This window comes from Astatotilapia calliptera, chromosome 20 (genome assembly GCF_964374335.1).
Source record: "Astatotilapia calliptera chromosome 20, fAstCal68.1, whole genome shotgun sequence".
NCBI classification, from domain to species: domain Eukaryota; kingdom Metazoa; phylum Chordata; class Actinopteri; order Cichliformes; family Cichlidae; genus Astatotilapia; species Astatotilapia calliptera.
Window position 1 is genome coordinate 37483471 of NC_137441.1, and position 121896 is coordinate 37605366.

At 41.4% G+C, this 121896-nt stretch overlaps 1 protein-coding gene across 3 annotated transcripts; it reads left to right on the forward strand.

Moving 5' to 3' along the window:
• Positions 1–4509: 4509 nt before the first annotated feature.
• LOC113013376 (A-type voltage-gated potassium channel KCND3-like) lies at positions 4510–119456 on the forward strand. 3 transcript variants are annotated; one of them, XM_026154227.2, is made up of 9 exons: positions 4510–4650; positions 4788–4878; positions 5731–6910; positions 95677–95845; positions 113912–114013; positions 117085–117117; positions 117224–117316; positions 118225–118484; positions 119136–119456. In XM_026154227.2, the coding sequence occupies exons 3-9, from the start codon at positions 5808–5810 to the stop codon at positions 119308–119310; spliced, it is 1935 nt and encodes a 644-aa protein (XP_026010012.1). In that variant the 5' UTR covers positions 4510–4650; positions 4788–4878; positions 5731–5807; the 3' UTR covers positions 119311–119456. The 3 variants fall into 3 exon arrangements, with proteins under 3 accessions (XP_026010012.1, XP_080151761.1, XP_080151762.1); XM_080295635.1 differs by lacking the exon at positions 4510–4650 and having other exon boundaries at positions 4659–4878; XM_080295636.1 differs by lacking the exons at positions 4510–4650; positions 117085–117117 and having other exon boundaries at positions 4659–4878.
• Positions 119457–121896: the final 2440 nt, after the last annotated feature.

Genomic DNA, 121896 nt, shown 5'->3' on the forward strand with positions numbered 1-121896 from the left:
TTATTGTTGATTGTTTGTGTAGCCTAGATTCATAATCAATTACTTTCATATATTCTTAAAATGAGAAAGCTAAAAGCAAGCAAGCAAAAATGGGGGGAAAATGGAAAAAAACTCCCTAACAGCAAATTTTAAAGGTCAGTATCTATTAATAATTTAAACCATCTAAATCCATATATCTATCTCCAAGAAAGAAAACAATGTTATTTCCAAAATGTCAAATCAATGTTTTACCAGTGATCTACTTAAGGGAAACAAAACTTTATATAGTTACTCTTCATAACTTTTCCAAGGTCATCTAGGTGACTGATCTGTTGTCTGGTTGGATAATAATTTCTCATAGACTGGGATGACTTTGGACTGATAGCATCCTTTCTTCTGCTACTAAACAAACCCATTTACTCTTATAACCCACAAAGGTTTGCCACTAAAACACAGCTAGTTTGTTTGTTGAATAGAATAGAATAGAATAGAATAGAATTCAACTTTATTGTCATTGCACATGCACAGGTAGAGGGCAACGAAATGCAGTTTGCATCCATCCAGAAGTGCTTTAGTGATATAGATATATTACAATATATATTAGCAATAATATAGATATGTGAGTATATTACAGAAATGGGTCTATTATGGGATGTTATAATGTACACGGTATGAAGTATGTTGTGAATATTCTATAACTATAAGTATGTACAGGATATGAACAGGATATAAATATGAAAAACTATACAGAATATGAAATAAATAACTTTACAGAATCTGAGATATACAGCTATACAGAAATGGGAACTATGCAAGTTGTAAACAGTTGTAGGATTAAAGATTATCGAATGTACAGAATGATTATTTACACAGCCTTGCAAGGAAGAGAGGATTTAGAATTTTAATGCCCGTGTAGTGTCTTCAGATAATTACAGAGGGCAGCTGACCATGAAATTCAACCCACCTTGTTATTCAGTGACATTTGAATTATTGGAATCGCTCACAGACTCATTGGTTGAAAAGGCCAGCCTCCTGCAGCATGTGTGTTTAGCTGTTCGAGCACTGATGTGTGTGTGTCTGTGTGTGAGCCTGTGTGCATTTTCTTGAACTTGTCTTCTTCTCAGAGCTAGCTTGAGTTTAAGGAGTGGGGATACTTTTCACAAGGTGAGGTCATTTTGGCTATTCTGTTGTTTTACCAAGGGGGCAGTTTACGGCCAGGGACTTAATTGAGCCAACAAAAGGTGCTTCTAAAGATAGCTACACAAGGGCAGAAAGGCATAAAGAAGTGTGTGTGGGTGTGCAGCTGTACGTCTAAATATTAATCATCAGCGATTTATCATTTTCGAACAAGGGTCTATGGAACTCACAGGGTGACTTTATGGTAAATAATATGATGTAATGTATTTTTTTTTCATATTTTGCTTACATACTGTACATCCCTGACTGCAACAAGATACCAAGTGTTTTCCAATCTGTGTATGAGCTCTTGCCTCCACTAATATCCGAAGCCCTCTGTATCCAAACAATATTTCTGTTGACACAGTTGGGAATGCATATGCTCAGCAAAGCATTACCTAATGTAGGTACACATGCAATGACACACTGACTCTGAACATAAATAAACATAACATCGTTTTAGCATCAGTTTATGTGCTACAGCCTATTTACGTGGCTGACATGGTTTCTGAAATTATTAAAACGTCAAAATAGATTCTGACTCATATACGTCAGTCAGAATAACAACAAACCCAGAAGAGAAATCACTGCTATCTGCTTGAAGAAATAAGGTGCACAGAATATCCACTAACCAATGCAGTTTTGGTTCTCACTATTGTTTGCTGTCAACAGCAGGGGATACAGTGAGTTGTCCTGAGAAATAATCTTTGGTATATCCTGCACCTACTTGTTTTCAGGGCAGAGCTTTTCCACTGGAGCCCCTTTGTTTGTCTTTTCTTTCATGAGTAAAGTTACATGTAGAGATGATTGCCAGAGTCTGTAGACACCCAGACCCACAGAAAAGAATGCAAACAGAAAAGGGCCGAGGTATACGTCACAGTAGCTCAAAGCTTGTAGGTTTAAAATTGTAGCCAAATATTTACCTATGTCCTTTTAATTTTTAGGTTTATGATTAATTTTATAAACATTGCCATCTTTGCTGACTTCAAAATATCTGCATTAGTGCTGTGAAGTATTTTATTCAGGTATGTTACTAGATGTGTGTGGGATCCATTTGGGGTCTAGAGTAAAGGTCCCCTTGGGTCCACTTGGGTCTTGAGACCACAGAACAATAACTTTACAGCTTTATCGTATTCAAAAAGAAGAATAGGACAGGAGAAGGAATGTGCTGATGTTAAGGAATGTTATCTAACACTTCTGGATTAGTTCATATACGATAGAAATACAATACTGTGCAACAGTCTCAAGCTGCCCCTTAGTTATGCTGCAATAGACGTAGGCTGCCGGGGATTCCCATGATGCATTGAGTTTTTCCTTTCCAGTCACCTTCCTCACTCACTATGTATTAACAGACCTCTCTGCATTGAATCATATCTGTTATTAACCTCTGTCTCTCTTCCACAGCATGTCTTTATCCTGTCTTCCTTCTCTCACCCCAACCAATCACAGCAGATGGCCGCCCCTCCCTGAGCCTGGTTCTGCTGGAGGTTTCGTCCTGTTAAAAGGGAGTTTTCCCTTCCCACTGTCGCCAAAGTGCTTGCTCATAGGGGGTCATATGATTGCTGGCTTTTTCTCTGTATCCATTATTGTAGGATCTACTGTGCAATATAAAGCGCCTTGAGGCGACTGTTGTTGTTATTTGACGCTATATAAATAAAATTGAATTGAATTTCTTTTTATTTTTCTTATTGGTTTGGAGGTCTTGCAAAGTTTTAACACTGGCTGTTTTGTCACTCATTTTCAGTCCAGTCCTTGTACCTGAACACTTACAGAACAATAGTTTTCTTGTTTGTTAAGCCTCTTAACACTTGACTATGAATCATCCTGGGACAAAAAGGCACCATGCTTTTAACCAGTGTTGTGTCTACACATAACAAACAAATTTTTAATTGTGTCTTTAAGGTCTTTGGAAACAGAAGTTTACTAGAAACTCAGATTTTTCTCCATTTCTTAAGCTCAATCTATGAAAAATTCAAAAGACAGCAAAGTTTAATAGACATAAAATAGTATTCCTGCACCAACAAACGGTTTTGCTGATTTTTAAAAATATATATATATATATAAATAAATGAACTGGACAATTAGAGATCAAAATAAATACTTTTTTTGCTTTTAATGATCTACAGCAGATTGTAGACAGTATCTGAAAGTCAAGTCTTGAAGAAATAGGAAAGAAAATCCAGCAAAGAGCTGACACAGGACACGAGACATGCATCTAGACCTTCAGTTGATCCATCGACTGTTCGCTGAAACCTCATCAGAAATGATCTCAGTGCAAGGGTAGCTGTCACAAAGCCATTCTTTAGGAAGGGGAAAATGTGCAGAAGCTGAGGTATACAAAATTACACAATAACTTGACTGAAAATCAGTGGCAACAGGTCTTACAGAGTGATGGATTCAAATTTTAAAATTCAATATGTACGGAAGAGGTCAGGAGAGAGGTACAACAGTGAGTGGCTAAAGTAATCTGTCAAACACAGCGGAGGGTCTGTCATATTGTAGGGCTCCTTTTCAGCCAGCGATGTCGGGAATCTTGTCAGAACTGATGGATTATGAACACTGAAAGCCCCATCAGACTTTGATCCGCCATACAATGCCAACTGCAAAGTATCTGATTGGCAGTTGCTCCATTTTCAGCATGACAATGCAGCAAAAGCATGCCTGGATGGAAAACTCTAAAATGAAAAACTATCATTCATGGATTGGCCTCGCCAGAACCTGTGAGTTCAATATTACTGAAGCAGGACGGGATCACCTTGACAGAGAACAAAACCAAAGGCAGCCAACATCCAAAAAGGAGCTCTGAATGTCCCTCAAAAAAGAGAAAAACACGAAGAACAGTGTTGAAGAATAAACACGATCAAACTTGTTTTTCTCACTTGCAAAATGTGAAGAAATGAAGGGTGACTCAAGACTTTTGCACAGTACTATATGTGACGTAATAAGGCAACTATTTACCAGCTGGTTTTCCACTTAAACGGTGACATCGTATCGATGTTTCCAGCTTGTTTGTGCGAAGAATAGTAATAGTCCTCTGGTGCTTTAATTAAAGACAAAGTTGATCCATTGCGCTCTTTTCTGGCCTCCTGTGGATTCTTATATGCCTCTGCTGGGATGAATCCTGTGGATAACTCAGCTGATAGCACTTGCCTTTAGTGCTGTGTGTGGGGAATAACATTGGTTCAGCAGAGCACACGCACACTGTACAATAAGAACAGCATTCGTGTAAGGAGAAGAAAGCGGTCTGACGTTTATATATTTATTTTCTGCGCATGGTTCTAAATCCTGATCCAGCTTCCCTTAAATGCAGTTTTGGTTCACAATCCGCCCTGCGCAGAGAGAGAGAGGGGGAGAGCGAGAGAAAGAGCGCTCCTCCTCCTCCTTCGTTCCTCTTCCCAATACTCATCCCGAAAGCCAAGGTAATACGGTCCTCACGGCGGAGTCCTCTCATCATTTCTCCCCTCGCATAATGGAAACTGAATGAAAGCAGCTGTGGTACGTCCGTCACCGGTACTTTTCCGCTTCCCCCATCAGCTGTAGTGTGTGTCTCCTGTGGTTCTCCTCTTCGCAGAATAACTTCTTTCCTGGTATTTTTCTTTTCTTCTTCTTATTTATTTATTTATTTTTTCCAGACACGCTCTGAGAAATAACCAAAACCTACGACTTGCCATTAAACTGCCCTGGAAGAAGGTCGTGTTTGTGTGGATGGAGAATTTTGAGTCGGTGAGTTCTACATTAATCAACCACTACATTCAGCACGAAGCTGCGAATACAAGCCTGCGATGTTTGCTTTCTTTCTTTCTCTCTCTTTCTTTTTTTTTAGTTCTCGGGCAGTTCGGGAAATCATTCCGCTTTAACATATTGCGTCTTCGGTTAGCCATGAAGACTGATTGGTTCATCAGCGCTATTGATACGGTGGTGAATTTGATCTGAGCGATCATGAAGTAGTTTGACTCATCTTGAGTAAAATAAAGATTTTTTTCTACTTGAAACTCAACAGGTCTCGACTATCCTGGATCACTTTTAAGGCGACCAAACCCACGCTTAAAAAAATGGAGCAGTTTAGGCTGTTTTGCGATGTTATTTTTTGCCTGTTTTTAGTTTGTAACCTGTAAGATGCAGTAAACTGTCAACAGAAGGCTGCTGCTTAACCAGTACCTCTACAGAGGGTGAGGAATTTAGCCTTGAGAAAGACCATGCTTATTGCAGTCAGTGATCACATTAAAGCTCAGTATATGAAATAGAAATACATTTTGTACAAATGTATAAATGAGTGCGATGTTTAATTTAATTTTCATTTTATCAAGATATCTTTTGTTTCCTCTGCTTGCCTGCCTTGTTACAATTAGTTGTGCTGTTTATTTTGTATACATTGTTTTGTTATGTTCACATCTTTTTATTTCACTAGCTCACCATTTGTCCTTTTCTCCTACATTCTTAAGATTCAAGTGTCTCATATTTTCTTCCTTTTTTCTGTTTTCTGATCTACTGATCTCACTCTCCTTGCCTGTGAGGATTAAAACAGCACCCATGTGCTACCTATCCTCATACACTCCCTCCCTTTCTTCTCTTTAGCTGGTAAATGAGCTGAAGTCAAGCTGGTTGTGAAGGTGCTCGACTTCTTCCCCCCTACGCCCCAAGCCGGACACAGCATGGCGGCGGGAGTAGCGGCATGGCTTCCCTTTGCCCGGGCAGCAGCCATAGGCTGGATGCCTGTGGCCAATTTGCCCATGCCAGTAGCACCTGCTGAAAAGAACAAGAGGCAGGATGAGCTCATCATTCTTAATGTGAGTGGACGCCGTTTCCAGACCTGGAGGAACACTCTGGACCGCTATCCAGACACACTGCTGGGCAGCTCAGAGAAGGAATTCTTCTACAACGAGGAGACCAAAGAATACTTCTTTGACCGGGACCCCGACGTGTTCCGTAGTGTGCTCAACTTCTACCGTACAGGCAAGCTCCATTATCCACGGTACGAGTGCATATCTTCCTATGATGAGGAGCTGGCTTTCTTTGGCATTGTCCCAGAGATCATCGGTGACTGCTGCTACGAAGAGTACAAGGACAGGAAGAGGGAGAATGCAGAGCGTTTGATGGATGACCAGGAGGACAACAAGGATGCCAAGCTGCCCAATATGACCTTCAGGGAGACTATGTGGCGGGCTTTTGAAAACCCTCACACTTCAACCATGGCCCTTGTCTTCTATTATGTCACTGGTTTCTTCATTGCTGTCTCTGTCATTACCAATGTGGTAGAGACGGTGCCCTGTGGCTCAGCGCCCAACCAGAAGGAAGTGCCATGTGGCGAGCGCTACACCGTGGCCTTTTTCTGCATGGACACGGCCTGTGTTATGATCTTCACCGTGGAGTACCTGATGCGCTTGTTTGCTGCACCCAGCCGCTACCGCTTCATGAGATCCGTCATGAGCATCATCGATGTGGTGGCCATCTTACCATACTACATTGGCCTGGTGATGACTGACAACGAGGACGTGAGCGGTGCTTTCGTGACACTCCGTGTTTTCCGCGTGTTCCGTATCTTCAAGTTCTCCCGTCACTCGCAGGGCCTTCGCATCCTGGGCTACACACTGAAGAGCTGTGCCTCGGAGCTGGGCTTCCTCCTCTTCTCCCTCACTATGGCCATAATTATCTTTGCTACCGTCATGTTCTACGCAGAGAAGGGTTCAAGCTCCAGCAAATTCACCAGCATCCCAGCCTCCTTCTGGTACACCATCGTTACTATGACAACACTCGGGTAAGAGCAGAACAGACACCTCTTTTATCTGGTTGTGAGAGCTGTGTGTGTGTGCGTGTGTGTGTGTGTGTGTGTGTAAGGGCACACTCGTAAATGCAAGTACCCGTGAATTTGCAAGTTTGTCTTCGTGTCTATTTGCACCCGTGTCAGTAAATGTTTGATTATCATTTGACTTGAAATGTCTGCTTGACTTTGTGGCCCAGAAATCTATAACTGCTTTCAAAGTCTGAGTCACCCTTTCCAAGATATCCTTTGCAAACTTTATGCACGATGATAAGAAACTACAGAGAAAGGACACTTTTCAGTAGACTTGTCCACTGTACTTTTACTGATGGTATTCTTCTGGGGAAAGAGCAGCCATCAAGATGTTCTCTCTCCATTATGGCTGTGCCATTGCTTGCCTTTTATACGTCACTGATAAGAGGGAGAGAGAGAAAGAGCAAGAAATGCAGAGAGATGGGGAAAGTTGAAAGCAGCAAGACAAAGTATTAGATGGGAAATATGGCAAACCATTACCGACCTCTCCAACTTGCCCTGTGGTTAGCATCAATGCACTTTCAGAATTAAATGAAACAATGAGAGCCTTCCTTCTCCGCTCTTTGTAAGTTACTAGATGTAGGTCTCGAAGTGCTTTGTGGTTCAAAGACTCTGATGTAAAACATCCGAATGCTTTCTCGTTCTAAGAGTCAAACTAGTGTTTAGGTAACAGGCAGAGATAATTGTTGGTATTAACAAATAATTTTAAAAGCCATGCACGTTTCCAGTGTTGGCTGAATGGCTAATTAACCTGCAGTACAGAGTTGTTGTTACTGTATACACTCAATCATGAATTAGTTTTGATTGATCGAGGTGAACATGCAGTGCACTAGGATGTATTTGTTGGTTTTTGTCACCGTGTATTTCCACCAGTCATTTTAATGGCAGTTAGAGGAACTACACATATATCGTTAATTTTACAGAGCACAAACGCACAGAGGCACACACACAGAGTAATGTGATGCAGCACTATTAGGCCTAATGGTAATGTGTTTTATGAGTGTCCCCTGTTGTGGATGTGTGAGTCAGACTGAGAGGCTGACAAATTGCAGCATCCTGCTAAATGTCAGAGTCATGGAGGCCATAAATGGCTCTGAGCTCATTGCTATAACACACTTGGCACCCTGTCATTGTACCTTGCCATTCACAATCGGCCCAGAAGATCTGCTGTTGAGCAGATATTTGATTCTGAATCGGATATTTGGTCTACAGACAGACTGCATTCTAGAAAATAGAATTACATTTTATCATTATAATTTTATTTCCTGACAAACTGTAGGACGTTGTTTGCTGTCACAACCTCTACCCTCGTGCAGTGAGTGCCTGTAGCTTTCTACTTAATGCCAAAGTGTTCTCCTGTACAGCCACTCCCACACATACTCCCATACACTGCAGCCCCAAAAGCTAGTGTCCAAGCCCCCTAATACGCAGTACGTGCAATGTCCAGTTGAGCCTGTGTGCAGGTAACCGTATGAAAAATTCACAGCGAGCAAGTGGGCATCAAGTCTCTTGCTTCCTACCCAACACTCTGTTGTGTGCTACATGTGCGAAGAGGCAACTTTGGACAACAACAAGCCCTGAATGTCCTGACGCAGTTTTGGAGTTCAAATGTGAAAACAACTTGGAAGTTATGTGTGTGTCTGTGTCTGTGTGTTTAGACTGGGGGTAGATATTGAGCTTGGCCTCATCAATAAAACAGGGGCCAGAAGTGGGTGTCAGAGTGACTAATGATGTGGCCCACTGCATCTGCTGACTAATGTAAACCTGCCTGACATTCTAGTCTCTGCTCACAGTTCACGTCATAAAAACACACAGTCACAGACACAGATGTGCACTAACCTTACACACAAAGGGAAAGATTTGTCTTTATCTATTTGACCATTTCTAAATGTATGCAAGCATGTTTTATGACAGAGTTTACTTTTTTCAGAGCTTAATACAGATAGATAGATCTACTCCACTTACTTGCATTGGAATCTATCGAAAAGTATCAACTGTCCACTGTACAGCAATTTATACTCATCTAACTTAATAAGATGAGCACCAGTTACCACAGACACTACTTTCCTTGACTTCTTGGCTTCCTGTCTCGGAGCCTCGGGGCTGAGAGTTGTGCTGTTGAGTGTTTCCTTGTACATTTGTCAGATTGTGCTATGACACACTGCAACAAGGGTGCCCTCCCTGTGTCACTAAGTATATGCTCCCTTTGACCGCTGTGGCTTTTTGATTGTTTTGTTTATCTGACAATAATCCGGCCTCAATCAGAATCCATAATCCCGCTTCAGCGATGTGCAATGAAATACCAGGTGAATAGTGTTCTGCTATTTTTGCTTGTGCATCTTTCTTCTTAGACAATGCAATTTCTTCAATAACAACCACATGCCAGAGGTGAAGAGAAATAGAGACCAAGCTGTGAAGAGTGGGCCAAAATTAGAAATGGAGAAAATACACAAGCATGCATCTATTTTTTGTAGTTAACTGTTTTAACTGTATCAAAAGCAGACTGCAGAGAAGAAACTTGCAGGGGGCATACTTTTGTATGAACTACTTTTAGTACAAGCAAAGAACATATGATTTTCAACTGTAGACCTAAAAGGCCTCCTGTTCCTTTTGACCGACTGGACAAAAAGCGGTTTAACAACTCAAGTGAGTTAGCAAGCCACCAACTGCCATAGAGCTCTCATATCACTTTATAGCAGGGCTAAAAGGCTTAGCTCAAATCCTGCAAATGAGGCAGACAAGGATGCAAGCAAGCAGGCACACAGTGCTGAGGCTTTAGTTAAATCAGGGACATTTAGGCAATAGGACCTGTGAGGGATTTTGTTCTCTGGGTTGTTAATCAAATTGATTTTGACCTTAGGGTGGTTATAAAATTGAGCATTTGTCATATTTGGTTGAACCTGTATTATAAACTGGAGGAGGCTGAGAGTGCGTTGGTGTGTGTTTGTGAGGGAAACGCTGCAAACCTCAGCTCATCATCACTCATCCATCCACACCAACAGAAACCGTAGTGTCCTGGATAAGAATAAAGAAAGAAAACTGAACTTCATAATCTCAGTGTAATTTCTGACAGGACAGACAGGACCTGAGACTGATGTTTATTCTTGTGACTAAGTGCTTTAAAGGCTGGTACGGCTTGAATTTTAATCACAGTAAATTATGTATCGCAGTCGAACCTCTAATAAACGAATAATACAGACGAAGCTCACATGATTTCAAGCTAATGAAATCATTTGAATAAAGTGAAAAACTCATCAACTACTTAATAAAAGATTTTTTTGTCTATGATTATGTTCTTTTATTTTAAATTAATATTTTAACCAATGAAAAAGAATGTATGAAAATCTGATAGTGAAGATGCTCGCTGATGTGTTGAGTCTTCTGAGCTTAACACAAACGTCTCACTCAGCCTTTAAACGTCTAGAGTAAAAACTGGCTTCCATGTTTCTTTCAAATTACAGCACATGAACATAAGTGAAGTGAAAAATATTACTTCTTTGCAATGGCACCTGTCAAAAGGTGTGAAGTGCAGTATTACACAGCATTTGAACAGCTAGTTGTTGACGTTGATATGATGGAAGCAGTCACAATGCATAGTGATAGGATTGGGTGTGATCACCACCAAAACAAAACTTTACCAAAGTGGTCCAGTGAAGGACTCATACACTGGTGATGAGGTGATGAACACCTATTCCTCACAGGTGTATGTAGAGACCCGTATGACCTGAGCGTAGCTGCAGAGGCTAATGTAGCTGCCGTTGAGGGGAAATTCCCTGTTGACCTTCCATGAAGAATAGCACATATTATTATTGTTAATGGCACATGTGCATAAGAACTACAATGTGGATCAAAATAAGAAGTTGGCATGGTCTAGTTACATAACATGTACACGTGGTTAGAAGTTGTGCATGTTGTATCTGTGCCGTCTGTGTTACCAGGCTCTGATTTATGCATAATTTACTTTAGAGATAACAGCTACAGTACATGGACATAATAATCAGTGCAGATAAGTGAGTATTGATTTGGGTTTAATAGAGGAACGTGCCATCCATTCTTAGTGTTACTAATTACAATTTGAGTGTATGACTGATGGGATTATGACTAAAAGCCAGCACCTAAATGTGAAGTCATTGACTTGTTGCCCTGAATTCATGAGAGCAGTCAAAGAATTAATTTGGTCATGAGATTAAGATCCAGATCTGATGGTAACCTCTTCTTTTCAGGGTCAAGATTATAACTGCGCTGACCTTCACAAGTCTGATATGAAGTTTGCATAGTTTGCATGAAGCTTGATGGGGACAGTTGTCATAACTGTGACAACATGCAAACATTTAAACCTTAGCGAAACAGTGCATCCAGATTGAGTTTGTGAATGCAGTCAAAAGAAAATTTACCTCTAAAATCACGTATTCACCAAAAATATCAACAGTTTTCATCTGAGGAAAAGAGGATACCCTTGATATTAGAAATTATTATTTGGGACAGACAGCTTCAGCTTGACCTGCAGTATTAGAAATGATGGTTCATAGTTGAGTCAGTGATATTGAGATGCTCAGTGGAGCAATCCCAAAGCATCCGTCACAATTGGTTTGGGGGTTTTCACCCAAACAGCTGTCTTTTGATCTGTTTCAAAGATGCCTGCTATGCTACGGCCAAACAGCCCTGTCTTTATGTCCCATGTCTATACGTTATTCCAAGAGGCTTATATGCTCAATAATAATGTTAATTGAAATCCATAATATTTGGTTTGAGCATGTTTCATTCTGAACGTACACTCCTACACTTTGAGCTCAACAGTTGCAAAAGCAACAGTGGAACATGTGTTTCTTTGGGACTTCTTTTTGTATTAAACAATCTATCCTTGAGTTAAATCTGCTGCGTCCTGAAGAAATCTCAGTCGTTTAAAACCTATGGCACTTATATTTTATTTATCCTATAATAGAATCACTTAACAACAATTGAAATGAAAATGAAACTTTAAATTCCTTGGAAGACATGTAATTTTTTTCTGGAAAAGAGGTCTTTAGAGCCTGGCATAATGACACTAAAGATTTCAGCAGCAAACCTGCTGATGTCAGGGGTTTAAATAGGGCGGGCTCCACCTGTTAGTAACCTAAAGACTTTGTAATCATCTACGCATGTTAAAGTGTGATGAATGTCAGTCTGTACTTACATTTTTTAAACACATGACTGACGTGCTTTTGTATTCATTTATATTATAAAATGATCACACGATGGCATTGTACCACAAAATGTAAAAGAAATGTGAAGAGACCACTCAGCTTTTGTGTTGGATAGAATTATTCTTGTAAACACTTAGACGGTATTAAATCATACGCTGAACCAAAGCAGCTTGTTCTTCCTTCAGTATCTTTAGATACTACTTTATAAGATGAATTATTCATTTGATTCAGTAAGAGTGATTAATTGATTGCTTTTAAAAGGAAAAATATATTGATAGAGATAATACATAGAGTTACTCTAGATGTTTACACAGTGTTTGGAGCGTTTTTCGGTACTTTGAAGTCACAGTCCAGACATCGGTTTTGGTCAAGGCAGACATACACTTAACTAAGAACATGACAGCAGCCATGTATCTTTTTGGTTTCATTATTGCCCTTATGTAGAAAAGGTATGATAAGTGCACTGTAAAATTCATGATAAGTGCAAAAGTGCTTGTTGCTGCATATTAATGACCAGCACTGCAGCAGCAATGACTGCTTTTTGGTACAGTAGGTAAAACAAAGGAGTGAGAAGGTAAGCAGGGCACGCACCCATGCAGTCTCTGTGTAGATTTCCTGTAATGAAATATCAAACAAATATCAGGTATACATTTAAATATTCATACACCAAATGTAACAATAAACCAAACAAGACATCAGCACATACATGTGGCGTACGCAGCCAACAGTTTCAGCTAATTTTCTTCACCCAAAACATTTTATTACAGACTGTAGATTGTGATGTGATAAGTAGAGCACAATGCCATCAGTGAACATAGTCTTTGATTAAAGATGTTACTTTCTGTCTATATTCTTGAGGTTTTATGTGATCTCTAGGTTTTGCAGAACTGTAAAAAGACTGGAACAAGATTTTGATATAGTACCGTTTATCAACTGCTTATCAAAAATGATGGTATAATCACGCCTCCTTACTTACATGGTGGATGTCGCCCCTACTAAGATCATGTACATGTCTACATTCAAATGTTTACACTGTAACTGATGTGTTTTTTCCCCTTGAATGAAGACTTATGTTCAGCATAGGTTGTTCTGTAACTGAGTACACCTTTATAAAGTAATTATGTGCTGCCACGTTTAGTTTTACATCTACGCTGCTGAATTGTGGACTTATTGTAAAGGTAGAAAAATCAGAAGCAATTTTCCAGGGCTGTGGTTTCCAAGTAGGTTACACAGCAATATCGTGCAGAAGTTTCATGTTTCTGCTCATTGTAGTGATATAACTTACAACCGTCTCAATTATCAGCAGAGAGATGGTGTCCACAGTGGAGTACCAAAGCACAGAAAAAGAGACCACAAATGAAAATGATGAGTTTCACCCTGCGGGATCTTCATAATCACTAACTATAATGTCAAGCAACATTCCTCCTGTATAAATATTCAAATAGCTCAGGTTGAGTCATGAAAAAAAAATCAATTACTTGCTTTTACCGTACAAACAGCAACAGTAATAGGGGGGGGGGGGGGGAAGGACCCCCCGGGATTAAATGCAGCATCTGCTGCTTAATACATAACAGTACCATGTGTAATGGGTAACATTTATGGGGGTGTTTCACCCCAGAGACGGAGCTCTTTTGGTGTGACAACATCAGTTTTTGAATGATGCCCAAAGTCTAAACCAAGTCAAGTTCCAACAAATAGGATATATATTTAATCAATAGTATGAGTCAAGAAACCATTAGTTTATAAAAGGAGTCACAGAATTTTAATATAGGATTATTCTTTAATTATAAAAACTGTTAATAATTATTTTATTCAACAGCATTATCTTATTTACAAAAAGGGGCTTGAACTGTTAGAGGATGTATATATTGCTCTTTAAAACATATTTTACATGTTTTGCCTCTGTTAAGAGGACTGTTGTGCAAAACAACAGTCTATAGCCATTCTGTGAACTTGAGCCAAATGCTATAGTGTGGTGACATGCAATAACCCAAAGAATGTTTAAATAATACTCTGTTGATGAGGCTATACATTTTATAAAGTGTAGGTCACTATTGTTATTTCGATTCATCCTCTAGAGGCCTTGAATGTGCAAATGTATTCTTAATACATTAAAATATAGAATAATAGAGCCCAGCTGTCAAACATACATTGATATTGCCATGCACACTAGCAAAATTGCAAGCTTGCCATCTATCTGAAGTTGCAACAGGAGCAAAAAATGTACTTTTTTGTTGGGAACAGTTGATCCAAAAACCTCAATAGAGCTCTAAAGGTCATCATAAACTTCATATAGGAATAAATAAGAACAGAGTAAACTGTTCAAAAAGAGCAATACACTGGTTAGTGGTGTGTGGGTACCTGCTGCTTGTATTGTGTGTCTGAGGTCACATAGGTCAATGCTATCCTGGAGTCTTAAAAAAGTGGAAGTGATTCCTCTCAGCCTGCCTGGATTCCTGCTCAGATTCTCCTTTCTTTTTGGCATCAATTTCACCCTCTTTTCATACAGAGGTCTGGATGGTTGCCCATTTTTTGAAAAGTGATATTGAGCACCAAGCCTTTCTAGCTTTTTCAGAAATCCATTTACCTGGCCACCTGTCAGCTAGGGGGCGGGGAATGTTGTGGCCAATGTGACTGTGAAGGGTAATTTACAGGGAGGGTCTTTCAGCAAGGTATTTTATGCATGTACTCTAGTTTGCTGCCGTCTTTTCATCCTTGGCATGCTGTGCATGAAAATGCTTCGCTGTCATAGGACGCTGTGTCCTGACTAACTTAATCTCGACTAACTGGGCAAAAGTGATTGGAGTGATGCTCGTGGTGTCGAAGCAGGAAAACCGTACGTCACACGTGTGAACATTTAATTATAGGAACGGTCTCTCTCCCTCCTTTCCTGTCTCTCTCTCACTGTCTGTCACAGCTGATTGCCTTCAGCAATGGTCCTTCCAAACCTACAACACTTGTGCCCACTCCAATTCAATTACCAGCAGGCTCTCCATGAGGAGCCTGAAAATGAGTTGGTGATTATCAGTTTCCAGGGTGTTTAGCAGCATCCTGGACAGCTGATGGTTGCTTCCCACACCAAGCTCTGAGACTCTTCTTATCATTTCCTGAAACATTAAGACTTCTCTTTGTGATGAGCGAGGGACTGCCTGATACATACAAACTGTCGGGTAGATTGTTTGCCTGTTTCTAACCCCGGCAGTAACACAGCTTTTGGTGACTCCTATGACTTTGGTCCAGACTAAAATAACTGTTGGATGGATTGCCATTCATAGTTTATGGTCCCTAGGCAATGAACTGAAGTCACTTTATTATCCTTCAACTTTTCATCTCATTAAATATCTTCCTGAGATCTCACATTTCATCAGGCTCAGTTGTAATAGCGGTTAGCATACTAACATCTTAATTCTAGCTGTAGAAATTATGGGAAAAATAACACTTAAAGACCTTTTAATTCATCCAAATTATACTTTGACACATGTGACCCACTGAAAAATCATTCCTAATGCGTGTTTTGATAGCAATCGCCTCCCCCAGCAGGATACTCCATCCTGCTACAGCAAAGTAGATAAATTTTTTTTTTTTTTAAATAAGCTCCAAAGTGACTTCAACAATGCAACAAAGAGCCCAAGGTGTTTATCCTGCTTCCTGACCTCCCATATCCCAATTCAATTAAGCATCCACGGGATGTGCCAGACTAAATCCCTGCCACACGACAACCCAAAGGACCTGAAGGATCTGCCATCCGTCTGCCCCAAAGGTCATGTGTGCTGAGTAATCAATAAAATCAGATCTTCCTCACATAGGTCCCAGCTGGCTTAGTGGCACGAGTGGGACCTGACAAATAAAAGGAAAATGGTATTGATGTGGTGGATAGATGTAAACACGCTCTTCTCCTTGGTTTCACTGCACTGCATTAAACAGATTTAAGAAGACAATCACTTGGCTAAGCATTGCTTCTGTTGTTTTATTGGCCCTGTTGGCTGTGAGCAAACACTGAATGTAAACAATTATGGATTAGACTGTATTGTGTCTGTTGGTCAGGCGTACTTATTACTGAGTGGATAATAAGTGCTTAAATGATTGTGAGTGATAGTTCTCCATATATGTAGCCAAGTTATAGAAATAAATCACTTCTCATTTCCCTGTAGAGATAATGATAAACCAGGTGTGAATACCTCTGAATAATCCTCCCAGGCTTTTGAACAGGTAGACATCATTGTTCCAGTTTTTTCCTGGGTTTTTGTGCTCTCACTCTTGCACTGGCGTATATGAATTTGCTCTCATTCACGCACTCCCATTTCTATGTCTTTCTGGGTTTACTGTAATTCATAAACTGTGTTCTGTGCTGATTATCCAGGGTGACAAAAGCAATTGTTCTGCTACACTAAATCTGTGGGGATTAATGCTCGTCTCTGGAGCCATTCCCTCTGGTTTCCTGTATGTGTGTCTCTGTGTGGGTTGTCTTCTTCTCTCTACTTACTTCATTCGTTGCCATTTAATTTGGTGAGTTCATTTATTTAAAAAAAATAAATAAAAAGGTAGCACTCAGTTAACAATTGTATTTGACCTCTGCTGCGTGCTGCTGTTCTTATGTCAGTACATGGATGCAGGATGTGTCCTTCACAAAGCTATGAAACAACTTTTTTCCCCCATCCAGATGTCTTTGGGGGATTACACATGCTAAGGGATTAATCCTGCCGTGTGCCATATGACAGCACCAAGCACTGAGAGGAGCACAAAAGTCAAGTCATGGACTAACGCCACTAATAGATTTCAGTAAGCCTTTTTTTTGCCTTCAGAGGTTGACTAGTGGCTATATTAATTCAATTCCCAAACCCCTCTTGTAAGTAACCCATCCTCTACCTCTCGCTCTGTGAGGAGCAAGGCCATGGTCTACTGGCGCTCAATAAGAAGTCTCCTCAAAGGATTTTGACTAGCCTCGTTTCACAGGAGACAATGTGCATTATGTTTTAATCTTATTAGCATTGAATTAACACCGCATCAATGACCTGCTCAAAACAGAGTGCAGTTAAGTCCATCCAGCTTTCAGCTGTTATGCAAAACAGATTTAGAAGCACTTCTGAAGGAAAGAGAATCATCAAAGGTATTCGTTACCTCTGGACAACCTACCATGTTGAATGCATCATAAGGAAGCCGCTTTAGCTTTTAAGGGGAGATGGTCCGTAACCTTGGTATCGCACACAAGAACAATATACTTCAATCTTTCACATGAGGGACAATTGAACATGTGCGGTGTGTGCAAATTGATTTTGTTTCTGTGCAGAGGCTCGGTGGATAGGACATAACCTCTTTGTCCAGATGAAGTGTGCTGTGCAGAAGTGGTTCATTCTGGAAATGGGACATAGGAGAGGCCATCTGAGTATGAGGAAAAGTAATCTGCATGTACACCATGCGTATTTGTTAAAAGCTACATGATGTCATAGCATAAAATCAATCCACTGATGAATCATTGAGAATCTAATCTGCAGAAGTGTCCATTTAGAAACTCGAAACGTAATTTATTTTGTTTTGTATAAATCTGGGTATCTTTTTGAAATAATTTTGTAACATAAATCATTTTAGCAAAGATGTTATTTATCTTTATCTGTAAATTTAATTTTACAGGCGAATACTAAAAAGCTCAGTTTCATACTTAATCTTAAATCTTATCAGGCTTTATTGTTCGGCTGTATTACTGCTTCCCCTTCTCTTTGCCTCTTCATAACACATCTCAAGTCTTTTACTCATCCTATTGCCGTGTCTGTCTCTCTCCGCCTCTCATATTTCATTTCTTTCCACCTACTAGGTAATATTGATATTGTGAAAACTAATTATAAGAAGTCTTCAGACCTCAATTTGTTTTTAAAAGTGGAATATTTCCTTATCGAGTTGTGCATTGCAGTGCCCCACAGTCCATGTGGAGCTTGCATATACTCTCCCTTATTTTCTGTCTCCCTCCCCCCCTCTTCAGCACACACACACACTTTGAACCTGCATTGCTGCAGTGTACAAGCATCCACTCAAACCAGGCTATATTACAATTAATTTGTCAGAGTTTTTGCTCAATGCTCTATAGCCTCAGGCATGTGCAGACACAGCAGGGGAATCATATCTCCCCAGCATGTTTATGAGGTGAAAGAGAAAACTATCCGCTGTTCATTATTAATATTACAAAAACCAAAGGGATGCTGGGAAGAGGGCTGAAGTATAAGGACAAATACAGCCCACTGGTTTGATCTTTGCTCCTGTACATGTGAACAGCTAGTGCACAAGATAATCACATTTCAGAGAGTATTCTTGATAATGAGTGGAAAAACACTTGCTGGAGTCTGTACTTCAATAAAGTTAATGCAGAAAATTTCCTTTGCTGCTCTGGTTGTTGGGAAAAACAAAACTGTATATCTTTATGGAGGCTCTTAAAAAATAACACAGCAGGGAAAGGACACATCCAGTGTATTTAAAATTTTTCTGACACTCTGTATTACTCTGGGCAGACTTAGGATTCAGTGGGATGAAAGGATAGAAGTGAACTAGTGAACTATGAAAAGATGGCAGCAGAACTTGACTCGGTGTGGCTGCTGAAGAACTGCTGTGACCAACATGGGCCACAGAAAAATAATACATTAATATTACTATTACTTTTGCTAGCAAGTCCATAAGAATGAATATACAGGCTCAAAAAATGTGCTTGATGTAAGGGCTGCGTTATCGACCCACGAAAAACAAAAGAATGAATCAATTTTATGACCAACAAAATCTGTCACGATGTTTGATAAACTAAGCTCAGCAGTCAGTCTCAGCCTCCATGCTGTGAAGCTGCGTTCACTTGTCTTTAACAAAATATCACAGTCAAAATTACTAACAAACCAATGTTTCATAGAAAGTGTTGCACTGCCTGCAGTCTCTGTGTATGTTCATGCACACAGACAGTTGACAGGCGCTATGATAGTTTACAGCTCTGCTAGGAATTTAAACATGAATTGATTACCAAAGCTGCGTATGGTGGAGCTGACACTCGCTGCGTTGTAACGACGCTGATCATCATTTTAATTTATTTTATTTTGTTTTTTAATGGCTGCCTCCTGCAGGATATCATGCCATATCGTATGTCAAAGCTCAAATCATCTCAAACTGGTTTCTTGAACATCATGATGAATTCACTGCACTCACACGGCCTTCACAGTCACCCGATCTTAATCCCACAGAGCACCTTCGACATGTGGTGGAATGGGAGATTCACATTGTGGACAGGCAGTCAACAATGATGCTATCATGTAAATAAGGACCAAAATCTATGATGAATACTTCCAACACTTTGTTGAATCTATGAAGAATTCTGGCAATTGGGAGGGTTGACCTGTAGAAAACTGGACCCTTATAAACTATCGGGCGAGTGCAAACTACCAGTTTGAAAATGAAATCTGCATAAATATGAAGAGTTCAAACTCTGAGTTCTGGACATAGACGGCGAACACTTTACAGTGGAGAGATTCCCTGAAGATGATGTATGAATTATACCGTCAGAGATAGTTTGTTTAATAAAAGTATGAATACATACTAAACTTGATTTAGATCAAAAAGCAATTTTCTTATTATTGAATACTGAATAAATGTCACTTTTTATTTTTTATTTATCAAGCACTCTAAATGATAGCATTTGTTAGGGATTATATTATCCCTGTGATATACAGGGATAATATAATAATCCCCAAAATTAATATTTTCACATTATGCACTGATTTCTAGTGATATTGCAAAGCCACAAGGGAATTAACTGCAAAACATGTCAGCAACTGTGCTGTCTATAAAACACAACCCATAAAAATGGACCAATCTTACTTTCAAAAACATTTTTTTGCACAAACTTTATCTATATGTGCTTAACCCTGGAGAACCCATGGGGTCGGCTCTGACCCCATGGGTTCTCCAGGGTTAAAATTGCTCCCTAAAAGTTTTCCCACTGGCATCCAGAATGAAATAGGGTTGTATATAACTTTATGAAACTGTAACACTAATAACACTACATTTATGAATAGTAAAACTGGAAACATCCAGATAAACATGGAGTATTTAGGCCTGCTGTTTCTGGAAGATATGCCTGCCGCTCTGCTGTGTTACAAATTAAAAATGTTCTCAAAGTGCTTTACAGAAATTTATTTGGCCACTAAATCAGCATCAAGTGGTTACAAAAAATGCAAACTCTAGTGTCCATTAACTGCTCAAGATAATAAATCCTTTTATTTCCTGTTTATGCAACACTCTATATCTCTCTTTTATAACCTTCTATCCATTTAAAGTGATTGGTCTGCATGAGTAAAACCCCACTGCTGCCCTAAAGTATTTATCTATGCATTCCAAGTTCCTATCCACCCACCTAATCAGTTCCTAATGACTAGTGGATGGTGGTGTTAGCTCCAGCCTAATGTGTGGATATAGATCAGACTTTGGTGATGGATGTCGTAGTCTGGGCCGTAATGAATGCTTCCAGACCAGGCAGACTAGGCTTGCAGCAGGTGGCTGTAAGTGGAGCAACAGCTTTCCAATAACTCCTCTTAACTGGGCACACTGTGTCCAGACAGTGCTCTGGACACACTCACCTCTCCGCCTCCACCAGCGGCATTCTTTTCACACAAGATTAGACAAATTGGGTGCAAATAAGAGCCAAACACTTAAAAACAAAGTACTGAGTAAAAAGAGTAATATAGGGCTTGTGTGATTAATGTAATAAGAAACAATAGATATCACACCAGAAGCTTGGGGACTGTGTGTCTAGCTGTACTGTAGGGGAGCTGTGACTTTTAAACAGATGCAGATGAGTCTGGGCTGCTATAATTAGCAGCGAGTTGGGTTGTGAATTTCAACTTTCACTTTCTTAAAAGCTGTATCCTTTCCACAGTCTTTGCAGATGATTTATCCACGATTACTCAGTGTTAGGCTTGTTTGTTTTTACCGTTGCTGTTCATTACCAGTGCTTCTGACCACTGTGCCCACAAACTGCTTTCACCTGCTCCCTTATTCATGAGAGGTCACCACTGATTCGGCGTAACCTCAGAGGAATTTGTCTCCTACCAGGATTGAACCGGAGAGCTTTTGCTTATCAGGTGAATGTGTAATTCACTATGGAGCCACCTTCTGACTGATGTCCCCACGAAGGTCTGAGAAACAGACGACATGAAGGTCTGAGAAACCAGTCATTGTTAACCACTTTGTTTTAAGGGAGCTTGGAATCTCTTTGAAAAGACATGCGTGTTATAAAAATGTGACGTGAGATACAAAATAATACATTTAAACTTTTACAGTTTCCGAGTGAAATATGAGAATGTAGCTTCATACTTTTGGAGCTTGATCCATTCGCACTTAAACCTCATTCACAGAGCACCTGTGAAAAAAGGGTAAAACTACCCATATGGAAAAGAAATAGTAAAAACTTATATGTGATTACTCGTGAAAGTGGCCACTTTCTCATTACTTTCATACATTGTTTTAGTAAGTATCCAAAACATACAAGTTTCATTATATAATTTTTCAAGGGATCTTATATGCTTTTCATACAAGTTTCACACAAGACAGATACAAACTTTATAAGATTTATATATATCTTTTCCATATGGGTAATGTCACAGTGTCCTGTGACCTGACACTGTAAGTACTGTATTTAAATGCAGAGAGCAGAGGTGACTATACTATGGGCTCTCAGATTTCTAGGAGAGTAGACAATTTGTTCAATAGGCCCTTATAAATAAACACTGTGATAAAAGGAGACATGATTTGTTTTGGTACACAAATTCAATTTCTACCTTCAGTTTTCATTTCATCATGTTTCATTGGTCTTAAAAGTGAGTCTGGTTTGCTAAGTACACAGAACAGAGAACAGCCCCTATTTTAAGACATTAAACTGTCAGCAATACAGATTAGGAGCTGATAATAACCAGGACCATTATAAACCAAATGAGTGTTTTGTGGCTTTCACCTGTTTTTGTTTGTGACACAGATCTTATTTTCAGCTCGCTGTGAGTCTGCTGTTGTCATTAACAGTTGCTCTGGCTTAGCCTTCTGTGCAGTCACCGTAAGTGCACCTCGTCATGTATGCACATCACATGGAGCGGAGCTGACAAGAGACCATAAGTGCAATCAAAGTCTTAACAAGTGTTGAAGAAGGAAAGAGAGAGGACAGTTGGGGAAAGCGGTTTTCAGATGTGTCAACTCACTTGACCCCAGTTTGCAGTTAAGTCAAAAACTAATCCAAACATACAAAGCTGTTGGCATCATACTTGTTAAATACCTCCAAAGTACTGGCCCTTTGCTGTTAGCTTCTTCCTAAGCTAGCTTTCCACCAGCAGGTGCGCTGCTGCGGACAAAAGGTGTTGTAAACACGTCTACACGCTGTCGCCCAGTTTAGCCTTTAAGTCCAGATTTGACAGCTATCAAACCAAAATATTGCATCCTTAAATCTGAAAGGTATCAAAAAAATGTAATCTTTATTATCCATATATGTACGTATACATAGCTACAAATGCAAACATTATATATAAATTGTACATTTGAGTTTTTGTGGCAGATATCACTCTGTTCACGTATGCAAGGAGTAAAGACTACAAATGGATCCCCGTGGCACACCTGTAGTAACATAAAAGACGAGTCTACTATCTAAGATCTAAGTTTACACAAGCATATTTGCACATTCGCTGTCTAATGCTCATACAACTGATCTAGCATTACATAGCTTATTAAAGCTCAGATTTAGATTGTATCTGTTTTATTAACCACTCCAGTTTACTTTCATAGGGAAAAAGGTTGCTAACTGATCACCAGAGCGCGAGAAAGCTTCACCTCATTTTGCTGTTTTATTTTTAAAAAATTGAGCTTGTGCTCACATGTTAACTCTGTAAGCTGCACAGATTCTACAAACATCCATGCATCCTCGCACTTGAACAGTGGGGGGCTGGAGGCGGGGTAGACCCTGGACAAGATGCCGGTCCTTCACAGAACTCGCAGACAAACGACATGCTTCGAACCACATCAAAAAGTGCCATAAACAATTACAACCCAATGCACTCAAAGAAAAAAAAAACTAGCCACAATTACGAAAGTGTAAATATTGGAGAGCATTGTGTACAGTGCAACAGAGACATTTTTCTCAAGGTGCAAAAGTAGATCAATGAGCTCACCACACACTGGGACAGTTGGAGGTGCCGACTGTGACTGCAGAATCTCATCAACACATTTCAATTTGTTTGGCAGCTTTTGCGTAAGATCATGCTTTACAACTAGCTGCACAAGAGGATTTAAGGGGGGGGGACACTTCCTAAATCATAATGAAAGATGTCAGTCAGTGTCCTCCTCATTTGTACTAGTTAGACACATTACTGCAGACGCATTATACTACTAGTAAGCGAGCTTGGTCCTTACTGCAGTCAGACATTAAGATTTGAATTTTATCGTAACGCTGACACTGCACACACAGAGAGATGATCAGGGAACAAAATATATTGTTTTAAGAAGGGGAGAGCAGTGATTGCCAAGTGTGTCTGTGTGTATACGTGTGTCTCTTCTTTTCCCGTGGAGAACCTCTTAGTTGTAAACTTGGCCTGTGCTCCAGACTCCAGCTGTGAGGTCATTGATGTGTGTTCTATACAGAAGCCATGCTGGGAAATGCTAACAGATTTGAGCCAGGTCCCATGGAAAAGCAGACACACCAAGACCCTGGCCAAATGTTATTAGAAATTCACAGATGGCCTCTTTTGAGGATTTATCATCTCAAATATATGTTTTTTCTGTATGTGTACCTATGTCTGTGCACGTGTGTATGCAGGGATTCATATGTAGGTTTATGGATTAAAACAATGATATTGTTCAAAAGAGCTTTGTATCCTTTGCAGCTCTGCCTGTTTTAGGATTTTGGAATAAAGCGTGTTTGAGTTTCAGACATCACGGTGTGCAGAGGCGTGTTGGCCTAACTAGTCAAATTGTTTGCATGCCATCACAGGCTATCAAATAGTCTGTGTTTCTCCTAAAATATCAGATGATGTTTGTGTTGTTTGATGGAAAAGCTCATTTTTCTCAATTTTATTTTATTTGCTAACATCCAACACTTTGTTCACAATCAAATAAAGTAAATCAGCTTGTTAATCTTCTATTCCCCTTAACAGTGTTTGTCATTTCTTTTTGGACAGCAGCTATTATGATTGGTGGTTGCTGCTATTTTTAGCTTCCTTTGCCATGAATGCTCCGCAATCTTCTTGTGTTCCCTGCAGGTGTGGAGACTAAATAGAAGAAAACAAGGCTGTGGTGATTATATTAGAAGTCTGCAACTCAGCCAAAAAAGCCAACAAGACCTCAGGGTGCGATGAAGAACGAGGCTAATATTAATATGCATCCTCAGGTTCACACTTGAAATACAATTATTGCTATTTTTCCACACCAGCTGCGTGGGATGACGCTGTTGATACCAGTCATTTTGTGACCACCTCGACCCAGAATTATGTCTCCTACTAGTAATTGATTACTATGGAATTAGCTGACTTCCTCTAAAGGCACAGAAGATTAGCAAACAGTAAAGCCAAGCATGTTGGTACTTACCTCACACTGATGTGAGTGAGTGCAGAGTCTTTAGAGCGGCTCTTAAATAGCATAGTGCTGCTGCTGCTGCTGCTACTTTAAATGTTAAATTTGCATGAGTGCATTAGTTACAGTGCAGACCGATACAGTACTATTTTCTGATCAAATCTTATGTCTCTGCCAGTTGGACCTGTTTTGTTGTTTTTGCTTGACCTGTCCAGAGAATGATTCAGAAAGACGGAGACAGAAAGGGACGAGAAGCGGTATCCATTGGAGACTGATGCAATTACGATTAGACCAAAGTCAGAGGACGGTGCTATTCATCAGGCCATTTATGAGGGGATCATCAGATAAATGCTTTAGTAAGTGGAGGCCAGACACAGCACGGGGTGATTGATGTGATAGCCATATAATCCAATAAGTGGCTGTGGTCCCTGCACTGCAACATTACAAAGATGTATAGCAAAACTAGAAATCACATTTGAAATTGTTTGGTAATTTGGCCACGGTAGATCTGACTCGCTCTGAGTGTCCATTCTGTAAGCGCATTTATTGTGTTTAGTACGATGCTTGAGAAATTGTCCGGATCTGTTACTGTTGGAATGGTTTGATGTTGCTAAACAATGGGGACTTATTGATCGATGTCCCTTAATCCATCTCTTTGATGTGCGTGTCTGTGTGTGTATATCCATGCATCTTTTCGCCCAAAGCCCAATCATTTTGGGATTAACAAGTTATCGAATGGCCTTATGAATATAATCCTGATTTGATTTCTTCATGGTATCATTTTTTCTCCTGCTGCTGTTTCCTTAGTGCATTCAATTTAATATCAGCACATTCAATTTGCTGGGTTTTATGGAGGCTTTCGGCACCTTTGCTTCCTGGCAGGGAAAGAAAATATTGGGGCCAACAGTTATCTTCAGTCACTCATCTGAAAAATAGACTGTAATTATTGTAGTTGCGCTATCCGCACCGAAATTCAATGTTACCACTGAAAGTTAGGACTTCGTACTTACCGTTCAAATGTGAAAATACACTCGGTGCATCACAGTCTGCAGAAGTCTCTCTTGCTCTGGGGTTTGAACACCTATTGGCATATATCACACATGCAGGATAAAAATAGAAACCATCTACACTCCCATCATCAGCCGCCTCCTCCTCTCTAACACCACCTTCCCTCCCTCCTATTATCTCCTCTATCTCAACACATATCTCTCTCTCTCTCCTTCGGTCTCCTCCCCACCCCATTCACATTCATGCTACACAGCTCTCACACACCACTGTGCAGAATGCACTGTATATATGTTCCAACAGTCATGGTTGCGTGCATGCTAGTTCAGACGAGGTATAATCTTTCTTTTCTTTTCCTTTTTTTAGGTGTCATATTTTTAAACTTGTCATCTGCTGCTTGGCTGTTTGTGTTTCCGTGGTAACCCTAGGCTGTAAATGAGAATTATCTGTTGAGTGCATAATTATAACGCACGCGCACATTCAGAGCAGCCGCAGCAGAGATTCCCACCTAAGAGCATCAGTGGTAGAGAGTTAAGAACCTCACTGTATTCTTGCTCCAAATGTGTGCACCTCCATCTGTTTCGTTATCGCCATTTCTTCGTCTCGATTTCTCGTTCATAACCACAGCTATATGTTTAATTACAGAGATGATAAAATACCGTCGTGAGAGCGTCTTTCTCTCCATTACGCCCTCTTTTTCCCCCTCTGTCAAACTATTCTTCTTTCTGCACCGCGTGTGCGGTTAATACACTGACTCATTGTGCGTGCCCCCATCTACAGCTACACCTGTTGTGGCTCTAATTGTATAGTGTGACTGTTAATCACGATCAGATTGTCGTCCACATGGCTGTATGCGACTGCGCCTTTGTGAAACTCGGGCAGGAACCAGCTGTTACCGTGAATAGCTCTTGGCTTTCACGAGGACCGTTTGCCAGCTTTTGGTTGAGGTTCGGGTTGGTGCATGTGTGAAATAAATTGAACATCTACTCCTTGGCCCATTAGTTCTGAGATTCCATTTCGTTTTCCTGGTATCTTTGTCTTGTGCCTCCTCTCTGTCTTTATAAAGAAGTGTACGCGCGTGTTTATGTGTGAATGCCTCCCTACAGGCTCCTTGCTGCTGATGATTGCACTGGCCATTTCCCTCTGAGGCTCTCCCTGGATGACAAATTCACACATCTGTTATCAGCCTCCTCTTTTCCACAAAATCAATAGTCCCTCCTCAGTTTTCTCTGTATGTAGGGGAGGGTGTTGCTGCACTGTCTTCTTTTCACTACTGTAAATGCCCACGACTAACCACACACACGAAGAAAACCATGTCAAATTTAAGTGAGACCACGTAACGGTTGTTGAACACCAGGTACAAAAGCCACAAGTAGAGATGATACTAGTGGTTAATGTGAGACTGTAGCATGAGAAGAGCACCAGTAGAGAAGTGCCATTAAGTCTGCTTAGTTACACAACAGATTCTTTTTAAAGTTCAGCCAGCATGAGTTACTGAATGTGTCACGCCAAGTAAAATATACTGAGGAAAAACCTGTTTTGCCTTTTTATGACTTGTATTTGTCAAGGACGTGTTACTGTGTTATTTCATCTTTCAAACTTGCATGATTTAGCACAGATAAATAAAAGAACAGGCAGAAGTACACAGGTTTATGTCTCTGTGTTATTATATTTGTGTGGAGCAAAGAAGGGAGAAGAGAAGGGGAGGAATGTGTAGTCGGCTACTTAATTAGGTACACCTGTTCAACTGTTTGTTCGCTCAAGGATCTGATTAGCCTATCCCATGCCAGAAACTTTGACTGTGGCGTGGTTGTTGGCACCAGAGAGTCTGGTATGAGTATTTCAGAAACTGCTGGGACTTCCCCACACCACCATCTCAACGGTTTACAGAGAATGGTCTGAAAAAAACAAAAAATCTCCAGTGAGCAGCAGTTGTGTGGGAGAAAATGTGTCATTAATGCCGCAGGTCAGGGAAAAATAACCAGAATTCTGATACGAAGGCAACCAAGGCATGGAGATGAACTTCTCTGAATGTCCAACACTTCACATTTTAAAGCAGAGCTATAGCTTCAAAAGAACAACACCAGGTGTCCCTCCTGTCAGCAAAGAAGAAGAAACTGAAGCTACAGTTTATATGGTCTCGTGAAAACTGGGCAACAGAAGACTGGAAAACGTTGATCTGGTGTGATGAGTCTTCATTTCTACCTAGACATTCAGATAGTTGGTTCAAAATTAGCCATAGACATCATGAAAGCATGAATGAATCCTACCTTGTATCAGTTATTCGGGCTGCTGGTGGTGTGAAGGTGCAGGAGATGTTTCCTTATTCCACTTTGAGCCCCTTAATACCATTTACAACAAGGCTGATGTCCATCCCTCTGTGATCACCATGTACCCATCTTCTGATCTATGCTTCCAGCAGGAAAACACATCATGTCCCAAAGGTCATAGCATCTCAAAACGGTTTCTTGAATCTAACAAGGAAATCACTGTACTCATATTGCATCCAAAGTCACAGGATCACAGTCTATTAGAAGACCTTTGGGATGTGATGGAACATGAGATTTACATCAGGGATGTGCAGCCAACAAATCTGCAACAACTGTGTGATGCTATCATCTATGCTACATGTATGTGCATGTAAAGGATCGACAGCATGTTGACTGAGTAGCATTACTGCTGTGAGCAGCAGATAAGGAGGGCGAAACCTCTAACATGAAAAGAAAACTCATCTATCAGCACAACGTCTTTACTGTACTGTTAACCTCTATTATTCATCAGCACAGACAACAGGAGCAGCTGATATATGTTCTGTTGTTGTGTCCAATAAGGTGTGCACGCCAAAGATGACCTTAAAAGATGAAAATATAGAGTACATGACATACATGTTATGGATCAACTTAATAATCAACTAACTAAAATCAGATCCTTCAGTAAAATAAGTCCTGTTGATGACCTTCCGCAGAAGGAAAAAGTGTCTATTTGTGATGCATCTGTGTTGTTTTGCATTCTGGGTTGTTACCAATGAAACCAGCTCCTTTCTTGTTTTACTTAGTTACCCAAGTCTCACAGCAGAACTAATTAATTTCACACCAATCATATTGAGGAAGACGGGGATAATGTCCCGAAGCTGGATTGCTTAGTGTGAACATTAACATGATCACAACATGGAACCAAAGACTGATTACTTCTGTTTACTAATTTTCCGGCGGGTATGGTAACCTAAAGCCCCATGGATCCCAGCAGTCCGTCACTGTAGTGTACAAAGCAATTACCCTCCGAGTCGATGATGAAAAGAATCTTGAAATGTTCACAAATAATAACTATAACTCGGAGAAATCAGGGTGCATTATTCAAACATGCATGCCGTTCCAGATCAGGGGTGACAATTTTGGAACAGCAGTAGGTAGCAAAGAAAAAGACTGATGATAAGAGCTCTTAAACTACACCCACCCAGCCACCCACATTTCATATTTAGCAAAGCATTTAGCTTTGTCTTCTTGTCCTTCCTCTCTTTCCTTTGGTCCCGCCACATGTCCTCTCCTTTCACCTGTGCTCAGTCCACCTGTTCTCTGTTTTCTGCCAGTTCATTCATTCTTCTTTCACAGCGCATCGAGACCGGCTTGGGTAGCTTATCCTCCTCATTTCACACTGGCTTTTTTTTCTCCTCACCTCACTTGCCACCCATTCTGCCATTTCTCCACTTCTCAAAGGGCGCTTGTGTTATTTACCAAAAATGCAATGAAGGTCGAAGGCCTCTCCATCAGGAAGAGAGTGCAAGAAAAGGCAAGGAGAAAGATGAGGGGGCATACGTGATCAGACAAGGCTGTATAATGACCTAGAGGCAGGCTATGTAATCAGTCTGTCTGTCTCTTTCCTTTCACCGTAGCACCAGGTAGCTTGTGGGGTCACGAGAACAGTGTTTGATTGGTACAAGGCTGACAAGGCACAGTCATTTTGAGGGCCAGCATTGGAAGAGGAGTCGCTGCAGGCAACCTGCTGACAGAATCTTCCAGATTGATGAGGGCTGACTTTCACCCCCTTGACCCCTTTTCTTTTGAGCCCTTGTCCCGATTAAGCAGGTGGGAGACGGAAGGAGCTATTTTTGGTATATGGGTTGTCTTCGTGTTGAAAAGACCCTGTAAATGAGTTGATCTGTGGAGGAGGGAAGAGCAACATCTGTGGGATTGGATTGGAGGACAAAAGAGCAGTGAAGGCACAAGCAGTATGAAAAGTTTGTCACATATATCTCACGGTTTCAGAGAGAATCAGCTGAACAGAAATTCACCAGTTGTGGCCGAACAAACTTATTGCAGGTCCTGCACAGGCATGTGCATTTGACTCAGTGAGTTACTCACAGGCTCTGGTGCTGCTTATTACTCATAAGTAGCAGACAGCTATATATATTGGGTGTTAGAGTATAGCTCTGTTTCGCTCTCTTCCCTCACTTGGCTTCATGATTCTTGGACATGAAAGATGCGGAGTGCTGTAGGTGGGAGAGTTGTGTAAGTGAGGAGGCACAGAAAGAGATGGTAGGTCAAGTAGCCCTGATTATGTAAAAAGAATCAGAGTGCTGGGAACACATGCTACTGTACCTTTTGGAAAGATTAGATTGTGGGAAGATCACACTGAATGGGATGCTCCCAGTCTGCTGATTAAACGAGACATGTCATATGCATTGGCCTTTTAAAATAATAATAATAACAATAATTATGATTCTGGCCTGACTACCTCGTTCTCAACCTAATTCTTTCCTTTTCAAATGTCTCCCACTCTGTACGTGAGCATACATGTGACCCATCTCTTGTCCTTTTAAAAGCTGCATCATTTAATTTTTCTTTTAAGATGAGTTCATGTGGGCAGCTGAGCCCTGAGGTGGAGGCTGTCTGAACATCAGCTCTGACAGAAGTTCCTCCCTCGGGGACCACACTATGGACACACAGACAAGCTGTCTGACACAGATATAGAAATACACTGCCGTTCATCACCCTCTCTCACTTCATTTTACATCAGGATTCATAACTCACTGCTTTTTCTTGACTTTTAAACACTTTTCATCGTGGACATGTTCTGCATTTGCATTTTTATTTCCCCACCCATACCGAGGCTCCGTGTGTATGTCTACATTTATAGACAAGTGTCGGGCCATTATCAGTGTTTTGTTTGATTATCGGGTTATGCCTAGCCTGTTATGTGTCCTTGGTAAAACAGTGAAAGAGCAGACATGCAACTGCCACTTTTCATGACTATTTCCACATCTTTTTATTCATTGCTTCCCTGCGGCGTTCTGCCCTGCTGAGAGCACAGATATGGAGTATAAAGAAAATGGAATTACCACACTCTTAAATCTATACTTTTATTCCCCCTCCCTCCCCCACGTCAATGAATGCAAGACATCAGATCTGAGTGGGGAATTAGCCTATATAACGGAAATGGGATCCATATTTACAATAGCTGACTGTATGTGCGTGTCAGTGTTTGTGTTGCTTGTGTGTATATGTGGGCATGAGTCTTAGTCAGACTCTTGAGTGGGCAGTTGCAGGTGTTTGTGTGTGTATGTGTTAATAGGGGGCGGTAGGGGAAGCATATAAGCCATCAGCTTGCACGCCTGTGGCTAACCCACCTTATTCATGTCTTTGATCCAGTGCTTAAAAGAGCACCCCAACGAAACCAAGCTGAGGAAAAATGGGAAAGTAAATAAATATAAAGAAGGATGATAAAGTCGCATGGAGGAAAACAGGATGTTTCAACTGGCTCGTTGACCCGTAAAGACGGGATTCTGATGGATAATTTTTTGATTGATTGTGAATTTCACAATCTGTCTCAAAAGGATAAGAGGAATGGACAAATGATGGGGAAGGGTTAAAGGTGTGAGGACGTGCTGAAAGAAAGGATGTGCTGTGATTTCCCAGGAGAGACCTGCAGAGACCGAGCAAGATGAATGAAGAAGAGATTGTGGATGGAGGAGACAGTAAAGGGGAAATGAGAAGACTTAATTAAATGCTTTTAGGTTGAAAAATATTATAACTGTATTTACCTAAGGGGCAACTTTCAGCATCTAATGGTAACCCATGAGCTCAACCCTGAACCGCATTCCCATATTCACACCTGTACCATAATAATTATCCTACTATCCATCATTCTTTAATCTATAAAGTGTCATGAAATACAACCCCATTTTAAAAAATGGTGATGCTGTGGAAAACATTAATAAAAACTGAATGCAATCATGCAATGAATCCATAAAAAATCCATATTTTATTCACAACAGAACATAGAACATAGATTTGACGCTAGCAGCACTTCTCAAAATAGTTGGGACAGCGATGTCAATGTCTGTGTAGCATCCCCTCGTCATGTCTGTAAACATCTGGGAACTGAGGACCCAACTGCTAGACTTGTGGGAGAGGAATGTCCCATTCTTCCCTTGCTGCTCTTTGGTCTGTTTTTCTTTTCAATATGTGCCAAATGTTTTCAGTTGGTCAAAGGTCTGGACTGCAAGCAGCCCAGTACAGCACCCAGTCTCTTCTATTACAGAGTCATGCTATTGTAACAGATACAGTGTGCGGTTTGTCTTGCTGAAGGCCTTCACTAAAAACAGCATCATCTGGATGGGAGTTTATGTTGCACTAAATCTTGTATAACTTTCAGCACTGATGATGCCTTTCCAGATGTGCAAGTTACTTATATAGCCACAAATGCAGCCCCATACCATCAGACATGCAGGTTTTTGAACTGCCTACTGATAACAAGCTGGACGGCCCCTCTCCTCTTTAGTCTGGAAGCTGCAGAGTCCATGTTTTCCAAAAAAAATTTCAAATTTGGATTCAAATCTGACCACGACACAGTTTTCGCCTCAGTCCAATTTAAATGAGGCTTGACCCAGAGAGGATGGCAGTCTGTCTTTAACCTGCATTTATTGATGGCATGGTGAACTGTGTCCACAGACAGTGGTTTCTGGAAGTGGTCCTGAGCCAGTGCAATGATTTTCATGACAGAATTGTGCCTCTTTTTTAATATAGTGCCATCTAAGAAAGATTACAAGCATCCAATAGTGATTTTCAGCCCTTGCACACAGTTCTTTGAGACTTATTGAACTTTTTATGGACTACACTAAGAGTCCTCACTAAGACCAAAAAAGTGGACCACATCAGTCCAGCTCTGAGGTCTTTACACTGGCTGCCTGTCCGTCAGAGTTAAAGTTCTGATGCTGGCCTATAAAGCTCTGAATGGTTTAGGACCAAAATACATCAGTGACCTCCTGACCCAGTATGAACCTTCCAGATCCCTCAGGTCATCTGGATCCGGTCTTTTATCAGTTCCCAGAGTCAGAACCAGACACGGAGAAGCTGCATTCAGCTTTTATGCTCCTTATATCTGGAACAAACTCCCAGAAAGCCTCAGATCAGCTGAAACACTCAGTTTATTTAAATCCAGGTTGAAGACTCACCTGTTCTCAGCTGCATTTGAATAAAGCACCAAATCCACACTTTTAAGCTTAAATTTCAAAACTTACACTAACTACTGATCTTATCTATTTCTGATTTTATCTGTTTTGATTTTATATACTGTTTTGTTTGTTTGTTTGTTAAGTGGGTTTAGAGCTCTGGGTAGCTCCCCAACTGGGTCTAGACTGGGTCTAGAGAGTATTTTAAATTCAGGGAATTTAAAATAGAAAGTAGCTCGTCCACAGAAGGACTGGTAGCTCCCCTTACGATAAGGGTTCAGATCGCGCGAACAGGTGTGAAATGTGTGTGTTTAGTTAGTTTGTTTGTTTGCTTGTTTTAATCAATTTTAAATCATGCTTTTTATTTGTTCTTGTTTCTAATGTCTCTGTAAAGCACTTTGAATCACCTTGTTGTTGAATTGTGCTATACAAATAAATTTGCCTTGCCTTGCCTTGCCTTGCCTTACAGATTGTGAGATATTTAATGCGTTCACAATTTTTTTGTCAAGGAACTATAACATTATACATTATAGTTGTTCTGCAAATTGTATACTCAGATACACCCGTCTTTACTTCTGAGAAACTCTGCCTCTCGAAGATGCACTTTTTATACCCTAAACTGTTGCCAATAAACCTAACTAGCTGCAAAATATTATTACAGCTGTTTTTAATAGAATCACTTATTTTCCTAGAATTTTGTTGCCACGTCCCAACTTTTTTTAAGAACTTGTTGTTGCAATCAAATTTAAGATAATGTAATATTTTTCACGTATCAGTAAAATGTCTGAGTTTAAACATTTGATACTTTTTCTCTGCTGTAACGTGAATTTTTAAAAAAGCCTTCTTTTATTGACATTTTACATTGTGACCCAACTTTTTTGAAATTGGGATTGTGTATTCATAGTTTGACATTTTGTTAAATTACTTGTTTTTCTTGCTGAGAGTTAGTGGAGAAGATTAATGCAACTCTCAGATTCCATTAAGCTAAAGCCAGGAGACAGTTGGATTGAGCAACAAGGGAAATGGCTAGCCTGACTTTGTCCAAAAGTAAAAAAATGCCCGCTAGCAGCTCTAAAGCTGACTGCACATTTGGTCTCAGTTGTTTGATGGCTGGGCATTGCAACTTAAAGCTTGTTTGCTCTGCTTACAGCCTTTATGCTAAGCTAAAATAGCCGTTTTCTTTGCCTTTGCATTTAACATACAGCATGAGTGTGGCCTGCTGGTCAATGTTCTGATCTTTCTAATCTTTCTCTGCACCAATGTGGATTTATTTTAGAAGTATTATGCAGGAAAGATGCAAAGGCACCTTGATGCCGCACTCAAGATGAGTAACTGTGAGTCACCCTGTGTTGCTTCATCTCTATTCTCTTGTCTTCAGATGCATGAATGGCATGCCTTGGGTTGAGAGTAGTAACTTGGCTAACAGCTGGAGCCTTAATCAAAGAACTGAGTTAGCCCCACAAGCACATTCGGTGAGGTCTTATTAACCTTGGAGCAACTGCAAAATAGCCTCATTCATCTGGCAGCAACCTCCAGCTGATCCAGACCTGCTTTGAACCATTAAACGTATCTTATTTGATGTCTTTATCTAAACCCATTTTTTAAGACGCTGTCAAGTTCATGGCTAGAGCATTGAGTCTGCTGCTATATCAGCCCTTCATCTCAGTCTTTTTCCAGGAAAACATCGTTGTTGTTGTTTTCTTTGTTTGTTTTTTTAGCTATATAGTTGTATTGTTGTACTAGCTATAGGCAAATAAGAAGGCTAAGCTCATGAGGCTCAAATCCATTAAAATATATATTTTGATCTATTTTAACCACATTAGTACAAATAGCAAAACAAAATCAGTACAACTAGGTTAATGTAATGTAGAGGGAGACATGAAAGCACTGTAAAAGCGAGGTCAAGAGGAAAAAGTGGTGCGGATGGATGGATTTTGAATCTTGCTTCCAATTCTCTTCTCAGTGGAAAACAGTGAGGAGGTGTCCAAGCCTGCTTGATCTTAGATTAGATGACTGCGCTCTCACAGTGGGCTCCTTGGCATAACACAGCACTCCACATATGCTTGCAAATCCATGCAACACACAGACATGTACACCCACACAATCCAAACACAATATGCCTAAAATACAGATGAACTTAGCTACAGATTGGCACCTTTATTTCAGTGTATTGTTGTTTTTAACAGTTATAGTGCCGAAGTGTTTAACCGTTTAATCATTTTACAAGATTGTATTTACCAGTTATTAGTGTGGGGTCAGCTGCACGTTTGTTTGAATTGGAATCACTAATCATGAGTTGTTTATGGTTTTTAAGGGAGTAACTAATTAGTCATACAGAGACACATATCAACAACAATCACTCGAGTACTCCAGTGCATGGTCTATTAGACTTACAGGAGCTGCTTAGCCACTGAAATCCATGCTATGAAGCTTACGATGTGCAATTTCTGTGCTGATGTTAATGTGGAGAGCAGGTTTGGAGCTCTGCAGCTTTTATGCACTGTGCACTTCAGTACTTTGTAAACCCTGCTTTGCAACTTCACATGGCCTGCACTTTGTGGCTGAGTTGCTTCGATTCCTTAATGCTTCCTCTTTGTAGTAATTCCACTTACAGTTGATTGAGTAATATCTAGAAGAGAAGTTAATGAACTCAATTGTTGCAACTGTGGCATCCTGTTAGAGGTGTGACCATATAGTGTAATTACTATACTAGTTTTCTAATTGTGTTTCCAGAACTGAAAACTATTTTGAATAAAGAAAAAATCAATTTCACCAAGTGAGTGTCAGCCTCTGTGATCCTATTATAGTCTCAATATAAACAGGAGAGAGAACCTTTTGACTCATCAAAAACACCTGTTCAAATAACTGAAGACTGTTTAATACAGGAAGTGCTGAAAAATATTTCATACAAAATGTGTACCACTCCCTTTACAGCATAGTACAAATTGCCTATAGCACATTTAAAAAGAGAAATAGGGGTGCAGGAGTGGGAGTCCAGTGCAGAACTGAGCAAGAGGACATATCACAGTCCCTAGTTTAAAAGAAGATAGCTCACAGGCCCTCAGCTGACAAATTCAGTGGTACTCATGAAACACCAGTCTTAATGTCAGCAAGGATGTTGACCTTCTGGGCAGAGTTGTAACGAAAAAAGCCTGCAAATCTAAAACTGGCCAATAAAAGGAAATAATCAGGTGCAGACATCGAATAGAGGGAGCTCGGCAGATTGCTGCAAATTCACAAAATCTTTGACAGAAGCAGCATTTGAAGGACAAAATTCTTTATTTAAGCAAAATATGTATTTTTTTCTAACCCTATGAATATTTTGACTATATTTATGTTCACTCTGGAACTGATTTGATCAATAAAATGACATTTTGTGGGGGGAATAAAATTATTTTGAGCAGTATTCAATTCAATTTATTTTGGTTTACATAGAGCCAGACCGGAGAAACAGAAACCTCAAGGAAATTTATATTGCAAGGTAAAGACCTTATATTAGGGAGAACACTCCAACAGGTGGATGATCTCCTATGAACAAGCATTTGTCAAAAGTGTAAAGGAAGAACTCCCTTTTAAGTTAAATCCTAGTAATGATGTGTGCTGTGCTTCGTTTGCGGCTAGGTGTCCTGATTTCATGTTTAATCATCGAGATCACTGATAATTTGAGTCTTCGTTGTTCTGTACTCAGTGATCGGTACGTGTGGTCCTGGCGAGCTCTGCTGTAACAGATGGACAGCAGACTTGACACTGTCCTGGGAGGTGTGAACCACTGACTTTTAGCAGTGGGGTTCATGAAAGGGGAGGATTGGATCACCCCGGGAGGGACTCGGAGCAAAACAGAAGAGGCTAGACTCACACTAAGACACATAATGAACACGGTTGAGGTGTCTGTCTCTAAGGATCAAGGGTGTAGGACGGGTAAGGAGAGGAGAGGAGAAGGAGGGAATGGAAAGGGAAAGAAGCAGGGAGGAGGTCGAGCAAGAGTAATGGAAAGAAAAAGTGGAAGTCAACATGCTTGCATGATGGCATCAACATAGATGCTGGGATGCAGGTGGGTGGCTTGCTTGGCTGTAGCATCAGGTCACGGCTCTGCTTTAATCTCTTTAGCTGGGCGATGTATGTCTTCTTGCCTTTTTGTGGCTCTCTCCTATTAAATGTGGGCACCGATGTGAACAAAGAACAAAAGTACAATGTAAAAACAAAAAGCACTGACTCAGTGGTGTTCATAACTCTTACCTTAGCTGACGCTTCATCACCATATTTTCTTCTGTAGAAAAAAAGCTGAGTACATAAGTTAGCCTGACACCACTCCAGATCCCTGTTGTTTACTGTTTACTTATTTATAGCCTAAAGCAGAGATGGAAAGGTTGTGTAAGCCAGGACCTTTCCCTTCATCTCACAGTGCTCGTTTTCATTTTAATAACTGTTTACTTATGTCGCCTGTCAAACCTGATGTTAAATCCACCAGATCTTTGCCTGATGGAAATATGAAACTGTTTGGATTGAGAGAGAGAGAGAGAGAGAGGAGGGGTGAGGGACGGAGTGAGAGAGAAGCCTTGCAAAGCGTTCACTGTCAAAGACTAATGTTGGGCCCAGTGATGTGGGCTAATATGTCAGTGCTAACAGATTGTGTGATAGGGTAAATAGGGCTTGTTGTGGTGGCTGGCTGGTCGCCTGCATCTTTCTTTCTCTCCTCACTCTCTTTGGTATTCATGGCCTGTGGAATAATGAATATGATGACTTATCCAGAATCTGTCGCCTGTGGTTTTGGGTCGTAGCACAGCAGCTGGACGGGGCCATCTCTCTCACTTGCTTTCTCTTGCACACACCGAAATGTTCTCATGCGAGCACGCACATTAAACCCGACAGATTAACCCTCTATCCAGAGGCCTTTCAGACAATGCTTTTGACACATCGGGGATTTTTATCTCGTCTTATTGGTATTCAGCACTTTTTTGTTTATGCACATTTGTGCGTCTCTGCCTGGTTGCGTGTGTGGGGCTGTGTGCACACTTTCATACACTTAATGGCCTCTACTTTTGAGATTCGCTGCATAAAACCTTCTGTTTCCTCTTTTTGTTTTTCATCAGTTGAAGATCTTTGGTTAAAGCGAGGAACATGAATGAACATTAAGCTTATTCATGAGGCTCTGCATGTCCCTGCCCTCCGCTGACAAAAGTGGCAGGGAGGAACAAGATCTGTGATGAACAACTGTCATTTTAAACAGAATACTTTCTATTTGAAATAGGATGTCACATTTTGGCTTCCAGGCTCTTTTGTACTATGCTGCTATTTGTATCGGGTCATTTTGTGACAAAGAATGTCTCATTCTTTCTTTCATTATGTTGTTCACAAAGTGTTTCAGCCCTGCAGAGAGAAGTCATTACTGTTCTTCAAAGAGAGAAAAGAAATAGGAGTATGTGAAGGAAAGTACTTTGTTTGCAGATAAGCTGACATTTCGTGAATTACAACATATGTAACGCAGTGTTTTGTTGAATGAGAGCATTATACGTCCTTAAAATGTATGTTTTCATCCACTAAAAATTAAAATTTGTTTCTGTATTATTAGGATTCCACTATCATCATGAACTTGCCTCCTTTTTCCTAAATTAACATTAATTATGCAAATTCTTGGTCTTCAAAATATACTTCGTTTTGAAGAATAATCCGGCTTTTTCTTTTCGCAACGTTCACGATCTCATGCTTTGTAATGTTTAATGATCTTGAGATAACACTGCATAGCTTAAAAATAGCAGAAGCCATCAGTGGAAAGATCCAGTTAAGCAGATTCTAGGATCTCTTCTATGGAAATACGTCTTGGCCTCGGGCTTCAGATGGAGAGAAAGCTGCAAATAAGTGGTTCTCTGGGATGACACACAACAAGGGATTTTTAGTTAAGACTGATTTGCAGTTTTTGCTTGTGGGGAAATGTAGCACGCCTTAACAGACTTCAGCAACCATGTTCCTCTCTAACAGTGTATGACATTGCCTGGGCAGGCTGGTTATTTGTTACGTGGGTATATGACTATATGTCCCCCCATTACCGGCACCACATTGCGTGAAGATGCACCACTTTGCAGCATGAGGTAGAATAAAACTTGTATCTTTCTTTCTGGAAGCAACTTTCAAATTAAACACAGCACACTACAAATAGGACAAGGATGGCTGCATTATATGGGTGGGGGGGTGGGGCACCCTTCAACCATGTCAGTGGGTGTTGATGTTGTAAAGTTTGTCCACAAGAGGGCACTCTGCAAATCCTGTTGACAAATTGTGTTTGGAGTCTCACAGAGCATAATCGACTTGTTGTGAAAGTAAAGCTTTTAAAGCGCATTGGTGTATTATATCAACAAAGGCTCATAACTACATATAATGAATATCAATGAATTCTGTTTATGTTCATATGTCTGAAAGAAAAAAAACCTCAGCAAAATGTCTCTTATTTTGAAATCACCAAACATCGATGTTCGCGGCAGACTTAAAAATCCGGTATTGGTTGTGCTAATTATCCCATTTATACCACTGTGATTATGTAATGAGAGTTTTTCTTCTCATCATATAATCACAAAACGTCACGTGTGAACATCATGTGTGAAAAAGCTGCAGCATCAGCAATTCAAACAGTGAGTGGATGATGCGTGTCCCGTGTGACGTTTGTTTGTGCAAACACAAAAGAAGGTCAGTGTGGATGGAAGAGAGAGCCAGTGAGCAAATAGGCAGCAGTCCCATTAACGGACCCTCCCATCTTCAGCCATTACTCTCCACGGTAGGAGACACTGAGAGGGGGCACATAACAGCTGCAGGTTGTGGTCTCACAAGAGCGTTTGAACTCCAGGCAGAGGATGTTGGTCAGTATTTCATGTTGGTCACAAGCCTGACCAAATATTGAAGGTTACAAAGCTAAAGTAGACTCCTTTTTAGCTTACTGAAACATACGGTTGACTGTTGAGTCACCCCCGCTCTTGCATAAAGTTGCCTTGCTCTTCACAGTCTTGACCTGATGTTTTCTGCCGTGCCTCTTTATCTTGCACAGGCTGACCTCTCTCTGTTTGCACATGCACTCTGTACTTGCTAATATACTATAAACAGATACACTCTCATACAAAAACACCATCCTACACTACCACTTCCCCCATGACAGCTTTTATCATATTACCGTGCAGGGACTCTGTATTTCTCGTGTGTTATCAAACCCTTTGCGTCTCGTACAAACACAGGCATGTTTGTCATATCATATTAAAGAAATCTAACCACTTGGGTTCAGGACCTCTATTATAATTCTGCTTCAACTGAGGTGCTAAATTGAATATTTGCTTGTTAACCCATGGGTCAAACAACAAAATCATTTCATTCACATACATACAAAAAAACCAGCATTGCTTATTGCGCGCACACAGACATTGATAAATTACTCTTGAGAAATATGAGTTGCTATGAGTTTTTCCTTTTTTTTGTTCAGCTGATTTATTTTGCGGCTCTGAACAGATTGCCTGTTTAATTGTGATTCAAAAGAAGTCACAACTCAGCACTTTTGATCCAGGGAACAGTCCTGTTTGGGTGGAAGTGTGTCATGTTGGACAGAGCGTTCGTAGAATCTGGATTTGCGATCTCCCGTCAGCCCTGAGCAATTTATCATTCTGCGTCTGCCTCTAATGTGAGCATAGTTAAACAGGAGGTCTGATGCCGGCTGCATTTTTAATATTTGAGCCAATCAATAAAAAAGGCTGCCTTACTTAATAGCTTTGGCCCTCAGTGCTGTTTGGCCCTGTTTAGGTTACTTTCCGCTTTCCTGTGTAAACATAAATTAGCTGTAATTGAACAAACAGTCGCATTTGCACGGCTGAATGCGTGCTACTGCGTGCTGTATGCAGCCAGGCCTGACTCAGTGATCAACACTTTTCTCTCTCACGCTCACGCTCTCCCTGTCATCATCTCATACCTCTACCTCACTGATCTGCGTCGTTCTTTCATTAGAATTAATTACTCATTTTAATTAATTACCTGCCTGCTTTAACATAATGGAATCACCCCCGTACAGTTGGTTTATGGAAGTGAAGGCAGTCATTATTAGCCTCTAGTCTCTTTATAGCATTTAGCCTGTCTTTCTTTAGAACTCATCTGAAGCATGTTGTTTCTATACACATTGTTAAAACTGTGTACGCTCTACTTCGTTTAAATAGTGTTTATCCACCCATTTTATTAACCATTTATTCCACTTTGGGTTCATGGGCCAATATTCACAGTCGCTCATTCACACCTACAGCTAATTTAGAAACACCAACGTGTTTGTTTTTGGAGTGTTGGGGGAAGAAAGCGTACCTAGAGAACTCGTTTCACACTGAGAACCACATCCTACCCACTTTGATCTTAAGTGGGATAGACGAGTGAAACTTTTAGCCAGTATAAAGACATTCATACAGTTGCCATATCTATTTAATAAATTCCAATTTGTTCATGTTAATGGAGAGCCCTCTTCACACAGCAAGGTTAATCCACAGGGTTCTGTGCTTGGACCAGTTCTGTTTACATTGAACATGCTTCCCTTAAACAGTATCATTAGAAGCCATAGATATATTTTCTTCACTGTTATGCAGATGATATCCAACTGTATCTATTTATGAGGCTAGAGAAGCTAGAGAAGCCTGCAGTTTAACTAATTAGTCAAACTGCAGGAATGTCCTAAAGACATAAAGCTCTGGATGACCTCCAATCTTCTGTTTCTAAATTAAGATAAAACTGAGGTTATTGTTAGTGTGTGTGTGTGTGTGTGTGTGTGTGTGTGTGTGTGTGTGTGTGTGTGTGTGTGTGTGTGTGTGTGTGTGTGTGTGTGTGTGTGTGTGTGTGTGTGTGTGGCCCCGACAGCTAATTATGTCGGTTAATATAGTGCATCTATTTTTGCCAAAAAGTGATTACCCTTTGTAAATCCTGTTCACTGAAGTCTGTTCACATAGATAAGAAAAGCCATTACATGTCACAAACACGTAGAAATATTGGAAAGTATCAATTGGTGTCACTTTTTGGCATGACACCGGTGCACAGCAACCTTTCATTCCAGTCCATCAGCCCAAAAGTGCATCGGCCCACCAGGAAAATGCCCGCGATGCCAGATTACCAGTCCAGCCCTGCTGTGAGGAAGTTTTTGACCAGGCTACGCCCTTCAATGCGCATATCAAACAAATATGTTGGACTGCTTTCTTCCATTTGTACAATATCTCTAAAATTAGAAACATCCTGAGTGATGCTGAAAAACTAGTTCATGCATTCATTACTTCTAGACTAGACTGCTCTAATTCATTAATATCAGGATGTCCTAAAAGCTCTCTGAAAATCTTTCAGTTGATCTAAAATGCTGCAGCAAGAGTCCTGACAGGGACTAGCCAGAAAGCCAGAGCATATTTTGCCCATACTGGGTTCTCTTCATTGGCTCCCTGTTAAATCCAGAATCAAATTTGGAATACTTCTCAACATCATCATCTTAATAACCTTATAGTATCGTATTACCCCAATAGAGCACTTTCAGACTGCTGGTTTAGTTGTGGTTCCTAGAGTATTTAAAAGTAGAATGGGAGGCAGAGCCTTCAGTTTTCAGGCCCCTCTTCTGTGGAACCAGCTTCCAGTTTGGATTCAGGAGACAGACACTATCTCTACTTTTAAGATTAGGCTTCAAACTTTCCTTTTTGCTAAAGCATATAGTTAGGGCTGGACCAGGTGACCCTGAATCCTCCCTTAGTTATGCTGCAATAGGGTTAGGCTGCTGAGGGCTTCCCTTGATGCACTCAGTTGTCAATTGTTTGTCCATTAACTACTTTGCTGTAGTACAAATGGCTGAGCAGGAGGTCTTTCTCAACAGGAAAAGCTGTAAAACATAAAAATACAGTTAAAAATAACATTTTAAAAAATTAATGCCTTCCTTTATATATTCCAAAGTCATCCAGTCGGGTCGATTCTGGTCCCCAGGCCTTATGTTTGACACCTTCCACCTAGAGAGAACCTATACAGACTCGAGGAGAACATGCACACTTTACATGGAAAGGCCCATCCACCCATCGGATTCAAAACTAGGACCTTTCTGCAGGGAGGTGACAGTGCTTTCCCTGGATGGTTTTACTGAATTTTTGAGATGAGGCTTCTTGTTTATTTAACAGGATTATATTTACTTCTTCATTTTAAGAAAGATAATTGTGCTACTGTGATTGCTTAAAAGCACAGAAACTTAATAGCACCTTATTAAAATTCCTGAGAGGAATCCTGCTCAAGTGAGACGCTCACTCCAGGAGACCAAATCCTATTTTTATTCTTCCAAACTAATTCTTGTACTCCTGCTGTGTGTTGGTGACTCCTTATTATGTGTGTCTCTCACTGTATGTGTCCTTCTAAGTGCCCACTGTTGTCGGTACTACGCAGGGTCGGCCCTGCCCAGGTGTGTGTATGGTGTAATTATCAGAGAGCAGGGAGCTTGTATCCATTCATTTTTAATGCGCAATGAGGCTGAGTTGCCTCCATTAATAGAGAATTAGACCGTCCATCAGCCACCGTGGCACATAAAAGCCTTGTTCTCTGCATTTGGGGTGCAGACTGTACTGTGCGAGTCAGTTAATGATGCGACATGGCCCCCTGTCTGTGCTGACAATAACTCAAAGAGCTGGAGATGGACAGAATGAAGCAAGGAGGGAGAGAAGGGAAGAGCAAGGGTAGGAGGGACAACACCAGGGAGCCCTTCAGCTCTCACAACAGTGTCAGTGTGAGGCAATGAGGCTTAACTGCAAGTGCTGGGGTTTCAGTGGGATTCATTAGCATGAGACTTCAAAGTAAAACTTTTAAGTGTTATGGTAAAACATCTTTGTATTCATCTCTGTGTGTTTGACCATGTGTTTAAGGAAAACGTAGTGTTTTTTTAAATTCATTTTACTGCTTTGGCCTTGGTTTTCAACTGGGTGTGACAACAGCTTTTTACCCAGGGAATTGATGCAGCCTGCAGTTGCTGATATTAAAACATTAAATGGCCATAAGCAGTCACACAGGTTGGAAATGAACCCCACTGTGGTTACTTTGCAGGTTGCAGTTGAGGTAAACATGAATAATAACTGTAAATTTTCTTTTGTGTTACAAAAAGTAAATAGCAGAAACGTCTCTGTTGATGTTGCTCACCCACTTGAGTTCCTGTGTGTAATTTTTGTTTTAGCAATTCCATCTCAAATCAGCCGGTTTTGAAAAACCGTGATCCAAAGTTTGGATATATATATAATGAACTTATTTAAGTTCATATTTTAACTAGACAGTACAGTTTTGATGTATCTGTTCCAAATTACGGATTCTGTTTCCGTTAGATGGTAAGAAAAGCCAGTGAAAATTTCAGGCTTTTATCTTTAATAGTCTTTGACATATTCATGTTCAGATATTGCCTCAGATTTCAGTGTGTCGAAAAAAATGGTCTGAAATTTTTCAAAAAACTATATTTTTAGAACTATTTGATATATGAAGATAAAATTTCACAGCAATCATTGTAAATGTTGAGATTTTCTGCCGTATAACTTTTATGCAAATCGAGCAGAAGGCTTGGTTGATATGACGCAAAACGACACAGTAGAGAGCTGCTCAAGTGTTAAACTTCTCTGAGAACTGTTGCTGCTCCATAACTAACATTTTAGGGAAATTAATGTTTTAAGCTTTTAGTTTAAGTGCAAAAACCTTGGGATGGCCACTTTATTCTCTCTTGCTTTACAGACTGAATAATTAATCAGTTCAAAGAGGAAATAATTTGTAGATTCATTAGTTATAAAAAAAATAGCTGCAGCCCTAAATAGCACCATGTTCTTGTTTGTCACAGGTAATGTTGACAGGAGAAATGCTCACAGCTGTTATTACATATTAAGGTGGTTTGTGTGTGTTCGTGTCGGCCAGTCGACTACCTGGACTGTCTGGCACAACGCCCTGTTTAAGCTCTGCTCTCTCTTGAACACGATATTAAAGAGGAGAGGCAATTTATTACCACAATATTAAATCATGTCCCTTTGTATAGTAATGAAAAATGAATAGTTTTTTCTCAGAAGCTAAGATCGTAGCCTAACAGCCATAACACACATGCACTCACACATAAGTACACACACATACACAGTCCATTTCCTGAGAGACTGAACCGAGTGCTGCAGCTTGACCATCATTCATTTGGGAAATCGCATCAGCCGAGTGATTCGTCAGGCTTCCTTTTTTGTAACCGCAATAACTTAACCTGCATCGAGCCAACCGCTGGGCGTTCTCGGTGATCGGCATCGTGAGCGTGATGAGGCTTATGCCAAATCTTCAGCCGAGCTCTGTGTTGCTGCTGTCTGCGATGGGTAATGAGGAACCATTGAACCCTCAACTCAATTTCGAGTACATGACAATGACAAAGAGGGTATGTTGCATTGGCGGGAGGGCCAAAAGCTGCGTAACACCTCGGCAATATCTGATACTCACTACAATGGAACAGCAGGCGGTGTGCTTGCTGTCCTGCTGCTGCCTGAAGTGATGTATGCCATATCACTCTTCCTGTCACAGAATAAAACAGGATTTATCATGAGCCTTGCAAAGCAGTAGCATGTGACTATTAGTCTGACATTAGGGTATTGGTAGTGCCCTCATCTGTAATGTATTTAATTTGATCCAAATTTCTACCTGAGACCCTGTGTGTTGGAGAAACTGCCCCTGTCTGTGTGCTTCTTGACGCGGGGAAGTAGGGATGTAACAGCAGCCGTGTTCTTCCTGAACTGTTTGGTATCATTTGGATTAATTCGAGACAGCCAAACAAGTTCTCCCAGAGGACTGTTTATATCCAGGTACTTCTGTTCCCGGAAGCGTGAGTTCCACCCAGACTGGTTTGGCAGTGCACCAGTGGCTGCCCGTCAGCATAGTTAACAGGGATATATTCACCAGGAACTAGCCAACCCCCTGCACCCTTCCTTTGTAGCTTTATAGATTGAACTCCTCATTTTCATTTTTTATTTTGAAAGCATAAATTATTTCGCCCAAAGGCCATTATTTATCCTGGTCTTACTGTGGACTTAGATGTAGTCAGTTGTCCTCTATTAGAGTCTCTCTCTTTGTTTGGTAATTCATACAGTTGACCTACAATACTGCCCTCCATCACTGTTGATATGTTAATAATAGTTTTGGCTTCTGTGTAATTTTTCTTTTATTGTTTATAGATTTTAACTTGTTGTGTCTATACTATCTGCGGTAGCTGCCTATCAGAGACCTCTGTATTTCCAGGGTGATGCCCTTAAAGAATAAATACATGTTGTACTCGGCATTGCCCCTAAAGGCTAAGGAAAATAGTTCATATAATTAGCATAACTATGGTGCCATGGTGGATTCTCACAGGGTACAGGGTACACACTAACTGTACATGTTAACTGAATTCACTGTAACTGTTACCTCTGTGTACCATTCTGTCGTAAGTGCAGTGACACACAGAATTGTTGGAATGAAATCATCCTCTGTGCCTGTGCGTCATTGTCACAAAAGTCTCTGTGGGATCTCCATTCCTGCACTCTTAGCATTCACCCTAATTACAGGCAGCTGAGACCAATGAGGACATCCACAACATGCTGACGCACTTAGATCCAATACACACAAACATACTCCCAGGCCGCACTTATGCACACGTTATGCAATCCATTTTTTGTTTTTTTAGTGTTGTTTTTTTACAGGACATTGCAGTTTATGCACAATTTATTCAGGTAGTTGTGTCTGTGACCCTCTTTGTCCGAAAAACGTGTTTTAAAACATGAATAAATCCAACTTGGATTGCTGTTTACCTTTTGCCCTTGAGCATTTTTCTCTGGAGTATTTCTTTTCAAAGAGGATTTGGGGCTTAAATATGCACCAGTATTTTCAAAATGTATTTTTAGGTATACTGCTGTCACTGGGTTGCTTTTTATCATGTTTGTCACGCATGTGGGCATAATGACAGATGTGTCATGCTGATGTTGTGTCTTTAGGCAGTCACACAGACATAGCACACTTGACGGGCAGATCAATAACAGCTCTTAAAAGACTTCTACACAGAAACAAATCATTAGTTGAAATCATTCATGGCAGAATCAGCACCAAGTGAGTCAACACCATTGAACCTGAGTACTAATGTGCATGGCATTATGCTACAGGATATGAGTGCATGAATGTTTGGTGGAGCCAATGGAGATTTTCAAGCTCTGTAGGGCACGAGGGAGCATATCTGCATATCTGCCCAGACATCGTTTCACAGTCTTAGGTTACATTCTGGTTGCATCTGTTTGTTTGTTTGTTTTTTCTATAAGTGATGTTTGTGAGAATGGCGGCTTCTCGTTTGCAGACTGCAAATTAGCTGCGTTACTCTGACCCAGAAATTCTCTCAGCCCAAAGTTGCTACAAATGCCAAGAAACATGCGTGGATGTGGGTGACTCTGTGTGAGCGTTTGTGCAAGTGTGTCTGTGCATGTCCGCTCCACTGACTCACATTAGAGCCCAGCCTTTCTGAGTGCCCACTTTTGCAGGCACCGAGAGTGATCTGGCCTGGCTAATACAGTAGCGCAGTGGCTATCTGGAGGCCACAAATGATCACAACAGTGCTTGTAGCCTGGCATAGCGTTTTTTTTAAAGAACTTGCTTTATTATTCTCTGCCTGGAATGTGTTTATTTGCTGAGCTGTCCAGAGAGATCAAGAAAAGGAGAAATGTGGTCATAAATAAATGGCTGTACCAGGACATATATGGTATCAACTTAAATAGCACAGCATGGTTTGGTTTTTTTTTTTTTTTTGTTTAGTTTTTTTTATCACTGTGATAATTTTCTCTTTTGTACAGTCAGGCAGAAAAATGTTGTCACCCACCATTTAGTCAAGAGTCCTGCTGTGTTCTGTCTCTGCTTCAGCAACATAGATTCTGTTTTTAAGGAATGATGCAAATGGAAGGTCTTTAGGCTTCAAATCTTTACCTCTTCCCTCATGTGAAATATAGCAGGCCGTTCTCACTCCCGAGGCGTAACATGCCTACGTTCTGTCACGCCCCGCGGCGTTCCTGAGTAACGCGAAAGGAGATCGTCGGCGTTCTTATGGTACGCGGCGGGTTATGGCTGAAATCCAGTGCAAGGACGTTCCAGCCCTGTATTCCAGCCCTAACCCTATCCTTATCCCTAGCCCTAACCATGACCTTTTTCCTGATCTTAACCAGGACTTTAATGATGTTAAATAGCGTGTTTCTAAGCAGAAAAAGGGCGAAATTGCGTAGATTGAGTCCATACGGTTGTCATATTTCCTCATTTTTCCGAGGTCGTCATTTAGGAACGTGGTGGGTAGCCGAAAACATAATATGTTGACGATTTGTCACCTAGCGTAAAATGTTACGTTTTGGGAACGTGTTGAGTATAGATGGGTTACGTTGGAGATGCCGGGTCTGTGGACATATATTACAGAAAAAAAAGATAGTAATGACTGTGCAGTATTATGCAAAGAGCTAAAAGTAAAGCATGGTGTTTCCCAGAACTGCCACTCAACGTAAAGTCCAACAAGCACAGAAAAAGTAACAGTAAATTACAGCATCAGTAGAAGTAAACTTGCACACAGACATGTGTCATGTATCCTGGAGAACCTGCACCAGTTCTTTTGTAGATTTAAACAGTTTCAGCTGTTTTTGTGTCTTCATGAAATCTGAGACAGACTTGATGATGAGGGCTCTGTGTGTGCAAGACTCCTGGCTGTTGTTGTTGCTGAAGGTAGCTCAGCTGTCTGGTTGCATGTTTTGTGTTCTCACACAGCAGAGTGACTTTGAAACAGATCCTCCCTCGTAGTACTTCATGGCAGATAAAAACATAAACATCTTGGCTGCCTGCTTGTCTTGCAGTGTACTGTATATATGTGTGTTTCCTTGCAGACTTTTGTGCTTTCTGGGTTAATGACTTATTGATTCTTAAGGTGCAAATGCATTGACCCTAACTGAGTGAAGTATTGATTTCCTTCGGGGGATCTGCAATGAAATTAGTGGGTTTGAACTGTCCATACCACAAGGTAGAAACAATCTGCTATTAACATGTTGTTCCAGAGGCTGTTGACCACCGAGACCCAAGCTTCCCTAAGACCAGCTCTAGAAGAATAATGAGGTCAAATATCTGTCAGGGGTTATTTTGCTTGTTATGGTGGTTAGAATTCTTTCATTTAGCCCCAAGCTCAGAGGTTAATGAAATATAGTAAACCACATTTGTCTTTCCTTATATGTAAACCTGAATGTTTATCTCATTAAATTAACACAGAGTATTAAAAAACAGTAAGGTCAAATGTTTAAAAGTTTAGGGAAAAAACCCACATCAGACCTCAACAGGTGATTGCTCGCACACAAATGCACAATGATATGAATATATGCACAGATATAGTTCATGCTGCAGGGTACTCGTGGGAGAAGTTTTTCTCATTCACCTGCTGTAGACAATTTCATCTATCATAGGTCTCACTCTGATGCACACCAGTACATGTGAGTCACACGAGGGCACACAGAGTCTCTCAGCTGTGCATATGCATGCGCACAGAACAAAAAAATCCCAGCTGCTCAATAAAGCTATTTTTGTTTGTCCATTTTGATTACAAATCTTGTTTTGCAAATGGTCCAATAAGCGTGTACGCAAACATGCCCAGTCCAAACGCACGACGAGCAACAAACACACAGGCACGCAGACGTACATAAATTCTCCCATTCAGCTGAGCCATTTCTGAAACCTGGGCTAATATTTGTATGGATTATTGGCCTTTGTGCTTATCGGCTGCACCATATTGCTGGACTAAAACCTTATTACCAGCCTATTGAAAGAGGAAAAAAGGTTTTTGACAAGCACACATTGTCGCACAGTCACAATCCAGATTCAGAAAGACACGCAAACATTTGTCCGGCATACAACAAAAGCACACATTTTAAAGCTGAAATACGCTGTTGCACGGTGGAAAGAAAAAAGCTCTTGGCCAAGCTAGACAGAAGTTTGAGGCAGGTTCTGCCTCATTCGCTCTGAGAGCTGCTGTAATAATTAGTTGTTTTTTTTCCCCTTTAGAGAAAATAAACAAATTCTGCTAAATTGCTTCTGATTATAGATGGAGTCAAACATCCTTTATCTTTTCACCAATTTGGATGTGTAATGTGATTATATGAAATGTATTTAAAAATAATGGCAATTTCAGCTTCACAGATGCTTATTTGGCACGAGAGAGCCTTTGCTTCCTGTCCTCCGTTTGTGATCTCATCTGGTCACTGCTGCTCCTCCTTCTCTATTGATCAGATGTCCTCTGCCCAGTTGCATGCCTGCCCGTGTGCTCAGGTTTGACTTCACTCCCTTACCTCTTCGTGTTTTATCGTTTGCGTGCATGCAAAGGTGGGGGCGATGGTTGAGTACAAGTATTAAAGGATGGAGGAGAGAGATGTAGAAGTCTTACCGCTGGGCTTCAGTGAGTAATGACTGGCCTTATTGCTGGCAAATCAGGTAGGCTTTCCTCAGACAGAGATGAACAGCCTCTGCGCCCCCTCCTTAACTTCTCCTGTCTGCTCAGCCCTCTTTGTGTTTTCTCCTCTTTGTTTTTGACAGTGGAATACAGATGACATATCCCACTCTTGCTCCCCCCTTTCTTTAGAGCTACCTCCTCATCATTCATATATTGCTGTTTCCTTGCCAGTCCCTTATGGCTCTGCAAATAGAGTTCCCATAGCAACTTTTTAGAGACTGAAGACTATAATGATAACACGAGGGCAGGGAAAATTACAATTTCAATTAAATAACGATGAAGCAGCCTTAACTCCCAAATTAAGTGTTTCGTTTTTACTCTCATGCAACCCCAAAAAATTCTACCTGTAAACTATATAATAGACCTGTCACCACATCTCCAGCAGAGTTTGTGTTCCAGTGTCAACAAAGTGACAGATCTCTCAGTGGAGGAGATTGGTGCTCTGTGTCAGAGTGAGCTATTAGTAGCTGGGTATTGACATCATACCAGGTGCCAAGTCTGTCTGTGGGTTCATTCCTCTTCCTGGCAGCTAATGAAAAACCTGTTTTTGATATGTCACTTTCACTCCCTGCTGGTACATATATAGCAGGGATTATACAGAGACGTGTGTGTGTGTGTGTGTGTGTGTGTGTGTGTGTGTGTGTGTGTGTGTGTGTGTGTGTGTGTGTGTGTGTGTGTGTGATTGTGTAAGAGACACACAAGAGAATTGACAAGTGGAAGAGGAAAGAGGAGCGACTCAACAAGAAGACAAGAAAGAGCAGGAGGAGGAGGAAAGCACATCTAGCAGAAAACACAGAAAGACATTGGCTAGGTCTCCATGTTCAAATGTCAGGCCCCAGGTTATTTATAGCCACTCTAATTAAACCATGCACAGTGCCTCTCCTGCTCTCTCTCTTTCTGTTTCTCCCTCTAATTCTCCGGTGACCCTCTTTTGCACCCTTTGTTCCCGCCATATTTTCAACTCATTTCCCCCTGTCTTGAGTTTCTACAACACTATCATCTATAGACCAGTTACTGGCGTGGAAATCTTTTAAATCCCGTTTGATTGTGATCCTGCTTTTGTCTGATGATAAACATAGACACACTCAATCTGCTGAGATTAAACTCTGTCTCGCCCTGTCAGCCTGTTGACAGCAACACGCGCAAAACACGCTCGCACACGTATCATTTCAGAACTTGATTGTCAGCTGGCCTACTCTTGGGAAATGGTTACCATGACAACTCCAGATGTAGCATCTGAGGGTCTTGTTGTTGTATTTTGAGTTGCATGCGTCATTCCCTTGTGATACTCTACCCCTCTATCCATCAAAGCACAGCCACGCAGAGGGGCCTTAACCCAGATTATCCATTAATGCCTAATTATACATCCATTACGTCTTCCCTTGAAGACATCACTTTTCACAGGATGTTATAGTCCCCCTTGTGTCTCTCAGGGCCATTCTCTGCTTTTATGAAAGGAGTATCAATCCAGGCATATGAATTATTCACAAAACTTTTTTTTTAAAATGTCCTTATTTGTTTTCATATGTCATGTTATATTGTTGATATGCATTTTCCATAAAGAGCTGTGCATTTGTAGACCACAAAAGTCTGATAATAATTTAGTGTCTACTGCATTAATCTGCAGATGGCACGTGAAAGATCAGCGTAGCGACTGTGTCTTTTGAAGCCTCAGCTTTATTTTTAGCGCTGGCCATGTTGGCTTTCAGGTGCCAGGAGAGAATGCATGAGACGGAATCAGCTAATGCTCAGTAAACAGGCTACGATAAAGTTTCATTGTACAGACACTGACCACTAATTAGTGATGCATGAAATACAAATAAATGCTACAGTTTTATTCACAGGACATTACACTGTGATAAAATGCTCTAAAAGACCCCACAACCCAAAATGGAGAGGTCCAGTTCAGTGACTAAGATGAGTCGAGGTAAAGGCTACAGTAGCACACAGCTAGCAGTCTGGCTGGCACTTACTCATGCTTCAACGTGACCACAATTTACAGTAAACTTGGGGGGGGTAAATTCACTCCCTGTGCTGTTGATACAAATTAAGAACTGTCATTTGAGACCAAAACCACATTTTCCTCCCAGCTGTATACTGGATAATGTTGGAAATATCAGGATATGAGTAAATGGGGTTTAACTCCCTTCACTGAACTGCCGATTTGCACTTGTATGTTGGCTTCATTTTTGAGCCCAGTGGGTTTCTGCTTAAATTAAATTCATTAACGGGCCAGAGACCTTTGATCTGTCAAAATCTGGCCCACTTCCTGCTGTCATCACTTACCTTCTGCCCTTTCTAAAGTAGAACCGCCAATACATAATTTGGGGGGTTAAATATGCACTCTGTGTTGTTGTGCCAAACCTTTTTGTCCACCAAATGTTTCATTCTAAGTCACAGCCTCACCATCAGAATGGAAAATAAAAAATAGGTTAATGGCAGTAAATCAGGCTTTAGTCTTGCTCAGTGCATTGCATAGAGACGAGTTTGATGCTTCGGGACTGAGTGACTTATCCTGAGTTGATTCTCCATCTGAATCTACATGAAAGTGTGGAGCAGCACTGGCTTTTACTTTGAAACAGTTTTGCAACACATATAGTATCTTACACATTTCCATTACGCTGCAGAGATCCACCTAGAGCTGATTAAAACTGCTGTGTTCAGCACTGACGTGTCTGATTTATCTAAACGTGTTTATTACCCTGCTGTCCACCTTGTCGGCTATCTATTAGACCATGTTTGCTCTTTGTGGTAACACTACTACATGCTTGTGGGCAAGACACACTTCTGCAATGCTAAATATTCATACCGCTCTCTGTTTGTGTAGGTGGGTGTCTTTGAATGCACTTGTGTGTACGTGCATGTGGCTGTTACTATTTATATGCTTCCTCATCCATATATGGTTCATCTTTTCCACATCGATAAACAGCAAAAGCTATGCTGAAAAAAGAGAGGCCGACTGTGAGGTTTGCGCTGTTTGAGTACAAACATCCTTGTACGTGTGTGTGTGTGTGTGTGTGTGTGTGTGTGTGTGTGTGTGTGTGTGTGTGTGTGTGTGTGTGTGTGTGTGTGTGTGTGTGTGTGTGTGTGCTCCACGATGAGCCTTCCAGTCTGAGTGCCATATGCCAGTCTATGTGTCTCCTGTGTCCAGCATGTGAGATCTTGCCTCCTCAGACCAATTAGAACACTGTTGCAGTGACACTTGCACATCAGGCGGGGGAATTGTATATCAGATGCTCCTTGTTTCTGTTGTCCTCTCATCTCTGAGTACCTCAGCTGTCTTGTTTACAATAAAATCTCTGGAGTAACTTTCCACTCATGCTTTCTGTGTGCCTTCCTACCACATTACAATAACTAGTGTGGAAATAAAATGTTCTCTAATGGAACCGCTGGCAAATACTGCAATTAGCCCTATCCAGAGGGAGTAGTAGGTCTCTGTGCATCCCCAATAGCACCCAAGTGGAGGCAGGAAATAGCATGACTCTATTTCTATTATCACTTAGCTTTGCATGCAGCACACTCAGTTACTGCTCTCTGTAAACTGATTTTTTTGTCCAACACTAACTACTCATCATGCATAGGGCTCATTAGCAGGGCTCAGAGCCAGCTAGTGCCATACTTACTCCTAGGCAAAAAAAATGCATTTCTGCGTCACACCATCACAGTCATCAGCAAATTCATCTAAGAGCTTGCTCACGGTCGCTAGGGCTAGAGGCTGTTTCATATTCACAGTCACAGTCAATCAAAGGATCAGTAAGTCAGTAATTATAAATGAGTCTGGACACTTTCACACCCACTAGCAGGTATTAGCCGTGAGCATGCAGAGCACGTCTGCTACATTAATGGGCACTATTTGGCAATGCCACACTGTGCCAGCTGTGGCTTTTTAGAAGAGGTTAAGGGAGGGGTGGGTGGGAGATGAAAGATGTGAGAAGTGAGAAGAAGTAAATGTGAAAAGTCATTACTTTTCTGCTGAGTGGTCATATGTTCTGAATTAATCCAAAATAGTTGCCTACTGGGAGGTGCGATTGTGTTTATATATGAACATGCATACACACAAATACATATGCTTTGTACTGCATTAATGCAACATTTTTGCAGCCTCTGACTCTCTGATAATATAAAAAATTATACATATTTTATACTGATGCAGCACACTTTCTGTGGCTTTTTGGGGAAATCTGTTTACGTACATGTATAGAAACACTGACCAGATACATGTCATCAGTGCCCTTTACCCTGTCTTGCTTTTAGCTGTATTTTGCTGTCTTTCTTGATCTCTGTCTTTCTCTGTCAACTTAAATATTATCAATAAGACAGACTGATCTCTTTTCTCTCCTCTTTTTTGGCAGCTTCATGTCTATTTTCTCTATTGAACAAATAACCTTTTCTTTAAAGCCAAAAAACAAAGCGCTTAGGAATGGCTTATTCAAGAATCCACAGAGGACACAGGAAAGGCAGAAGACTGATATAGCATGTCTCGGTACTTAGGGTTCATCAACTGGCATATAGGAAGGAGAAAGGTAAGGTAAGAAACCTCTAAAGTGACAGAGTGAGACACGGTGAATGGGCATCCGTCTGTCCTGATAAAGACAATGAGATTCATGGAAACTCAACAGCTCTATTAGTTTCTCGAATAGGAAAGGCTGGCAGAGGAGATGGGGTGGTGACTCAAGTGAGACACCATAATCCCTATGTGGCTCTGAATACAGTATGGCAGGGCACCAGATGACACTTTAATGACAGTTACATCTTTTTTATGGTGACGTACAGTCACTTTACCTTTCAAAGTGCAAAGAGTTATTTGAGTTAAATGAAGCATGTAAAACAACCTACTTGAAATGTTAAACATGAAATATTTGGGTGAAAACCCACGCGGCGAGGACTGAAGCCTCTTTGTATGGAGTGTTTATGTTCTTCTGGGTGTCCTGTCAGTAATAAGCGCCTAACCTCTGCACCAAGTGGGCAGTTATTCTCTCATTCTGCCACCACTGAGAAGCACGACGAAGTCATTTATTTCCTGCGTGATGTGTTTTCACGTTGTAAATCATCATCCATTGCCCTGCCAATTGCCCACAGTACTGGCTGTAGATTTAGCTGATCCCCTGAGTGCCAGAGAGCAACCATAAGTGGATTTATGTTTTTTTTTTTTAGAAGTATATTAATTTAGATTAGATTAGATTAGATAGAACTTTATTAATCCCTCGGGTGGGTTCCTCTGGGAAATTCGATTTCCAAAAAAGCACAGCACCGACAGAAGTTACAGAGTTAAATGTAGAAGATAAATTCACCGCAACCCAGCACTCTTCATCTTTCCAGTTGTTTTGTTTTATTATGTTTTTTCTTTTGATTTTTTTTATGTTTTGACTTAATAATTTATTTGTGACCATACAGATAAACACTATTACACAGAAATAAGGAAATACAACAGATGTGATAGAGGCGGGGCATTTAGCCGTCAGTTTGCAATTCCCGTCTCCAGATCTGCAGCCTTCCTGCCTATGAAACAAAAATAGTGGATAATATGTTTGTTTGTTTGTTTATTTGGGGAATGTACAGGCAAACCTTTGTGTTGATAGCTTAAAACCAGATTTTAACACAATAGTAGAAAAGCAGGTATTCCTGTGCACTGAGCTGTTTTTCTTGTCTGTCTTCTCACCACCACAGCTAAACATTGATTTATTGAACTGCATTTCATACATAATGACCTCAGGGAAATTAATTTTGGCTTAGGGAGCCTAAAATACTTTACCTTAGAAGTGTTTTCTTTTTTTTCCCAAGGCTTTAACGCATTTTGGTTTTATTGCTCAGTCTCTGTGATTAGTTTATGTTTTTACTTCGTTACACTCATTTAGTCTGTTTTCTCCTAATTTGTCAGATCAGCTTTTTCAATGTTGCATTAAAATAGAAAATGAAAAAAGAAAAAGCAAAGCCTTTACCTGGCATGAGAATGCTTAAGAGAGGAGAAGCGAGAGAGAGGTGAGAGAAGAAGTATTCACATTATACTGGCTTATGTAATCTCCAGTTGAGCGCTTTTGTTTGTGTTAGTTTTGCATGCATGCGGCACCATGGATCAAACAGACATACAGAGTCTAATTGGAAAGGAATTTTGTGAGTGTTTCTGTGTGTGCTGACTCGTGCAAGGTTGTGTGTGGAGGAACTTATTTCCCACTTTATCTCTCTCTCTCTCACCTCTTTACTTTTTCTTCTTTGCTGTTGAAATCCATTAAATGGCTTTACTGGCATTACCATATATAGATGTACTATTGCCAGAGAATGGTATGAATACTGACATTAATTTACTTTCATTTTCTTCCTCTGTTGCATAATTCATGACTGTACTTGTCACTGTACAACACAAGGGCTGATTTTCTTTATGCCGGTATCATGGTGTAGATCTTAATAATGAAATTTGTTCTTTCACAATATTGAGCATGCTGAACAGGTGCTCTATAGTACTGAAGTAAATATGTTTGCTTTCCTAAATACTGTTAACCCAGATGTTCAGACTCATAGTGATACAAGCAATGAAGGCATGAATATAATTATGCGATACAGCCAGTGTTGTAGTTCCTAACTATCCACTGTAAATACTGGCCTTAATTGGGTTTCTCATTATTGTTTTGTTTTGTTTTTTGTTCTTATTATTTTTGGCACAGTATTACTTTATTTTATGATGTGTGTCAAAACAAAGGAAGAAAATTGGGTCCCAAATGGAATAAATGTGGGTTCCAGAAAAAGAAAAAAACATTAACTTTTAAAGGTTGTGTTGCTGGTTTCACGTTATACTAAACTTTGTGTCGCAGCCATCTCAGTAGCATGGCTCCAGCTGCTACTGAATCTCTCTTTTTAGTCGATTCAATTTTCAATTCGGTTCTGTTCAACAAGAATTCCCATCAAGGCGCTTGAGTCAGGAGGACTTATAGACTGCAATGCAAACATTCATCTTCCCCATAGATTTAATTCAAATGGGATTCCCTGACTTTTCTTCTGTCTCTACACTGTTCCAAAAAATAGTAATGTCAAAGTATCTTACTGTATATTTTACAGTTTTGTACTGTCTTTCTAGAATATCATTAAATTTACATAAGTAGATTTTACATGTCAAAGGTAAAATAACAAAACATCACTGTACATATAGTAAAACACAATTTACTTGTTTTTTAAATATATGTTTTTGTACATATGCATATTTAGATTGTAAAGATACATTCACAAATGTATCCTAATTTCACAAATATTTGTCTGTTATGTGAGAGAATGATCTGTTAAATTCAAATGTAATACTATGGAAAAATATATAAAATGATCGAAAATTAATGAGAATAATCAATAATTAAAGGATTATTTGAATTATAATTGTGCTGAAAATTTCATGTCATCTAGGTCTGATTCAATAATTCAGAGGTAACAAGTGAAAATATAATTAATAGGAATAAAAACTTTAAAAAAACATTTAAACATTGCACGGCCACGCTGTGCTAATTATATATTTGAAAAAATAAATGTAGACATAGGAATTGCAATTAATATAAATCTCAAAGTATTCACAACATTCCTGAACAGAAAGAGGCCTCTGCACCTGGGGTGAGGGTGTGGCCATGAAAACAATGTGACATGCCATTGGATGTTGGGACACATAATAACATGACACTAAGCATCAGCCAATGAATGTGAACTAACAACCACAAGGTCGCGGGTATGGCTGCACTGTAGGAAAATCCTAATATGAAAGTATTTTACTGCATTTCAGTTTTGTTCTGTTCTTCTACAATATCATTAAAGTTACGTAAATAGACTGTGATTTCACATTAGACTAATTACATTTTGTATTTAGTGTCCATTAGAAAAGCATTCTTTTATAGTAAACTAAATGTTGAATATAGTAGGAATTACCACTGGATTCGGATGTGAATATCAGTGCATTTGGATATTTCATATAAAGCATTAGTTGCTATAGTAACTCTAAAATCGTCACATTTTCTTTGATATAAGGGTTCTTTCTGGCAAAAGGCAATCACTATGAAAAAGAGGCATCCTTGCCAAAAACAAAAAAAAAAAAAGAAATCACCTTGGAGATGTGGCACTATATGCTCATTCACATACATTGCTCAAATCATGACAGCATAAGTATATACACCTGCATGTACTTCTTAAGAAGCCTAGGGTGCACTTCACTGATCCCTTCCATCATTACTTAATGTAGCATGAAAACATACAGAGAATTTTGCAAGAAGAGAGTAAAAGTGACTGCTGCTCAGAGCCACACAGACAAAAAGAGCTGGGCAGCAATGTGGGACACCGAGCAGAGAGAGCAGTGTGTGGCCGCAGGGTCTTGCCCCACACTGGGCGGATAAAGGCATGGTTGTAGTGGTCTCAAGAGGAGAGATGGATGCATTATTAAAGAATTTTACAGCAGTATGGGCTCTGATTTAGAACCCCTGACTAAAGAGCATGACAAATAGCTTGGCAGATCTCTAATTCAGTACAGTTCACATAGTTTATTAGCGTTGCACAACTTTTAAAAGTGAAACTTCAGACTTTAAGAGAGGGCTGTCAGTGAAGGAGTAACACCAGTCAATGTTGGTGTTATGTTACAGTGTAGCTAACTGCAATCTACCACACGAAAGTTTCTAGTTTCTACCCAACACACACTATGGATTCAAAGACTGGTGGTTAAATTAATCGTCCACAAATGCTTTAGGTTACAGTGATACTCAAGACAACTGTCTGCTTTCAGCTTTGCAGCAGTTTGGAAAAGGCTTTTTGTGAGGTAAATTAAATTTGAAGGATTTATTAGGTGAATTTATACCATCTTGAGCTTAGCTGAACATTCATGAGCTGAAACAAATTGTCCTTATTTCCCAGCGTCTCACTGACACTTGCCACAGGAGATGAATTCTCAATTATGTAATTGCTGGCTTGATAAGTAATGAGCGAGAAAGAATTGTGATTATAAATTCATTTTGAGTGTATTTTTGAAGCCAAAATGGCAATCACTTAGCACCGCTTGCTGTTTAAATGTTCCCATTTTTGTCTCTGATTGTATCAAAATTACTTTTTTTTTTTTTTTTTACTTTATTGTCCAACCAATTAATGACAAGAATTTCTGGATTACTGGTTAATGAAAATATAATTTGTTTCTGCCATACTTACCATCATCCGCTAACTGTGGTATGGAAAGGTTTTGTACTTCCACCTGCTTTGTGTAGGCAGTCTTTATGTATTCTTGTGTGTGCATCTGTAGATAAACACTGTTATCTGACTGAAGACGTGCCACTAGGGGCACACACTATGTGAGCGTTGTGGGTTAACTGTCTGAAGACTAAAAGGCTAAAAATAGCTCAAAGCTCTGAGGTGCGGCTCCACAGGACCTGAAAGAGGTCAGTGTGTTTGCTTCTCTCCTAGTGTGAACATCATGTGTCTGCAAGTCTGTGTTATGGCCTCTCCTCTGCACCTGTTTGTACTGCTGTGCGTGCTCAGCATCCTTCCTTGTGTTTGCATTTGTACAATCTAATTTGTAATACAGACTGTATGTTTGACCTTGCACTCTGCCTGAATCATCTCTCCCTTGCAGCCTCTCTAATGAGAGAGCAACTCTCATTAGGAACAATCTAAGAGAACAGACAAAGTAAGGTTACTTGGATATTGTAATTGTAACCCTCCTAGCCAAGAGCTTAGGAAGGAACTGTAAATCATCACCAGAGTGTTTTCACAAGGTGAGTTTAAAAGGAATAGTTGATAACAGGTGTTCTATTTAGGGAAAGAAAAAAGTGAGTGAGAGCTATAAACCATCACGCAAGAACGAGAGCGGGAAAGAAAGAGAGGCATCAGAAACTGGAAGAGCAGGAATTCTCTTTGTTCTTACTTCAAAGGCCACTCATAGTCATCCAGAGCGTTTCAGTCATGGCTCATTTGGGATATCATGCATGAATATAAAAGCATGACTTTGCTCTGTGAACATAAGGTCTTGTATAGAACCTGGGTTGTGACAGAGCATGTAAATAAGCAATACAGTCGTTCATAATGAATTCTGATGAAGTATGAAACAGAGACGTCAGTGACAACATGAGATGCCTGCAGTAATATTGCACTCATCTATTTCTACAGTACTGTGCAAAACTCTTGAGTCAGCCCTTTATATTTTGCTAAGAAAATCTAAATTATGTGCAGTGATTTATTGAGACGTGCTAACATACACGGAAATACCTGTAAGGCAGAAACAGAGTTTGCACAATTTTAATGAACTTGAAAGTCAATATTTAGTAGTAGCACCTTTATTCTTCAACACAACTCTCTTAGGTAAGCTTTCTTACCTTTCTTTCTTAAGAAGCCTTCAGGAATAGTTCTCTAGATATTCTTTGGATGTCTTTTGATCGTTACCGTAATTAACTTCAATAATGTTGGGGTCCGGGCTCTGGGGAGGCCAATCCATGGCTAGTAGTTATCCACTGTGTGTTTGCTATCTTGTGCTTTTATTACATTGTATCTCTTTGGGATCATTGCATTTCTGGACAAAATGAAGCCAGTGCCAACTAGATGCTTTCCAGATGGCATTGCATCGTGAATCAAAAGCTTGGTGGTACTTTTCTGCGATCATAATTTCACTAACTTTGAAATATCCCCAACACTGCTGCCCCAACAGATCCTCCACTGTGTTTTAAATATGGCTATGGTAAATGGTAAATGGCCTGTATTTGTATAGCGCTTTTCTAGTCCCTAAGGACCCCAAAGCACTTCACACATCCAGTCATCCTCCCATTCACACACTGGTCATGGCAGCTACATTGTAGCCACAGCCGCCCTGGGGCGCACTGACAGAGGCGCGGCTGCCGGGCACTGGCGCCACCGGGGCCTCTGACCACCACCAGTAGGCAACGGGTGAAGTGTCTTGCCCAAGGACACAACGACCGAGACTGTCGGAGCCGGGGCTCGAACCGGCAACCTTCCAATTACAAGACGAACTCCCAACTCTTGAGCCACGATCTATAGACACTGTTGGACTCTCCTGACCTCCTTCTTACTTACTGATTTCAACCAAAAATTTCAATGTCAATCTACCAAACTTTGAAAGACCTTCAGAAAACCTCAAAAACTATTGTTCAAGAGGACATTAAAATGTGAAGATTGGGCTCATTGAAAGTACATACATTATAAAGAAATCAGCAAAATGACTCAAAACTTTTCCAAAGTACTGTAAGCTGTCTGGCGAATTCCTGATGCATTGTGTGTGTGTGTGTGTGTGTGTGTGTGTGTGTGTGTGTGTGTGTGTGTGTAGCAGTGGCTACAGGTACTAGTGCAACACGATGTAGTTTCAAAGCAGACCTCCCGGGAACAGAGCTGTCTCCACTGGTGTTTTCATTTCTAGGTCCCCACAGGTAGAATCCCTGAAGTTCACTTGTTATCTCATTGCCTGCAGGGCCCAGAGCTTTTCATTGACATCTCAGAGTACCATTCTTTGGCTTGGCTTCTCCTCTCAGTAATGCGTTACAGACATGGAATCTATAATAAATCCTTAGTCATCTTTAGGATGATGAATGGCTTTTTGACTTCCACAAAGATCCAAAATATTTGCTGAAAAGTTTATAGAAAAGTTCTGTCTCGACTGTTCAAACATGTCTGGACTCCTTACAGATAGAAGCGCTCATGTTATATCGGGCATCTGGCACACGGTAACAGACAATGCAGCAAGTTTATTTATGAGGCAGGAGATTGTTTACTGCAAGAGCCCCTGAGCTCCCTTTGCTATCTCGTCTTTGGCATAGAGACTTCTCTAATTGCACCGTCAGATTAATATCCAGCCATCTAAACTCAAGCGCTGCAAATATCTGGATGAGTTCTGCAGATTCATTTTCATTCTATGCTTAATTTACATGCTATGTTGTCCTCGAGATGTTATGTTTTGTGTGACTTTTCTGCCAATCTAACTGCTTTTTGTTTTAGAGCTATATGTTATGGAAAACGTCACCGGGCTATATGCTGGGAGTTTGCAAGAGGAAATTGAAGGGAAAAAAATACTCCAAGTCCTTTTTAAATAAACACATACAGCTGGCAGAGAGTTCCAGATTGCTTTGCGAGTCTTAAAGGAGCTTAACTCATACACACTTGAGCACTTGTACAGTCAAGCAGTCAAACACAGCTGTCTGCCATCAGAGCTAAAACTTCTTGAAATGCTGTTTTCTTGGATTAGAGCCACATTAAGATTGTGTTTTAATGTGAAAATGATCTGCAACTAAGTTAGTGTTTCAGAAATTATATCATTATATCTTCACTGACAGCCGTGTAAAAGTAAATCACATGACCGTTCGTTAACCTGAAGCAGAGCGTTAGTTATTTCGAAAGAAAACCAAAGAACAAATTAAATGCAGAAACCTTAGAGCTGTGGTGATGGAAGAGGGGTACGCACATAAGAAGGATGATCACAAAAGGCACTTGAGATTGGCTGTAATGTTTCGGTTTAATTAAGGTAACCGATCGGACTCAGACAGGAAGCAAACGTGGGCATCGGCATCATAGTTTCCAAAATTCTCTTACTGCAAAACCAGACTCAAACACAACCCCACAGTCTGAAAGTGAAACTGGGTCAGCAGAGTTTTCATCTTAGGGGTCCTTAAATGCTGCAGTAGTGTGGATGCAAAAAGACACAGATGTAGTACAGCGTTACACAGTATAAAACAAAAAGTGTGGATCTACCCTGTGATTTCTCTTTATGGTTAAAGCATGAAGGATCAGACCTCAGATATGATCTAGAGCACGAGTTAAAGAGGAGGGCACTGAAATGAGAGGCTTTGTGAGCCTTAGCCTTTAGGAGCTGTGGGACATCAGCACCAGATCACTCCTATTTGATGGTACGGCACAATCCTGAGCCCTCGTTCTCAGTGGGATAAGATGAATCTGAGTCTCCCTTCAAAGGCATTTCTTTTCCTTTTTTGGGGTGGATTTCTATTTCTGTCTTGCCTTTTTGAATTTGTCTCCCTGTCTCCTACTGCTCGTTCTGCTCAATTACCATTGTCTGTATGTAATATGTATAAAATACAGAACACGTAGACAGTTGTGCCTGAGTGCAAAAACACTTACTTTATGCGCATTTCATGAGGAATTCATGTTCTTCCATAGTAGCTTTGGGAAGCATACAGAAGTTTAGATACAAGGAAAGAGATGAAGGCCTCAGGCAGTGAGCTTAACCGCTCTCTCGTCGGTAGGTACAACAGCCAAGATGAATTATTTGAATCATGTCATCTTTCCCATGAAACATCACATGCTACAAGTTGTGCTGCAAGGCTAAGGCCATACAAGTTCATCATATCAGATGCAGTGCAAGCATACACTCATACGTGGAAAGAATAAATAAGGAGACAAATTAGTCTAAAAGCTTTTGGGTTTTTTTTAGTTTAATTAATCTGGTAAGAGATGTCTGACTTATCTAAACATATCTAAACATGGACACCGAATTAGCTTCAATGGCTTTGAAATCTCAGCATCAGCTTTAACAACAACAGAAATTAGCTGGCAACTAAAAGCACAATTTGAGATGAAATGGGGGGAAAAACGCTGGATGAGCTATTTACTGCTAATCACTGCAATACAGTTAGTCTAATCTGATGTCATTTACATAATAAACGGCAAATTACAATATTTACAGATTTTTATTCTGTATTATGATTGCTCATAATTACTTCACTGTTGCTACATAAAAGAAAATTGTGGGTTTTTTCTTTAGTGAAATGAGTGAGTGTTGTCACGGTAATCTTAATGAAATAATGATCATTTTTCAAATATTTGTGTGTATTTGCTCACACGGCTACATGCAAAGTACTCATGTAGTACTGTCAGGTGACCTCATCCTCATTAAGATGCATGCTTTAGCTCACACAGGCATATGTGCACGCACACGCACCACTTCAAGGAGAATAATAAAACAATATACACTTGTATTTTTGGAGACATTGCTCATCTAAGCACAGTGACATGCTTTATCCTCTGCCTTCTATTCATATGCCCATAAATGAAAACTGTTCTAGCACTTACTGGTAATGAAGATGTCTCCACGTAGCAGTTTTTATACCCGGAGACAAACGCTAGTGTGATAACAAAGAGCATTCATTCTTCACTGTGTTTGCATTTTTCTGCTGCAGCCATCCCGCATCTCTTTCTTTTGATGTAATTGTGGTTCCTCCCTCTTAATTTCCTGCTTTTGTGCGTTTGTGTTCACTCCGCCGCAAGCCTACATAAGCCCTACATACACCTCCCATCAGCCCCTTGAGCTCCACATGAAACACCGCTCGAGTGCCTGCTGCTTTGGAGTCCAAGCAGCGGGCTGACAGTCAGCAAAGCCTTACAAGGCTATTCTCAGCTGCTGCTGTTGTAACTGCTGATGACCCACCAGACCTGTTCTGTGGTATACTGATGTGGTTCGATATGCAGCGTGGGCCGTGTAGGAGTCACAACACTTGTTTAAACACTCACTCGCTCTGGCTCACTGGAACTCACCCTGCATGCTGAATTTAGCTCTCCAGCTTAGCTCTGTCTTACTGCCTTCACACTGCGTAACTGCTCTCTTTCTTGCTGCATTGCATTTTTCAGCTTTGCTTGCATTCAGTCTTGCTCCGTCACTTTGCTTTGTCTTCTGTTTTTTGAACATTATGCCTCACTTTCTCCTGAGACGTTATTTGTTCCGTGCTCTGTCCAAGACAAAAGGATAACCTCCCCGTTATCTTTTTGTCTTGGTTAGTGTATCAAGAGAATTTTATGCTAGGGTCTCTCAAAAAACCTTTATTTTTTTTTGTGTGTTTTTATTTTTAACTAGTTATACTTGTTTTTTGCTTGTTTGTTTTTTTATATTAAAAAAGCAAAACTGTCTCTTCTTAAAAAGCCCCCATGGGAGCAAAAATTTATTTCGTTTATGTGTCTTCTTAGTCTACAAATAGCTTTACTGAGATGGGCATCGCCACCACAGCCCCAAGGCAGTCGTTGCCTAAAACCACGCTTGAGGGGGATACAGGTTGAAGGCAGAACAAATTAAATGAGCCAGGAATCATTGGAGCCCAAGGGCACCACATTTTGCCCCAATTAACTGTGTTTGTCAGAGCATGAAAGTCCAAGGTCCCCTCTCTGGCAGTAAGATGAGAGGACAGGAAGGTCTGGTAAGGCTCGTTCTCTAGTGCAGTTCCAGACATCTTATTTCTGTCTTTCCCTTCGTGAGGTGTCCCCGCAGCTGGTGATGCTCCAGGTACTCATAGCTTTGGGGACCGGTGAGTTAAAGCAAGTTTAGGTTTTCATCACTTGCCTTTTTAACAGTTAATTTAAAACAAAGTTTACCGCTCCTGGTAAGTTGATTACATTTCAGCCAATTACGGGTGTTTTGGAACAAGGCTTGGATGCTGTGCAATGGAACGCAGCTTTTGGCTGCGAGGGACCTAAGGCGCTCTGGGTTATTGTGAATGTAATTGTGTGGAACTAAACAATGGAGCAGCATCTACACAGACAGCCTGTGATTAGCCCAGTGCAGCCCTCACAGATGTGTTGTTGAGCCTGTTTGTGCTTTTATGCCTAGTTGGAAGGTTTAATTCTCAAGCTGACATGGTCATTAGATTGCAAGCACAGGGGGGAAAGTTGTTAGGTTTTATGCTCCTTTTGTAGTTTGTTGGCTGAATGACAGTGTAGTGTAGAGGTAGCTGCCATGTCTTGCCTTGGGTTAATGTTTTGAATAGAATGAAGTGTAACATCTAATTTGGCTCTTGTAAAGGTCAGAGCACGCACTTTGACTTGGGAGTAAATGTGCAGTTGCTCTGCTGGGAGCCCTTGATGCTTTTTGTTTTGTGGTTTTTGTTTTTTGTTTTTTTTGGGGGGGGCGTCAGAGTAAAAACCAAGCTGATGGGGGTGAAATATCCGTTCTGACAGCTTTAACGTCAGTTCTCTTTTAGAGATGAGATGTGAGAGAAAGCAAGTGTTTATCTTGTGTGTTCTGAATATATGAATGCTAATTGCAGATCAAAGGCAACTTTCTTACCCCCAGACATGCAGCAAAGAGGCAAACTTTAGCTTGTTTATTTGGCCAAAGGCTGTTTCTGTGCTCCAGGCCCACACACATTGCATTGCCATGTCTTACAGTGCATGCACACCAGCACACAGTGTCTTGTGTTTACTCATCAGTAAATCGTTTGCGAACTGCAATTGGAAGAGTTAGACCAGGGGGCGGCAACCCTAGACACGCGTGTCTACCTGGCATTTGCTCGATGGGCCGATGATTTTTTATTTTGTAACGTTATAAACATTGAAAGGTGGTGGATTGGCCAGATGCTGGCCGGTGTGTAAAAATAACTCAGTTGTTTGGTGGAGGCTATGGCGGAGCCTCCACAGATTCAGTAAAATGAACAAGTGGTGGAGGCCCGTTGATGTTACTGATGTTGAACTATATTTAATTCATAAGGTTAGTTAGTAGAGTTGCCAACCGTCCCGTTAAAAGACGGAGTCCTCCCGCATTCAGAGAAATTATTGCGCGTTTCGTGTTGAGCTGAGAGGCGACGCAGTTTGTCCCGGACTTCAGCTGCAATGAAAAAGACACAAAGCTGGAGTTATTCTGTCTTTGCTGCACAGCTGCCTCTTCTTCTCTCATTCTCTCCCCCTCCCTCTCCTGTTGCTACTTTAATCATGAAACTGATCAATGATCAGCTGATCAGCTTTTCTCTCTTGTTTGTTTATCACTTTTTGCCAGAAAGAGGAAACAGCTGATGTTGCGCTAAACAACAGCAGCACGTTTAAGCTTGATCAGCTGTTGTTAGAATTTATTTAATATTACTTTCTAGTATCAGCTGATGTTTGCTGGAGCCACAGCTGTAAAGCTGCTGGTCATGATGTCGGTTTGGATATGTGGTGAGAGGGAAACATGAAGATGAAACCAGGAGATGTCCTTACTGAACCATCAGAGCTGTGATGGAGAAACAGGTTTACCTTTTAGGTGACATGAATGAGTTGAAGTTATGAACTGTTTCTGAGAGACAAATAACACCAGGATCCTTTTCTAAGTAGCTGACAGCTGGTAACTGTGCAGGGGCGGGTCTAGGAAAGTTTTGCCAGGGGGGCAGGTAGGGCATTAACAGGGAAGGGGGGCACAAATACTTTCTTATTTTCATTTAAAATGTCTGGCTGTTATTAAATAATTATATATTAAAGAAATCATACATATACCAACAAGACTGTACATCACTGTCACCACAGCGTTTGTTTTCATTCAAAGGCTTTATGGCTTTAATACCTGGGGGGCCGGTCTCTAGTCAAAATGCCCGGGTTGTTTTTTTGTCCCAGTCCAGCCCTGGGCACGACACGCAGTGACTTAATCTGAGAGGGTGCATTAAAAAATAAATGGCCGCGCCAGCGGTGCACATCACAAATCAGCTCGCATAGACACATTAGTTGTGCCGCTTCTTAATGATGGTACCTTAGCTAACAACCCCAACTACCAGATGGAACTTGTAATTGGCTAAAAATAACTTAGCCTACCAGTGAGAGGGACGTTGTTAGCTTTCCATATTCCGACACTTCAAAAGCTTCAGCAGCTGTCCGCTCAGCATCAGCACCACGGAGATACACGGATACATCCGTAGACTCGAGACACAATGCGTTTTTGGGACTTTCAGGTGTTTGGACCAATGTTTTCTTTTATGATCAAACCAGAAATCTTTAATGAGCAGCTGGATTTGTCTTGCATTAACTGGCTGGATTAATGCCAGTTAATGCAACATCGAAGCAGCTGGAATCCACAGCCGTGTGTGTTCATGGAGCTGCATGTTCACCTGCTGGACGTCACTACCTGACAAGTTTAACTGTCTTCAGAACATTGCAGAGGCCTTATTGACAGTATTTGGCTCTACATGTCTGTGTGAGCAGGTTTTCTCTCACATGAGTCCTCAGGTAGCCTCTGAATGCTGGACACTGGGAGACCTGTGTCTCTGAGTGGGAGACCAGAGATCACATTAGCATGTGTGTCTCTGTATTAACAAACATGCCATATTGGCCCAGTTTATTTTTCTTATCATTGTTGTGAGGAGACCATAAATAGCATTTGTATTTTCTGTTGTACAGTTCATTTGCTGTTATGGATAAAAAGTCTTTTTTTTGTTTCCAAAATAGCTGATAACTATTCGCTGACAGCTGCCAACATCTGCCAACAAATATAATTCTAGAAAGTGGTTCTACACAGTGTGTAACTGTTAATATAGAGCGTTATTACATTTATTGCTAATGCAATGATATGGCACACTGACCTCTAAGGAAATGTTAAATGGCACTCGCCATCAGAAAGGTTGCCGACCCCTGAGTTAGACCATCATTCAGTCTGTAGCGCTCCACATAAATTAATGGAATAACATCCCACATCTCAGTGGTGCATCGTACAATAGCCATGACACCCAAGCCTGCTTTATGATCGTAACATTAACATAACATTAACCTAGTCTATACAGACATGTTTTTTCTAATCTTAGGTCCTAGGAAATATGAAATACAGTAGAAACAGGTAGTTTTGCACTTAGAAACCCCAAACAAAAGACAGCTTGACAGGTATAAAATAGTATTTCTGAACCAACAAGGTGATTCCTAAAACGCTATTAGACAAGAAACTTGGCATATCGCTGCAAGGTGTGCAGTGTGTTCTTAATAATTTGGGGAAACTTGACAAGTAGAGGATGAAAGAAAAAGTGACAGGCTAAAAAAACTCTCTGCAGCTGATAAACAGTATCTAAAAGTCATGTTCTCAAAAAGAAAATGGAAATAAAACCGGTAAGACTCGACATGAGACCAGAGAGATGCATCTCGTCCTTCAGCTGATCCATCTACTGTTCGCTGGAGTCTCATCAGAAATGGTCTCATTTCTGGAAGGCTGGCTGTGAAGAATTCTTAAGGAAGGGAAACATGGAGGGAAAAGTCTGAGGAATGAACTGGACTAAACGGGTATAGTTAAATGTAATGTAATTGTTAAATGTAATGGACACTATTGCTCCCATTAAGGTGAAGGTTATCTCTGGAAGGAAAAAGTCTCCATGGAGAAACTCCACACTGGTGAAAAATGGAAAAAAGAGAGTGTAGGAAAGCTGAGCGCAGATGGAGAAAAACAAACCTCCAGGTTCACTATGACATTTATAAAGAGAAACTTCACAATTATAATTTACAACTGAGGAATGCAAGGAGGTCCTACTTCTCTGACATCATCACTAAAAACAGCCATAATGCTCGGGTCTTATTTTCTACAGTTGACAGGCTAACAAACCCTCCTGTGTCAGTGGCAGCTGAACTTCATTCGACCATGGCCTGCAATGACTTTGCCAAATTCTTCACAGACAAAATCCAAAAAATTAGACAAGCAATTGGTACATCAACAGCAGATCCAGGATATGTACTGTGTCCACCAAAAAACTGTTTAAACACCATGAAACAGTTTCAACCTATTAACAGCAAAGACCTGGAGGACATCTTAGGTCAACTGAACTCCCCCTCCTGCTGTTTAGATGTCCTGCCAACAAGTTTTTTCAAAAAGGTCTCAAAGACTTTAGAGTCAGACCTGTTACAGATCGTCAACTTTTCCTTAATGTCAGGTGTATTTCCAGAATCACTAAAAACTGCTGTAATCAAACCTATACTGAAAAAGGACAATCTTGACAAGACACAAATGAACAACTACAGGCCGATCTCAAATCTCCCATTTTTAAGTAAGATCATTGAAAAAGCAGTTTCTCAACAGCTCAGTTACTTCTTAAAACAGAATAATTGCTACGATGCCTTCCAGTCAGGTTTTAGACAGAACCACAGCACTGAAACCGTTCTGACAAAAGTGTTCAATGACATATGTCTGAATACAGACAGTGGAAAAATGTCAGTCCTAGTTTTACTGGATCTCAGTGCAGCATTTGATACAGTTGACCACAACATATTACTCAAACGACTGGAGAACTGGACAGGTCTTTCAGGAACTGTACTAAACTGGTTCAAAACATACTTAGAAAACAGGAAATACTTTGTATCAATAGGTAACTTCACATCTGAGCAGACAAGTATCACATGTGGAGTTCCCCAAGGTTCCATCTTGGGACCCCTTCTGTTTAACATCTACATGCTCCCACTGGCACAGATTATAAAGAACAAAATAAACTATCACAGCTATGCAGATGACACACAAATATATATCACAATGTCACCAGGAGACCGAGGCCCTGTACAGGCTCTTGGTAAATGCATTGAGGAAATCAATGACTGGTTGTGCCACAATTTTCTCCAACTAAACAAAAACAAAACTGAGGTAATAGTCTTTGGCGCCAAAGAAAAACGATTACAGGTCACCAGAGAACTTCAATCTATACACCTAAAAACTACAAACCAGGCGAGAAATTTGGGTGTAGTGATGGATGCAGACCTAAACTTAGAAAAACACATTAAGACAATAACAAAGTCAGCTTACTATCACCTCAAGAATATATCAAGGATAAAAGATCTGATGTCTCAACAGGACCTGGAAAAACTAGTCCATGCATTCATTTTTAGTAGGCTTGATTACTGTAACAGCATCTTTACAGGTCTACCCAAAAAATCAGTCAGACAACTACAGCTCATTCAGAACTCTGCTGCTCGAGTCCTCACTAAGACCAAAAAAGTGGACCACATCAGTCCAGCTCTGAGGTCTTTACACTGGCTGCCTGTCTGTCAGAGGATAGACTTTAAAGTTCTGATGCTGGTCTATAAAGCTCTGAATGGTTTAGGACCAAAATACATCAGTGACCTCCTGACCCAGTATGAACCTTCCAGATCCCTCAGGTCATCTGGATCCGGTCTTTTATCAGTTCCCAGAGTCAGAACCAGACACGGTCCGGGGCAGCGGCCGTGTGAAGAGTGGAAAGGAGGACTCAGATGCAGCACTTACTCAGATGTGAAGGTGATTTATTGACAATACTGAACATAAAGTGGAGATGGCAAACAGAACTAAGGATGAACTAAACTGGGAGAAACTACACAAAGGGAGTGGCAAACCTGAACATGAAGGGAGAACAGCAGGGAGAGCACGCAGGGGATTCACGGAGAAATGCAGAGTACGCAGGGTAACACAGAGGATGAACACAGACGACGCGACGAGGAGCAGAGGAAAACACACACTATAAGTACACAAAGAGACACTGGGAAATCACACACAGGTGGGAGACACAGCTGGACCTGATTAACCTGACGAGACAGGGGAACACTAACACCAGGGACCAATAGAGGGAGCACAAACCCAAAACCCAGTATCTAAAATCCCAAAACACAAACCATCCCAAAACAGCCCAAGAATAATAAAGAGAATAATAACAATAAGGAACACAAACACAAAGTCACTGAGTCATGGCCGCAGGACCATGACAGAACCAGACACGGAGAAGCTGCATTCAGCTTTTATGCTCCTTATATCTGGAACAAACTCCCAGAAAGCCTCAGATCAGCTGAAACACTCAGTTTATTTAAATCCAGGTTGAAGACTCACCTGTTCTCAGCTGCATTTGAATAAAGCACCAAATCCACACTTTTAAGCTTAAATTTCAAAACTTACATTTAACTACTGATTTTATCTACTGTTCTGATTTTATCTGTTTTGATTTTATATACTGTTGTTTGTTTGTTTGTTTGTTAATTAGTTAGTTAGTTTATTTGCTTGTTTTAATCAATTTTAAATCATGCTTTTTATTTGTTCTTGTTTCTAATGTCTCTGTAAAGCACTTTGAATCACCTTGTTGTTGAATTGTGCTATACAAATAAACTTGCCTTGCCTTGCCTAAAAATCAGAATCAGAATCAGAATACTTTATTGATCCCTGGGGGAAATTATTTTTTGTTACAGTGCTCCATTTTAAACCAAATCGGTGTCAACAGGTCTTATCCAAACCTGTAACTACTGGTATACCTCTAGCCATAAACCTAAACCTTACCAAATAACACAAAAAAAACTATGCAAATAATTTTCAATTTTTTCTCATTTTCTAGGAAGTAGAAGTTGCTTAAATATTCTGTGATTTATACAAAGACTATTATTAAACACATCAAAATCCCAGTTTTGCCTCAGGATATGAAATATCCTATCCTATTCTGCCTACATCTGTAAAATACAGTCAAGGCTCTATTATTTTGGGGGCAGCCAACATCTAAAGAAGAGCTTTTGAATGTCATTCAACATGCCTAACGAACTATTTCTAAAAGTACTCAAAGAATGCTTGCCTAAGACTGTTGAAGAAGGTGGTCTCCAACAAGGTGGTCATACCAAGTATTGAAGCTTGTTAGAACTGTACAGCTGCAGAACTCAGTTTCTATCTTTTTTGCTGCACCAATTTCCAATTTTCCCAGTAAAATACGAAGAAACAAGGGCTGGATCAAGGCTTTTGCGTATAAGCAAGTGAGAAGCGGGAAATCTTTATGCTTGTATTAAATTATAAGACACGCTAAAATGGAAATGAAATAATAGTCACGTACATTTACGCTGATACAGCTTCATTCTCCTGTCTTGCAGACTTTGCAGAAGCTTTCAGTGCATCCCTAAAGGCTTACCACGCAGAACAGAATGTCCACCTGCACTTTTTCCAAAACCCTGTTAAGTGTTTGTTTTGAAGCTGGTAACTCAATTAACAGATTGTACTGTAAATCTTTACAAACAACAGGGAAATGTGTTTCGCATTTTGCAATTTTTGGTCATTTTCTTGATGAAGATGATACGATTTGTGTCATTTTCTACATTTTAAGTTACAACCTCTCCTCAGAGAAAGTTGATGAGTAGAAATAATAGTTTTCTCTTTGAAGGGCCTACTTTCTCAAGGAAATCTGTCCTAAACTGTTTTTACTTGCTCAAGAGAGTGCACTTAAACTGGATTTTAAATGAATATTTTGCTCTCTGTTGACACCAGTTAGTTAGCAGAACGTTCAGTAAGTGGAAAGTGAGAAATAATTCATTTGATCAGGGTCCCCTTAGGTTAGATGAAAATCTCTTTAGAACGTCTCTCTTAAGGTTAAGCAGGATGGCCCTTAGCAATCACTTTCAGGCACTGGAGCAGTGCACACACACACACACACACACACACACACACACACACACACACAGTGTGTAGCAGAGTAGAGTTTATGTGTAGCTACTGAAAAGCCCGGTGTTGCACTCTGCTCTCTGAGCACAAAGACACAAACGTACAGCAGCAGTTGATTTAGATTGTTTTCCACCACCTTATAGTTTTTTGTCCTCAGACAGACATGTTTCTAAAGGCAGTCGGCAGTGATGCGTATCTGGGTCTTTGGATTTGGCTGAAGGTATATTTTATGCCTGCACTCGTGTGTGTGCAGTCAGGTCTTAGAGTTGTATATTTCTTCCTCGGCGGTGCTGAAATGTTTTGACAGTGCGACTGGCCTCAACATACACAGCTCAGTGGAAGGAATGTCAGGCTGTGAAAGACTAACTGTACTGTAGAGCTGTGTGCGCGCGCCTGCGACTGCTTGAATCTGCAAATAATGTATATGCAAGAGGCAAGTGTGTGTCTCTGCGTGGGGGTTTCTTTTCTGTGTGTGCATCCTTCTCTAACACTGCGCGTATGCTGAGATAGAAGAACCAAATGAGGTCTTAGTATTAATGTGCTGTTTTCTCTCTCCATGCAAGCGTTGATGAGGGATTTTGGAGGAATGCAAAAACAGAGGATCTGTGTCTTTATCGCAAAGGTGGCCATAGTCAAATCTTTTTTTCTTTGTTTCTTTTTTGGTGTTATCGTGAATACTGTTGTCTCTACAATAGATATACACAGGTAGGGAATAACACTAAATTTAGAAAGGGGGAAAGATGCAAGCATCCTAAAGCTGGTCAAGAGCAGAATGGGCTGGTAAGTGAGAGTCAAAGATTGCCTGGTACAGCAGCTGCTTGGTTGCATAGACGGAAATGATGGGAGCAGGGTGCTAGAACAGCCAGCTGGACAGAGCAGAGAGCAGGGCAGGGCACGCGGTGGAGAGGACCAGGCATGCCGGCTGTCAGGCAATCTGCACAAGCAACACAGTCAGGTGTGTTACAACATTCTTCTGGGAGGACTCGAGTTGGCACGAAGGAAGTCAGATATGGCTGAGGAAATGAAAAGAAGCCGGCTGTGTGTACACATGTGTCTGTCAGCAACTGTTATGTCTACATAGTTATCTCAAGTGTGAGAGCATATGCTTCAATAATAACAGTCTTTCTGTAACACATGGGCGATTTCTCCTTTTTGCTCTTCAACCCCAGTGCTCACGTCTACCGTATATCACATGCACGAAAGCTATCCACATAAAACGTTCTAGATGACAAAGCGTTTCACAAAAAAATGTAACCTGTCCACAGTGAAGTGTCAGATCCTATAAAGTGATATACTGTACAAGAACACACTAGACTGTGTCTGGCTTTCCAAGTGTGTGTTTGGACATAGGCCAAACAGGGATCGCAGCCAAAGAAGGAAGAGTTTAATACAGAGCACGTCTTAAAGGGAGGGTGAGGGAGCAGCTCATCTGCCCACAGAGAGTGGCAGAGGTTAATGCAATCCCTTTAAGTGGACACAGAGCCGGTTAAGAGGCAATCAAGTGAGCAAGAGACTAAATAAATCATCTATTGATGCTCACTTTGATCATAGCGTTGCTTTCTTTAATCCATAATAAACTGACAAACATTTCACATAAGACTTTCTCTTCCTGAATAGTGTTTTAATATTTATACGAGTTTTGATGTTCATGCGTGCAATTTGTGTCTACAGCTTGTCTTTCCCTTTTCTAAGCCTTACAGATGGAATTGTTATTCACGCTGTGATTCAAAGTCTCCTAACATCCATATCTTTGCTGATGAGTCGAGTGAGTCTGAACAGCAGCACAGTATGCTTTTTTAAGGTGTTATTGACGAATGCTTTTGGCTCCTATTAGGAATAAGAAAACCGTGAAAAGTTCATTTAATCTCATAACTGCGTTGCTTTGATGCTTTGTCTTTTTGTTTTGGTTTTTTGTTCGTTTTTGTGTGAATGTGGTCGGTTGTATTCACGTGTTTTTGCATATATAGAAGTAAGTCAGGGGAGGACGGCTGCATGCCAAACAACATGATAGACTGACTGTGTACAGCATTAGAGATCACTGTCTGATGGATTAGAATTAGTGGCATTAGCAGTGATGGGTGATGGAAATTATTTGTGATGCCTGGATTCACCCATCTTCCATCCTTCCCAGCTGATCCTATTAGTACATGGAAGCTTTAAATCATCCCGATGTTCTTGTTAGTGTAAGTGTGCGTAATAAACACACGTTTGCATGCATACGAGTGCTGTTAGCCACATGTCTAGCATATTTACGCATATGTATGAGTAGGTGAAACATACCACAAACCCTGATCTGAAAGCTTATTTCTGTCAAAGACAGCATGTTTCCTCGCTCCTCCGTTCATCACCATGGTTACTAATTGGCTTATGGTGTATGTTAACAAGCTGTCCCTTTCATATTTGCCCATTGCTTTTTTTCTGTGCTCTGGTTTATTCCCCAGCAGCCCAGCAGAGTCACTTTTTTCCATCCCACTCATCCTTTGAAGGTTATTTTTATGTTTGACCTTGAGGAAAAGCTGACCTTTCTGAAATTAAAATTTAATAGTGCTTGCATGTAGCCTGCCCCCCTTTCTGCACTTCCACCCACCCACTGCTCCCCCCCTCTCTCTCTCACACACACATACATACTCCATCAGTCAAGACACAATCTGAGCAGAATCAATACATGAAATGTAAGAGTAGCTCAGCTCAAACACCCTCTCCTCTCGGTGCCACACTACATCAGGGGACCTCACCTGATGGTCTGCTTACTGTTTTGGCAGGTGCTAGATCAACAGCCTTTTACTTGTCTTTATGTGGCGTTTTAAACTATGACTTAATACTCCTGTCTTTAAAGGTGCAATATATATTTTAAAACAGTTAAATCATCGACTAAACTTATAAAAAAGACTATTTTAATTTATTATGTCACATATGTTGATATATTTGGTCTACAGATCATTCTGGTGCCACATTGGAGTGGTTTACTACGTAGAGCTGCCACCCAGGCAAAAGAAGAAAAGAAGTATATCACGATATAATGTGAAAAGCATATTGTTCTAACAACATACTATCACGTTTGTACAATATGATATCACATTATTACAGTATACAAAATTATCACGTTCGTACAATATAAATGCTATATTGTACGAACGTGATAATTATGTATATTGTAATAACACATTTCCCTAATAAGAAAAAGATTGTCAGTTTTATGTGGCGAGGTTGTGTCAGGAAGGACATCTGGTGGAAAAAATCTGACAACTCAAAAATGCGGAGTTACTACTTTGGTAGTCCTTTGTGAATTAGTCAGCAGCCGGAAGTAGCTAGCATGAGGTTAGGCAGCAGCCTGTCTAACCTTGTAATACCACTGTGCATCTCAAGAGGCAGTAGTGAGCAGGCTATGTATTGCAGCATTTTGTAATGTTACTTCATTGTGGAACAAAAGTGAGATTACCTTGTTTAAGGGGCAAGGATAGCTCAGTAGACAGAGTGGTAGAGTGGTGGCCCCATGATCTGAAGGCCTGGGGTTCGATTCCCCTGAACAGCTACCCTGAGGTACACCTGAGTAAGGTACCGTCCTTACGCACCGCTCCCAGGGCGCCCAATGGCTGCCCACTGCTTCACTGAGTGAATGGGTTAAATGCAGAGAGGAATTTCCCCACGGGGATCAATAAAGTATACACTTAATATTGTTAGCTTTCTACTTGTTCATTGGCAGCAACGACTGATCTGTGAAAGCATTTCATAACACCTGGAGGAAGTGAAAAGCAAGTTTTTATACACTGTGTGGAACATTTTCTCCCGATCTGCTCACAGTGCCATGAAGCCCCGCCGATTATCATCCCAAATAAAGGGAACCAGACTCAGTTAAAGCCTTTCCTCTAAATTTTCTTTGTTTCTTTGGAAACAACCTGTTTCTGTAGACAAGCATGACGTCAGATGAGTCATCCGCAAACAGTTACCTTTTGTGCTTTCCTAAGCTATATTTTTAGCTAGATAGTTACACATACTGTCAATGTGCTCTACTTAACTGCTTTCCCATTTCTTACTTAATCTTTTGTGTCTCCAAAGCATGTCCGTTTCTCATTTTCCCTGCTTGCATCTCTTTATTTCTCTCTGCCAGAACCAGAAGAACAAAGACCGATCGTTTTAATTTGATGCACTGAATATTCTATATTTTGTAATAGTAGTTTTGTTTGCTTTCATTTTGCATGATATTTGGATGCTAAAAAACCCCACACATACATACATGCTTCTTTTAGTAATTTTGGACAACTGGGGAAAACAGAAACAAAGCCTGCATGGACAGAAAATCTGTCTCACAACAAAATGAATGAGAGCTGGCAACTCTGAATGTTACCTGAAACATTAGGTAAAGGCTTATCTACTTGGCTAATGTTACCTATTACGCATCTGGTTACCTTACCGTCTAAAAATAAATAAATAAAAATGGAAAAACTAGGCTGTTCCATAGCAGCGGCATCAACCCCACTGCTGAGCCTAATGCTGATGAAGGCCAAGCTCAACTCGATCTGATATAATGTATTTAAATAATTATTTTGGAAGTTTTCCTAATAATGTAAGTTTGCCCAATGTAATAATATGATGTAATAGGTTAATTGGTGCTGTCAATGGGTTTCTTTTGCCTCCAGAATGGCTCCTCATCAGTACAGCCCATAACTGTAACTCTAATGGACCATTTTGAACTAATCCAACTATAAATGTAAAAAAAGAAACGGTTAATCATTTTTAGTTCAATTTTAATTTTATACAGTTATCTGCTGAGTTCTTTGCCATGTAGAGTGAATCGTGAGCAGATGCGAATAGCTGCTTCTCTTCTGACAGAGTTTTAGTTAAGTGTGCTGCGTGCTGTATCCACAGTTGCTGTTAAACAGATACTGCAACACAAACTCAGTCTTCTTTACATGTCACGATACATGACCAGTGTAGTCTCCCATCAAAACCTAACCTAGCAACCTGACACAGCACCCACACCCACCTAACTCCGTGCTTCTGTTGCTCCTGACCTACACGGCCAAAGATCAAATAGCTGTGCACGATTGCACATTAGCCTACATCTCTATTCTGATTCGAAAATACCGTTTTCGCTTGACGTAGAACGGTAGAGTTTCCGTGTGGGATGTACCCTGTCTGGGTATACGCTTACAGAAAGAGCTGGGATGTAACTTGGCCCAACAGTAAAGGGCCAGCATTTCAGTTCAAAATTAGCAGGACAGGGAAAATGCCAGGGATGAATTAGTGATGTGTTGGAAAGCTCCAGAGGAGTGGAGAATGGGAACTAGTAGATAAATAATGCCTAGCATAGTACAGTAAACATTGCGTGAGTGGGTGCACAGATGGGTGGATGCACTGTAGGTGTGGAAGCACAGTGTGTGCTGTGCTGTATGGTGCATACTTGTAAAAGCGTACAGCATATATTTACAGTGACATTCGACAGCTTATTTCTTGCACCCACACAGCCAAACAAAAACACCTACATGTGCACTTCCCCCACCTGTCTGTGCTGCTTGTTCCTGTTGTGAGTCATCTGCCCAGTTGGAGCATACACACGTACAGGCAAACGCACTTACATACACACAGGTGACAAATTCCAATAAAGCTCAGAGCAGTTTTCCAGTATGTGTGCACAGACTGTCTGACATTTGGTCTGTGCCCTGGGGGTTTCAGCACATCCATTCCACCCCAGCAAAGAGGCCTGTCACTGGACCCTCATCTCTCCTGCAGGTAGCATCCCTGGAGCTCACCTGTTATCTCTCTGCCTCCTGTGCCTGAAGCTTTCCCCAGACTGCCCAGGGTGCCCCCTCTGTTGAATTACACACACACACAAGCACACATGCCAGTCTCGCCAGGCAGTGAAATAGGACAGGAGGCTGGCTGGAGACACCTCTCCTGAGTCTAAGTGATGCCCTAGTTTCTCCTGCAGCCTACTTTTCTCCACTAGCACTCACATCCAGAGAGCTACCTTCACCATAAACACAGACGCATCCTGACATGCTGACTGTTGTTAACTTATGCCAAACTTGATTTAGGTCATCATTGCTATTTATATAGTCTTTGATTCTCGAGTTTAAAATATTTTTAGAACATTTTCTGTAGATTTCACTGGTTTCTATCATGCTTCCTTTTCCTGGAAGGACTTGTCAAGTTGTGACACGTTGTTATCATAGACACTCTGACCGGACAGCACATTGACCAGCCTAAAGCAGATTTAGAGGCACCAGCCAGCTCTAGTTAGGTGCATTGACTGCCTCTCAGTCAGGCTTGGTCATAGATCCGTACAGTCGATGCTTCCGTCGTGTTGGACACTGATGAGAAGAGCCAAGTTGGCCATGTTCACAGTCAATAAGTCAGGCAGCGTAAAACAGTGTGTGATAAGCTTTGCCTGCAGCTAGCCGATATTCTTGGCCACAGATAAACAATCTGACAGAAGCATCTTTGATTCAAAGAGGCATGAGCAGCAAATTGTGTGTAGCAATTGCCGCTCTCCCCTGAATTCGCATTCAGTGATGGAGTGAGCTCGACCTTTGCTGGATATTCTTCAGTCGCGTGTAGTAAAGAAAAGTGTATTTTTACTGTATTTTCAACTCACAAAGTTTATTTTAAAGGTTTAGAGTACATAGAGAAGAGCACCTCTGAAGTTGCAGCTCTCAAAAACTAGTCAAGTATGAATTACACTTAAATCAAATGGGTTGAATGCTCACCACTGATAATTTAGATTAGTGCTAAATGCTAACAGCGCTGGCCCTGCTACCACAAATGGGTTTTGGTGCCGCTAATGGGTAATGTAGCCACGCTCAAATGTAACCTGCCGCTGATGTTAATGTAACCCTTTTAACCGCAGTGACATGGCACTCTGTATGCTGCTCAGCATCGCAGCACTCACGAGGTCCCCATGACAACAGGCAACATCAAAGAACTGAGGATAAGGGCTGGCTGTGTTACTGAAATGGATGACAGTTGAGGAATAAATGTGTTTCTAGGGTGGATACATGACTGAGCTCTAAAATAAGACCAATATTTAGACAATATAGAGAGGTAAATTAATAATAAATAGGAGGACACAGCCAGTGAGCCTGTGTGGACTGATTACTTCATCCCACCCCCCTTGAGCTGTTTAAATTGATTAATCCAAATTAATCCAAAAAACATCTCCATAGCATATTACAAGTTGTGTTGCCTGAAAATGGATTCACCTGTTCAGTCACATGGAAGCAGAGACATAAACAGTAAAGCAGAGCTTAATTAATTCACATCTCCTTTTGAGAAAAAGTTCAATGGTTCAATACTCGAGTCAAGTCAATCGTTCTAGACCTGCTGCACCCACCAGGGCCTTTGAGATGGCTTCTTAAATTGACTTTGTTGGCACATGTTGGCAATGCACCTATTGACGTACTGACATTGAATTAGGCCGCAAAAACTTTGCAGTAGCCTTCTGGTAGAGAGACCTGAGCCAGAGAAATTTAAAAAATAATTGCATCACCATTGAGTTTTATGTTGTTGCATTACAGTCACGTGCAGTACCAGAAATGAAAAACAGCAACACCCACTGACAGTAACTGCTATAGGCAACTGCACACACAAACGCTCACAGAAGCACACAAAAATGCTTTACGAGCACACAACCAAGCCCACAAGTACACATTCACACTCGACAGCAGGAAATGGTCTGACCAAGTTAAACAAATGAAATCACTGTGACCTGAATGAGAGGCAGAGTAGATCTGACATCCAGAAATGTACTATTCTCTCTCCCTCTTTCCATCAATTTATCTCTCGTCCCTCCGTCTCGTTCGGTCTTTGTCTCTGTTGGGGTCACCCTCAAACCCCTCTCTTTCTTTTTGTTTCCTCCCCACTGATGTCTCTTTTTTTCACATTTGCATTTCGCTACACACCCTTTCCCTTAATGTGTTTTTTTTTTCATCTCTTTGATCTCAGTGTGAAATCTGTGCGGGAACCAGCCGTTCGGTCACCTTGCTATAATGATGACGGACTTAACTGCAGTGTGGAGATGACCCCTGAACTCTCAGGCTGTGGCCCTTTCTCTTTGTCCCCTCTCACCACCAGCCTTATCTCGCCACACAGTGTTGCGTCTTTTCATCTTTGAAAATCAATACCAGCAGTTGTTAAAGTAAAGGAAGGGCTCAAATCAACTAGGAGCAAGTGTTGATCATTAAAAAAGAATTAGATATGATTGAATATCATTAGATACATAACGACTGGAGTATATCGATTACACTATGAAATGGCAACCTTTTCTAGTTTTGACATGTTATGGTAATGTCAACCTGCAAACCTGCAGATCTCATTGCCTGGTTTCATGTCAAACATAAGACCAGCCATATGATAACAAAATTAAGATGGTAACATTGTTGCGACTAGAAAAGAAATTGGTTGTTACCTGGTGAATTTGTTTACTGTCAGACTGATTGTAGTTGCTGTGACCTGCTGGTTGGACCGAGGTTGAATATGCTCCACTCTCAAACTTTGGATGACCAAACACATTGTTGAAAGCTTGCAAATAACTGCAATAATAATAATAATAATAATAATAGCTCAATTATAAACACAGAGAGATTGGCAGCATTTTGCCAATGAGCAGAACTCGTCTACGTGTTATCTTTTTGCATTAGGGAACTCAGCCCAGTTGGTTGCCAGCTGGTTGTAGTCTGGTTATATTCTCGTGTAAAAGCAAGGCTGCTTATGTCATTTTAGAGGTAAATTTCCATTCTGTAGCAACTAAGTCACTATTTGTGCAGGAATTTCTGTTTCACATCTGAGGTTCCGGCTGGAGTCTGAATGTTAGTCATTAATATTGATTTTTGTGTATGCTGATAGCAACAGATTTACATATAATTGCCAACTTGACCCTTCAAAATGATAAGTGTCTGATAAGAGACAGACTCTATCTTATAGACATGTGTCTTGACAGACCAAAGTTGCTTTGTAGATGGCAACTGACTGTTAGAGGGTGCATAACTGGTACCTATATCTTTGAAGCAGGTGTTTCAAAGCCAGCAAGATCACAAGTCAGTTGCAAACAGTCAGAATAATTGTGGTCATGCGAATGCTTCCAATCACTGTTTTCTCTTGTGTGACTGTGGTATAAAGTAGTAAGTTGGGGTTTTTTTTTCAAATTGCCATTTTTCATGAGTGTGAGCACACAACTTACAAATGTAAAAGTGACAGTACTTTGGTATCTAACCGTTAACACAAATGAACAGATACACTAAAAATGTTAAAAAATAATCCTCAGACTGTGTAGTGAGTGATTTTTGGCTAGCAGACATGATGAAGAGGTCAAGTTCAGTGACTTGAGATTAGCGGCAGTGAAGCCTATACAGTCACAGCACCTGTCAATCAAACCCCTCACTCCAGTATAGACATGGATGTGTTTTTGTTTTGTTTTGTTTGTTTCAAATCAAAATGAACCCCAGCGGACTGGTTATGACATTTATAGAAGCCAAAACTGTTTTTGTGCTAGGGATCTCAGTCATGCTAGTGGCTACTGCAGATGCAGTAATTCCACAAGGGTAACAGATACATAGCTTTGGACTAATTGCTAACACTGGCATCTAAACATGGTTACAGTAACAATGTTGACATCCTGATTTTGAACTCATAAAGTTTAATGTGTTCACCATCTTGGAGTTTTATATTACTGTATTTTGAATTTAACATCAAGTATACTGGTGAGCGTACATCCATAATAGTTTCAGCTAGAGTTGGGAATTGATAAGAATTTAGTAAATCCGATTCCACTGCCGATATCACTCATCTATTTGATTCCTTGCCGAAATTAATTACATGCTGCATGGTCAAATGTTTGTGAATGTTAATATTATTTCCCCCTCTCTGTTGTGTAAACTCAAGTAACTGAAAATAATGCAGTTCATTACTTAATTACACCCAGGAGAAAGACATTTCTTATGCTACTTGTTACGTTACTTTCATGTTACTGTGTAAAATGATCTGAAACATTAGTTTCAGCTAGTTTAGCATTAGCATTGTGTTAACAGTATGATGCAGTTGTTCCTGTCCTGGAGCAGTCTCCACTTTATGATAAAAGGGGGTCTAACCCGGTAGACCCTATTTATTCTTGTGGAACCAGCCATCAGATGGGTATACTATTTTCATAAAAGGGTGAACACGGTCAGATGCATTGAAATAATGGTCAGCTGGTACAAAGAGGTTCAAAGTTTGCTTAGGAAATATCCACCACACGCAGCCTGAACAGCTGATACAAGGAAGGATGTTCCTGAACTTTACCAAATGTTGAAGCTACCAGAAATTCATCAGACGAGGCAACATTTCTCCATTCTTCTATTGTCAAATTTTGGTGAGCCTGTACTGATGGTAGCTTGAGTTTCCCATTCCAAATTGTGGCCTTCGGCTGCTGTAGCTCATCTGCTCCAGGGTTCAACGTGCTGTGAATTCAGGGATAGTCTTCTAGATACCCTGGTTGTAACATGTGGTTATTTGAGTTACTGTTGTTTTTCTATCAACTTAAAGGAGTTCAGTCTCCTCTGAATTCTTGCATCAACGAGGTATTTTCTCTCAGCGTGCTGCTGCTCTCTGGATATTTTCTCTTTTTCTGACCGTTCTCTGTAAACCCCAGCGATAGCGTCTAAATCGGCAATTTCTGAAATAATCAAACCAGCTCATCTGGCACTAACAACCATGCCATGTTGAAAGTCACTTAAATCACCTTTCTTCACCATTTTAATGCTCGACTTGAACTTCAGCAGGCTGTCTTTACCAGGTCTTCATGGTAGTCGAACGGATGTACCTAATAAAATGGCTGATGAATGTGTATTGTTGGGATTTGAAAGTTGTCATATAACTCTTTTCTGAATTTCATCCTTTTAATGTTGCACAGTAGGACACATAAAACACTGATTTTGTGGAGGCTGCCCACCCTGTGAGCTTAAACACAAAGTAAAAGATGCGTCATGTATTCACCTAAACTCTATTTTGTTGCTGTCTTGCATTTAGAGGGAAAAAATCAGTCTCAGCGTTCAAATATTCCTCCAGAGAGTCATGTTTCAACCAAGCTTCATTTGTTCGTGTTTGAAGCTTAATTGAACCACATATCAAGGTAATTGCGCCCAAGTTCCTCAGCCTCTCTTCTCCTTACCTCCACCACACTGACACACTGTATCCAGGCTCACAGAAATAGATGGGCTTCTCTTTCAATTATCAGCAGACATTACTATTTTTTTATCTATACAACCACTCATATCAGGCCCTCCAGGGCTTTAAAGCATTTTAATGCTGTAGATATGCCCATTATCATGACTGTGTACATAACCGACTGTACACACTAAGAATTAGCATATCACTTATAGATATGGAAGCACTACACAAACGTGTTAATGGAAGAACTATTTTTTTGTGAATTTGGCAGTATGCAGGCAGTCAGTAGTGCAAGCTTTGGGACCGTTTCTATCTCAGATGTAATTCATATTTAAATGTTGTTATGCTTCTTCTCTTCTGGTAATTGTGTTTGCACTTCCTGGTTACTCTTGAAAGTGGATTCACTGAAGCGTTATGTTGATAGCTGTCTGGTAATCGCTAATTACAAAGACGGGCACATACACAGACTCTCACACTCGTTCATACACACAAGCTCACACATAAATGAGCTGAGCTTGTAATAGGGTCCCTGGCTATTATTCACTGATATCCTGGCAAATATGTGTACTCACACTGCGTAATGGTACTCTTCTGAAGCATCTGTATCAATATATGTAGATTTCTGAAGTGATACTTAAAAGCTTCGAATGGACTTGGTATTCAGCATCATAAAAATTAATTTAAGAGCATATTTTTATAGTACTGTGTAACACAGATGCTAATGTTATAACAACCTGTTACACACTAAAAATACCTTATTTTAAACTTTAACTTTGTACCAACACAGCACAGCATAAATATATTCTGCATCTTTCAACACCTGATGATTACAAGTACGCTGTTTCCTGAAGTCTTCACTAAGACCAAAACATGCAGGCTGTTGATGTAATTTTGGACATCAATAATTTGGAAATTGACTGCTGCGTGGCAGGTAGCATAGTTTTTATTTTCTGCCTTGTGGTTATAGCAGGGATGTCCCCGGGTACTTATAGCACCTTTCATTGTCGAAATTCTGCAATGCAGTGTTAAAGTGTCAAATACTCATCTATACTAAAACTATTATTGGATTAATGCTTATTTACAGTTACAATTAGTGTTTGTATTAAAGTATTAATACAAACACTGCTAGCTTTGTCTCCTCTAGCTTGCGCTTAGCTTGATGCTGCAGGCAGGCAGGCCACACAGCCCCTCCCCTCACTAGCAGCTCAACACTTCTGCAATAGCACAACAAATTTGCAGAGTGTCTGTCTCTATGAAAAGGTTATTACTGAAGTATTAAGCAGTTATCATAATCGTCAATGTTAGCTGTTTAACTATTAACAACTACCTGAGAGCTGCATTAGCCATGTGTTAAAATATTATTCAGAAATTGAAAAGCAGGTATGGCAAATTAGTAAAATGACCAAGTGTATAATATCAAAATCTTTGTCATCCCCCCTCCATGGTATCAAAAATAATATGGTATCGGTGTCATGCTTGAAATTATAGAATCGTGACAACGCATTAGGGATTTATGAGGATTTAATAAGTGCAGATTTATACATATTTTTTGACAGAAGTTTGTTTTGGGGGGAAACCTCATCTGATGCTGTTGGAAAGAGGGGGTCGTACTTTGTCTTGCTCAAACATTGTTCTGGTTTCATGATACAGATAGTACACTCTATCATGACAGATGTTGTGCAAATGATAGACAAAGTGCTATGTCAAAGTTAGCAAACGACAGAAAACAGGCTAGGAATTTTTTAAAGTTTAACATTTAATATTCTCATTTTGCTGCAGTAAAAATAAATGAAAGAAAACAAACCACAAAGCTGTGAGATGTGATGGAGGGAGGAACTGCTGCACAGTGTCAAAGTTGGTCTGTTCCGAGTCATAATGTAGCAAACTGGGTGTGTGTTACAGAGAAAGCGATCCCTCAGGGTGATTCAGTGTACGATTGGTTGTGAAGTGAGTGATGATAATGACCTCTCCTCTGCGTGCAGTGCAGTGAGAGTAATTCCTTTCACTTTGTCAATTTATCTGTGTGTTTCTTTACCGCCTTTCCTTCTCATCTCTTGGCAAATTTAAATGAGGAAGTAACCTATATCCCTAGCTCACAGTGAGGCATAGAAACTGGATTTTTCTATAAGCTCCCAAATGTAGTGTCTTATGTGTGGGTGAGAAAGAGAACACTGATCATTATGATGTAGTATTTATATAAGAAATATACGCTATTCTTAAGATATATAACTTTTAGGATGTAAGCCACCTAATAAAGCAACGATTTGATAGCTTCATCTTATCATTTTTGCAGTAGTTTGTTTCCAAAAATCTGTTGAACAGTTTTTTCTTTTTATTTTTTTTTTCTTTTATTTTTCTTTGATAAACATAGTACATGCCAAAATGTGAGGACCTAAATACCAGGCATGCAGACAGATGAAGATAAAGTTTAAGAAGTGAACCTTTAATTTGGCTCAGTAGGGAGTCCAAGGACAGGATTATGCTCAGTCAATGAAGTGAGCAAAGTAAAAGAGGCAGTAACAAAAGATAAAATGTTGGACTGAAAATGATGACATGTTTAGTGCAGATGGCACTGGCTGCCCTCCATGTCAGTCACTGGGGGTCCATCAGATGAAATTATACAGCATGGGACCAATTAAAGTTGGAGCTGAAACTCTGTCTCGAGATGATATTATATTTGCATAATAAATACAAATCTACAATGCCCAGATTTGTTACATCCGTGCAAACCTAAACTCATTTCCTAATGTACATAATTTATATTAAATAGTACTTATCAAGAAGGGAATCGCAGTTAATGTACTAACAATTTGAATCTATAATAACCATAAGGCAGCCATCAGGAGCTCTTCCAGCCTTTTGCCGTAGCTTAAAACAAGGTCATTGCTGCAATTAACTTGCCATTCAAAGAGCAGTTATTCACAAAATACCTTTGTTTCCACTGAACTTAAGCTTCAGGCATTTGTATGTTATCTATTCATTTATTCCCTAGAATATAATTCGAGTTTTAAAGCTGCATTTTATAAGTATTGTACTCTTCGCAGGATCGTGAAGCTGCCCTTTACAAACAAAACATCACCATCCTTAGAAAGAACATCTATTTTTAACCTCCTCATCTTTCTCAATAAGCACATTTGTGAAGCAGTCATTCCTGCATAAATCTTAGTCAGCCCCCACAAATCAGAATCACAGCTGGTTTTCATACCTGTGATGATATGTTATAGAGGAGAGGTGAAATTATTATAGCTAAAGTGAATCTGATTAATCCATGTTGGTACGTCTTTTGAGGCCTATTTAACGAAGCATGCAGTACAATGCAAAAGTCTTGATCCACCCATCTTTTCTTCATATGATGAGATAAAAATGGGAAATGGGTGAAGCAATTTATTGAAAAGTGCAAGCGTAAAAAGAATTACATTGCATACAGCACAACAGAGCTGACCAAATCCAACATGCTTGAAAGTAAATATTTGGTATGATCATCTTTATACATAGTCGGAACTTATGATTTCTTTAGTGTTCAGGAATAGTTCTCCAGGCTTCTTGAAGGACTGACTGCCTTTGTTATGCTCTCTGTCAGGAGAACCGAGAGTTGAGATCTTTTTGTTGTTGTTGTTTTGTACCCAGGTGTGCATGGCATTGGCAGTATGTTTGGGACCATTGCCGTGCTGACAAATGAATCTGTTGTCAATCAGGTGCTTTTCCGATTGTGCTGGCGCATCAAAATCTGACGTTACTTTTGTCTGTTCATAATTCCATCAATTTTGATAAGATCCCCAACATCACTGGCTACAATAGAGCCCCCAAGCAATGGCCGTGTTTCACAGATGGCTGCAGACACTCTCTGTTGTGCCACTCTCCTGAGCTCCAAAGATTTCGAATATATCATAGTATAAGACCTGTTGCCACTGATTTTCAGTCCACTCGTGTAATTTGGCATACTTCAGCCTTCTGTCCTTGTTTGCCTCCCTTGAAATGTCTTTTGCCAACCACCCTTTCACTGATGACGCTTCAGTGAACAGTTGATGGACCCACTGAAGGGCCAGATGTATCTCTCAGGTCTTTGTTCGAGGATTTTTGTAAAGGACATCTGTAGCTGTCCGTCTGCTGTCCTTTGTTGCACTTGTTGAATGATGCATAGATCAGTGTTAAGTGGCTTAGCAAACAAAAAAGAAAAAAAATCCCTCTGAAAATGTTCAGGTACGAGGACTGGACTGAAAATGAGTGAAGAAGCAGCCAAAGTCCAAGAAAAAACTGAAAGAACTTCAGAAAGCCTGGAGGACTATTTTTCAAGTCGGCTTTTAAAATAAAAGTCTCACTCCTTGGCAGCAAAATGTAAAGAAATGAGGCATGGCTCCAGAGTTATCCACAGTGCCCTATCCAACCTCATGTCTATCAACACTGACTTTATATCTTTCATGATCTTTCTGTTGACTCGCTCGTGTCTTAGCTCATGCTCTCATCCTCTTCTATATCCTCTACCTGTGTTGTTCCTCCCCCTCCTTATTTCTTGCTTTCCTGCAGTGACATTTGTGGGGGTGATTATAGATGGTTGTCCCATCCCTGAAGAGCTGTGTGTCATCAGAGTTACTTCCATCTGAGTGACTGGCCATGAAGTGTCAGAGGAGTGGACAGATGGATGGATGGTTGAGGGTTAGAGACCTAGAGAAACAATCTTTCACTCTGTTGAACCCAAAAGTGCTAAGCTTCATTGGCCTGTGACAGGTTTCCCAATAAAAATTGAAGTCTACTACCCCTACAGATATTTTTACCAGGCACTATCGTTTCTGGCCACTGTAGTAATACAGGCGTTTTTCATAGTGAAGCTTGTCTATAAATGTGAATTGTTAAATTTGATGAAATAACTCTCCTTCCCACACATTCTTTATAGATGCAGTGAATATAATGAATGATATAATGACTGAATATATTATTAGAAGCAGAACAGCATTTTGATCATATTGTGTGCCACACATTTGGATTTAAGGGAGGAAAGACATAAACTGTAAAGTGTAATAGTTCACTTGTATCACTTAGCAAGGTTTGGTGAAGTCATATTTTTTAATGTATCCTTTATTTAATGAAGTAAAGGAATACTAAAATATTTAAGAATTGTGTAATAATATAATCTAATTCTTGATGAATCATTTTGTCTTTTAAAAACAGTGGGACATGGTCACGATTTTTCTTAGATGTGTTCAAATATGACAAATAATAAAGAGGGAAAAGTCTGGCAATAGACTAACTAGATAGTAACTAGATAGTGGCAGTTATTATTGCTATGCAATAATTTAAAGAAACTAAAACAACTAAACAGTTAACAAATGTTCGGACTGTGAAACACTTTATAAACTCTGTTTTGAAGCATCCTATACAAATAAAGTTTTTATTATTATTTTTACTATTACCCCACGTCTCCACTTATGTCAGCTGGGACATACTTCAGCCCCTGCAATTAGATAAGCAGTTAACAAAACAGACTGATGGATGATAATCAACATCATTTCTTTATGTAGTCACGCTTTTTCATTGTTGCATAATAACCAATGACGAGGTGTCAAACAAAATGTTTATTTGCTGTATTCTTAATCTCCTGTTGAACCCATTCAAGAACACTGTCCATTTTACGACTATGTTTCTCTTTTTGCTGTATGTGTGCGGGCTTACTCAAACCCGTACTCACACATAGACAATGAATGCACTGCTTCCTGTAGGTGAATTCTGCACTTCAGGAGGTAAATGCACCACAATCCCTTGTGGTGCATTTACCTACTTAGGCAGGATTACTTAGACTATACGCATACAATTAGAGAGGAGTGTGTCTTTAAGTGGAAGCCCATCTCTCACTGCTTCGTATTTCAGTCTCCCTCTATCTTTCTCTTTGTCTCACTTCCCCCTTTTTTCGATAGAATCTTCCTGTTATAAAAACAGAAATAGGAATGTGAATCTTTTTTTTAAAAGCATTTTATGGACCACAAATTAAAAACAAGTTTCGTTGTAAATATTTATTTTATCTCAGCTGAGTCCACTCACTAAATTAATCTTAGTTTATGGTGCATGTAGTTTACACATACAATAAAAATCCTGTTTTACAAAGCACATGTTCATATAAATTTTCATAAACAGTGATTATTTAATGCTATTTCTTACTTTCAGAAATGGTTGAGCTTATCAGGTATTTAAAGGCTGTGAGCTGTGGCTCGCTGACCTGACGTGACACGGACTGCCATCATCACAAATCTTTGTGTCTGTCACTCCTCAGACCATCTCTGATAATCCATCCATCACACATAACTTCACAAGAGCACTCAGTTCCACTCAATAAGCTCCCGTCCGACCCTTATAGGCTTTAATAATCCAGAGAGAGATGGTCCTCTTATCAGAGGACGTGACTATTCAGACCAAGAACTGACCTTCCCGCCTGACCTAGATGCTTCATGTGCATGCATGTGCACTCTGTGATTATTTGCGCATACAGAAAGCCCATCATTCTGTGTGTTTGTGCACATGTGGGACTGTGGTATGAGCCAGAGAGGAAGGCAGGGGAGCTGATGGAGAGATCAGACAGTCTTCTCACTGCACAGCATCTGCTTAGAAAATATCACTTCCTCTCACTGTTTATCCATCTCTTTTCTTGCTGAGAGAAATTTACCTCCACCTCACGTGCCAACTTTAGCATCATCTTTCTCAGTCAGAAATGACCCCGGCCTGCAAAGGAGAAGAATTTGCATTTAGCTTACTGCAAGCGCACGCGAGCATGTGTGTTCTCTCATAGCACTTATTAAAGCTCTTTCTTTAATGTGTGCAAACCCAGCTTTTTCTTTCTGTTGCATATATAATAGCTGATGGTGGTATCATCAGAGACAGACCAGCTTGACTAAATGGGAGCAGCAAATTGACTGTAGTATTAGGAGTGAGGGGCCTCTATCAGGAAATCTAATAGGATCCCATTAAAGAAAGCTTGCAGATGAATATGATTAGGTTTTCTTTCCTTCTAATGGGAACATCTTCTGAAGAGGGGAGGAGATGAAATGTTGTGCAGTGATAGGGCCTTTGTACCACTGATAGGATTGTTATTGCCTAATTTGGGTAGAAAGGCCATTAAAGTTCTTGGAAGGGACGATAAATGTTCTCTGTAAGTATACTCTCAGTTATGGCTGTGGACCATCGCTGTGTGTGGGCAGTGCTTTACTTTGTAGATGAAAAAGCATCCCTTAACTTAAATGCCTTCATATCAGGCTTGTTTTGCCGAAATCTGTGACTAATGAGTATGAGGTTTCATCTTGAATTTCATCTCCCTCGCCGAAATAAACCGAATGGCTTTTCTGTGTGTGTGTTTATGGTTAATGTGCGCATATGTATTGCCGCTGTGCTTTTCTTACTCGGACCAACAGACTGCGACAGAAGTGTTTCATTAGATTATAAAATGACTATCGTAAGCACAACATTTTAAGCAGATTATTGTACATTGTAGAAAAGCCTCCTGTGCACTCTTTGCAAGTCCTCAAATAACAACCAGTGCCTTTGTGTGTGATCTCTCAAAGAGGACTGCTGTAACGAGAGTTATTTGGCTATATTTTGTAGATTATCTGTCTTGGGAGTGCTTTAAAGGTATTGACAGGGTTCTTCTCTTTACTGCATCTCTACACAGATTGTCTTATTTTAGTAAGCTGATGTGTGAAAACATGTGTGTATGTATATGACTAATAGCAGTAACAAGTTGACTGACTAGGGTCTATAGGGTCCCATAACACCTCAACTGCATCAGCACCATGTGCTGATAGTATCTATGTAAATGTATCTGCTAATAGTAATCGAAGTGAAAATAGACTTTCCAGAAAATGATTCAAATACACTGTGTGTATTTATCTGTAGTAGAAGCAGTGCCCTTACAACAGCAACAGTGTAAAAGGACTCCACTTAATACTCCAAGTAATGATTAGATGTAACATAACAAGTAGTACATTAACTGGCCACTTTATTTGTTAAGCATTCCTGGGTATGGCCCCATGCTTTTAAAACGGCATTAATCCTTCATGGCATATTATCAACGATGACTCCTCGTAAAACAGATGTTGGAGATTTGTTAGCTGCACATCCATTATGTGAATCTTCTGTTCCTCCACATCCCAAAGGTGCTCTATTGGACTGAGATGTTCTCAATGTGGAGGTAATTTGAGTACTGTAAACTGTAAAACCATGAGCTTTGTAACCTGGCGAGTTATCCTCCTGGAAGCATCCATCAGAAGATACACTGTGGTCATAAAGGTTGGACAATTCTCGGGAAGGCTGTTATATCTGAATGATGCTCAGTAAGTACTAAGGAGCCCAAAGTGTGCCAAGAAACTATCCTTCATACCATTACACCAGCAGTCTGAACCACTGATACTAGGCAGGTTGAATCTAAACTTTTATGTAGTTTACACAAAATTTTAACCCTAACATCTAAATAACACAGAGGCAAAAAAGACTGGATGTGGTGTTCTCGTTCAAGATTTGATATGTTCTGCATTCAGAGATGCTCTTCTGTGTGACTTAGTTAGAACAAGTGATTGTGGCCTTTCTATCCCTGCCATGCAGGAGCGAGCTGAGGTTTGATTTCCCAATGGGCAGGTAAGCTTTTGATACTTAGATGTTCATTGGGAGTGACCAGGATGGACAGGACTGGAAATAACACAGCTCAGGTTGAGTTTGAAGACAAAGTACGAGAGCCAAGGAAGATTTGAAAATGGACATGGTTTAGACAAGGCCAAAGAAGCGATAGTGCTTATACTGGTCAAAGGATGTTGGATATGGAGCTTACAGGTAGGAGGAAAAGAGAAAGGCCACAGAGGAGATTCATGGATGTAGTGAAGGACTTACAGAGGGTTGGTGTGACAGAGGAGGATGCTAGGGATTGGGTAAGATGGAGTCAGATGACTCGCTGTGGAAACAGCCACAAGAAGAAGAGCAGTTGCCTTCCTATCAGCTCAAAGCAGTCTGGCTATTTTCCTCAGGCATCAACAAGGGATTTTTGCCCAGAGAACTGCTGCTCAGTGGATATTTTGTCTTTTTGGACTATACTCTGTAAACCCCAGAGATGGAGGTGCAGGAAAATCCCAGCAAATCTGCAGTTTCTGTAATACTCAGACCAACAGCCATGACAAGTTCAAAGTCACCTAAAATCGCCCTTCTTCCCTATCTTCTGATCCTGGCTTTGATCTGAAGTCAGAGCAGGTTGTCTGGACCACATCTACACGCCTGAAACCATTGAGCTGCTTCCACGTGATTGGTTGATTAGAAATTGACATTAGTGGGCAACTGAACAGATGTGTTCAGACTTACACTTACTTATAGTGTAATTTAGTTTGGTGTGTGTGTGTGTGTGTGTGTGTGTGTGTGTGTGTGTGTGTGTGTGTGTGTGTGTGTGTGTGTGTGTGTGTGTGTGTGTGTGTGTGTGGACACCTGTGTTATGTTCTTTGCATAAGCTATGTTCAGTACTTTCAAATGTTAGCCTGTTGCTCTGGAGCAGGGGTGTCAAACTCAAATACACAGTGGGCCAAAATTCAAAACTGGAACAAAGTCGCGGGCTAACATTAATACTTATTGAAAGAAAAATCTTCCTCCAGATTTAAGAATGAATCTCTTCTTATGGACTCAAACAAGTTTTGCTGAAAAACTGAATATGGAACAAGCAAAGCTTAATACTAAACAATATATATATTAGCTGTATAATACCAGTAGGCCAGCTCTAATAGTAATTTGGTATGGCTTCGTGGGCCAAATGTAATTAGGCTGCGGGCCAAATTTGGCCCGCGGGCCAGAGTTTGACACCTATGCTCTAGAGCTAACTTGTCTTTAACAAGTACTGGTAGGTGGTTTAGTGACCACATACACACACCGTATTTATGCATCAGTTTTGTGTAAGTACAGTACATTAGTGTGATTACTGCACAGGAATAGCTTGACTGTGCTTTACCACAAATGCCATGCTCTTGACTATAAAGAAAAACAAATAAATAAAGGTTAAATATAAAGAAAAAGTCTTTTCAAAGTTTTATGTGTAGGCTTAGCTGGATCAGGTCTAATGAATTCAGTCAAACTTGTTGTTTAGCTGGAAAACAAGAACAAATTACTTGCTCTTTTTACTCATGAATAAGAAATGAACACCATTAAAAATAAAGGTTGCTTTCCCAGCTTAAGTTGTGTTTTCTTTAGCTTTTGAATTTATTCTCTTCTATATTTTTCATCCTTTCATTCTTTATTCTTACAGCATGGCTTCTTCACTGGGAAAAAAGGGGGAGATTTAATATAGTTATTGTAGTGTTGTCTCTCTTTGAACTGAAGATGAAATTGCTTTTGACTTGCAAATATTTCAGACTGAATTGGGCTAAATGACTTTTGGGAAATGTCCCCGGCATACAGTGTCCTCCTCTTTCTCCTCTCTAAAAGGTTAATAGTATCTGCTCTCAGTGAATGAGTCAGTGGACTTTACTGTGCCGTTCAGTGACAGACGAGGTTTGGTTGGAGCGTCTCTTTTTCTCCCTTCGGGTGGAATAGAGTCAGCAGGCCAAGTCTTGTTCTGGTGGGCATTGATACATGCAGCATAGAGAAGCCTTTAAAGAAGATGAAAGCAGTGGAAGAATGAATAGCCGGCAAATTAAAATAAATTGAACATGAAATACAGTAGCATGTGCTTCTGTGGGATTTGAATGAATGACCTCAAGTCGGCTGTGCTTGACTAGAAAGTTGAGCTACTGCAGACAGATTTTATTAAATGCAATAGGTGTTTTACTAAATTAATTATCTCTTTCTCCTTGTCGCTTTCCGCAGGTACGGAGACATGGTTCCTAAGACGATCGCGGGGAAGATCTTTGGTTCAATCTGCTCTCTGAGCGGGGTGCTGGTAATTGCCCTGCCTGTCCCTGTCATCGTGTCCAACTTTAGCCGCATCTATCACCAGAACCAGAGAGCAGACAAGCGGCGGGCGCAGAAGGTACAGGTGAACACAGTTTTATTCCTCTTCAGCGGGGTCCCAGAGGGTTGGATCTCCAGACCTCCAGCCCACAGGGGAGCTCTGACATCTCTCTCACCCCTCAGAGGAGGGGAGGACTCCACAGGGTTCAGGTCATCCCTTTAAGATTAACGTGTTTGTATAATTTACATTGACTGACAGTATTTTCACATTAGCAGTAGTATGCAGTACCCACTGCTCCCAGTGAGTATTGTCAAACTTTAATAGTCTGTCTGATATGCAAACTGAAATTCTCTATTTCTCCATTAACTTAATAAATAGATTCACTTTGGGGGGATTCTTTCCTCCAGAGTATTTATATCTTCACTCGTCTTTTTGTGCAACATTAAGTAGATATTCTCATGCTCCTGCAGGTCAGTGACCTCCTTACACTGGATAAAATTACCCTTCCCTAAATCTCATACAAGGCATTTCAGTCCTGCGAAGCTGTTTTTCCCCCCACAGCTGCATTTATTTACCTTTATGAACGTCCCGTATTTGATTTAAACTCTAATGTCATTTTCCGCATGGCAGTTTGGCCTTTGCTGTATATCATGATAAATTATGAAAGAGGAGGGGTTATACTTTTTCAGTTTCGATAGCCCTAGGAGTAAGTTTGTCAGGCCAAATTGTTTTATGAGTCATTTCATTTTTAGAGTCCAGTCACAGCACAACTTCTTTTCTGTGTTGCCTCTTGGATGTTTGTAGCTGTTTTTCCTGGAGCGAGGAGTTCAGCCACCCAGTCACATGCATCCTCTGGGGGATCCTGTCTGTCCCTCTGTCTTCGATTCCTCTCCACAAATGGTTTTTTTTCTTCTTTTAAATAAATGTAGCAAGTCTCTGACTTTCATAATTGATCTGTGGACAGGCTAAGGTTGTTGAGTGTATTTAATATGGTAGCCATATGTAGGCCAATTTCATAAGCCACCTAGGGTCAGAAAACAGTTTTGGAACATCTGGTATAATATCCCTCATTAACTCAGAGGTCTCGAACAGCCACTGCAAAGTTTTCCCTCAGGACAGCCGCAGTGCTGCTGAGTGAAAACGTGCGAGACTGGCCAAGCAAACGTGACTGTAATAATCTCGATTTTACAAATTTCGCAGCGATCACATCGCCTCAAAGTTAGGCTCTGGCTCCAAACGTTACTTTGCAAACTCTTTCGACAGGCGTCACGGTGATGTAAGGGGTTGTGACACGTAAAATGCTGCAAGAATCAGAATAGGACATTGTCTGGATTTTTCTTTTCTTACATGAAGCACGCTGAGAGATAGGATGTGTCAGCCAGGTTTGGATTAGACTGCCTGAGCAGAGCATGAGAGTGACAAGAGACACAGGGCGACCGCTCGCTCCTGGTCAATTACTGCGCTATTCTCACATCAGCTCAAATCAGCACAATGGGACATTACATGGAGTTTATGTTAGGGGACTAGAAGGTTAAGGACTGTTTAGCGTCTGATCTGACAACACTGGCCTTTAGCATTCTCACATGTACTTTAACAGGTAGTGCATAGAAAGGATCGTGGCTGGAGTCCAAACAAAGGGGCAAATGTGTGAAAACGTTTAGAGATTTTTGCCTGCTCCTTTATTCAGAAGGATTCGTCACCGTGGCAGGTTTGGCAGATTTTTATGCCAGATGCAATTCCTGACATAATTCCAAAGGGATTAATTTCTCCGCCTGGGAAAAGAATCAATTAAATCAAACTTTTAAATCTGTTTACATTTTAAGGTTTTTGTAATAATGGTCATTGTAACAAATGATAAGATTGACTTTGATGTTGCCTTGTTTAAACTCTGGGAAGTGTTATTCACTTGGCTGTATCATTAATAACACATTTATTATGGCAGTATTAACAGATCGATTATATAAACACCAGACAAAAATCATTTTCCATCTCTAACGCCAAACTTCTGCATTAGTATGAGATTTATTAACATAAATAAAGGCTCTGGGTGCAACATACAATATAAAACTTTCATAAAGTATTATTGTTATTATGATTAGTGACACCAGAGTGAAAATTAAACATCTTACGGTTGGTGAATCCTGCTCCCATTGTGAAACAAATCTGATCAAATCACAAAAATTCGGTCCTAAAGACAAAGATTATTTGACTTTTTGTGCATTTGAATTATCAATATTATAGTAATTTGAGGGTGAAAAAGCAAGATTTTCAGAGGTTTTAAAGCCACGTTAATGAGTTTTTTCATTGCCCCCTGGATATCCATGGCCTGCATTAATTTTATGTTCACCCAGGATGAGCTCTTATTATTATGTAAAATATCAGTTCCCTCAAGCCAAAGTAGTCCTTTAAATCCACAAGCTAAATGTTATCATTACTCAAATCTCATCCAAAAACCCAATCCTAAATCCTAAGATACCCTGTCAGAGAAGTGAATATCAGCATTTTCCCCTCTTTGCATAATTTTCTCTTTCAGTCCGTCCTTGTGAGATTTCACCCTTGTAAGTATAGCAATAAAAAACACTCAAAAACAGATTTATAGAAATTTTAATGGTAGATGGTTTAAAGATCCTGTCTAGCCCGGTCTTTAGACCTTTATAAAATCGTGATGTGTCTGTGAGCGAAACTGGGTAGCAGCATCGGCTGGCTCACAAACAAAACTGGGCCAGTAATCATAGTCTGCGGGCAAAGCTGACCATTTCTATTCTCGTGAGATAGATAGTGGTTTATTTGGAGCTGGCAAACATACAGTGCACACACTGACACATATTTTCAGAGTCCATTCCTTTCTCTCATCACTGCCATTCACACCTCTCCAACTAAGGCTTTTTCCCTCACACCCTTCACTTGTTTGTTAGACCTTTTCACTCATCTCTACTCCCCTGCCTCCATCCATTACCACTAACCCCTCCCTGTCCCCCTTTTTTTCTCACCCTCTCTGTGATTAATGCAATCCATCTCAGCACACATTCTCTAAATCTGTTTAAAGTTCTGCAACTGTGGGCTGCCCACCACTAGGGCTGCCACGATTAGTCGACTAGTCACGATTACGTCGACTATCAAAATCGTCGACGACTGATTTAATAGTCGACGCGTCATTTGAAGCTTTGTAAGATCCCAAAAGCAGGAATAAGTAGCAGGATTTAAGAGTGTAATAACGGACTGAAACAGAAGATGGCAGCACTGCATGTACAAGGATGCCAGCTGCCGTTAAACCCCGAAGAAGAAGAAACTGTGTCCCAGAATTCATAGCGCGGCCCAGCGCAGTTGTCAGCAATGGCGGCAGCTAGTTAGTTTTAATATTACTCTTATTATTCTTTCTGGGTCACAAAATAAACGTTTAACATATTTTCAGGCGAGAATGTAGCTGTGTAAACCTCAAATATCTGCTCAGTTTATCAAGACACCGCATATTTTCCGCATATTTCCTCCGACGTTTTCGGAGGCGTCTGTTACCCACTAGCTCGATAGCTAGCCGGGGGCCATGAGAGCACCGGACTCCCGGCAGATCGTTTTCAAACCCACCGCCCTACTCAGGTTAAACATATACAAGTCACTTAGATAACTTAAAAATGTTATTGTTTGGCTTTTTTCAGTATTTTATTTGTTCCTGAGTAAATCGGCTGAGTTTATTAAACTCCACCGAAACAATCTGCACATTTAATTAGAATTCAATTAACTATCATCTTGTCTTTATTTTTAGTTAGCACAGACCTTAAACACTTAAAGCTGTAAGCTAATGATAGTTATATAAGAGCAGATGCTGCTGGTGCAATAAGCTGTACTTTTACGTTCAATGGATGATGATCTGATTAGTCGACTAATCGCAAAAATAATCGGTGACTAGTCGACTATCAAAATAATCGTTTGTGGCAGCCCTACCCACCACCCAGTCTTAACTAACTGTAAGCTTGTCTGCTGAGCAAGCCTCCGTGGTGACATGACCGCAGGTGCAAGGATGAAAAGAGACAAAGAGAAGATGGAAGGATGGCTGAAAAGTCAGAAAATTAGCCAGAAAAGCAGTTTGAGAGGATGAAATGTATAGGTGAGGAAAAGAGAAAAGCAGAGGAGCAGTGAGGAGGAAGGCCAGAGGGTGAGCAGGGGAAGCAGAGGGAGCATAGGCAGAGGGTAGAGCTGGAGGCAGTGTTTGTCCCGACGCTGTGTTCTTTCCTGAAATAGCTATTACCCAGATAAGATAAGATAAGATTGTGGAGGTAAGCATCAACGACACAGCTCTCAGTTCTCACTCCTTCTTTATTCGTCTCCAACATCAACTGCGCATATCGCGCCACAAAACACAGGAACACACTTCCTCTACACTGGGTGTGAGTGGAGCCCTCTAGTGGTCCACCACACATGCCCCCCCTTCCCCGAACACCCAGCAGAACTAGTCCAGGACCCGGGGCTTAAGCAAACGGCCGGAGCGGCTGAACTGGGGGGGTGGGGAACTGACAGAGGGCAACCCAGCCCGGGAGCGAGGCTGGCACTGGCGGTCAGAAAAAGCTGAAGACAACTCGGACTCCGTTGATTTCGGGTCGCTCCTGGGGGAAAAAACAGAATCCATCAGCCCGGTGGCAGGTGGGCGGCCGCGGCGAGGGGCCTGGGCCGGGACCACCTGATCCTCTTGCATAACATGTGCAGGCTTAAGTCTGTCAACAGAGACAACTTCCTGCCGACCGCCAAAGTCCAAAACGAAATGTTTGTTGCCTGGTTTAAGAACCCTGAATGGCCCGTCATATGGTGGACGCAGCGGAGTCCTATGGGCATCGTGCCTGACAAAAACGAAACGAGCAGAGTCCAATGAACTTGGAACAAAGGTGTCAGGCAGGCAGTGGTGCACAGGACCAGGAACAGGAAATGAGTTTCTTGGGGGGCGAAAAGGCAACAAAGAGGTATCGAAACATGGGGGAGGGCTCTCAGGTAAGAATTCCCTGGGGACCCGGAGAGGCTGGCCGAGGACCAGTTCAGCCGGGGAAACCCCGAGGTCTTCTTTAACCGCGCTACGCAAACCCAGCAAAACCCACGGAAGACGTTCGACCCAGTCGCCACTTGTCAAGGAAGCACGGAGCGCGGCCTTAAGTGACCGGTGAAACCGTTCGCACATCCCATTAGCTTGCGGGTGGTATGCTGTGGTGCGGTGGACCTTGACTCCCAGGCCGTCAGCCATAGCAGACCAAAGCTCGGAAACAAACTGGGGGCCCCTGTCCGAGGTAATGTCAGCAGGGGAGCCGAAACGTGAAACCCACGTTGACAAAAATGCCCTGGCCACCATCGCCGCTGTCGTGGACGCCAGGGGTACCGCCTCCGGCCACCTGGTTGTGCGGTCCACCACAGTCAAAAGGTGCGTGAAACCCTGTGACTGCGGCAAGGGACCAACCAGGTCCACATGAACGTGATCGAAACGCCTACCCGGGACACGGAAAGGCTCGAGGGGTGCCTGTGTGTGCCGGTGGATTTTCGAGCGTTGGCATGGGATACAAACCGCCGCCCATTCTTTCACCGTCTTGCGAAGGCCCGGCCAAACAAACCTGGCGCTGACCAGCTTGACCGAGGCCCGGACGCCGGGATGAGAGAGGGCATGCACCGAGTCAAAAACACGACGACGCCACGAAAGGGGAACCACCGGGCGGGGGCGGCCGGTGGAAACGTCGCAAAGAAGGCGCGGACCGCCGTCCCACACCGGGGTGTCCTCCAGCACGAGGCCCGTTTTTGTTGACTGAAGGGCAAGGACGTCCGGGTCAGCACGTTGCTCGGCGGCCATGGCAGCGTAGTCGATGCCGACATACACCGGAGAAACCAACACACGTGAGAGACAGTCAGCGACGTGATTGGACTTACCAGCCACATGCTGAATGTCTGTGGTAAACTCAGAAATGGCCGCCAACTGGCGCTGCTGGCGTGCGCTCCATGGGTCAGAGACCTTGGACATCGCAAACGTCAAAGGTTTGTGGTCAACGTACGCAGCAAAGTTGCGACCCTCGAGGAAAAAACGAAAATGCCGTGTTGCGAGGTGCAGGGCCAGCAACTCCCTGTCAAAAACACTGTACTTGCGTTCAGCATCCCGGAGCGTACGACTGAAAAAGTCGAGCGGTTGCCAGAGACCTGAAACCCGCTGTTCCAACACTCCGCCCACTGCCACGTCCGAGGCGTCGGTGGTCAACGCGATCTCCGCCGACGGAAGCGGGTGGGCCAGCAGGGCGGCGTCAGCCAGCGCAGACTTGGCTGCGGAAAATGCACGGACGCGTTCAGGCAGCCAGTCAACCGGATCTTTGGCTGTTTTACCTTTTAAGGCAGCATAGAGTGGCTGTAGCAGGTGGGCAGCTCTGGGGAGAAAGCGGTTGTAAAAATTTATCATCCCCAAGAACTCCTGCAACGCTTTAACCGACGTGGGACGCGGGAAAGCCGAAACGGCCTGGACTCTGTCGGGCAACGGAACCACACCTTCAGCGGAAATGCGGTGCCCGAGGAAATCCAGAACAGGCAACCCAAACTGGCACTTGGAAGGGTTGATGATCAGGCCGTGCGCTTCCAAACGCTGGAAAACCTGGCGCAGATGGGACTCGTGCTGGCTCGCTGAGCAGCTGGCCACCAATATATCGTCCAGATAAACAAAAACGAACGGCAGCCCACGCAAAACTGAGTCCATCAGCCGCTGAAAGGTCTGGGCGGCACCTTTCAGGCCAAACGGCATGCGCAAAAACTCGAACAAGCCGAAGGGGGTAATGACAGCGGTTTTAGGAACGTCTTCGGGGCGCACGGGAACCTGGTGATACCCCCGCACCAAGTCAATTTTAGAAAAAATCGACGTTCCGGCGAGATTGGCAGAAAAATCCTGAATGTGGGGGATGGGGTAACGGTCATTCTCCGTGGCATTATTTAAACGGCGGAAATCTCCGCATGGCCGCCACCGACCGTCCGATTTGGGCACCATGTGAAGCGGAGAGGCCCATGCACTGTTCGAACGCTGTACAATGCCAAGGCGCTCCATGGCTGCAAACTCTTCCCGAGCGACGGACAATTTCGCGGGGTCGAGGCGGCGCGCGCGAACACCGGGGGCCCGACCGTGGGAATATAATGCTCAACCCCATGCTTCGTTACCGTGCTAGAGAAATTAGCGACAGACAGCGATGGAAACTCTAAAAGCAAACGCTGAAAAGCATCCCCGGAGGTCACTACATTAGCCCGAATCAGGGGCTCGGCGGCCCGAGTAAAACAGGGTAGCGAAGAAAACGAGAGAGCATCGATTAAACGTCTGTTAGCGACATCGACAAGTAGTCCATGAGCACACAGGAAATCAGCACCCAAAATAGGTACAGAGCTAGCAGCAACAACAAAGTTCCACTGGAAATCCCGGCCATGAAAACAAACAGTCACCAACCTTTCCCCAAACGTTTTGATGGGAGAGCCGTTAGCTGCAATGAGCTGCGGCCCACAGTTCGCTGCTAGTCCGTCGGCAGCGGTAGGGGGAAGGAGGCTCTTCTGGGAGCCGGAGTCCACGAGAAAACGTCTCCCGGAGCGCGAGTCCTCTATGAAGAGCAGCCTTTCTGTATTGCCAGCGGTCGCGGCTGCTACGGCGCGCTGGCGGGTCCGTTTCCCTGGGCCGTGAAAGCGCAAGGCGGCAGGCAGCGACGCGCTCTGTCGCCAAAACGCTGATGGTAGAAACAGATGCTCTTTCCGCGGTGCCGGCGTGTAGCAATCCCTGCCGTTAGCAAGGGGGCGGATGCTCCGGGGGAGGCAGGTGGAGGCGTGGAAGGTGCCGCCAGCGTGTCCGTAGCCAGGGCGTGAACGTCGAAAGTGCGGCTAGCCAGGAGAATGCGATCCGCTTCTTCAGCCAGGGAGCGATAATCCTTCGCAGGCAGAAGCGGAGAGTTCGCGAGGACAGCTCTCACGGCGGCCGGTAGTTGGCGAAGGAAGAGGTGCACGAAGAGGAAACCACCGTCATCCGGCCCGAGCAACGATAGCATGTTCTCCATGAGCTCAAGCGCGGTACCGCCACCCAAGCCTGACAGGTTGAGGAGCTTTTCGGCTCGTTCGGCGTCGGAGAGGGCATAGCGCCGAAGAAGCAGCTCTTTGAGGGCGGCGTATTTCCCTTGGGCGGGTGGGTCCCGGAGGAGCGCCATCGCGCGACGGGTGGCCAGCGGGTCGAGCGAGGCCACCACATGGTGATACTTCGTGTCGTCAGCCGAGATGCCGCGAAGGGCGAACTGAGCCTCCACGTGTACTTAAGCAAACGGGGGGTCATGGAGCCAAAAGTCCGGCAGTTTCAGCGCCACAGCGAACGTAGCTGCAACAGGAGGCGGAGGTCCGGCGGCCGCTGATGCATCCATAGCGGAGTGTGCGTTATCTACGGCCCGTTGCATGCTCGAGTCAGGGGTCACCAATGTGGAGGTAAGCATCAACGACACAGCTCTCAGTTCTCACTCCTTCTTTATTTGTCTCCAACATCAACTGCGCATATCGCGCCACAAAACACAGGAACACACTTCCTCTACACTGGGTGTGAGTGGAGCCCTCTAGTGGTCCACCACAAGATAACCTTTATTAGTCCCACACGTGGGAAATTTGTTTTGTCACAGCAGGAAGTGGACAGTGCAAAAGTTATGAGGCAAAAATTTGAATACAATAAGAATAAATACAGTACACAACTGTACAGAATAGAATAAAATAAAATACTATATACAGTAGAATAAAATAAAATAAATATACAATAAGATAAAAATAGAATACAAATACAAATACTATATACAACTGAGTAAAAATACAACGATGACAGAAAGGATTATTGCATTTAGTATTATTGCATATGATGAGATGATAAGATGAGATGCTTGCTGGAAGGAAGGTGTATGTCTGTTTGCATATGTGCACATCCACATCTGTATGCATACACGTGCATGTCTGGGTGCAAAAGCCATATTTCCTGTCAGGCGTTAATCTGAGTGACCTTAGCTGTTCTCTGAGCTGCATTGTGGTGCAGTGTCCCGAACATCACCCAGTACAAGACCCCCATAGTACCCACCAACAGACCACTGTAGCATGACAGTGCTGTTCTCATTAACTAGTACTAAATGACTCCTTCAGGCACTTGATATCTCTTTGGCTTGCCTGCTGTGAGGTCAGCGATTTGCTCAAGCACCCCTACATCCCATAGACAGCTTTTCTCCTTTTTATAACAGCATGACTAAAAAGTCTTATCAGTGCTTTCATAATGATATTGCACCTGGATGCTTTAATCCTCAAGAGAGTTATTACTATGGTAAAATCAAGGTCTAAGTGCCAAAGATGATGATAGATTTGCATATTTTTTTTGAGCATTTAGGAGATGCAGTCTGCACCATCCCTGCCTTTAATTAGCACATGGGATTAAGTGTTGCTCAGCATTTAAGCTTTTGTTCTCAAAATCAATGGGGTATCTCCTGAATTACATATTGTGCAAGCTTTAGTGGGAGATGTTGTTGAGATGATTTCACGTACCCAGATAGTGTTTAAATAAGGCCGCCTTTCCTGCCTGCCTTGTAAATAGAGTCCCAGAGAGCAGCCATTTGGCTTTTCTACCTTTAAAACCCGCCTTCCAGCCAAATGGCTGGTAGGTGTTTAGCTAGGGTTTAGCTTCAGCCAAGTGGAAGCTAGTCATTCATATGTAAATTAGGTTGTTACCTGAGAATTCTGGAGGGGAGTGGGGGTGTGTGAATGAGGGGGGGGGGGGGGGGGGGGGCTGCTAAAAGCTGTGAACTTCCTTTTGTGTTCGTCTTGATGCATTCTCAATCATCCAGGGAAATAAATCTCCAAAAGTCACCAACTTGGAGTGGTTAGTTTCCTGAGCCACAAGGAAACTTGGAGTGTTTCAGTTTGCCATCTTAGGGAGAAATCAACACACATGGGTGTATTTCCTTTGTTGCTGAGATTTATTGAAAAACAGTACAAAAAACCAACCATTTGTACACATATTTACAAATAATAATAAAAAGTGAGTGAGTACATTTCAACATTTTCAGCAATCACTCACAATCCTGGCACTGCCATGGTATCTGTAGTCTGCATTTACCACATGTGTATCTGTAGCAGTGAACACATCGCACTAAAGAATGTAGCAGTGTAGTCCGTGTTGCAGGGAGAATGGACTGCCATACACGTTATGGGTCTGGGAGCGCGAGGAGGGAGAAAAAGGGGAGTGGAAAGGTACGAGTTGTCATCGAGGAAAAACGGGAGCTGGAAGCATGTAAATATAATAATAACCACTGCAGCCAAGAAGAGAGCCTGACGAGCCCAGTTGTAAGTAAGCTATTAAGACTCGACTGTACACCGTGTTCCTGTTTTCCTCCGAAAACAATAAGTTCCGTTGGAGCAGCCTTTCAACGCCTCTCTCTGTCTCTGCTAGCAAAGTTGACCCACACAACAAAGTAAAGCTATTTTTCGGCTACGAGCCGACAGGGACCCCGCCGTATTAGTCAGAGGTCCCTTTACTACAGTTCGGAGTCGCGGACCTTCAGTAATAGTAATAAATCACACAGCAATAGTACATTCACGTTGTTGTAAAAAGCACAATAATATATTAAGTAATCCAAAGTATTCAGAATACGTTACTGTCATTGAGTAACGTAATGGAATACGTTACAGAATACATTTTGGGGCATGTATTCTGTAATGGAATACATTTTAAAAGTAACCTTCCCAACACTGGCTGTGTTTTAATATCAATGTACTGTACTCACTTCCAGCTGAATATAATTGTTCTCGCACTCTATCAGCATGCCTGTAGCTTAGGAGCTACAGCAGGTCATCTACTAATTGGGAGGCTGGTCGTTCAATCCCTGGCTGCTCCAGTCCGCATGCCAAAGTCTCCTGGGCAACATACTAACCCCAAGTTGATGCTTCGTTGCAGCATCAGAGTATGAATGTGTGTTAATCTAAGTTAGGTGTGCTTGTATGAATGTGTGACTGAGACATACATGTAGAATAAAGCTCTTTACGAGGGTAACTTTGCTACAAACACCATGATTAAAATTTTAAAATCATCTTTATTTGTTTTATACTGGAACTTGGTTCAGCCTGAAACTAGCCTTTTTAGCTTGTCTCGCAGTAAGTCCATTTCAGCTGACTGTCTTTTGACTTACTGCCCCTCACAGGGAAACTAGGAATGTAGAGTAGTCCAAGGAATGAGCTTTTGTTTTTAGCCTGCTCTCAAAAGGTATGTACACGTATATACACTGACCTAATTATTTGAAACTTTGACCTGTTTAATATGAGCATCAATCTCTGTAACTGTATACATGACTAGCTAGATCATAAGTGAAGGAAAGGTGTTTCCAGTTTAGGTTAAACGCTTAAATGATAAGAGATGATACACCCGATGGCAGCATTGTTGGCAACCTGGTGATTAGCTGTAGCAACTCGGGATTTTACTGACCTTTTTAAGAACTGCTACTGACATGTTTCCTGCACATTAGATTGCCATCGAGCCATCTGTCACTTAATAAAGATGTTATCCTCAGCAGATGATGAATAGTTCTCATTGTATAGACGACTCTGTCACTGCTTTTCACAAGTCTGATTTCTAATGTCCAACTAGAGCCATTAATTACTTATGCATGCTATATCCTTTAACAGCCCGTTACTGCCATCTATGTAATATGTAGTGTTCTTAACTGCAAATGACATATGACCTTCTCTGTCATTTAACCAACCATTTAGCAAGTGTTACTGGTCATTTACTATAGCAAAATGTCATTTCCTCCACATTTATTATCAGCAAATGGTTATGTTTCACAGAAAATCTGTTCTTCCTCAGATCATTTCTTAGAATAAGGCTGTGTTTAACTGAGAGTAAAATAGGATAGCCATTTGAGATTAGCTTTTGCAGTACTTACACGACAAAGAGAGAGCAGATGGGGGGACAGGGAGGAGGAGGAATTATTAAGGAGAGGAAGTGCGTTTTCCAGCATCTGCTGTCCTCTTCGTATCTTTCTCTGCCTTCGCCCCCACCACCACCACCACATCTAGGTGCTTTTTTGCTCTTGTCATACCCCCCTGTTCGCATCCATCTTCATTCGAGTCTAATTGTTAGCTGTTCTGGGCTCCCATTACAATTAGCCATCCATCTGGGTGGTGGCAGAGAGACAGCCCCTGATCTATCTTACCGCACAAAGCAAAGATGCATGAGGATGCCACTAGTTGCTGTATGTGGCACAGGAAGCACACAGCTGAGACACAGACATTAGCTTGTCTATTCTGCCTCCCTCTAGTCTCCAGTGTCACCGTTTCTGTCCTGCATCAGTTTTCAGTCGCCTCCTAACGGGATCAAAAATCAGAGTCTGGTCTACAGCGTTTGCATTAGTTCTTCTCTGTGATCATTTGCATGAAGGTATTAGTATCCTTAGGTAGGACAAATTACAATTTCAGATATAACATGCCTGGAGGAGGGGAAGGTTTAAATGAAGAAACACAAAGGCCAAGTGACACAGAATGGAAAAAGGACAAAGGAATTAAACTAGCTTAACTTTTAAATGTACCCTTGGTATTCTCCTAGATTCCCCTGTGGCTCTGTGAATAATCTCCCTACTTCCTGTCAAATGTACTTGAAGCCATTTTATACCTACATACTACGAGTTACTGTAAAAGCTACTGCAAAGCTACTATACTCAAAAGACCAAATTAAATGTGTAGAAACTCAGTAGAATGAAGCCTTGTGTGATTATTTCAAGCAGTTTATGAGGATTAGTGGCATTAACAATTGTTTTTGCTCTCTGTCCTGGTCGTTGTGTCCTTGGGCAAGACACTTCACCTACCGCCTACTGGTGTTGGCCAGAGGGGTCGATGTGGCAGCTTCTGTCAGTCTGCCCCAGGGCAGCTGTGGCTACACCTGTAGCTGCCTCCACCAGTGTGTGAATGTGAGAGTGAATGAATAGTGGCATTGTAAAGCGCTTTGGGTGCCTTGAAAAGCGCTATATAAATCCAATCCATTATTATTATCCATTATTCATATGTAAATGAGATTCCCAATGTTTATTTCTCCAGTATGATCCCTGTTTCTGTGACATTTCAGGTTTTTTTCTGTGTTTTATCACTTTGGCTCCAAAGTAGTTCAAGTTGAACCAGCTGTCTTCAAACTTAGTGGGTATTAAAATTGCTACGTTGCCGTTTATGAGTATTAAACTGGCTTCAGGCTAACATGGCAGAAACAAAACAAACCGTCCCACTCACTCCCTCCTGCTGGCTCCCACTCCCTGTAGTCTAAATCATCTCACTATTGTTTTTAGCGCGCACTCAGAAGGTTGAAGTCAAAAGGTGGAGATGACTTCTGGCTGAGAGTGTTTTGCCCTTCTAGACAATCAATAAAGTCGTCTGCACATTGCAAGAAGACAGACCAATGCTGATGGGAGACTTCACCGAGGAGGTCAAGAGTGCTGTTGTGAATTATGTCCTTAATAAAAAAAAAAAGAAAACATCAGCATCACAGCAGCCTGTACAGTGGAGCCATACCTTTCTTTATAAAGAGGCGGTAATCCGGGCTTAGCAAAGGTATTTTGCCTCTGAGTAGTGTTAGTCTGGGGTTAAGCTGTCTTTGCTACAGATATCTGGGTAGAGTTATCACAGGCCTTGATTTCCTTGGAATCAATCTCCCAATTGTCCGGAGTGTCCTGTCTCTGCCGAGTCCCTAATGGATTTTCTAACAGTCAGGGTTTTTTTCTTCTAAATTTCACATGTATTTGCTCTCTGGCTCTCTTGCTGTGTTTGTCTCTGTCGCTGTTCCTCTTTGCGTATGTGTTATCATACAGCAACATACCTCAGAGGAAGTAAAGGACTTCTTTCCTTGTGGCAGGAATGTCAGCATGTGTATAAGAGTCTTACACAGTTATATACATATATATATATATACATATATATATATATATATATATATATATATATATATATATATATATATATGGAACGCATACATGGAACATGGCATACATGGAACGCCATAACCAAGTGGCCGGCATAGTGTACAGGAACATCTGTGCGGAGTATAACCTGGAAGTCCCGAGGTCAAAATGGGAGATGCCCCCAAGGGTGGTGGAGAATGACCGAGCTAAGATCCTGTGGGACTTCCAGATACAGACGGACAAAATGGTGGTGGCTAACCAACCGGACATAGTGGTGGTAGACAAACAGAAGAAGACGGCCGTAGTGATCGATGTAGCGGTTCCCAATGACAGCAATATCAGGAAGAAGGAACACGAGAAGCTGGAGAAATACCAAGGGCTCAGAGAAGAGCTCGAGAGGATGTGGAGGGTGAAGGTAACGGTGGTCCCCGTGGTAATCGGAGCACTAGGTGCGGTGACTCCCAAGCTAGGCGAGTGGCTCCAGCAGATCCCGGGAACAACATCGGAGATCTCTGTCCAGAAGAGCGCAGTCCTGGGAACAGCTAAGATACTGCGCAGGACCCTCAAGCTCCCAGGCCTCTGGTAGAGGACCCGAGCTTGAAGGATAAACCGCCCGCAGGGGCGTGCTGGGTGTTTTTTTTTTATATATATATATACGCGTGTGTGCTTCCTCATCAGATGGTCTCCTTTTTCACTTGCATGGTTCCAAGGCTGGCCTGAGGCAGAACCTAATCTGGTCTCATAGCTCGATTGCTCCACTTTTCACTTAGCCAGTTACTATACAGGCAGTCTAGCAAGGCTGTAACTCACAAGGTGCCATGAATTTTTTAACTTTCACATTCAAGTAAAAGATGAACTTCTGAAAAAACGCACTGGCACTGCTCAGTGGAGCATTTCACGGGCCCTGAGTGGATATGCAGCGTTTTTTAATCATTTGAGGATATGCCAGGTTAGATCCGTCAGCTGGCAACAAATTGTGTAAAATGGAGTGTTTTGCTGGCTTGCATCCTATGACTATAATCTTTAAAGTGTGATTGATCCTAAATTAGGGCAACGTGGCAGAAAGGAGGAAAACAAAGAGTAAAAAAGGATGCTTGGATCAGTTTATTGGCCTCTGGGTGTGTGGAAACATCTGGACTCTTTCAGTCAGCAGTATTGAACATCAGTATTCTGGCAAGTGTTAAAATATGTTGGATTTCTGAAAGCTACTGTTTTCCCCTGGGTTGATGCATTTAAAGTTAAAGTGGAATTAAATTGCATTTTGTCTACTACAGCGACCGTATCTGCTCTGTAAATCGCATGAGAAGTTTATAGCTTATACTTTTTTGGTTTCACAACAGCACCCACTGTCTGTGCATTAATCCCTCTGAATGCTACATATTTACTATCTGCAAAGACAGATAACCTGTTTCCATACAGTCGAATCAAATTGTTTGGTCTTAAACCATATTTGCATAGAGCAAAAGGGTTTCTCGTATATAGATGGTTATATAGCAACCTGCTAGAAACTACAATAGCTACGGTTGTTGAATAAAAGCCTTAGTTTTCCTGCTAAGGCCTGCGTGACTGACAGACAATAACACACAACCTGTACCGTAGCTTCCTAAACAAACATGCACCTAGAAAGATTTTCCTTCTAGGGTCATTTTGCAGGTTCGGGACTAGGTAGCATGTCAGTTACTGCACATTAACCACCATGTATGTGTATCTGCATCTGTTTAGACAGAGTTTGGTCCTTGCTTTTACTACCAACGCTAACAATTGTCCCTCTGTGGCTTGCAAACTGTGTCACTAGGCTGGTCACTCCTACAGACATTGACATGGCCCTCCAGCTAACAATGAAGAAAATAAAAAGAAATTTCAGGAACCATGCAGCCATTAGAAATAGGCAGAGTCGTGTCTTGGAATTAGCATCTTAGGCCACAGAGCTAAACTTCTAACGCTTCCTGCAGGTTCATGGATAATTCTTCAAACAAGGGCTCTAAAATTCCAGTAATCTCTTCATGAGACAGACTGCATGAGTTCAGACCCTCCTGAGACCATTATTTATTTACCAATGGTGCATGTTATAATGGTAATCAGGGACCTGTCATTCAATTGTAACAGCAGACAGTCATGTTTTGCATTGAAAGCTGTTGTTTGTGTGACCCTGTGTTCCAAAGTATTTTCACTGTCAGCGAAATTCATGTTTAAAAACGGAGTTTATCCTCGTTCATTTCACTAAACATTGTAGTGTATTTATGGTGTGAATGTCTATGTTTCTGTGCAAAGCTGATACCTTTGGCTATTTAATACTCGACGTTGCAATATGCTGGTGTTAACGAGGACACTCTATCCATTGCCTTTTTTGCACTCTGTGTTCTCAGTGGTGCTTCAACAGCAATTCAGTCTCAATCTGTTGTGCCCTGACTCTACCTGAAAGCACAGATGAGCCTAGACACAAGTGCCCAGGTCCCAGAGGCCCTGGGAATCTATCAGGGGCCTGAAAAAGCAGATTCAATCTAGCTGGACAAGCTCTCAACATCCCCTCTATTAGCCCTGCAGCGCCTGGCAACCACTGCCACAATATCAGGCCTTCGGTTTGCATGGTCACCCTAGAGAGACGATACCACTGGCAAAGTACAATACCTGAACAAGGGTTATTCTAAAGGCCCGTGGGAATGCTGTGCCAGCACAAATGTACAGAGAGGGCACAAAGAGAGTGAGGAAAACTTGTCAAGGAGAGCCGGAAGAAGGATGACAGAGAGAAAGCGAGAGGAAGATAATCATGAAGGAGAACAGGAGAAAATAAACCGTTTAAAAGGAGTTGTGCTATAGATGCCAAAGTGCAGGTTGGTTGCTTTGCGTGTGTGTGTTCACGTGCACTCCCACATGTTTATTACCCTTGCCTCGTTTTAGATTGCCAAATCACAGCATGAGCTTTCTGCAGGTCAAAAATACATTACTGTGTTTTAAATGAAACTAAAGTCTGGGGATGAGCTTAAATTACCATTCATTAGCATCCTCTTACCGAGCCAGGTATTCCTGCTGCTGCTCCACAGTATAAGGTTTGCATGTATATGTATGGAAATTCACCTATGAAGACGAGACGTGCATGCATAAGCGCACAGCGATAAGCAAACATACATCCACATACTTGATTAATCCCCCAGCGGTGCGTAAGCCCCCACCCCGCCCTGACAAAACGAGCTCTTCACTTAAACAGCTCGCAGTATCCTTCGAAGAATTTCTCTTCGATGAATCCATGATTTTGCTTTAAAATGCAGGAAAGTAATACAACCGAAAGCATGCTCTTTGTAGCCACACCGAGTTTTAAACCCAACTCCTGGCTTTTATGTGAAAATGGAAGACCTTAGAAGAGTGAGTGACTCACATTACACTGTTCAGTAAAAGCAGTTGTTCTGGTAACTGAGAGATTTACTGACACTCATATTTTCTCATACCCCTGGATACACAAGCTGAAGTGCACTTGGACATGTTTGCACACAAACACACACAGAGACACAGTACATCAAAAATCATTATGTTGGAGTAGAATTTCTCCTCTGTGTCAAAGCTGTGCAAGAACTCCCTGCAAGCACCACAGTATATCTGCTCCTCCGTGTATTGCATCTCTTCTTGTTGTTGTTTTTGTCTCAAGCTGACTAACGCAAGTTATTTGACAACTTGGGTGGAAAAAAGCGTGAAAGAGACAGTGGACTTTGCGCTAACTATGATGCATGAGTAGGGTAACTGAAGATGCATTTAAGCCGACACCTAATACAGTGGCTCAGGAGTAAAGATGCGGCGCGCTATGGGAATGGACACTTTCTTGGTTTGTTTGCCTTTTTTTAATGCAAAACTGCTAACACAGCGGCACAAAAGCAGCTCGATAAATTGAATTCTCCGCTTTAAATACAGAATGACACTTAGCTGCTTAATTCATCCAGGATTTACCTGCTCCGCTCCAGGCTCCCACCATAACTGACTTTCAATCCAAGGAATGTGTAATCGTGTAGTCACTATAAATCATTCATAAGTATCACTGGAGATCAGAGTGAATTCATCACAGGAGATGAGAGTGCATGTTTTAGTAGAGCATGATTTGATCTATAACTAAAATATCAAGCATGCAAAAGTGTTGAAGCTCAACCGCGATGGGTGACAGGATGATGCCATTCAGAGACTTGTTATGGTATAGACACTCGCCAACATCTGGTTACTCTTCTTTCTCTCTCTGTTTTTGTAGAAAGCCCGTTTGGCCAGGATACGAATATCCAAGACAGGAAGCTCCAATGCCTTCCTCCACAGCAAGCGTAATGGTCTCTTTAATGAAGCTCTAGAGCTCACGGTAAGACTCGCCTTTAAAGCACAGACACCTCGCTGTTGCATTGTGGTCTGACACGCTTGCATTTGTTGTGTTGTGTTTTTAACTGACAAGACAAAAAGCCTGACCTCTGCGGTAACTAAGTCATGAGATACAAGCCCTCCTTGTCTGTTTTTTAATTACGCCAGCATCCCATCAGAGCAGCTATCTGTGGTCTCATTCTATAAGCGGCACTTCTAATGCGAGCATCTCTGAGCCCAGCTGCCCAGCTGAGGAACAAGCTTCGGGCAATGCAGCAGGAAAAGTAAACACAACTCAAGGATGTTCCATGCCTCACAAAAATGTTGCGGTTCATAAGCACTACAGTGGCCCGAGGCTGACACAGAACAAAAACAAGTGCTTCTTCCACCCGCTCGCTCACTTTCTGTGTCTCTGTTGCTTTGTCTCTCTTCAGTGGCAATGGTGGAAACCGGGATGGTACCAGCAGTGCACAAGCTGTAGCAGAAATAACGCAACTAATTTACATTCATGCCTGAATAGAAGAGGGGTGACTGCGATGCTATCTGCAGTCATGCATGTCACTCTTACACAGTGCTGTGAAGAAGGATTTGCACCCCCCCCCCCCCCCTCCTGATTCCTTATCTTTTTGCATATTTGTCCCACTTGGTTGTGTTTCAGATCATCAAATAAATTTTAATATTAGACAAAGATAACACCAGTAAATATAAAATGCAAGGAAAAAAGTCATCTGTATTTGCCTCCTAAACCCAATAGCTGGTTGTTATTGTCTCTTTCTTAGTGTTGGATCATGAACTCAGTTCTTTATATGCTCTTGTGGGTTCTTTGTGTCCTCCTGGATGAACCATTAATGTGCTCTGGGAATAATTTTGGTAGACCACTCCTGGGAAAGTTCACCAGTGTTCAGAGGCGGGGAATCAAGGTCCAGTTCCGCCCTGGTGGGAGAGGCGATGACAAAAAACACACACACCACGACCTCTCCAGATCTGGAGAACCATGACATCAAGCCTGGCTGTGGTTAGTGAAATTGAAGCTTTCCAAAAATTGTGGTTAATCACAGTTAATTCATGATTTAACAAGAAGTGGCAATTGCTTTTTCACACAGGGCCAGGTAAGTTCAAGTTTCCAATAACAAACGAAAACATCCTTTAAAAACTGCATTTTGTATTTACTCGCGTTACCTTTCTCTAATAGCATCGTTTGTTTGACAGTCTGAAACATGGAAGTGTAATAAATATAAATAAGGAACCAGTAAGTGGGCAAATAGCTTTTAGCAGCACTGTACATGAGTACATATGGCCCTGAATACAGCTTGCCTGCACATTTAACACTGATGGATAAATCTGCTTTACTGAAGGTTTCCTAACACTTTTCTTAAACAGTGTTAACAGAAACCAGAGCTCTGAGACGATATTTTGATATTTTTTATGACTTGATTGCCTGTAACATTTTCCTGCCTCATTTGACTGTCCTGTCCAGTTTCAAAATTTACAAAAAAAAGAAAAAATAATGAGTTAAGAAGATTATTGTTTGGGGGGGTTTTCTTACCACCTTACTACTAAACCAATCGCCAGAGGGAAAAATAAGTAATTGAAAAAAGTAATTGACTTCTCTGTTAAATAACACTGCGAGAAAACAGATAAATGAAGCTTTCATTAGGTTTTAAATATTTTCTTGTATCATCTCACATGCCAGAATGGATTTTGAAATGGCACCAATTAAAGTGCTAATAGACTGCTTATGCCTAAAGTCAGCAAAGCTAAAGATCTGTGCCAGCTCAATAATTTTAATTGCTGTCAAACATGGGTTTAATTGTACTGAGGCTATTTACCAACAGTACATACAGTACCATGCCCAGCAAAACATTGTGTTTTGTCACCCAGCGGGTCAAGCTGTTTCCACTCTACAGTATGGTGGCCACCTGGGTGGTGAGCCATAGCCGCCTCCAGACAGACTGCTGATATCGGCTTTGAGTCGCATGTATAGAGAAGGGCAGAAATAGCTCGACCTAAACACCTGTGTTTTACTGCTGTGTTAGGTACAGATAAGCAGCGCGAGCACAGGTGCGCGGTGTCATCAGCGCAAGAAAGTTCCCTCTCAGCACAGAAACCTCTGCTTACACCGCCAGCCAGCCACTTAACAAACAGAAAATTGCTACTACAAATCTTCCAAACATGGCGTTTCACTTGCCTCTCGGCGGTGCTGTGGAGCATGCAGGATCAGGGCAATGCTTTTTTTGGGGCTTTGTTTTTTTATAAACAGCTGAATTACAGATTCTGCTAGGAAGAAAACTGATGCAACGTATTGAAAGTCTGCATGCGAAACACCGCCGTAATTCTGACAAGTGCAATCAGAGCATTCGGCAACATACTGAAGAGAACGTCTTCCCAGGCGCAAGCTGAGGCTATTATGCAGAATAGTTTTGCCAATAAAATAAATAAATCTGTGTTTTCTGGGTAGTGGCTCTTCATACAGCATGGATAAATAGAATTCAAAATCCTTATATAGACAGAAAAACTCCAAATGCTACCTTAGAAAAAGTTGTACATGAAGAAAACAAACAGAACATTTGAACATTTATTCTCACTGTAACTAAAGAACACATAAGCAAATGAACTGCTTATCTTGCTCTCTTTACTTTGTTAAGAGATCTGCGAGTTTCCCCGAGACTCGAAAGACCGCTTATTCTCTGACTCACCTCCAAACTGCAGCACTAGAAATAGCACCTACTCGCAGACAAGTAAACACAGACACAGAAATGGGGGATATGAAAAACAAGTCATTATGAGTCGCCTGTTGCAAGGCTTCGTAACAGCACCAAAGGAGGGGAAATGTCACAATGGAAATTTTTATATCAGTTGTATATACTGTATATCTATTAGCATCGAGTTGCATCTCCATTCCAGCACAGATCAATGCGCCGGCTCAGCTGATGTTAAAAGAAATGCCTCTCTGGGTCTGAATAGTAATGTTCCACTGATTGGCATGACTGGAACCCTGACAGCAGCCTGTTCTGAGTACTGAACTATAAACACTAGTAAACTCTGTGTGTGTTCTCCCTTTGTCTTCTTCTCAAGCAACTTCCATACAAGATGAACCTTTCGGATCAGGTACTGAGGCAGCCGTTGGTCGTACACCTCCCACAGCTGATTATTGTCTCTCTGCAAAGAAGCATAGCATAACATTTATTTTTGTATTTGTGTGTGTGTGTTTCAGGGTTCCACTGAGGATGAGAAACGCTTAAGCAAGTCTACCTCTCTTTTAGAGAGCCAGCATCACCACCTGCTGCACTGCTTGGAGAAAACCACAGTGAGTGTTCTCATACTCGAGCTCTTTGTCATAATAATATCTTAGTTCCTGTTTCACAGAGCTGAGGAGGCTCTGTCTGTATACAACTCGAAATTGTGCCGTCATCTATAGATTTCTTTGTATCTGGGGTTCATTAGGTGAAAAAAACTGACAGCTTGGCGTAATGTGTAGATCGACAGTATTTTTATGTCCAAGTACTGCTAACCAAAGCGTGATATCCAGTGCTTTGTGTTGCACTTACGATACACCCTCGACATGCCTGTATGTCCGTATAGATGCGCTCTCTGTTTCACAAGCATGACTCGCACACAAGCTGTCACTATTTAAAGGCATTTGTCTGCACTCGCTTAAGTCCAGTGTAGATGTGTTCACCTGTGTTTTGCTCAGATGCGAACTGCAGCCCGCTGATAGGTCTGTATGTTCACAGCCTCCGAGTGACCCCTTTCATGTGAAAGTAGTATACATTGTTCATATGATGATGGAAAAATGATTCAGAGCTAGCCTGTGAGGCTGTAATGGGCCTTCAGAGGACATTGGCTTATATTAATTTCCTGGAGAATTTTAACCAAACCTGCCATTCGTCTTACCCTTACTGCTACTCTGACCCTAACCTAAGCCTAAACTTAAGATATAACGATTTATGTTACAGGGATCTGTTTTTTTATGGTTATATATGTGGTCATATCAGATTTATGTCCCCATGACATGAGTAATACTTGGCACACACACACAGCATGGACACTCACATAAAAAATAATCACACTTTCTGAGTTATTGATCTAGGCAACAAAGCAGAAAATGTCAGGATATATGAAGCCATGTACATAGATATAAATGCTGTAAATTTCACGTGATTTTTTTATGACACCCTGTCTCGCCGTCTCCCTCCCTGTCTTGTGTCTTTGTAGAACCACGAGTTTGTGGACGAGCAGTATTACCAGCAGAGCTACCTGGAAGGCGGGCTGCAGAATTACCCGTCCCGAAGCCCCTCCCTTTCCAGTCAAGACGGTGTGACGGGGACGTGCTGCACCCGGCGAACCAAGAAGCACCACACCCCTTTACCGAACGCCAGTGCCCCAGCACACATGCAGCCTTTGACGCACACTCACACGCACCCACAAGGCTTGCAGGAGCTCAGCACCATCCACATCCAGCCTCTCAGCACCAGGTGAGATCAGGGTAACAAAAAGCCAAAGTAGTTCCATCTCATACACTTGGACCGCTCAAGTGAAACTCTTGAGATTAAGACGTCTTTTGAGATGTGCTCACTTTCCCCCGGCTAAGAGAGCAACTTGAGTGTTTTGCAGTATTTGCCTGTTACACAGAAAACAGAGTATTATAAGTATCCTCTTGAAATAGCTTCTCCTGTGCTCTGACAAGGTGTTGTATAGACACGCAAGGCTGGAAGTTGATTTTCAGTACTTCTGGTGTTTGTTTGGTCAAAGTGGTTATATTGCCTTTGTTGGGCTGTTCTGTGTGCAGCCTTTTGTTTTGTTTTTTGGTCGTTTTTTTATGATGTTTTTAACTATTTTAATTAGTTTGACTTTTTGTCCTTCTGTCTTGTTATAGTTTGGCTTTAGTTTGAGGATTTTTCTTTTTACTTTGGGGAATTATAACCAAATAACACCATTTACTAGTTCCATTTTTATAGATTTTGTTAACTTTGAAAGGGCTCTAAGCTATCACCCCACTGAAAGTTGCCATCGAAGAGGAGAGAGGAGGATTTCTCACTCTGTCCTCGGCACTAATCTTCACAAAAAGGAATATTTCTCTATGGATTGTCCTAATCCTTGCTTGTCTTTCTTAAATTTTCCTTCAGCCGCTCCAGTCTGAACATGCGCGTAGATGAGCCAGCCCCTCTGAACTGCCAGAGCAGCCAGATCACCACAGCAATCATCAGCATTCCCACGCCCCCAGTGACGACTCCGGAGGGTGACGCTCATCTGCCGGCAGGCCCCGCCCACCAGAATGTTGTGAAGGTGTCTGCACTGTGAAGACTAGAGTGCAGGCGCGTCACACAGAAAGACAGATTTAAAAGGGAAAAAAAACTCATCGAGACAGACGGAGGGACGGAAGAGGACAGAACGACGGAGGAGAGAAAGCGTTCAGTCCTGGTCTGGCCTTGGTTGAGCCTGCCCTCTGCTGGTCATGTACTGTAACGACATGGACTCCCCGTGTGGACGGAGGATGGCTTTTAGATACAGTGTCGTCATGTTAGTGGTTGGCGTACGTGTTCGTGCGAGTGAAAGAGTGAGAAACCCCTGTAGGGAGTCGTTTTAGATAAGCGGGTGAGTGAGTGAGTGTCTCCCAAGTGTCAGTGGTGAGCTCCCCGAGTAAGTCATGTGTCACTGTGCACAAAGCACCTTTTCTTATGATTTACGCTTCAGTTTGACGTTTTAGCTGGAGATGTAAGGAAACCTCAGAGGGAAACAAAGAAATAACAATAATAAGACGTAATCAACCCACCGCCTCGTCATTTGTTTTCTCTCCATAGATAAATATGGCTCCAATCCTTTTCAGCTCCAATATTATTCCAATTTGAGTAAAATTCCAAAAAGATTCTGATGGTTTTCATATTTTCATATTTGTGAATGGGTGCGTGTGAATTTATTTTTTATTTTTGGGGGCTAGATAGAGGAATTGTGATCTTTTGGATAGAAGGTGTGTGTGCGTGTGAGCGTGTGTGTTTGTTCCTCAGCTGATTGAAAACTTGTGTTTCAGTTCTTCTGAAAGTCTCTGTGGCTCAGTATGTGGTATATTTGACTAGCTGCCACTCTGAAGGGTTCAGCACACACATTTCTGTCCAAAGTTCTCAGCTACAAGGCTTTTACACGACATGTGCCTGTTCTGCTGGAGTTTAAAGATATTTATTTGTTTTTTTCTAGCTTTCTGAATTTCTCCACGTTCCCCGTTCATTCCCACTTTTCGGCTCTTCCAGCCTGACGGACCTCAAATATCTCGATTTCCCTGATGTAGAAACCAAAAAGTCTATTTTTAATTCAAAACCATCACAATTAAAAGCACAAGGCGTTCGCTGAGAATTTCTGACACAAATCTGTCCTGAGCCTGGGATCTTTGTGAATATTGTTAATAGAATATTTTGTAATATTTGACCATTGTTTGGCAGAACCAGTGAAGCTGTCCTCTCGTTCTCTCTCTTTGCCTCACTCTGTCTTTCTCTCTGCGCTCTCTGCATTTCTCTCGCTCTCGTTGTTGTCCCGTTGTATCCCTTCCTCCTGTGTGAACAACAGTATGCTTTCAGTAGTCTTTCTAGCCGTCGACGTTTTTTCTCCCCCAAACTCAGCGGGCATTTTTTTTGAAGTTGTTGAGTATATGTACTCTATGTGGTTAGGAAACTTGGTGTTTGTACCTTTTGTCCTCCTTGGTGTTTCAGATGATTTATTTACTTTATCTTCTGGAAAAATTAAAGCAGGGAAGTCTGTTGTAATGGTGACCGCAGAGACACGAGGACACTGGATGAGCATCAACAGATGTCTGTCACCAAAAAAAAAAAGTGTTGTTCTGTCTGTTCCCTTGAAGACCGATATGTATTATTTCTCATCTAATCCCATCAAAGTTGAGCTTTGTAACTCTGGATTATGACTTTTTTAAAAATCTTGAATGTCATTTTTGGGTTCAGCGACCCCAAAGAGAAGTCTGTCTTCGTGTGGATTTTCACCAAAAGAGGAAAGAGCAGACCAACCACCCGCTTTGCTCCGTGTAGATAAAACGAAACGGTGATAAAGAGCACAAGGAGCGAGCCAGCGTTTCACCAGTGTAAGCCAAGACCTTATTTCAAAGGCAGTATTTGAAATCGTCTACAGCCTCATTTACAGAACCTTGGGGATGCCGTATAAAATATAAATTACTCAAAAGGCAATGATTTCCAAAGAATTTAAATTGTATTTTTAACTGAAACTAGTACAAAGACAACACACTTTTATGACAATTTTAATTTGATGCCACCCACACATTTCATTAAAGTAAGAGGACAGCTGTGCTGCATACACTCTCTCTTTCTCTAAAATTGTAAATGCATATGAGAAATATTCATTTATGAAGTTTTGTTTTTCCATCCTTTTCTTTGTTCATGATATGAGCTTCTCGTTTGAGCCTCCTTTGTTTTATAAGTGTGAAAGATCCAGACTGCAGACGAGTCATTTTAGTACCGCCTGATGAAGTTCAACCCGAGCATCAGAATGGGGAAGAAATGCCATTTAAGTGATTTTGAATGTGCCATGGGTGTTGGTGACAGGCAGGATGGTCTGAGTATTTCAGAAACTGCTGGGATTTTTCCACACATCCCAGAAAAAAGAGAAAGTATGATGACTCAAATAACCACTCGTTCTGTCAACTAAAAACAGGAAACGCAGGCTCTGAAACACAGGGGCTCACCAAAATTGGAGTTCAGGCTGGTGGTGGTGGTGTAGTGGTATGGAGAGTATTTTCTCGGCACCTTGTGTTCGAACAGCCCAGCCTACCTGAGTGTTGTTGCTGACCGTGTCCATCCCTTTACAACCACAGCGTGTCCATGTTCTGATAGCTGCCTTTAGCCACATCACAAAGCTCAAACTGTCTCA

Bases quoted from the DNA above. Each gene is read 5' to 3' on its own strand.
- LOC113013376 (XM_026154227.2), top strand. From the start codon at position 5,808: ATGGCGGCGGGAGTAGCGGCATGGCTTCCCTTTGCCCGGGCAGCAGCC. The intron at 95,846-113,911 runs GTGAACACAGTT...CTGTTTTTGTAG, and splicing joins GGCGGGCGCAGAAGGTACAG to AAAGCCCGTTTGGCCAGGAT. The intron at 114,014-117,084 runs GTAAGACTCGCC...CTTCTTCTCAAG, and splicing joins ATGAAGCTCTAGAGCTCACG to CAACTTCCATACAAGATGAA.